Consider the following 144,179-nt stretch of genomic DNA (forward strand, 5'->3'; position numbering starts at 1 on the left):
TTTAGGTTTTCTCTTCAGCAGCCTTCCTCTTGCTCCCCTCTATCACCCCCAGATAGGTGAAGTTCAGAATTAGGACTGCCTCCTGCGGGGGGTATAGACCCTCCCCTGTTCTGAGACTAACCCTGCCATTTACTGCCTTCTCTATTTAGCCTTGGATAGGTTGCTTCACTGACACAGGCCTCAGTTTTCCTCATCTGTACTGGAAATAATAAAACCCACCTCACAGTGTTGTGTCAAAGATCATCAGGACATGGATGGGAAAGCGCTTTGGGAACTGTAAAGTGCCGAACACATGATCGATGATTTTTGTTATAATATTTGAATCATGGTGCATACAAACTCTCCTGCCTGCTCCTCCTGGGCCCCAGCCCCATCACAGCTCACTGCTCTGTTCATCCAGGCCCAACGTGTACTGGCTGATTCTTCTTGGCTGCTTTTAGCCTCCAGAAGTTTCTCTGAAGCCAACCAAACCTCTGGGTGTAAGGCATGTTGGCCCTGGTATTTCTAGATGAGGTTAAAGTAGGAATTCCTGGGACAGGAATGTGTATTGAGGTGGAGGGAAGGAGCTGAAAGAAGGAGGGGATCCTTGGAAAGGGCTCTGGGAGGGGTGTATTCAGTTTCATTCGGAGACGAATACCATCTACCCCGCTAGACTCTCAACAGTGGCTCCACCTTAAATGTCCACAGCATTTCACTTTCTAAAATGTACTTTTATTTGACTCTCATAACTATTTTGTGAAGTAGGAAAGATTGTCAGCCTCATTAGGTGAAAATAAGTTGGTTCAAGATCACACAGTTAGTATGCTGCAAAGTCAGGACTCAAACCCAGGTCTTGGAATCCTGGTTTTCGGAGTGTTGGAGGGCACCTCTAACAAAGGCTCTGGAGCACTCTAAACTCTCATTCTGGGCTCATTCCTCACTCCTGGAGGCTGATCTCTGGGGGAAGGAGGAAGTGCAGGAGGTAACTTTCTGTCAGATGACTGGTGGCAGACCCTACTTTAACCCAGCCAAAAAGCTCATGCTACAGAGCTGCTCATGGCATTTTCCCGGACACTCCTCCCTTGGTCCTGACTGGATTCTTCTACCCTGATCCACTTGGTAAGTCCAGGCTCCATCTCCTACTTACACAACACCCCTTCTCTTGCTCCTTTGCTCATGGTGTTTACACTGGCTTTCTCCAGTCTCTGGTTCTCAGTCCCCTTACAAAGATCCTGGATTAGATTTGCCTGCCTAGCTCTGCCTGATTGGGATTACACATTGTGTAATGCCAACATCACACGTTCGGCATCTACAGTGTGTGCACGGCACTGCACTAAGGGTTTTACACCCATTCTCCATTTAATCCTTTCAACAGCCTCGTGAAGTAGGCATTATTACTTCATTTACATATGAAGTAACTGAGGCTCACTGAGGCTCTGGGAGTCATCTTCCCAAAGTTACAAAACTAGTTAGTGATGAAGACCCAAGAATTGAACCCAGGTCTGTCAGACTGTAAGCCCTGTAGGCTTAACTACTCTGCCTTATGACCTTCTGAAACCTCATCCTGTGGTCTGATGCTTACAGGGGTTGGAAGATAGTTTACTACATGAAATCCTTTTAGTTTCCAGGGTTTTAGCTGCATGGCAGAGTTTGTCCTCAGAAAGATCTTGCCCAGCTCGGCCTGGCACACACTGGTCCATAAATTAAGTCCTCCTTGAGGTGGAATGCATTTCTGGCACATAAACATAGCTGCCTGGTGTCTCTTCTCAAACAAATGGGACTGTGCTCTATTCTCCACAAGTGTCAGAGATTCTTGTTTCTCTTCCTCTTGTTACTCTTTAGGAACCCCCAGCCTAGAATAGTCAGGCATGGACCATCCAGACACACATTGCTAAGATGCTTTCTGGCAGCCTCAGAAACCAGGACCATACGCCTGGCTAAGTGATGAGGGGGTCACACAGCCTTGGCTCTTTTCACTGTACCCAAAAAGAAAGGAAGCTTTAGTAATGAAAGGATTGCTGCCAAAATCCTGTTTGCCCCTTGCAACTCTTACAGAAAACAGCCACAGAATCCCAAGGCATCAGCACCAAGAGAGCCTGTAGAAACTATCTGGTCTAAGCTCCTGAAGCCCAGAGATAAGAATGACTTAACCCAAGCTGCACAGCCTCTTAAGAGTCCACTGTTAACCCCAGAAAAGAGATGCAGTTGAATCTGAAAGGAGACACGAATCCTAATCCTACTGCTCAGGGACTTGCTGACTTACTTCGCTGTCTATTAGCTTTTCTGTGACATGATTTTCTACGAAGCAAAGTCTTTTATTCAAGTCTCCCAGAGATTTCCTATTTAAGTGTTTGCTATTTGGCCACTTAAAAAAGACAGAAGAGAAGTAAACAGAAGCATATACCACCCAACTCAGTCCAGTCAGTAGTTGACTCTCAAGATGGCGGATGTCACTGAGATGGCTGAGAAGTAGGAACGGATGTGGAGAAAGGAGTGGCAGTGGAGTTAGCTGTTTTGTCTACCTGCTGGATACCTGGGAAGCCAGACTCTGTGTGGACAGTGATCCCTAGTCATAGGAACCTTTGCCTGTGCTGTCATCAGTGTCCACGGAGAACTGCTTCTCACCTTGAGAAATCCCTCTTCTTCGTTCCTTCAGGTACAAGAACAGAGGATGAAGACAAGGGTAGGCTTCTTTTCCAGATTATACATTCTGGATCAGAAAGTCTGTATCAGTGGGATTTTCTGAAAGGCCCAGTTTTTTTTTGTTTTTGTTTTTTTTTTGAATTTCTGTGCTTTGGAGCTAGAAGGATATATAAATGAGAAAACTGAGAACAAAAGAGGAGACAATATATTTTTGGTTGCAAGTAATAAGAACTTAACTCCAACAAGCACAGCAAAGGGGGTTTTTATTAGAAAGATACGCTGAGCTTTCTATCAGAATCAAAGGAAGAGGTGATCAGCCAAGCCTCCAAACCAGAATCAGGGTCTGGAAAACCAGAGGCCACACTCTTTCTCTGAAACCTTATGTCTCTGCTGCCCTCTGCCTAATGGCCTTGTTTTCACTTACTATAGACCAGAATTTACACAGGGGTGGAGAATAAGCCATCACAGCTTTAGACCTTATATCTTCAAATATTTGCCACTCAAATGGAAAAAGAATAGGTCCAGCTTTTTATAAAAATCTTAGGGAAGGATTCTGATGGGCCCTGCTTGATCACATGCTCCGTTTATTGACAGTCTTCACTAGAATCACCTGGTTTGGGTTAGGGAGTAGCAGTACTACTAAAGAAGACATTACTATTTCTGGAAGAAACAAGGAGAGAGGTGATAGCTGCTTATTACAGGAAATTATTTACCAGAGATCCTATAGCAAGTTAGGAGCGGACTCAGGGCTAGAAACAGAATCAATAAAATAGGTATTAATAATAATGGAAGTCTCTGAATTCTCTTCGTTTCTTTCCTTTTCTCTTTCTCTCTTTTTTTTTTTTTTTTTTTGAGAGGGGGACAGGGTCTTGCTCTGTCACCCAGGCTGGAGTGGCACAGTGTACAATCATGGCTATGGCTCACTGTATTCTTGACCTCCAGGGCTCAAGCAATCCTCCCACCTCAGCCTCCCAAGTAGCTGGGACTATAGGTGCAGGCTACCATGCCCAGTTAATTTTTTGTAGAGACAGGGTTTCACCATCTTGCCAAGGTTTGGATTGTTTTCGCGTGGAGTACTGAAGTAAACCTCAGTGTTACTGAGCCGTTGATTTATTTAGATTTTTAAGAGATTGCCATTGAGGCTGGATGCGGTGGCTCATACGTACAATCCTAGTGACTCAGGAGGCCAAGGCAAGAGGATCACTTGAGGCCAGAATTTGAAATCAGCTTGGGCAACATAGCAAGACCCTGTCTCTATTAAAAAAAAAAAAGAAAAAAATATATATATGATGTTACTCCTGTGAGAGAGAATGGACTGGAGTGGAGTAATTATGTGAGTAGGGAAATGTTAGGAACTCTGTGGTAGCTCTCTAGGACAGAAAACAATGGTGGCCTGGACCAAGGTCATGGCAATGAAAATGGAGGAAAATGATCAGATTTGAGATATATTTAGAAGTAAAACCCTAGGATCTGCTGCTAGATTAGACAAGGAGGCTAAGAAAAAGAGAAAAATCAAAGAATTAAGGATGAGTTTTCTGTGAAGACTGGGGTTCAAACAAGTTTGGGGGCAGAATCAAGAGTTTCAATTTGGACATGTTAAGTTTCAGACATGAAAATGTCCAGTAGGCTCTTAGGTACACATGTTATTATCAAAGACTTGACATCTAAAGCCTTGGGACTAGACGAATACATTAAGGAAGGAAGTACAGTTAGAACAGAAGACCCAGCTGTTCTTGGAGCCACCTTTTCTGTATATACTGAATCTTTCTGCTGGGCTTCTGGCCAGGAACTTCAGGTAGGAATTACAGCCATTATCTACAGTGAATCCTGTGAAATGAGAAGTCAGATTCGTCCCTCGGGGATAGCTAAGAAGTATCCAAACGGACTGTTTAACAAGCATCAAAACTTCTTCATCTAGAGGTGTCTTGATTCCTCCAAAGTAAATCCTTTAGATAACTACTAAACAAATGATAAGACTGCCCTGCCCTAAACGATTTTGCCACTTGTCTTTGGTGATATCATCAGAGCCATGTTTTAAGACCCCAGGACATCTACCAGACTTAGTTTCAGAGGACTGAGGATGCTTCCTGTGATAGACTGAAATATTGGTCACTATATTTTGTAGCTCTTCCCATAAAGAGATGTCATCTATTTCTCCTTTTTTTTTTTTTTTTTTTTTGAGACTGAGTCTGGCTCTATCACCCAGGCTGAAGTGCAGTGGTGCGATTTAGGCTCACTGCAACCTCCTCCTCCCGGGTTCAAGCAATTCTCGTGCTTTAGCCTCCCAAGTAACTGGGATTACAGATGCCTGCCACCACGCCTAGCTAATTTTTATATTTTTAGTAGAGATGGGTTTTCACCATGTTGGCCAGGCTGGTCTGGAACTCCTGACCTCAAGTGATCCACATGCCTCGGTCTCCCAAAGTGCTGGGATTACAGGCGTGAGCCACTGAGCCCAGCCCTATTTCTCCATTTCTTAAAACTGGGCTTGGCCATGGAACTTGTGGTTCATCAGTGAGACATTTGCAAATGTGATGGAAACAGAGCTTGAAAAGTGCTTCTGTGTTGGATCTTGCCCTCTCTTGCTTGGAGGAAACTCCTGCTACCACATGGACAAATCTGGGCAACCTTCTGGAGGATGACACCCCAGGGAGAAAGGCCTCAACAGCCCGTCATCTCAGCTGGGACCCCAGACATGTGGATGTAGCTATCCTAGACCATCCTGCCTCAGCCAGAAGAACCACCCAGCCAACCCACAGAATCATAAGAAATGATACGTATTTGTTGTTTTAAGCCTATAGGTTTTGGAGTGGTTGGTTATGTCCTTCAGAAAACAACAATGAACTCCTAGCCAGGCAGTCTAACAATGTTTCACAGGTACAGATGTTCTTTCTCCTATCCTCACTTTTCTTGGGGCATTTGTATTTGATCAGCCATCAAAGGTTAGTACCAAAAGATGAAGCTTAGTTGAGGAATGTAAAGCAATGGTCAGTGGGTAGCAGAGATATTTGGGAGCAGTAGACTCTTCCAAGAGCCCCTGAAACAGTTTCTCAAAGGTGATTCCGGTTTCCCAGTTGAGTGTTCTCACAGCATCATGTGCCTTTCCTTTAGAGTACTTTGTAATTATATTTGGGTGATGATTTGACAATGTCTAGACTAAATCATGAAGCTATACGTTTCATGAAAGCAAGAACTGTGTCCAATTTGCCACTACTTGTATCCTGGCACATAATATATATATTCATTTGTTGAGAAAATAAATGAATAAATAAATTTGAAATTTGTCTACTTCATATAGTGGATCAGGACCTTAAAAAACCATCATTTAGGCCGGGCGCGGTGGCTCATGCTTGTAATCCCAGCACTTTGGGAGGCCGAGGCGGGTGGATCACGAGATCAGGAGATCGAGACCATGGTGAAACCCTGTCTCTACTAAAAATACAAAAAAAAAAAAATTAGCCGGGCGTGGTGGCGGGCGCCTGTAGTCTCAGCTACTCGGAGAGGCTGAGGCAGGAGAATGGCGTGAACCCGGGAGGCGGAGCTTGCAGTGAGCCGAGATTGCGCCACTGCACTCCAGCCTGGGTGACAGAGCGAGACTCCGTCTCAAAAAAAAAAAAAAAAGCCATCATTTAACAGTATTTATATCTCATGGACTAGTGTTTTGCATCTACTTCCAGTCACAAGATGCTTCTTGATTCCCCAACTATGGCAGGTAATTGGGTGTAGGCTTGGGGTAGGGAATCTGAAATCAATGAGATCCCGGGACACTGATTATTGTGTAGTTCTTTCCCCTTCCCCAAAACTGTTGGCAAACAAAGTCAAACAAACATTCCTCAGGATACTCCAGAAAACTCGATAGCCAAGCAAGGAGCTTAGTGGCCGGCAGGAGCAGGTGATATGAGTTGGGGAGTCAGGTCTGGAGAATGGTCTTATTCTGTGGATGTTATAAGGCTTCGGTCACCAGGCAATTGTGGTTATTTAATTAACTGAGGTTATTTAACTCTAAGAATCCTTGGGAGCCTGGTACTACCAGAGGGTATATCCCATCTACCCTTCTTCTAAGACAATCTGAAGAAAAAAATTTGAAAGAGCATGAGTCAGACAAAGGAGGGTTCAAATGATGCTAGTGGGTGACTTGAGCGTGTTAACTTTTCCAGGGCTGTTTCCTTGACTGCCAAATTGGGATAATAATATTTTAGAAACAGCATCTCCATTAGATCATAGGACCTTGCAGGCAGGGATCATTTTTTTCATGTGTATTTATCTAGTGCTTAATAATGCTAGGCCCTAGTCGATACTCAAATAGCTAAGTGTCTTCTTAGAAGTGATCCAGGACCTAGTCCTGGCTCCATCACTGCGGTACTCTCAGAATAATTAGGAGATTTCCTTCCATTCCTTGGATGTCAACCTTCCCTTCTATAAAATAGGAGCCTGGAACAGATCTTCTCTAAGCTCCTTTCCAGATCTGATAATCAATGAGTCTGTGACCATTCAGTACACTCTACTCCACTGCTGCTCCTAGAAGTTAATAATGCTATAGACTGAGGAGACAAAAAGTCACGAATCACTTCTTATTTACAGATACACATGCATTTAAAATAGATGTAAACAAACACAATACTGTGTCGCACTTTTGGCCACTTTTGCCTCTTTAGAAGTCAAGAGGGTTTTTTTGTTGTTGTTGTTTGTTTGCTTGTTTTGTTTTGAGATGGAGTCTCGCTCTGTCATCCAGGCTGAAGTGTGGTGGCATGATCTCAGCTCACTGCAACCTCTGCCTCCCAGGTTCAAGCGATACTCTACCTCAGTCTCCTGAGTAGGGATTTCAGGTGCCCACCATCACGCCTGGCTAATTTTTGTATTTTTAGTAGAGATGGGGTTTCAACATCTTGCCCAGGCTGGTCTTGAACTCCTGACCTCAGGTGATCCACCCACCTTGGCCTCCGAAAGTTCTGGGATTACAGGCATGAGCTGCTGCGCCCAGCCAGAAGTCAAGAGTTTTTAAATATTTTATTTGGATTGTTTAGGAAGATTAAATCCAGGACAAGTTGCCACTAACGCATATTACACAGCTTGAACCTTGGTGGCTAATTGCGCTATTACTGTGATTGATGAACACTATGCTGCAATCAGCTGGAAGCTGCTGCCTTTCATTTGACAGAAATGAGGTCACAGAGCAGGGCTTGGGAGCTGCCATCTCACAAGCAGGTCTGGTTGTCTGTTGCCCAGTAGACGAGCTTGCCACTACAACATTTAACCCTTGATTCCATCTATTGTGAAGATGCTTGTTCCCTTGAACTGGCTCCTGAGTTTTACAGAATTTGACAGTTTTAAAGAAAACGATTTGATCTTTGCCTGGATATTCAGTAGGAGAGAAAAGATTATTGGATATAGATACTAAAATATCCAGGCGTCATGAGGACCTTGGTCTGAAATCCTAGTACTAGAGTAGGTGAGTGTTAATGACCAGAAAAAAATAGTAATTATCCATGACAGTGTATACAACGTTACAGTGTAAAAATCACACCCAGAACCACTACCCTCTGAAGCAACTGTATTATACCCATGGTCAGAAAAGTTAATCAAGTCACTCTTCACAAATACCCCATTGCTGGAGCATAGAGGCTGTTCAAAGTGGAGCATGGAGGCTCCTGCTGATTGGGAGCCTGATAAGTGTTGCCTGGCAGAGGCAGATCCAGGGAAAGCCAGCACTTGGGACTGGGAAGCACTGGGCATTTTCTACCCAGGCCCATGGGATCTGTTATCTCAGAGACTGACTCGCCTTTCCTCAGCATTAGACATCCATCACCTGGGATTAGTCTGAGTAGTTGAGCAATTTGTTAACAGATTAGAGATATATGTCTTTTCTCCAGTGGACTTGGAATCTGATGGCCCTGGAATTGAATCCTAATGTGGCTTTAACACTCTCTTGGTATGTGATCCAAGTCTCGTAATCTCTCTGGGTCATAGTTTGTCTATAAAAGATGCAGCCCAGAATGTGGTTAACAGCACAGACCTTGGAGCCTACTGCTTGGATGTGAACTCCAGCTCAACCACTTACTTATTATGTGACCTTAGAGGTCAAGCTAGAACCTCTTTGTACCTTTGTTTCCTCATCTTCAAATGAGGCTCACTATAGTGCCTCCCTCACAAGGTGTTGGGAAGATAAATGAGTTAATGCATGTAAAATGCTTGGAACAATGTCTAGTACAGAGTAAGCATGACATCAGAGTTGGCTAAAACAACTCTTGGATGCCAATCCTGATCTCTCAGGTTTGTTTGGTGGATCAACTAAAATGGCGAAGGTGAAAAAAAAGAGTCACCAAGTTATTAGTGCCAAAAGAGACCTTAAAGATCATCCAAATAAGCTCCCTCATTTTATAAGTAGGAAATCAAGACTCAAAAATGGAAAGTAACTGGCCCAGAGTCACAGTTGATTTAATGACAGAGTCCAGGTCTCCTGATTCCAAGTCCAAAGCTCTGTTCTCTGCATTGCATCAAAGAAAGCAACATCTTTGTAGAGCTGACTCCTTTAAAAAAAAAAAAAAAAAAGAGAGAGAGAGAAAGAGAGAGAGAGACAGGGTCTTACTCTGTCACCCAGACTAGAATGCAGTGGCATGATTACAGCTCACTGCAACCTCAAATTCCTGGGCTCAAGCAATCCTCCTGCCTCAGCCTCCCAGGTAGCTGGGACTACAGGAATGCACCATCACATCTGGCTAATGTTGTTGTTGTTTTTTTTTTTTTGTAGTGATAGAATTTGACCACATTGCCCAGGCTGGTCTCAAACTCCTGGCCTCAAGTGTTCCTCCTGCCTTGGCTTTCCAAAGTGCTGGGATTACAGGTGTGAGCCACAGCACGCTGGATGGTCCTTTTATTTAGTCATTGGACTGGTTGCTAGTTAATGTACCTTTCTAGGACAATGAGCCGCATTTGAAATGAAGAGAAAACTGGGGCGAGCCTCCCCCTGCCCGCTGACTTTTGAGGTGGCTGAGGATTCAGGCCATGACAGAGAAGAAAGGTTTTCTGGAATCACTGCCAGTTCCACGTCATTATTTCAGCCAAAACCAAATATGTCCCTGTGGCCAAGCAAGCTAGAATAATGAGCTAATTTATTCTGGTCTCTGAGTTTCTTTTCTTTTTTTCCTCAGGTGTTTAATTAAGGGGCTTCCACCAGAAGTGGTTTCCCATGCTCTCTGGTAGAAACTAAGGTTTCACTCCTAGGAGAAAGGGGTTGGGATCAGGATCTCTGAGTTCAATTTTCTCAATTTTTTCAGGGTCATGCCACCTTAAGATTTATTTTGCTTTGAATCATACTTCTCAGTTAGACTGCTCAAGAGCAGTTAAAAGATGGATTGGAGGAAAGGGGCAGGATAGGGAGAAGACCCTGTGAAGAACAGCAGATGGAATTATAGAGGTATTTGACCTAGAGAAAAGGCAAGTCCCAGGAGTCACGATTCCTGTTCTCAAATAGTCTGAAGGTGTCACAGGGCAGAGGAAGCACAGACTGTGAAGTCTCTGACAGCAGAGCTGGTACCAACAGGGAGGGAAGAAGAAGAAGAATTTCCAGGAGGCAGATTTGAGCTTGAAGCAAGGAAAACTTTCTATGAGAGTTGACAAAGATGGTGTGGAAAATGAGCTCCTGTCCCTGCCTAGAAGGTGTGCTTTACAAGAAAGAGATTTGATTGTTAGGCTTGACAGTCACTTGTCAGAAAAAGGAAGGTTAGACCTGACTAGTCAGACTAGGTAAATTTGGAAATCCCATCAAATCTAAAATCCTCAGGTTCTAGGAGTCTAAGAACCAATAACCAATTTCACCAAGTTCCCACAGTGAAGAACCAACTGGAAAGCAGCAAAATCAGAAACTCGTGATCTGTTTCTTGATCTTGCCTGTTTCTCTTTTTCTCTGTTTGTCTTTCTGGAGCACACCTACTTGCTCTTTCATATAGCAGGAACCTCTGGCGTTTTGTAGGGGATAATCCCTTTCTCTTAAGTGTGTTTCTGACTCAGCCTTTGCTCCTTCAGCATCATTACAGAGTCTGCGCTCTCTGAAGATTAGCTCTTCCTGTCGCCACAGCAACTGCCCAGGCCCTGTGGGCATCGGTGGTAACAGGCGCAGGGCTTTGAGAGCCCAAGCTTGACTTGTAGTGAGAGAAAGCTCCACAGGGAGCCCATGGGAAACAAGCACGTTGTGCTTTGAGAAGTTGTCTTTAACAGGATTAGCTATGCAGGCGAGCCGCATTTTACGCAATTGGCATGCCCCTGAAGAATGTGTGTGCGTCAACTTTTGCTAAATGGAGGAACTCTCATTTTAAAGGCAGAGAAGAGACTGTTTTCTAAGTCCCTGTAGTGAATCCCCTTGGTAAAACAGAGTCTTCTTTTGTAAAGTGATTCCCCACCCATGTAGTGACCTGTTCTGTTAGTCTAGTGCTGAGTATCTATTACTGGGACCATCTGCAGAGAACCCCAGGGGCAGGCAAAGAATAGCAGCAACTCATCTTGCTCTGAGTGTGGGCAGTGTGTAACAGGGAGAGTGGGCTGAGAGTGGACAGTGTGTAACAGGGAGAAGCAGACTGGGTGTGGGGCCACAATGAGGGGAGGTCAGGAAGGTGGGCCTTGCCTAGCATGAGCAGTTCTGCTGCAGCAGCGGTGGGGTGTCCGAGAGACGCGTGTTCTTGGAGGAGCCCAGCATCGACGGGTCTGTGTCCAGTGAATCAGACATCTTGTCGCAAATGGCATCCACCAGGCGCTCAAAGGCCTGCCTTACACTGATGTTCTCCTTTGCACTGGCTTCAAAGAAATCAAACCCTGGAAAGAGGAGAGATACAGATAAGGACTTTTCACATCCCTTCTGCTGGAACCCTTCTGTGCCCTCAGCCCAAGCACTCTGGATTAATATGTCCAGTGCTCAGCAGTGAAGCAAAGAGGCCCAATTCCACAGGCAGGGGATTCTGCTTCAAGGAGATGGTACAGGGCAGGAGTTTCCTGCACTGGTCTTTCAGTCAGACTGATCCTAGCTCCACCACTGCCCAGCTGTTTAATTCTGGGCCAAATCACTTATTCTCTTTACAAATCAATTTCCTGGTTTGCAAAAAGGGATAATTTTACCTACTTCATAGAGTTATTTCAAGGATCAGGCAAGACAATGTATGTGAAATGTATAGCCTTGTGCCTGACACAGAGGGGGTCATTAGTGTTTGCTGACAGAGCAAATGCATAAATCTGTGTCCACAGCACTTTACAGTTTCCAAAGCGCTTATCGGATAGATTATTTTATTTGATCTTCATGTTGCCCCTGAGGAAGGAGTCTCAGTCAGATCTTCTCCACTTCACTAATACAAGCACCAGCTTACAGAAGTAAGCTAGCTTGTCCAAGATAAGGAAAAGCACCAGTAGGAGAAGTGGAACTTTTTCGCAGGGATTTTCCTCCTCTTTCCCCTGCCTCTCATTCCCCCTAGGCTGGCCAGCTCTAGTCTGGGCCCTCAAGATTCACACTGAATAAGTCTTCTTTGCCCTTTCCACCCATAGCCACACTGGTTTATTTCCACTCAGTGGGGTTCCTCCTCCCTGAATTCCACTAAAACGATCCAATAGATCTCACCCTCCCTCCACAAACCCAACACAAGGCCCAGGGAAAACTACATCTGAGGTGTGCAACATTCTTGTCTATTTTGTATCTTGAGACCCTTAGCGTCACTTTCTGTGATGAAAAGAACTTGGTTGTCCCAAGAGACACAGCAAAGGCCCTCCTGATTCAAAAAGCCTGCTTTCCACCCGAGGAATCTTGGTCAGCTTGGTGGCAGCCCTTAGAAGCAAAAGTGGCCCTCTCCATCAGTCCCCGGCCCTCTCCCACTTCTCTTGTCTGTCTGCCTTCCTCTTTCCCTTCTTTTGGAGCCTTTCTCCTGTGTCCCTTGCACTTTCTCCTTGGGATTCCTAATATCTTTGGGGCAACTACTATATGCCAGACACTATGCTAGGAGCTTTACTGATATCATCTTCTTTAATCCTCACAATAACCAGTTGGGTAAATAACATCATCTCCAATTTATAAATGAGAATATGAGAGACTGCATAACTCACACAAAGTCATGTGGCTGTATTAGTGGAAACTGGGTTTAGACCTGGGTTTGGCTGTCTCCAAAGTCCACATACAGCTCTGCTTCTCATTTCTTCCCCCTTTTCTCTTTCACTTTGCATTTTTTTTTTCCTGATTATACCTTTTTCTTCCTTTACAAGTCTCTTTGGCCTCCTTTGCTTTAATTCGACTAACAGTATTTGAGTCTGGGCAAGTCACTTCAGCTCTCTGCTCACTTAACCTCTCCAATTCTCAGACTCCCTGTTGTCAAATAAGAAAAACAACAGTGTCTTCCTACCAAGAACAGGTGGGAGGAGTGAGTGAGATGATGAATACATTGCTGTAAAAAAGTGGCCTGTTATAAAGACAGTTTCTTTCTGTTCTTTCAACTTGTTCCTCCCACCTCCTCTCCATCTCTTTCTCCCTCTTTTATCATCTTCTCTAACAAAGGAGGGATCTTTTCCCCCCTCCCTCTTTCTCCCTATTATTCCACTGTCCATAGAGAGGGCTGAAGCCCCCCAGGTATAAACAAGGCCTCTATTTTCCCAGCCTTTTGGCTGGAAGGCACACGCCATTCCTGCCAGCCCACCTCCAGCTGACAGCCTCTCCTATGGCCCATTTCCTGACCTGAGAAAGACAAGCAGCAGAAGTGCCTGCTAATTGTGGACATGTGATGAAGGAGGCGGCAGCTGCTGGCTCATTATCCTCAGGCCATAGAAACCCAGTCAGCTTCAGAGACCCTCCAGCATATCGTTTTTCCTTAATGAACATCACAAAAATTGACTCCCTAGTCTTTGACTGCCTTATCACAAGTGGCAGTGTTTGGGGAGGTGCGGGGAGTGCATTGCTTATTTAGGAAAGAGGCAGACCGGTAAATAAGTAAATAGGTTTTCAGCTCAGATGAAGATGAGGACACAGTTCAAGGCCAGGGGCACAAATCCCTTGTGAGGAAGTGGCACTGAGGGGAGGACATGCCACATCGTACAGAGGGCAGCTACTAGCTGTGTGATCTTGGACAAGTTGCCTAATTGCTCCCAGTCTCTGTTTCATCTATAGAAAGAGGAGAATATTACCTACCCCATAGGATAGTAATGAAAATTAAATCCATGAAAGTATATGATGTGATTGGCATGTGAATACATGGCAATTCTCTTTCCTATATGTTCCTGGCCCACCTTACTCCCAGCTTCCTTGCACCTCTACTGTCTCCAGGGCCTTTGGGGAAATCTCTTTGTCTTCATCACTTATGGTCAATCAATAAGCCAGGTCTTTTTTTTTTTTTTTTTTTAATTTATTTATTTTTTGAGAAACAGAGTCTTGCTCTGTCGCCCAGGCTGGGGTGTAGTGACACAATCTCGGCTCACTGCAACCTCTGCCTCCCAGGTTCAAGCGATTTTCCTGCCTCAGCCTCCCGAGTAGCTGGGATTACAGGTGCCCACCACCACACCCGGCTAATTTTTGTATTTTTAGTAGAGACGGGGTTTCACCATGTTGGCCAGGCTAGTCTGGAACTCACAACCTCAGGTGATCTGCCCGCCTTGGTCTCCCAAAGTGCTGGGATTACAGGCATGAGCCACAGTGACTGGCCCACCAAGTCTTTATTGAGCATTGACCTTGTGCCATGTCTTGTGTTGAGTGTTAGAGATACAGATACAGGGAGATCAATTATAGTTGTAGAAAAGACATACTAATAAAGGCATCAGTCTCTCCCACCTGCAGTTCACATTAACAGTTCACAAATACGAAAACAACCATGTGAGTGGGGTGGGGCAAGGCAAAGGTTAGCACCTGTAATTTGCAGACAGGAAAACTGAGACTCAGAGATGGGCCAGGGGTCTATCCCTTATGCCTCCTTGTCTCACTCTCAGGTGGAACAGCAACAGAGCAAGCTGTAACATTCTAACCCAGGTAGAGGAAACCAGAGGCCATGCAGGGATGCAGGAGAGAGAGAAGCTGGCAGGGAAGGAGAGGAGGAGGAAGCTTCTTGAAGTTAGTGAGGATGTGAGCCTTTAAAGTCAGAACTCAGGCTGGGTGCAGTGGCTCATGCCTGTAATCCCTGCGGTTTGGGAGGCCAAGGTGGGTGGATCACCTGAGGTCAGGAGTTAGAGACCAGCCTGGCCAACATGGTGAAACCTCGTCTCTACTAAAAATACAAAAATTAACCGGGTGTGGTGGCACTGCCTGTAATCCCAGCTACTCGGGAGGCTGAGGCAGAAGAATCGCTTGAACCTGGGAGGCGGACGTTGCAGTGAGCTGAGATTGCACCACTGCACTCCTGCCTGGGCGACAGAGTGCAACTCTGTCTCAAAAAAAAAAAAAAAGTCAGAACTGAGCAAAACTGCCTAGGTGCCAGTGGCTCAAGCCTGGAATCCCAGTGCTTTGGGGGTGCCAAGGCAGGAAGGTTGCTTAAGGCCAGGTGTTCGAGACCATAAATAAATAAATGAATACACAAATAAATTACATTAAAAATAATTAAGCAAAACTCTTCACCTAACTTCTTCTCATTCTTTAGGACTCAGCTTACATATGGTATCTTCATTCTCCTCTGTGCTTCCTCCTGCCATAGCACTTTTTACCCTGCATGGCAGAAGTCCATACAGACAGGGAGCTCCCCAAACAGGAACTATGTCATTCTGAGCCCCAGCACCACCTGGAAGAGTAGGTGCTTAGTGAATGTTGGTGGAATGAATAGTTGAATTAAGGAGGTGGGAATGAGCAAGGAGGGTGTGGTTGAGGGGATGCAGATAGTGTGGGTCATGAAAGCTCAGCTCAACGAGCATGGTAGACCCTGTGCTGGGCACTGGGGACAGCGAGGTGAATCAGACACAGCCCTTACCTTTGAGGAGCCCCTAGTCTGTTGTGGAAGATAGACACATTGACAATATTACAGGACAATAAGTGTTGGAATGGAGGGAAGCCAGGGGATTGTCAGGGCACAGAGAAAGCATCTAACCAAGCCTGGAGACCAGGAAAGGTTTCTTGGAGAAGCTGATGCTTAAGCAGATATCAGCTAGACAAAGACATGTCACTGTGAGTGTATGTGTGAGCACAGGCATGTCTAGCATAGCACAACAGGCAGGGGAGACAGCATGAATAGAGCACATATAAGGGGGCAAAATCAGCCTTGGTCTATGCAAAAAGGGCCATAGCAGTTTGTTATCCTTAGAGCAGGAAACCCTAAGTGGTGCGAGTTGAGTCAGCAGGGGGCCAAACAGGGGGAGCTCTTGTGTCATGCAAGGAGATGTCTTTACTGTCATCTCAAAGGTACCCGGAATGTGAGAACTGTGACTCAAGTTACCAACTCATGGGTCTAGCCAGCTCAAGGGCCTCTTTTGCTTAGCAGAATAACCCCAAATACACCCCACCCAATTACTGTCAGATTCCTGAAATATTCTTCATTAGTAGGTCCATATGCTAACCTTTTCCTCAGTTCATTAATAAGGACTTTTAGGAGCTGAGAATCTAGTGAGGCCAGGAAGATGACAACCAATTAACCAGACTAGCCCCCAGTCCTTTTCTCCTCCTAACTGGCTGTAGAACAATGACATTTCTGCTGTCTTTAATGGGGCTCATTCTTAACTGAATCTGAGATGTTCCCCCACCCCCCCCACCAAAATGATCATGTTTATCTACTTTGTCCAAAGCCAGCTGTCACAGACCCATAGACTGCATCCACACTGCCTGCTTCTGAATATGACCTCAGAATTCTATTCAGAAACTTGCAACCAGCTAAACTCACCTCTCCTCATCCCAACACTGCTCCAGAACATGTGTCCTCCACGGTTCAGATCCCTTGTCCATCCTGCTCTGACACTACCTCATCTCTGTCATTTATCAGCCTTCAACTCACATCCTCTGGTCACTGATGATTTGGGCTCAGTGGGACTCACTGTCTTCCTTTCTATTCAAGGCTTGTTTTCATTCTCTGGAACTTTGAGTGTCATGTGGACAATCCATCCGGCACCTTGGATGGACCTTCTCTTCCATTTTGCTTCAGCTATTCACCTGTCCCTATAACTTGAGCTACTTTGACTTGGATTTGTGTCACTGGGATTGAAAGAGGTCTGATCAATTCAATATCCAACCTCACTGGCTGAACACCCAAGACCTGGCATGGCCTGGTCTCTACTCCCCCAGCTTCATCTTCCTGGCTCACACTATGCTCCAGAAACATCAGTGCTTCCTCGTTTTGTGCCATTGCTCATGTTATTAATCTCTAGCTACTACTCCTAATCATCTTCATTATTCATCTGTGGAATTACAGATCCCAGAGAAGCTTCACTTTTTCTTCCCCACAACACCTCTACCACTCAGAACATACAATATCTCTCTCCCCTGTACTCTCATGGAACTTTGTGTGATTGTTTCAGTCAGATTCCAACCAGAAAAATGGGAACTCTTCTTTACACCAGAAGGAATTGCTTATATAGGTGATGGAAGAACTAAGAAGCTAAACAGAATATTGAGGAAACCCAGAGATTATCAAAAGCAAAAAATACTAGTATTAGAGCTAAAAGAAGCTGGAACCATGAAAGCAGGAGTCACAGTAGAGGAGCAGCCCCTGCTGGGGGGCCAGCTGAGGCAGGGGGAAAATACCTGGATTTCTCCCTTTTCTGCATCTCCAATCACCTGCCAATGTCTCCCCTTGGCTAGTCCCAGCCAGAAGCTACTATCACAGGAGCCTGGGAAACATAGCCTGCAAAGGTCAACCCCTCAGAGGGGGTTGCAGGAAAAACAACAGGAGAGGGTGAAGAATAATCGCAAGTAGGATGAGGACTGGCATAGCCATCAACTCAAAGAAGGTTATAATTATCTGTTTACAATTTTGTTTCCCTAGTCAGTGTGCATCTTGAGGGAAGGGAACCCATTCACCTCTGTGTCCCCAGAGTCCATGATGTGTTCAGTGACTGTGAACTGCCCTGCCTGCAAGAGATTTTATACCTCCACATTACCACTAGCTTGCAGTGCCTCCTTGTGGGAAGAATACGTCTCCCCACTCCATCGACATCAAGTTTGATTATGTGACTTGCTTTGGCCAATGGATGTGGACAGAAGTGATGTGATCTAAGTCCCAAGGAAGCTTTAAGAGGCTTTGCGTGGTTTAGCCATCCCAAACGGACCCCAGAGTAAGAAAATGCATGGAACAGAATTGCAGCTGACTTGTAGCTGGTATGTAATGAGTGAGAAAGAAACCCTTATTCTCCTGACTCAGGTTGTGTGTTACCACAGCATAATCTAAAGAAATCTCACCAACATTGTGGCTGAGGGTGGAAATGTGAAGAGAAACTATGACAGGCTTTTGGGAAAACATCATTGGATGATATGAGAACATTAGGATTTTGAGTCAAAGTCTGAGTTTGAGTACGGGGCCTGCCATCTACTACTTACATGGCTTAGAAAAGTTACATAATCTTAGAGTGGGAAAATAAAGATACAGAAGTGTGGCACAGCTCATTGTGTGCAAGAAAATGCAAGTGGTCTGGACTCAGCTTCTTCATCAAGAAAATCACTGGTTTACTACTGTACTGGTGATAATATACTATGTACTATACAGCAATACAAATACTGTATTACTATAGCTGATGATAATGCAGCCTTCCATGCTAGGAATGACAGCAAAGGTCACAAGAGGATTTTCGTGAAAGCATATTGTGAATTTTAAGACACTGTTAGTTATTATCAGTGCCAACTAGGCCTTTCTTTCTCTGCAACCACTCAATGACGCAAGGTTCCTTGGTTCATCTCAATCTAGAAAACACACACACACACACACACACACACACACACACACACACACACATTTATTGAGCACCTAAAATAAGCAAGGCAGTGTATGAGAGTCTGTGGGGTCTGAGTGATGAATGGGGAATTGGGTAAATTGAAATCACAGAATCAAAGTGGGAAAGGGCCAAACAGATCTTCCTACTCAACTAATCCAAACTGCATGTTTTACAGATAGGTAAATGCAGAGACCCAGAGACAGCAAATGCAATGCTCAAAGTCACATAGTAAAGTAGTAGCAGAAGCAGGATAAAACTCTGAATCTCCTAATTCCTAGTCTGGGCGTGCGTTTCCCATTACACTATGCTGGTATGTGTGTGTTTCAAAACTACATTTTGGGCTGGGCATGGTGGCTCAAGCCTGTAATCCCAGCACTTTGGGAGACCAAAGCTGGCAGACCACTTGAGCCCAGGAGTTTGAGACCAGCCTGGGCAACATAGTGAAACCCCATCTTTACCAAAAAAGCAAGCAAGCAAACAACCAAAAAACATAAAAGTTAGCTGGGTATGGTGGTGCATGCCATGCTTGTAATCCCAGCTATTTGGGATCAGGAGACTGAGGCAGGAAGATTGCTTGAGTCCAGTAGGTGAAGGTTGCAGTGAGTCAAGATTGTGTCACTGCACTCCAGCCTGGATGACAGAGCAAGACCTTGTCTCAAAACAAAATAAAACAAAAAAATACATTGTGGATGGTCTCTCCTTCCTTTGTAGGCAGAAGCACATTTCCCTTTTACTAGCTTCCCTGGGTTCTGGCCAGATCTCCAGTCAGATCCAGGAAAGGGACAAGAAGCCCCTTTCCGAGGAGCACATGGAGGCAGAACCCTAAAAGGTCATGCTTCCTGAAATAAAAGTCCCTAAAACTCCTCTACTGCTCCAAACACCCACCTGCCTCAGCATCTATATGATCTCAACAAAGTCCCAGGAACTTTGAGGATATGGAAGGCCGACCACAACACACAGCTTTTTTTTTTTCTTTTTTTAGACGGAGTTTTGCTCTTGTTGCCCAGGCTGGAGTGCAATGGCGCGATCTCTGCTCACCGCAACCTCTGCCTCCCGGGTTCAAGCGATTCTCCTGCCTCAGCCTCTCGAGTAGCTGGGATTACAGGCATGCACCACCACGCCTGGCTAATTTTTGTATTTTTAGTAGAGATGAGGTTTCTCCATGTTGGTCAGGCTGGTCTCGAACTCCCGACCTCAGATGATCCACCTGCCTTGAACTCCCAAAGTGCTGGGATTACAGGTGTGAGCCACCAAGCCCGGCCTCACAGCTTTAATAAATGCGAATTGTTGGCCATATCAATAGTCTTGACTGAGTGTGCTGAGAAAAGCTACAAGAAAGGGAATCCTGAGGAGGGATCCCATAAAGCAGAGAATGGCATTACTGCACTGGCAAAGATACCACTGAAACTGACTTAATACCTGAGACAGCAGAGGGGTAGTCACTGGGTGAGGGTGAGGAAGGCTGAGCATCCCCCCTCACCGTTCCCAGATCTGATCATATCCTTGCAAGATTCTTAACGTGGTCTACAAGATCCTGTATCATCTGATCTCTGCCCATCTGTCCATCCTCATCTCATGCTACTCTCCCTTGATTATTTAGTCCCTGTGCCATGGCCTTCTTTCAATTTCATAAATATTTCACGCTTTAACCCACATTGGGACTATTCTGGATGTGGAACATGCCCCTCCCCACACTCTACTCTTTGCCTGGCTAGCCTTTTCTCATCTTTTTGTTCTCACCTTAAGTGTTACTTTCTCAGAAAACCTTAACTCTCCAGCCTAAAATTAGGTTTCTCTCTTGCACTTCTTCATAGCACTTGTGGTGGACTTATGTTAACTTCTATCTGCCCCCTTCATTCCCTCCTTTAGGAAACCACCATTTTAAACAGTTATATTGGGACTATGTTGCCATACTTGCCTCCCCCAGCCACTGGGATGGGCACATGACTCACAGGTGACCAATCATAGTATTCCCGGGGATTGATTCATAGTGGTTGGGAGAGAGAAGGTCTCTTTTCAGAGGAATTGGGAAGCCGTGAATCTGCCATCATCCCTCTAACTCCCCATGCAGAGAGTCTGGCTATAGAAGGAGGAGAGGGGATAAGTAAAGCTGAGAAATGGAGAGTGCAATTGAGCCCTGGGTCTCGTGGACTTCCCAGTTACAGGAGCTAATACATTCTCTCTCTCTCTTTTTTTTTTTTCTTTTTTGAGATGGAGTCTTGCTCTGTCACCCAGGCTGGAGTGTAGTGGGGCAATCTCAGCTCACTGTAACCTCTGCCTCCTGGGTTCAAAGGATTCTCCTGCTTCAGCCTCCTGAACTACATGCTCGGCTAATTTTTGTATTTTTAGTAGAGATGGGGTTTCACCATGTTGACCAGGCTGGTACCAAACCAGGCTGACCTCAAGTGATCCACCCACCTCAGCCTCCCAAAGTGCTGGGATTACAGGCATGAGCCACTGCGCCCAGCCAATTCTATTTTTTTTTATTAAAGCTAGTTTGATTTGCAATTTTATCACTTGCAATAACAAAAGTCCTAACTCAAGTAGAACTTATCACAATTTTAACAACTGTATTGAGCCATAATTCACATACCATACAATTCACCCATTTTTTTGCACAATTTTTAATTAATATTTGTGTAAGTATTTGTTTAATGTCTCTTTCCCCATTAGTTCCATGACAGTAAGGATTGCAGCTGTTTGTTCATCATTCATTATGTCTTAAGTGCCAGGGCAGAACTTGGCTCAGCGTGCTCAATAAATGTTTTTCGCTGAATAAGTAAAATGTATTAATGAATATCTACCCTATGCTGGGTCCTTAGGATAATGAAACAAATCAGACACAATCCATGCAGTAGAAGCCTAGGAGGAGAGATAAACATGTAAATAGGCAAGTTCTGGTGATCAGTAGCAGAAAGCTCAGGGAGTTGAGTTAGGCAGAGATGGGTTACCTTGACCTGCCCAAACCTAACCAATTCATTAAGGTCTTCTTCAAGTGCCTTCCTAAAAACACGGCACTAAGATTTAATCTCACGTTTTCCTAAATAAATTTGATAGGTTTATACTGAGTCCACCACTTGCTAATGGTATAAGCTTGAGCAAGTTATTTAACCTCTCTGAACCTCATTTTTGAGAGTATTGGACATGCTCTATAGTACCTAGCTTGAAGGTTTATAAAGAGACTTAAATGAGATAATTAATGCTAAACATTTCACATAGTACCTTGTTCAATATATATCAGCTATGATTACCACATTTGCTGTGTAGTAAAGTTAAGTGGTTAGGAGCACAGGCTCTGGGAGCCAGACTACTGCCTGAGTTGAAATACTGGTTCTACCCTTTTACTAGCTGTGTGACTTTGGCAAGTTACTCAACTTCTCTGTGCCTCGCTTTTCTCATCTGTTAAAAAAACACACACACACAAAATGTGGAGATAAGAAAAGAACATATCTTGGAGAGTTTTAGAGGGATTAAATTAGATGTGTAATACTTTAAAACACTTAGAATAAATAGTGCCTGACACATGGTAAGCACCTAATAAATGTTTAACCAATTCACCTTTAAAAAATCTTAGAATGGGTCGGGCGCGGTGGCTCACGCTTGTAATCCCAGCACTTTGGGAGGCCGAGGAGGGTGGATCACGAGGTCAGGAGATCGAGACCATGGTGAAACCCCGTCTCTACTAAAAATACAAAAAATTAGCCGGGCATGGTGGTGGGCGCCTGTAGTCCCAGCTACTCGGAGAGGCTGAGGCAGGAGAATGGCGTGAACCTGGGAGGCGGAGCTTGCAGTGAGCAGAGATTGCGCCACTGCACTCCAGCCTGGGCGACAGAGCGAGACTCTGTCTCAAAAAAAAAAAAAAAAAAAAAAATCTTAGAATGGCCATGCGAGGTGGCTCATGCCTATAATCCCAGCACTTTGGGAGGCTGAGGTGGGCAGATCACCCGAGGTCAGGAGTTCGAGACCAGCCAGGCCAACATGATGAAACCCTGTCTCTACTGAAAATACAAAAAATTAGCCGAGCATGGTGCTGGGTGCCTATAATCCCAGCTACTCGGGAGGCTAAGGCAGGAGAATCACTTGAACCCGGGAGGCAGAGGTTGCAGTGAGCCGAGATCATCCCACTGCATTCCAGCCTGGGTGACAAGAGTGAAACTCCATCTCAAAAAAAAAAAATCTTAGTGAGAAGGGCTTGGCATGCTGGTATATTTTTTTCTAATACATATCCAAATATGTATTAGAAAATAAATACACAAAATCATCCTGCACAATTCCAGTGGCGTGAGTCCCCTCTTTGGGCAACATTACTCCAGACTCACACTATCCGGTGATTTATGGTTCCCTGACCCACAAGGTTGCTCCTTGCCTCTGCCGGGATTATGCCCCTGCCCGGAATGCCCTTAACTCTCTTCTTCACTTGACTGGTCCTACTTATCTTCAAGACTCCACTTGGGCATTATGTTCTCTGATCCCAGGAGAATCAGGTTCCTCCTCTATGCTCCCCCAACATCCCTCTGTCACAGCCCTGACCAACTGGACTATGACTGTCACTGTAGGCTCTCTCACTGGATCGAGCTTCTTCAGACCAGGAAATGTAGGCTATTTCACAGCTCAGGGCCTAGAACAGAGTAGGCACTCAGGAAGTCTTCATTGGACAATAAAATGAAGTACCCAAATACTTAACATCACAAAGTTAATCAAAACATATTTTTGCATCCTCCGTGCCTGGCCGCATGCTAGGCACAGTAGACACAAAGACAAACAAGATTCATTTCCTGTCTGCAAGGAACTTTCGGGAGACAGACAAGTAAATGAGTGCATCCAAGTGTGATGGGTACTGTAACTCTTCTATGTATGGGGTGCATTGAGAGAACAAATAAAGAGCTCCGGCGGGGGGCTAGGAAAGGTTTCATAGAAGATGTGAAGTGTGAGCTGTTTTGAAAGCTGAGTGGGGGCTCACCAGCTGGATGAGGGTAGAAGATGGGGAGTAAAAGACAGCACTCCAAGCAGATGAAATATAGTCAGTCCAAGGAGAGTGCTGGGAGCCTCCAGGGAGACTACAGGTTGAAAGCCTAAAGGGACCATCTGAAGTTCTCCAGGTGTGGGCTTCATCACTTGCTTATTGTTCTATGGACCACATGGAGGCATTTTCTGGACTCTGAGAACCTCTGTGATAGCGTAGAAACAGCAAGGCCCAAGATGACCCAACCTCCCTGTTTATTAAGCACTTACAGTTTGCTACAGTTTACAGGCCACCTTGGGGAGAAAAAAGTATACAACACACACATACACACATACTCATAATGCAAATATATAACACACACAATTCACACTTGTATTTTATACAGATTACCCACCTATAAGCCCAAATATCTGTTCTTCAGAAACTGTCAGAGACTTTAAACTCTCCACTCCTCAATACTTACAACCCTTAGGATGTGAGATATACTTAGGGAGACTGGCTAAAAGCTAAGCAGTACATCTATTCTAGAGGAAGATTTCAAACTTTCACACCTACAGGCATGGAACTCTTTGTGTAAGGCAACCTTACCCTGGACCCCAATACATAAAATAAAAGCTCTTCTTTTAAGCAAAGGTAGGTAGAGTTCTGCTTTGGGGCCACTGAGACATGCCTGGGCACCTAGGCCTCAAAGGAGCACGAGGATCAAAATATGTTAAGCTTGGAAAAAGTCAGGACATCGATGAGCTACATACTCAAATCACATAGTTTTGTTCCTTCATACTATTACTTTTGTTGTGAATTGTGTTTTGGTGAGAAGCATGAATTTGCATTGAGATAAACTATAAGAACAGCATATAAATACTCAGTGCTGGAAGGATGGTTGATATTCAGAACATGGTCACATTCAGCATACAGCGTCTGCTCTACAGTTGATGATGAAGAGTAGTGCTTCTCTGGAATAATGGGTTTGTTTTTATACTAGGACACTCTAAACCATGTAACTGATTATGTTTCCCTCTTGGCAAAGGTTGCTAGGAAGCTCAAAGGCAACATTTTGGCCCAACTCTTGCAGGTGTCCAAGAACTTAATACTTATCCTAGCTTCCTCTTATTTTTCCCTCACCCTTGCTTTCCCTTTGCTCCAATTTTCTCACTTATTTATTTATTTTTATTGTTGTATTGTGGCAATTTTTATAAGACATCTCAAGTCCTTTGTGGAAGGAACTGGTAAAAATAAGAGGTTTTTTTTTGTTTTTTTTTGTTTTTTGAGACGGAGTCTCGCTCTGTCACCCAGGCTGGAGTGCAGTGGCGTGATCTTGGCTCACTGCAAGCTCCCCCTCCTGGGTTCACGCCATTCTCCTGCCTCAGCCTCCGGAGTAGCTGGGACTACAGGTGCCCGCCACTGCACCTGGCTAATTTTTTGTATTTTTAGTAGAGACGGGGTTTCACCGTGGCCTTGATCTCCTGACCTCGTGATCCACCCGCCTCGGCCTCCCAAAGTGCTGAGATTACAGGCGTGAGCCACCGCGCCCAGCCTAAAATAAGAGTTTATAAATTTAAAATTTATTTACATATTCAATATAACAAAATATATACATATCAAAAATGATGAATTATCTAAAACTCACAGCACAAAGCCCATATGAACATCATACAAATATAAAGCAATACACACAGATCACAGAGGTACATAATTCACAATCACAACACTAATGTCATAAATACAAACACACTCATGCCTTCTGTTTACTCCACCCTCATGAGCATGTGTACAACTGCACACGTGCACACACATGTGTCATGTACATACCAAGCTGCTCTGCGAGGAGCCGGCCCTTCTCAGTGGGAACAACCCTCTCTTCCTCCATGTCACACTTGTTCCCCACCAGAATAACTTGTGCATTGTCCCAGGAGTAGGTCTTGATCTGAGTAGCCCTAAAATGAGATAGAAAGAGATATGTTAATCATATTCCTATAGACTGAATGTCTGTGTCCCCATTTCCAAATTTACATGTTGAAGCCTAATCCCCAATGTAATGGTATTTGGAGGTGGAGTCTTTGGGATGTAATTATGTCAATGAGGCTAGAGTCCTAATAAATGTGTCCATATAAGAAGAGAAAGAAGCTAGAGTTCTCTTTCTCTCTTGGCCATGGGAGGATACAACAAGAAGCTGGCTGTCTCCAGATACTGGAGCTGCTGGCACCTTGATCTTAGACTTCCTAGCTCCAGAACTGTGAGAAAGAAACGTCCGTTATTTAAGCCACCAAGTCTATAGTATTCTTGTTATAGCAGCCCAAACCGACCAAGACACATACCCTCCTATGACAAAAAGAAAACTGCAAAGTGTGAAGAAATGGTTTCTCTTCCACAGGACTAGCAACACCCAAGTTATTGCCAATTAATTCAGCTGAGGACAGACAGATACCTGTCCCTGCTGGCTGTCACAGATGCTGACTCCTAAGCCCTAGCTGCAAACCTCATCCATCTTTTTGAAGTCCACCTCTACCATATCTGGCCATCCCTCTCCTCACTGGGAAGAGAGGTCTTTCTAAAACAGGTATTTGATCACAAGGTATCTTTTCTTAAAAGCCTTCTCTGGCCCCCAGCTAGCTATGTGATCAAGTCCAGATTCCTCAGTTCAAGATTACTCATGCTGTGTCTCTCCAGCCTCATTACCCATTCTCCTGCCTCCCAAACCTTTTTACTCATTCCCCAAAAACTCTTCCACAGCTTGTGCTTTTGCCTACACTGGGAATTCCTTCCCCACAACTAACTCATCCTCGAGGGCCCCGTGCTGATCCCACAACACCTTGAGGGGAGCCTCTTCAAGCTTCCCCTAGATCCACTTAGCCTCCACCTCCTCCTATGTGATTCATAAACCTTCCCTGACGCCTCGGATTATGATTATTTGCAGAAACCAAAATGTCAGCAGTGGTTACCTTCATATAAGATGATTATAAGACTTTTAAAAAATACTTTCGGCCGGGTGCGGTGGCCCACGCCTGTAATCCCAGCACTTTGTGAGGCCGAGGTGGGCAGATCATGAGGTCAAGAGATCGAGACCATCCTGGCTAACACAGTGAAACCCTGTCTCCACTAAAAATTAAAAAAAAAAAAAATATTAGCCGGGCGTGGTGGCGGGCGTCTGTAGTCCCAGCTACTCGGGAAGCTGAGGCAGGAGAATGGCGTGAACCCAGGAGGCAGAGCTTGCAGTGAGCCAAGATCGCATCACTACACTCCAGCCTGGGTGACAGAGTGAGACTCCATCTCAAAAAAAAAAAAACCTTTTCAAATTTCTGTACTTTTCACATTTTTGAAAGTGAGCATGTATTACTTCTATAATTAAAAACAAAATTTTAAGAGGAAATAAAAAAGGACTCTCTTATATTATGAAGACATCTTTTTGTGGAGATGGGCCTAACATTCCCCAAAGACCCCATCAGGTAGAAATGATTACTTCCTCTTTTGGTCTCCTGCACATTTACCATGACACCTATTACACTTGGCTGAATTTCTATTTCTCCCTGAGGGCAAGGACCGACCTATTCATCTTTGGGATGCCAATACCCAGCACAGAACACAGAGCAAAGAAGGTGTCAGTGAATGTTGATAAATGAACGAGCCAGTGAATGGTTAGTCCTGAAGCAGATCTTGAATCTGACTCTACCCTGACACTGACAACCTAACTCAACCCTAACTGCAACCTGAACCTATTACTGACCCTGCTCTTAAAGCTGATCTTACCAGCAACCTTCTCATTTATGGTGAGAAGCCATTCCCTCAAAGGATGGAATTCACTCAAACACCACTTCTTGTGGGCCCACAGGAAACCAGGCCAAATTCTGGGCACTGGGGCTTGGATGGCAGGTAGGGGTGAGGCTGAGACCAAGTTACTCACAGACAAAACTCAAAGGCCGGTGCTTGGGAGAGATAGACCCTCAGTCTTCAGACTCAAGGCAGGTAACTGGGGCCAGCTCTCCTTATCTCCCATTCTACTCTTTCCTTCATCTTCCTCCCTTCTCCCACCCCATTTCCTCTCAGCTCCCAGATTAGCAACAAACTCAGGTTATTCTTGGAGGAATCGTCACCAGGTGTTAAAGTCACCGTGTTCCTGAGGCAGAATGAACAGAGACTGAGGGAGGAAAGGAAGAGGGTCAAGGCCAACAGGGAAATGGGCAGTGTGGAGACACTTCAGGGGAGATGTGATGAGAGAGAAGAGGAGGAGCAGGGAGAGGGGAGGAAGGGAGGAAAATGATGAGTGGAGAAAGTAAAGGGAAGGGGAAGAGAACAGAGGAAGGAGAGGAGAAAGATCCAAGGTAGAGGGAAGAAAGAGTTATTAAAAAGGAAGGGGCAGAAAGGAGGAAGAAGAGGATAACCAAGAGGCAGAAAAGGAGAACATAGACCCCCAGGAATGACAGACATGCTGATGACACCCTGAACTGCTGGTCAGAACAGGGGAGTGCAGCAGGCAGCCCACAAGGTCTGTGAAGCCAACACAGCTTCACACAATTATGGCAACTGCTCCCTGGGAGAAGCGAAGTCCTCGAAGGTCACTATTAGGCAAAAGGGAGGAGACAAGCCCAGCACTGGCCAGCACTGCTGCTGTGTGCCTGGCCTGCTCGGCCTTTCCGATTCTGAAGGACAGCCACCACACAGATGTCCTACCTTCTCCCATCCTCATCTGAGCAGGGACACTGGGTCCTGGCCCTCCCTCTCACATGTCCTTCCCCTCAGGCTCCCTTCTCCTGGGAATCGTGCCCCAGGAGGAAAGCTATAAGTTGCTCGGAGGTTGCAACTCTGGGGTGCTGTACTGATTTCCATTGCATATTGAGCCTTGATGAACTTGGACTGTATGTGCTCCTGGACACCTGGCTCAGCCCAGGGATAAACTTTAAGAGCTATGTGCATTCACTCTCCACTGGAGCTACAGTAATCTTCCTGAAACGCAAATGTGAACCTGTTGGTTTCTAATTCGTACGTCATCACCTATGGGACAGAATCCAAACTCCTTATAGCAGTACACAAAACCCTTCATGACCTATGCCCTTCAACACTCGCACCTACCTTCTCACCTTTGCACATCTGTACTTGTTTTCTGGAACATCCTTATTCATTTGTCCCTCGGGCTAACTCCTGTTCATCTTACAAAATGCAGCATATGTGTCAGCAACTCCAGGGCACCTTCTCTGACTCCCTAAACTGGGTCAGAGAGCCCTCTGCTGGGTTCCCACAGCCCTGATGCCTCGCTTCATCACTGCACCTAGCACACATTTTCTTTTCTTTTCTTTCTTTTCTTTTTTTTTTTTTTTAAGATAGAGTCTCACTCTGTTGCCCAGGCTGGAGTGCAGTGGTGTGATCTCAGCTCACTGCAACCTCTGCCTCCCAGGTTCAAGCAATTCTCCTGCCTTAGCCTCCGGAGTAGCTGGAATTACAGGCACATGCCACCATGCCTGGCTAATTTTTGTATTTTTAGTAGAGACAGGGTTTCACCATGTTGGCCAGGCTGGTCTCGAACTCCTGACCTCAGGTGATCTGGCTGCCTAGGCCTCCCAAAGTGCTGGGATTACAGGCGTGAGCCACTGCCCCCGGCCTATCACATGATATTTTCATTCCTGCTTATGGATCTGTCTTCTCCTCTCATCTGTGAACTGAGGCCAGGAACCATGTCTGATTCATCTGGGCTTCCCTAGCACACAATACAGGACCTAGCACATGTTAGGTTTTAATGAACAGTTTGCTAAATGAATGAATGAATATGAGTCTCATACCAGTCTTGGACAGCATTGAAGGACTCTTCATTGGTGATGTCATACATCAGAATGAAGCCCATGGCCCCACGGTAATAGGCTGTTGTGATGGTCCGGTACCGCTCCTGCCCAGCTGTGTCCTGGGCAGGAAAAGAAAAGAAACAATCTCTTAGAAAGTCTGCTTTGGTTCCTAAAAAGTCCCCAAGACAATTAACTAATAACCCAAGGCATTTTTTTTTTTTTTGAGATGGAGTTTCGCTCTTGTTGCCCAGGCTGGAGTGCCATGGTGCGATCTCAGCTCACTGCAACCTCTGCCTCCTAGGTTCAAGTGATTCTCCTGCCTCAGCCTCCTGAGTGGCTGGGATTACAAGCATGCACCACCATGCCCAGCTAATTTTGTATTTTTAGTAGAGACAGGGTTTCTCCATGTTGGTCAGGCAGGTCTCGAACTCCTGACCTCAAATGATCCACCTGCCTCGGCCTCCCAAAGTGCTGAGATTACAGGGGTGAGGCACTGTGCCCAACCCAAGGCATATTTAAGGAGCATCTATTATGTGTCTTGTATTGTGCTTGCTGACTAGATTAAAACGATTTTTTAAATCTCATAGAATTTAATAAGAATAATTAAAATCCTAATGGAAAAGTGGACAAGAGGCATGAACAAGCACAGAAGAAATGTTGAGTGGGTAACTATTACATAAAAAGTTTTAACCTTATTTTTCTTTTCTTTTTTTTTTTTTTTTTTAAGACAAAGCCTTACTCTGTCTCCCAGGCTGAGTGCCCTGGCACAATCATAGCTCACTGCAATTTTGAATTTCTGGGCTGAAGCAATCCTCCCACCTCAGTCTCCGAGTAGCTGGGACTAAGGTTTTGTGCCACTGTGCCCAGCCCCTTATTTTTAATAATAATTCCCATGATTGATAAGCATGCAGTGAAATATACAACTTCACATCTTGCTTGTGGGAGTGGAACTTGGTTTAGCCTTTCTGGGAATCAATTTGGAAGTCTTAAGAGCATTAAAAATGTTCATACTCTTTGACCCAGAAATATTCCTTCTGGGAATTTTTCCCACAAAATTAGAAAAATTTTCCCTATAAAAATAGAAAATCAGACAAATATGTATGTACAAAAACACATTTGTTACAACTTTATCTAGACAGTAAAAACATATCAGCAACTTATATATTCAACAATAGGAGAATGGTTAAAATGTAAGAATTTTTGGGCCGGGCGCGGTGGCTCACGCTTGTAATCCCAGCACTTTGGGAGGCCGAGGCGGGCGGATCACGAGGTCAGGAGATCGAGACCATGGTGAAACCCTGTCTCTACTAAAAATACAAAAAATTAGCCGGGCGTGGTGGCGGGCGCCTGTAGTCCCAGCTACTTGGAGAGGCTGAGGCAGGAGAATGGCGTGAACCCGGGAGGCGGAGCTTGCAGTGAGCCGAGATCGCGCCACTGCACTCCAGCCTGGGCGACAGAGCGAGACTCCGTCTCAAAAAAAAAAAAAAAAAAAAAAAAAGAATTTTTATGTAAGTTCATGTATGTAAGAATATTTAATGATATGAAACAATACTTGTATGTGTGATCTATTAGTTTTATAACTATATGTGCACAGAAAAAAATAGAAGAAACACATCAAAAGGTTAATAGAGATTTTCTCTGAATAAGAGACAAGAATTACTGAGATTTTGATTTTCTTCATGTAATCTTTTTTTTTTTTTTTTGAGACATGGTCTCACTCTGTGGCCCAGGCTGGAGTGCAGTGGAGCAATCTTGGCTCACTGCAATCTCCGCCCCCTGGGCTCAAGTGATCCTCCCACCTCAGCCTCCTGAGTAGCACACCACCACACACGGCTATTTTTTGTATTTTTAGTACAGATGACGTTTCACCATGTTGCCCAGGCTGGTCTCAAACTCCAGAGCTCAAGCAATCCACCCACCTCAGCCTCCCAAAGTGCTAGGATTACAGGTGTGAACCACTGTGCCCAGACTTCTTCATGTATTTTTATTATCTCTACAATGAGCATGTATTACTCTTATGTAAGGAGAAATAAACATTTTTTCAAAAAATGACTTTAAGACAATTCTTAATCACAAGTAGCTCATAGTCTAGTTGGAAAGACAAACACGTAAGCAAGCAACAAAGACCAGACCAACAGCAAAGGGTTATCAGGGCACATTGGGATGCTTCCAAATTTTCCACACAGTCCTCGTGTGAGGGACCAGCCAATCTTCTCTGTACAATTAAAGTCTCAGAATGTGTGACGCTTAAGCATGTATAAAACATGTCCTCATATATTATCTCATTTAAATTCTATGAGATTCCAGTGAGGTAGGTGTCATTATTATTTACATTTTATAGTTGAGAATACAAAAATTGCAGAAAGGGCAAGTGACTTTCCCAAGGTCAAGGTCACAAAGCTGGTGACAAATCTAGGCCTTAAATCTGGGACTTTTTTTTTTTTTTTTTTAAAGAGACAGGGTCTCACTCTGTCACTCAAGCTAGAGAGCAGTGGTGCAATCATCATAGCTCACCGCAGCCTTGAACTCCTAAGCTCAAGTGATCCTCCCATCTCAGCCTGCCGAATAGCTAGGACTACAGGTGCTCGCTAGTGTATCCAGCTTTTTTTGTTTTGAGACAGGATGTTACTCTGTCATCCAGTCCTGAGTGCATGATCACAGCTCACTGCAGCCTCAAATTCCCAGGCTCAAGTGATCCTCCCACCTCAGCCTCTCAAGTAGCTGGGACCACAGGCACGTGCCACCACGCCTGGCTAATTTTTTTTACTTTTGTAGAGACAAGGTCTCACTATGTAGCCCTGGCTGGTCTGGAACACCTGAACTCAAGTGATTCTCCTGCCTCAACCTCCCTAAGTGCTGGGATTACAGGCATGAGCCACCGTGCCCAGCCAAATCCAGGACTTCTGATTCCATGTCTAATGCAGGTACCACCACACCTCCATCAATGAAAGATTGATTTATTCACAAGCATCTACTGAACACCATCTACAGTTATAATAAAAATAAATAATGAGAAAAATAATTTCAGTATGCCACTATTTTTATATAGGTTGCACCTGTTATCCACAAATACTAGAAAACCCTGGAGAATATATGTTACTCTCATCTTACAGGTGAGGAAACTAAGATTCATTCAGAACTAATCTGTCTCTCTCCTGCACCCATTACAACATATTGCCTTAGCCATGAACTATACTTAGTGTGATAATAACATAGAACAACCACCACCCCTGCCCTCAGGAAGCCTCAATAGAGTTGTGAAGGTGGCTAAGATACAACAGCAAATTGATAATTAGCAATATGAGGTAATATGTCATCAGCACCAGATAAGCGGTATAAAAAAAAAAAATGAGTTGGCCAGGCATGGTGGCTCACACCTGTAAACCCAGCACTCTGGGAGGCCAAGGTAGGTAGATCATTTGAAGTCAGGAGTTTGAGGCCAGCCTGGCCAATATGGTGAAATCCTGTCTCTATTAAAAATACAAAAGTTGGCCGGGCGTGGTGGCTCATGCCTGTAATCCCAGCACTTTGGGAGGCTTAGGTGGGTGGATCACCTGAGGTTGGGAGTTCGAGACCAGCCTGACCAACATGGAGAAACCCCGTCTCTACAAAAAATACAAAAATTAGTTGGGTGTGGTGGCGCATGCCTGTAATCCCAGCTACTCAGGAGGCTGAGGCAGAAGAATGGCTTGAACCCGGGAGGCGGAGGTTGCAGTGAGCCAAGACTGAGCCATTGCACTCCAGCCTGGGCAACAAGAGCAAAACTCCATCTCAAAAAAAATAAATAAATAAATACAAAAGTTAGCCAGGCGTGGTGGTGTGCACCTGTAATCCCAGTTACTTGGGAGGCTGAGGCACGAGAATCGCTTGAACCCAGGAGACAGAGGTTGCAGGGAGCTGAGATGGCATCACTGTATTCCTACCTGGGGGAAAGAGCAAGACTGTCTCAAAAGAAAAAAAAAAAGAGTCACACAAGTTGAGGTAAGGTAGAAACATAGTGATTTGGGGTAGTTATGGAAGATGTCAAAGTGGGGATAATATATCCTGTAGGATAGGCTGGGTTCTTCAGGAACAAGCAATCCCAAATCTCAGTAGCTTAAACAACAAGGTTTTATTTTTTATTATTATTAAATATCCATTAAGGATTGGCTGGGTGCTCGGCTTTTTGTCATCTTTATTCCAGGATAAAGACTGACAGAGCAACTACCAGAGGGGAAGAAAGTATGTGAGTCATGTATTGGCTCTTAAAACTTCCACTTTTCCCATTTCACTGGCCAAAGCAAGTCACAAACCCACACCCAACTTTCAAGGGGTAAGAAAGTGCAATACTATCATAGGCTCAGGAGGAAAACTGGGACTATATGGTAGAAGGCATAATGATTCCCATGGGTGGAATCTGCACCAAGCCCAGGAGCATCACATGAAAATGTGCTTATTTGGCAATACAAGGAGAACAACTTTTCTAAAGAAGAGTTTTCCAAGCAGAAAAGTAAAGGAGTGGTATTTTGGCAGAAGGGAGGCTTTTTGACAGTGAGTACTCCTGAAGAACTTAAGGAATGGTAGGAGATGGGACATAGGTAGGTGATGAAGCTAGAAAGAGCTCTGAATACTATGCTATGGGGTATGGACTTTATTTTTTAAGATCAGAGATTTTGAGCCAAGGGATTAACATAATTAGATCTGAGATTTAGAAAGATCACTCTAACAATGGCGTAGAGAACGGACTGGAAGGAGAAGAGAGAGGAGGCAGTAAGGCTGGTTAGAAGATCTTTGTAGTAGTACAGGTCAGACTAAATAAGAATTTGAGCTAGAGTGGTAACAACAGGCATAGAGTAAGAACAGATTCATTGAGGTATTTAAGAGGTAAAATTACAGGGAATGGTGATAGATTAGATGTGAAGAGAAGAAAAACAAAGATAGCAGTTGTTTCTGTCAGGGCTGGGCTTCTCCATGTCCTCAGCATTTCAGCTCTGGCCCAGACTTGCATAACCTTACTCCATAAAACAAAACCTGCATCTAACATACTCACCCTCCTTGGAGAGCATATGAATCACCATCTTCTCTTCATTGAGCAAGGTCTTTGAGCATCTTACTCTCCATCACAATCAGCTTATCAAAGTATTCCTTCTGACTGTATGTACAGCAGTTCTCCCTATGAGTTCTGGAAGATATTTTCTCCAGCTCATGAGTGAGTGGGAGGATAAATGAATAGATGAATGGATAAATGAGTGAATGAATAAATGAGGGAGTGAACATTTAACACTGGAAATCTTAGACATTATTGAGAGAAATCTGCCATATCCACATCAAAGCTCTGTGTGTTTATGACTAAGAAACATCGAAGGAGTATTTGATCCACTCCTCCTATGCCCTTGCCTCTGCTTCCTGAGCTGCTCGGAGCCAACTCCAAAGAATAGACCTCCCACCAATCTGTAGATTCAGTCCCTAAATCCTGTCCTGCAGGATTTGGAATTAAGCCATTCTTCCTGGTCTAGAGGCCCAGGCAGGATTTCTGAGTGCCTGCACTGCCATCAGGCCTCAGCTCTCCTCAGTCTCCCTACACTATGCCCTGTTATTCTGTGAGAGTGTCTAGTCTTCCATCTCTGCCTGGAGGCTAGCCCTGTGCCCAAGCTCTCCAACAGAAGAGTCTTGTCACCCAACTGAATCCCAACTAATTAGAAATTCTGGTATATACCCCATAAATGAGTTTGGACATGGAGTCAGTTTTATCTCAGTACTACCAGTACGTAGCACAGGGCTGTGCACACGGTAGCAATTCAACCACTGTTTGTTAAACAAAAAGGCCATATAGTCTTGAGGTTAAGACCATGATCTTTGGAGTTAGGCTTCTGGGTGTGAATCCCTATTCTACCACTTACTCACTATGTGACTATAGTACACAGCCTCTAAAATGGCTCCTAAAATGTCTCCGGATATTCATGCTTTTGTGTAATCCTCTCTTTAGGCAACTTACCTATTGGAGCCTTAGTTTCTTCATCTATGAAGTGGGAATAATAATAATACTTCATTTTATTGCACTTCAACTTATTACACTTTGCAGATATTGCATTTTTTACAAATTGAATGTTTGTGATGACCCTATCTCAAGCAGGTCTATCAGAGCTATTTTTCCAACAGTATGTGCTCACTTCATGTCTCTGTGTCACATTTTGGTATTTCTCACAATATTTCAAGTCTTTTCATTATTATTATATCTGTCATGTTTATCTGTGATCAGTGATCTTTGATGTTACTATTGTAATTGTAGGCAGTGAACTTAATGTTGTGTGTGTTCTGAATGCTCCACCAACCAGCCATTCTCCCGTCTCTCTCCCCCTCTTCAGGACTCCCTATGCCTTGAGACACAACAGTATTAAAATTAGGCCAATTAATAACCCTACAATGGGCTGGGCATGGTGGCTCATGCCTGTAATCGTAGCATTTTGGGAGGCCGAGGCAGGTGGACCATTTGAGGTCAGGAGGTTGAGACCAGCCTGGCCAACATGGTGAAATCCTGTCTCTACTAAAAATACAAAAATTAGCCAGGCGTGGTGGCAGATGCCTATAATCCCAGTTACTCAGGAGGCTGAGGCAGGAGAATCACTTGAACCCAGGAGATGGAGGCTGCAGTGAGTCAAGATCACACCACTGCACTCCAGCCTGGGTGACAGAGCAAGACTCCATCTCAAAATAATAATAATAATAATAATAATAATAATACCACCACAATGGCCTCTAAGTGTTCAAGTGAAAGGATGAGTTACACATCTCTTGCTTTAAATCAAAAGCTAGAAATAATTAAGCTTAGTGAGGAAGGCATGCCAAGAACTGAGATGGGCCGAAAGGTAGGCCTCTTGTACCAAACGTTAGCCAAATTGTAAATGCAAATATAAATTTATTGAAGGAAATTAAAAGTGCTACTCTTGCGAACACATAAGTGATAAGAAAGCAAAACAACCTTATTGGCAATATGTAGAAAGTTTTAATGGTTTATGGATAGAAGATTAAACCAGCCACAATCTTTCCTTAAGCCAAAGCCTAATTCAGAGCAAGGCCTTAACTCTCTTCAATTCTATGAAGGCTGAGAGAGGTGAAGGAACTGCAGAAGAAAAGTCCGAAGCTAGCGGAGGTTGGTTCCCGAGGTTTAAGGAAATAAGCTATTTTCATAACCTAAAAGTGCAAGGTGAAGCAGCAAATGCTGATGTAGAAGCTGCAGCAAGGTTATCCAGAAGACCTGCTAAGATCATTGATGAGGGTGGCTACACTAAATAAGCGATTTTCAATGTAGACAAAACAGCATTGGAAGAATATGCCATAGCTAGAGAGAAGTCAATGCCTGACTTCAAAGCTTAAAGAACAGGCTGACTTTCTTGTTAGGGGTTAATACAGCTGACGACTTTAATTTGAAGTCAATGCTAATTGACCATTCTGAAAATCCAAGGGCCCTTCAAAATTATGCTAAATCTACCCTGCCTGTGCTCTAGAAATTGAACAACTAAGCCTGGGTGACAGCACATCTGTTTACAATACGGTTTACTGAATAATTTAAGCCCATTGTTGAAACCTACTCTTAGGAAAAAATATTCCTTTCATAATATTCCTGCTTATTGACAATGTGCCTGGTCACCCAAGATATCTGATGGAGATATACAAGGAGATTAATGTTTTCATGCCTGCTAACACAACATCCATTCTGCAGCCCATGGATCAAGGAGTAATTTTGACTTTCAAGGCTTATTTGGACCTGGGCAAAGTAAACTGAAAACTTTCTGGAAGGAATTCACCATTCTACTATTAAGAATATTCATGATTCATGGGAGAAGATAAAAATATCAACATTAATAGCAGTTTGAAATAAATTGATTCCAAACTTTGGAATTATGGATGACTTTATGGGGTTCAAGACATCAGTGGATAAAGTAACTGCAGATCTAAGATCTTGTGGAAATAGCAGAACTAGGATTAGAAGTGGGACCTGAAGATGTGACTGAATTGTGGCAATCTCATGATAAAACTTGAATGGATGCAGTTGCTTCTTACAGATGAGCAAAGAAAATGGTTTCTTGTGATGGAGTCTACTCTGGTGAAGATGCTGTGAACATCCTTGAAATGACAACAAAGGATTCAGAATATGACATAAACATAGTTGGATAAAGCAGTAGCAAGGTTTGAGAGGACTGACTCAAATTTTTAAAGAAGTTCTACTATGGGTAAAATGCTATCAAACAGCATCACCATGCAACAGAGAAATCTTTCATGAAAAGAAGAATCAATCGATGCAGCAAACTTCACTGTTGTCTTATTTTCAGAAATTGCCACAGCCACCCCAGTCTTCAGCAACCACTAACCTGATCAGTCAGCACCCATGAACATCAAGGCAAGACCTCCACCAGCAAAAAGATTAACACTCACTGAAGGCTCAGATGATTGTTAGCATTTTTTAGCAATAAAGTATTTTGTTGGTTTGTTTGAAACAGGGTCTCACTCTGTTGCCCAGGCTGGAGTGCAGTGGCGAGATCATAGCTCACTTCAGCCTCAACCTCCTGGGCTCCAGCAATTCTCCCACCTCGGCCTCCCAAAGTGTTAGGATTACAGGCATAAGCCACCACATCTGGCCAAAGGATTTTTTAATTAATGTATGTAAATTGTTTTAGGTATAATGTTACTACACATTTAATAGACTACTACAGTATAAACATGGCTTTTATATGCACTGGGAAACCAAAAAATTCATGTTACTTGATTTATTGCAATATTTACTTTATTGTGGTGATCTGGAACTGAATCTGCAACATATCCAAGGTATGCCTGTACCTACCTCAGAGTTTTGTGAGGATTAATAATGTTATCATATGCGAAATGCTTAGTACAGTTCCTGGTGTGTAGTAAATACCATATAGGCATCAGTTATTGTTTTTGCACTTCCAAAGACAGTTCCAGGAGCAGGGCCAGCTTCCCAGGGTCTGCCCTGCTAGAGTGGATGGGTCTCATGCTATATGTGTCATTTCCCATTCCATTCAAACCTGCCCAGGGCTGCCTTCAGCCAGTGTGTCAATATAATGTGTCCCTTAAAGAGTAGCAACATGGCCTGTTAGAAAGAGAATGGGTGAACTTAAGAGTTGAGCAGGCCTTGGCCTAACTCCCAGCTCTGCCATTCACCAGCAATGTGATTTTGGACTGGTTGGTTATTTTATCTCTCTGAGGCTCAGTTTCCTCACATCTGGAATGGAAATAAAAATGCCTACTTGGTAGGGTTTTCATAATAAGATGTTTTTTAAGTGTCTGACTCATAATAGGTATCCAAATATAGAAGTATTTATTATTTAACTTTTAAATGAATTTTTTTAAGTAATTGAGCCTTAGTTTCCTCAACTATGAGGTGGTGATAATAATATTATACTTTGAAGTGATTGTGTGAGAATGACAGATAATGTAGGGGTAGAGCCTAGCAGAGCACTGGCCGCATGGTAGGTGCTCAATAAAGCTCATAGTAAGTGCTGCTATTACTGTTGATATTGTTGACATTTTTATTTCACTTAAAGAAAAGCAAGTTGGAAACACAACACGCCAGCTCTCACTATCCTGTGCTCTATGGAAAGCAGCCCAGAGAATCACTCCTAAATCTCTCCCTTTTATTTTTAAAAATCACATTGAGGAACACTGATTCTCCTCCTACTGATGAGAGTCAGAAATAGAACCACAGAGGAGATGGGAAGGAGGAGAAAGAAAGAGGAATGACTCACTGGCTACTTGAGGAAGGAGACCATGTCATCAAGAGAAATCAATTCACTTCTACGCAACAGACATTCATTGAGCTCTTCATATGGGCAGAGGATTATGCCAGAGAACAGACATGAGAGTGAGCACCACTGCTCCGGTCTCCCATAGCCCAGTCAGTGTGGCAGACAGACATGCGGGCAAGAGAAAAGGGGACTAATGTTAACTGAACACCCACTATGTTCTGAGCACTTTGGTAAGTGCTTTATATATGAGAACCATTATATTCTTTGTGGTAACAAAGTAACACTGTTAGTTGAGCATTACTACATGCCAGGCACATGTTAGTAGGCACCTTTCTTATTTTATTTGATTTTCAAAACACCCTTCTGAAATACTACCATCTCTATTTACAGATGAGGTAAAGTTTTAAATAACTTGCCTAAGATCTTGCAGTCAGTTCATTTCAGACAGATTCAAACCTGGTCTGTCTGATTCCAAAGCCTGTACTGTTTCCAGGATGCCGTTTACATCATTTCTCTTAATTGTTGTATCAGCTTGAAGGACGACAAGTTTGAGTCCCCATTCGATATATGAATTAACTGAGGCTCATGGAGGTTAAGTAAATTGCTAGGGTCACAAACAATAAGGAGGCAGACAGAATCCAAATTCTGGCCAGGCACGGTGGCATATGCTAGTAATCTCAGCACTTTGGGAGGCCGAGGCAGACAGATCATTTGAGCTCAGGAATTCAAGACCAGCCTGGGCAATATGGTGAAACTTTGTCTCTTCAAAAAATACAAAAATTAGCTGGGCATGGTGGCATGCTCCTGTAGTCCCAGCTGCTTGGGAGGCTAATGTGGGAGGATCACTTGAGCCCAGGAGGTGGAGGTTGCAGTGAGCTGAGATTGCACACTGCACATCAGCCTGGGCAACAGAGTGGGACCTTGCCTCAAAAAAAAAAAAAAAAAAAAAAGAATTCAAATTCTGTCTTTTGACCAAAGCCTGTGCATTTTCAACACAGCCTAAAGTCCAACCTGATTTGTATTCTTGATCCTCTTTAGCCCCCAAGATCCTCTGCAGCCTCCCAATACAGGAAGTCCTCTAACCACGTCTAAGGCTTCCAGGGACCAAGAGTCTCCCCTCCACCAGAGCATAAGATCGGAAATCACCTGGAAAGCTTAAATGAAATCACATGTGACCCAACACACACTCTTCATTTCTTGGTAAAGTTTTCCTCATGGTCGTCACACATGCCACATTCATTTCTGCTCTATATCTCTGTTCATGCCACTCTCTGCCACAATACACCCTCTCCCAGCTTCTCTGCTTGTCTTGACCATCAGATTTTTGGATTCTAGGGTTAAAAGGAAAACTTAGAAGTCATTCAATCCATCCTCTCACTTAAAATAGGAATTCCTTCCACAACATCCTTGTATTGAGTGCTTCCAACTTGGACACCCACCCCCTCACAAAGCAGCCATTCCACTGATGGACAGTTCTGATTATTAGAACATTTCTTCCTTTTGTTGAGCTGAAATCTACATATAGTAATTTCTATCCACTGATTTAATACTGTTCTCTGGAGACACAAAGAATAAATCTAATTCTTTACTCATGTGGCAGCCCTCCAAATATTCAAATCCTTACACTTCCTTAACTCATAGAGTTTACAATGTTTTTTTCTTATTATCTCAGTTTATTCCCTGGGAAACCCTGTGAGAGAAGGACCAATATCTCTATTCTATAAAAACGGCAACTTAGGCTTGAAGAGGTGAATGACAGGAAATCATGAAAAGGGGCTTAAATAAAACCGGGTCTTCTGTCTCCCAACAGACCATCCTCTTTCACAAGGCTACTTCACCGATTTAAATCTCTTGTCACAGGGGCCTTGACTATTAGCAGAACAGCCAGAGAAGAGTGAAGGGAACTTGAAACCAGGTGAAGGAAGATGTTTAACCATTGGGGGGATAGTACTGCTATCTTCAACTATTTAAAGCACCTAAAGGCACTTCTCTTTTCCTTTCTTTCAAATCTTCACTTGGTACTGATTCTGTGCCAAGCATTGGTTAGGTCCTGAAGACAAACAGATGAATACAAGCTGGTACTTGCTTAAAGTCTACAGCGTCTGTTACCATAGGAGGTAAACATGTATTGGGTGGGGGTTCTGAAGCCCATTCCCAGAGAGAGGCCCATTCCCAGAGAGCCTTCCTAGTGCCCTTCCCTGAGGTAATGCCCTCTCTTCAGAGCTCAGCTCAGCAGAGAAGCTGACCATCCTGGAAAAGTCACATGCTCCAATTATATGCTTTGCTGGCACCATGAGCTTCTCCTTTGTACCACTCACTCCCACTGTAATTTTGTATTTATTTGTGTAATTATTTGATTAAGGTCTGTCTCCCTTGCCAAACTACCAGTGCCACAAGAACAGGATGTCTGGTTTTGCTTACTATTGCATCTCCAGTGCATGCCACAGCACCTGGAACACAGGGCCAGAGTGTTCCAATAAATATTTGTTAAAAGGATAAATGTAAGGGGGTGTCTGTAACAATTTGGATAGAGCACACAGAATGTCAGATGGTCCTTTGGAAAAATCCATACATTCCCATCTCCGTCTGCTGGCCTCCCAAAGCCTACAAGATGGAATCCAAGCTTCTCAGTAGATACAGACCCTTCAGGATCTAGCTCAGGCTTGCCTGCTAGTTCCTTTCCTGTCATTCCTTGACTGAAACAGTGAGCTCCAGTTTTTGCCTTAACTACTTGTGGTTTCCCAAACACGCAGCTCATTCACACCCCTGGGCCTTTGCATATGCTGATATTTGCCTGGAATGCCCTTGCCTTCTATAATTCACAAACATATTCAAAGATCAAATCCCCTGAAGTTTCCCCTAACCTTCTTTCCCCACTAATTCCTCCCCTGCCCTTTAAATGTTTGCCATTACACTGGCACAGGATTTTTCTCAGTCCTTTTGCCAGACTTACCGAAGGAGACACCCCATCGACTCGGGCCCTCTGGGCTGCAACTGAGGGCAAGCCTCCAGCACAAATCCCATGGCCACTGCAACTGCACATTCAGCCCCTGGCGGGAGGGGATGTGTGAGTGAGCAAGTGCAGGGTCCAGCCAGCCATTCTGAGTGCTGACATGAAAGCAGGCTCTGCGAGGGGCTTGTGGCTTGACCAGGCATGTCACCCCAAGGAGAAGGTGGCAGTGCCAGGCAGGGATGCCTACAACCCCAAAGCCCCAGAGGGCTGTTACAGTGTGCTAATTAGCTCTTTCAGCCCCACCATCAGCAGCCCGACAGACAGTGGCATGCTAACAGCTCAGTCAGCTCCTTGCTCCACTCTAGCCCACAGCTCTGGGACTGGCTTGGCCCCACCACTGCTTCTGTCACACGGGATGGCTGCCTTTCACCGGTGGAGGGCAGAGGGCCACAGTGCCACAGCCTTTTGGGTACTCCCACTTGGTGGGTCCTAAGTTCTTGTCCCACATCCAAGAAGAATGAGGTAACATTGACAACTGTAGGGTGATGAGGGTGGAGAATTTTATTGAGCAATGAAATAGCTCTCAGTAGAGAGGGATCAGGAAGGTGGGGTCTCTCACCCAAAGTCAAGTCATCTCCCCCAGTGTGGCTGAGTCTGGGGTATTTTTAGGCACAGGACAGGGGAAGGGTGGGCCATGGGTAGTATTGGAAAAGGCAACATTTAATTGGTTAAAAAGTATTATTCAGAAAGAACCAACCAGGAAAGGGTGGGCAAACAGGAACAGAAGTTCTCACTCTGTGTCATGGGTTTCATCCAGAACCAGCAGCAGTCCAGGCTGTTTTGGGCTTGAAGGTGGGGTTTCACCAGGGACCTGTCCCTATCTGCCTAGGCATTTGTCTGCCTCCTGCTGCTATCAATATCACTGCACACATCACATTTGTTATAGTTACCGGTTTGTTTTTCTGTCTCTTCTTTCAGGCTATGAGCACCCTAAAATCAAGTCATATTTAGCTAAATATCAGGCCCTCAACTATAGCACCTGCCACATACTAGGAACTTATAAAAATGCTAGCAAATGAAACTCAAGGACTGACTGTGCTGAGAAGGGAAAACTCATTTAGAACTTCAGGACTGGTTGGAATAGGGTCTGTGAGCTCATACATACCACCTCCTTTTTCTAGGCACTTTCCCTGTCATAGACAAAGAGAGGGAGGCCCAGAGCAGTGACAACTTGAGAGGTCACACAAAGAGTGAGAGGTTATCTCTGGGATCTTCATCCCTGGGTCATGCCCTGTTGCCTGTGCATTCCTCCAGCCAGACTGCTTTCTCTTCCCGTCTTCGATCCAGGCAAGATTAGTTGGGGGGACGATGAGCACCAGGGAGGCAAGTAATGAGAACTTTCAAGCTAGCTTTCCCCCATGCCTTACCCTCCGACCCAAAGCTGCTCAGCTCCAAGCACTTTGCTTTTCCGCAGCAGCTGGGAGCTGAGACTAAATTATGTCCCATGGGAATGGAAGGAAACTGGAAGGGGAGAGCTCTTTAGGAAGGAGAGAGCAGTTCAGTGGAGCTTGGGAGACACAGAGAACTGAAAGTGGTAAAAATGGTCCTTTGGAGCTAACTTAATATTATACCTATCTGTCCTTAGCCATATAGACCACATTATAGAGCACCCTACGGTTTACAAGTACTTTTATTACATCACCTCACAGGAGCCCGACAATGATTCTGTGATGCAGACTTTTTTTTTTAAACAATTTCAACTTTTGTTTTAGGTTCAGGAGGTACATGTATAGGTTTGTTACATAGGTACACTGCATGATGCTGAGGTTTGGGGTATGACTGATCCCATTACCCAGGTAATGAGCATAGTACCCAATGGGCAGTTTTGCAGCCCTTGTCCCCAGTGCAGACATTTTAGTACCAGAAGAAATCAATCTTAGAGTTCATCCAGTCTGACTCCTTTCTTTTACAGACAGAAAAACTGAGACCTAGACACTCAGTGACTTTCCCAAGGCCACACAGCTCCTTATTTTTAGGCTCAACTAGGACTCAAATTCAAATATCCTGACTCTACATCCAGTGCTCTTTCTAGCCCACCATGTGTCATTGTCATTACTGATTAACAGGTAATAAAAATGGAGTCAGCTAGGTGCAGTCACTCATGCCTGCAGTCCCAGCTGAGGTGTGAGAATTGCTTGAGCCCTGGAGTTGGAGACCAGCCTGGGCGACAAAGTGAGACTGTGTTTCTACGAAAAATCAAAAAATTAGCTGGGCATGGTGGCCTACACCTGTGGTCCCTCAGCTACTCAGGAGCCTGAGATGGAAGAATCACTTGAGCCTAGGAGATGGAGGCTGCAGTGAGCCATGGACATGCCACTGCACTCCAGCCTGGGTGACAGAGCAAGACCATGTCTCAAAAAAATAAATAAGTAAATTGGAGTCCAAGAACACATAGGTAGCAACTGGTTAGGTCTTTGAGGGCAGAGGGTAGAAAAGAAGTCACTGGAATCCAGGACTAAGGATTCTAAAGAGCCTCCCTGCCCTCTGTAATCCTATCTAACCTTTGAGGTCCAGGTCAAAGTGTACCTTTTTTGGGAAGTCCTTCAGGACCGTGTCTAAATTCATCACTATTGCTTCTGGCCTTCCACAGAATGTACTTGGACCTTTATTTTAGTGACAGCAGAGCACAGACCATTAAAGATAGAAAGCCTTTATGACAGTAATTAATTCCACATATATTCACTGATCTTAGTCTGTGCCATGTGTGATCCCTACCCTCAGAACACTCACAGTCTATTGGGGAAGTTAGACACATGTGATGAATCCTATGAGAGGTGTACACACCCATTTTACAGATGGGAAACAGGAGAGAGATGAATGCCCTGTATTCTTATTTTTGGCATTGGTCTCTCACACAAAGCCCTCAAATACTCTAAACTCAAAAACTCTCATGGATATGGCTATTGATTTCCACGATTTCCACCAAGATAAAGGCACTACTTTTTACTTCAAGTGGAGTAGCTGAAGGTCATAGGGCTTCCTTGCATTGTTCCTCAATGTATGTGGCATATCTTAGGTATTCAATAAATATTTTTTAATGAATGGATCATAGCACCTATGTCAGGAATTTGCTTCCACTCTCACCTATATCTCTCATTTAGACTGTGGAGGAGGGCCTGTGCCTTGTTGTTTCTGTACCCTCAGTGTCTAGAGCAATACTTGGCACCTGGAAGGTACTCCAAAAATACCGAATGAACAAATGAATGAATAAATGAGTAAAGGAATGAACAAAGGAATGAATAAATGAAGAAAAAAGAAGATAAAAATGAAGAAAAAGGAAAATAAAAGAAGGATGGATAATATAATCTCTCTGTTGCCTTAAATAAAAAACATGACATCATCCCAAAACACACCCCTTTTCTGGAAACTCCCTCTTTCCTCAGCTTCTGTGAAGTCTCTCTTCCCTTGTTCTCTCCCTTCAGCTCTGCCGGTTCCTGCTGTGTCTCCTACACTGGCTCCTTATCCTCCCCTGGGCCCTCACTTTCAAGTTTCAGATGGAAATTTTCAACTGTCTGCTGGGCATCTCCACTTTCCAACATGTATATGGTTGACTATTAATTATGACCTATTTCATTTGTGTCTTCTCCAGCTATTAAGCCCTTATGAGTACCCCACACACATCTGGGCATATAGCAGTATTCTAAAGATGCCTGCAGAATGAACCATCATTCATAATATCCCAGTGCTTTGGCATGGATAAATTTAGCATCAGAGTTGCCAATCCATTTCCTCATCACTCTTTTTGCCTCCAAATTGACATCAGCACCATTCACAGCATTCTGAGAAGTCTCTCTGGGGAATTTACTTCATATGCCACCTGCTGTACCCTTTATGTGACTCACCCAACTCCCTTTCAAGACAGGAAAATGTGGGGAGAGAAGTGAGGTGGAAGAGAGCCAGGAGGAAAAAAAGCAGCATGAAACATGATTATACTTAATACAGCCCCAGATCACAGCAAGCAAAAGGAAATGAACAGAGTCAGGCCTTGTGCTGAGAAACTGCAGGTGATAAAAGTAGGACTCTTGTCAAAAGACAATTCACAAAAACTAATGGTAGGCCAGGCACGGTGGCTCACTCCTGTAAACCCAGCACTTTGGGAGGCCAAGGCGGGCAGATCATCTGAGTTCAGGAGTTCAAGACCAGCCTGACCAACATACTAACACGTCTCTACTAAAAATACAAAAATTAGCTGAGCGCAGTGGCGCACGCCTGTAGTCCCAGCTTCTTGGGAGGCTGAGGTAGGAGAATCGCTTGAAGCTGGGAGGCGGAGGTTGCAGTGAGCCAAGATCGTGCCACTGCACTCCAGCCTGGATGACACAGCAAGACTCCATCTTAAAAACAAAAAACAAAAAAATACCTAATGGTTAATGAATATATAGATGACTTATTCGATAAATAATCAAAGAAATGCAATTGAAATTATGAGATACTGTTTTTAACCTATTGAATTAGCTAAACTAAAATTAAGATAACATTCAGTGTTCACAAAGGTAAAGTAAAATAGGAATTTCACTACCGAGAATCTGTCTAAAGGAAATCATCTGAAACCTAGAAGTTTTACACACAGGGATAATCACTGCAACATTATTGACAACAGCTCCAAATTGGAAAATAGTTGAATGTCAAACAATGGGGGGAAACTAAGCTTTGAGAGGCCAGAGATTGGGCCTCACTCTTTTACCACTGTTGAGAGTGCCTGACACATGGTAAGTGCAACAAATATTGCTGGAATAAATGAATGAATGGATATGGTTCATCTTTTGTATAAAGTACAATGAACTCATCAAACACATATAAAGATTTTCTAACAATGTTAGCTATGCTTATGTTATAATGTTATGTTTAATAAAATTTAATATATAATCTGACCTCAACTATGTTAAAAATTCATAGAAAAGAAACTGGAAAGGAACCAACCACCAACCCAAATGTCAGTAACATTTTCTTCTTTATGCTTGGCTGTGATTTCAAAATATGTTTTAAATAAGCATATATTAACTTACATAATTAAGAAAAAAACTAAATCCTTAGTAAGCACTGGCAGTTGCTATTCTTATTATTATTAGTAGTCCAGGGAGAAGGAAGTATAGGAAAAGGATGTGAACCAACCATGAGTGGATCACTGTTGTAGCTGGGGGACAGAGTTCATGTACTACTTATTCTCCCTACTTGAGTGTGTGTTTGAAATTTTCCATAAAAAAGTAGCTTAAAAAATAGAGAAGCCTGAAACAGCACAGCATCTGGGGAGAAAGCAAGCAGTTCCATTTTCAATGGTTTGTAAAATACCGTATTTTATAGATTCTCAGATGTCCACTTTTTCACATTTTAGCATCTTTAAAAAAGGATGTATCTTAGAATGGATAGCATCTTAGATTCTTGGAAACATAGTACTTAAAATAGTAGACAGGAGAGGAAGTAGGAAGTGAGGCTGTAGCTAGATCATGGAGGTCTTGAATGCCAGGTCAAGGTGCTTGGATGTCATCCTGACGAGAACAGAAAGCCACTGAAGGGTTTAGTGTGTCCAACATAGGGCCTATCACCCGGAAGACATTCCATTAGTGTGTGCTAAATAGTAAGGCCACTGAGGATCAAGTCACCGCTGCTTCTGCCAAAGGCCAGGGGGCGTTGACCTTTATGAGCAAAGTTTGAGGCCTTGCCCTCCCTCTCCTTCTTGTCATCTCATGAGTTCCAGTTCTCTCCCGTTTTGCAGGGCAGAATCATTGGGTTGTATATTAAGGTGATTTTTCTCCGTCTAATCCCCCAATTACTTCTATTTTCCTGAAAGCAATAAATATTTCCCCAGAAGCTGAGCCAACACCATAGCTGATGTGAATGTCCACAGCCCTGGGTTCTACAGCACCCTCTGACATGACATTCCAAAGCCAAAACCTCGGCTTGGCACCTGGCCCGGGGACTTACTCTTACTTACTCTTTTTTTTTTTTTTTTTTTTTTTTTAAGACAGAGTCTCCCTCCGTCTCCCAGGCTGGAGTGCAGTGGCGTAATCTTGGCTCACCGCAATCTCTGCCTCCCGGGTTCAAGCGATTCTCCTGCCTGAGCCTCCTGAGTAGCTGGGATTACAGGTATGTGTCACCACACCCAGCTAATGTTTATGTTTTTAGTAGAGACAGGGTTTTACCATGTTGGCCAGGCTGGTCTCAAACTCCCGACCTCAAGGGATCCGCCAGCCTCAGCCTCCCAAAGTGCTAGAATCACAGGCGTGGACCGCTGTGCCTGGCCCCAGGGACCTATTTCTGAAATCATTTCCAAATGGAGACACAAGGAGTTAACATATACAGAGCATGCAAGAGGAGTTCTGAGACTTAACTAGAAAGAAATCAGGGGTCCAGGATCCCCATCCTACCCTGGGCTGTTTTCCCTCTGGTCTCATAGCTGCTTTCTTTCAGGAGTTGGCCCAAGTCACCATAGCAGGCAAGTCCCCTGAGGATCATTTGCATACAGGTGGCAGAGTGTTCTAAAAATAGGATCAACACTCATCTCCACAAAGCAAATGCCTTGAAATTTATTTACAAGGGACAGGGGACAAACATCTGAGGAGCGAGGAAGAGCCTGTCAGAGGCAGCCTGACAATGAATGGCAAGGGAGCCACACAGCTGTGAGGCTGGGAGGCAGGAGGCCTGGGTATGGTTTAATCCTACCACTAACTTGCTTTGTGGGCTTATGAATACTGTGCACCCTGGGCCTTGGATTCTCCTCTTTAAATAGGGATATTAGACTAGATTACTTTTTTAAGGCCCCTTCTAGCTCTAAGGAGTCAGGACAAATAGTAATAATTGTTATAATCAAATAATAATAATTGTTAACATGAATTGAGTACTTACTGTCAAGCACTGTGACAAGCACTTTTCATGCACTACTTCATCAATCTTCACAACCAGCTCTTTGGAGTAAGACAAAGAAACTGAGAGGCACAGGGAGGTTAAGTACTTGCCCAAGTTAGCAAATGTCAGAGCTGGGAGTTTAACCCCTATGTTATACTACCTGCTAGGATGCTAAACTTATCCCTGGTTTTCTAACCTAACAATTTCACTGCCTTCAGCTCTTGCCACCCCTCTCCATTCTTTTCTCCTCAGGTTCTGACCAACCTGGATAACTCCAAAGGCCCCAAACATTGTGTTCCTCTAAGTCTCGGTGCTTTGCTCATGCTGCACCCTCTGCCCGGATCAGCCTTTTCCCCTTCCCTGCCAAAGCAGTAGCTAATTACCATTCCAATTCAGCTCAAATGCTTCGTCCTGTATGACTTGCATTTCCTCCCATACCCACAGGCAGAAATAATGACTGGCTGCCATTTGTTTAGATGGGCTGTGCCAGGCACTGTGCTAATTCTTACAACTTTCTGAGCGAGGTCCCATTTTCATACTTATTTTACAGATGAAGTAATGAGATTCAGAGATTAAACACCTTGCCTGAAGCCATACAGCTGGTAAAAGACCTGAGCCAGAAAGTCAAACTTCACAGCCATCCTAACTTATCTTCTATCCTCTCTCCAATGAAACTGTGTATATGAATTGCCAAGGTGCTTGTCTTTCCACCAGACTATAAAATCTTCTAGTGGTTTTTATGTAAAGTCTATATAAACTCTTTTCATGGTTTTGTTTGTTTGTTTTTGAGTGATCAAATGAACTGCTGGGAGATAATCTGTAGCAGCACAACTGGTGGAAAACTTAGGCTAGAGTCAGGACTAGAAGGAAGAAAAAAATGGTGAAGGCCCTCACTCTGTCGATCTTTCCCTGCCACTTTAAATCCCTATGGGAACAAGACAAAAATATATTTTAAAAATATTCCCTGCACCTTGGCACCCACTTCTGTCCTCATCACATCCTCCAAGAAGCCTCTTAAAATTACCCTCATTCTCATCCGCCCCTCAATTTTAGTGTCCCTTCAGCACTTATGTGTCATTTAATTAAACACTGTAAGCACTTAATGAACAGAGAGTGTGAAGGGCAGCAGAAAGAGTATGGATTTTGGGGTCAGGCAAATTCTAGCTTTGCCACTTCTTGGCATGTGACCTTGGACCAGTCTTTGACTTTCTGAGCTGCAGATCTGTTAACTGCAAAACCGGTTTTATAATAATATCCTTTTCTTAGTATTGTTGGGAGGATAAAGTAAGATAAGTGTTGTGACAGTGCGTTGGTAAAGTTCTGTATAAACAGTAGTGTTCATTTAATTTACTGCTTGCCCTCAGTAATCTGCTGTTCTTCCCCCTGGTGTCAACACCCAGAATAGGCCTCAGATTCCTGGTGAGCTAGAGCTGTAGGAAAGTGAGAGGAGGGAGGAGCCCAAGAAAGCAGGGCTGGGAGCTGCCTGAGCAAACTTCCGCTGGAAGGAAATTAAAGGGCTAATTAAGCCTCTGTTGGTGGTAAATTTCCAAGCCATCCTTTGGGCTCAATCAGTTGACACAGCAACACACCGGTGGGGGAGGCCAGTATCCTGCGAGGACATTTTCTCTCCTCAAAAAATGGCACCTCGGCCGGGCGCGGTGGCTCACGCTTGTAATCCCAGCACTTTGGGAGGCCGAGGCGGGCGGATCACCAGGTCAGGAGATCGAGACCACGGTGAAACCCCGTCTTTACTAAAAATACAAAAAAATTAGCCGGGCGTGGTGGCGGGCGCCTGTAGTCCCAGCTACTCGGAGAGGCTGAGGCAGGAGAATGGCGTGAACCCAGGAGGCGGAGCTTGCAGTGAGCCGAGATCGCGCCACTGCACTCCAGCTGGGTGACAGAGCGAGACTCCGTCTCAAAAAAAAAAAAAAAAAAAATGGCACCTCGTGGCAGCCTGAACACAGGGTCCAACCTCAGAATTGCCACCAATTTTCTTTATCTTCCCTTTCTCTTCTCTCTTACCTTCCTTATCGCTTCCTCCCCATGTTCTAGCTGAAGAACCTGAAGGGTTCAGCCGGGCACAGAGGAGGCTGGATGTCCTGGGATGGCTCTAGTACAGCACTTGATTGTTGACTGAGGTTAGGTGTCACTTTTTATATGCAGAAGTGGGGTCCAGTAGGAAGAGCCCAGGCAAGGGAACGAGTCCTAAAAGCCTGCATTCAGGGCCCACTTAGCCCATTTATCAACTCTAATACAGTACAACACTTTACCCTCTGGGCCTCAGTTTCCTCAAGTGTATAATGAGGATGACAAGACCTCCTCTTGTGATCAAATGAGATCTCATATGTATCAGATGATTGGACTGGACTGGCATCCACAGTGGTGCTGACAGGAAAGCCGGTAAGAAAGTGGCATACTCGGCCAGGCACAGTGGCTCACGCCTGTAATCCTAGCACTTTGGGAGGCCGAGGTGGGCAGATCACCTGAGGTCAGGAGTTTGAGACCAGCCTGACCAACATGGAGAAACCCCGTCTCTATTAAAAATACAAAATTAGCCGGGCGTGGAGGCACATGCCTGTAATCCCAGTTACTTGGGAGGCTGAGGCAGGAGAATCGCTTGAACCCGGGAGGCAAAGGTTGTGGTGAGCCGAGATCGTGCCATTGCACTCCAGCCTGGGCGACAAGAGCAAAAACTCCGTCTCAAAAAAAAAAAAGAAAAGAAAAAGAAAGTGGCATTCATTCTAGACAGCCTCACCCAAGAGGAGCCTCAGACCTCCCAGCCACTGAGGGGCAGAACTGATAGGGGTGGGAGTGGCACAAAACTTGATCTGAGGCCAAGAGAGAGATCAGGCACTGCAAGTGCAGAGAGAAGAGATGGCCTCAACTTTGAGAGGTATACAGGCTTAGCTTGAGCACTCACTTTCATTTTGCCAATCTTTGTTAAACCCTTACTATTGGCAAGGCCCTGTGCCTGGTGCTGGAGCTGTAGACATGAGTCAGACCTGGCCCCTGCCCTCAGGGAGCATGCAGACTGGGAGGAAGACAGGTGAGTTCCAGACACATGCAATACAGCTGGTTAGTATGGAAAGTTAAGGAGGGTCCTTAACTGCCACTGAGTTGCGGGGAGGTGGGTCAGCAAAGGTTTCCCAGAAGATATGATACTTGAACTGAGTCTTTAAAGTCAAATGGGAGTTTGCTGATAGAAAATGGAGGAGGAGGCCAGGTGCAGTGGCTCATGCCTGTAATCTCAGCACTTTAGGAGGCCTGGGCAGGAGGATCACTTGAACCCAGGAGTTCAAGACAGCCTGTGCAAAAAAGTGAGACCCCGTCTTTATAAAAAAAATTAGTCAGGTGTGGAGGCACATACCTATGGTCCCAGCCACTCCGGAGGCTGTGGTGGGAGGATGGCTTGAGCCCAGGAGGTCGAGGCTGCAGTGAGCCATATTCACACTACCGCACTCCAACCTGGGTGACAAAGCAAGACTCTATTCCAAAAAAATGGAAGAGAAACAAAAAGGAAATGGGGGGAGAGGGGGACTCTCTAGAGAGGAGGAAACAACCTGGGCAAGGCAAGGAGAGAAAAAGTGCATCCCGACTCCCAGCCCAGAAGAGCCTAAGGAGACACGACAATTCAAGTCAGTTGTGTTCTAGATTCCCATCTTGAATCTAGAATCTGGAACAGAAAAGGAGAATTAGGTAAAATCTAAGGAAAGTGGAATAAACTAGGGACGTTAGCTAATAATAGTATATTGATATTGGTTAAATATAACAAATGTACCATACTAATGTATGATGGTAATAACAGGGAAAACCAGGTGTGAGGTAAATGGGAACTCTCCGTACTATCTTTGCAATTCTGTAAATCTGAAACTGTTCTAAAAAATAAAGGTTTTGTTTTTTTAAAACTGCATCGTGTGTTTGGGTTGGGGGTTTAGAGTACACGTGGGTGGTGCATGGACTGCCTGACGGGTGAAGATGGGGCTGGGGAGGCAGAAAGGGCCAAGAATGTGTTGAGGGGGATGCAGGGGAGCCCCCCTGGGTTTTAGGCACTGCAGTGACAGCGATTATGGAGGGCAAGCCTGAGGGCAGGGAGCGCCACCCCGGCAGCTGCAGTCCAAGGGGGAGAATAGCAATCTAAGGTAGGAAAGGACAAAGGGGAGAGCCAGGCTCACAGTCGGCTCTCAATAAATGTTTATGGAACAGAACTGACTAGGGGATGCATTCAAGAGAAATTTGGGAAATAGAATGGATATTTCTCATGAACAATCGGATGAATAGGACAAGAGCAGAGAGGAGTAAAGGATGACCCTCAGTTTTGAGCTGGGGGTAGTGGTGGGGCACTCAAGAGAGGGGGCACAGTATCCCCTGGGACCTGCCCTCCCAGCCTTCTGGGCCTGAGCGCAGAGCCCCTGCGTCATTAGCACAGAGCTGACAGACTTCACAGAGGAAGGTGAGAAGCACAGGAGCACAGACAGGATAAGAGTTTCCAACTGTCGCCTGGCAACCCAAGGTGTGGGGCAACGGCGTTGGGCAACGGTGTGGGGGAAGGAGGATTCTGTAGAAGGAAGGGATTATAAATCCTCAGTTGAATGGCCTCCCCCATCCCACCCCTGTCCTTAGCAACACATCAGGTAGGTTCCAAGCAAGCTAGGAGAATCTCCAGCCTTAGATGGCAACTGGACGTCTTCAGGGGCAGAGCACTGCTGCTCTCTCCATTCATTGAAAATGGGAGTAAAAGGGCCACAACTCACAACTAATTTCTCTGTTGATGACTCCGCCTTGTAAGTCCTGTGGCTCGCAATCTTAAAGTGGTGGTAACCGTAAGATTCGTCATGGTAGTACAGCATAATAGAAACCTCATGAGCTAATACTGGCTCTCCCCTTCACTGTATGACTTTGGGTAAGTTTATTTAGCACCTAGTATGTTACAGGCTCCATGCTAGATCCTTTCCCTATATTATCTCGTTCAATCTTTACTATAACACTAAGAAGTAGGCATTAATATTCTTCTATTTTACAGCTGAGGAAACAGAGGTTCAGAGACATTACTTATCACACTGCTGGTACCATGTGTTCATTCCACTTACACCACAGCTGAAGTAACTAAGCCCCCAACCACTCCTGTCACCCTATGCCAGAATGTGCAGCAGCTTCTTCAGAGACCACTACATTCAGTGCCAAGTCACTTAATTACATACCTATACACTGGTGTTGCTCAACCTTGGATGCCCACTAGACTCTCCTGTGAAGTTGTAGTGGGACAGAGAGAGAGGAGGGCTGGTAGGAAAGGAGGGGAGCTGGAAACTAAAAGGTGATAGTTTGCAACAGATAACACCTCCCTTTCTGAGAGTGTTTGCTTGGAGGTTCTGATTTTTAGCTGTGACGTTGACTCTCAACCACCTGTGAGGTCCCTGGGGTACCACAGGGCAGTGGAAAGAGTGGGGAAGGCAGTTTGATGTGAAAAGAACACTCTGGTGGCAAACATCCCTAATTTTGAGTCCCAGATGTGCTATTTTCCAGGCTTGGTAAGATTTGGTCAAGTCCCTTAACTTCTCTGAGTCTCAGTTTCCTCATCTGTTCTGGGCATCATTACTGTGATAATTATAAGGAAAAAACTGCAAGTAAAGCACCTGTAAAGTGTGTAACTGCTGCCCCAAAAATTATAATTATTAACAATTTCACCATTTACAGAGTGCTTTACCTATGTGAAGATATAACAAGGGATTCAAAACTCCATACATGGGTTTTGAAGACAGACAGACCTTTATTTTTATTTTTATTTTTTTTGAGACAGTCTCGCTCTGTCACCCAGGCTGGAGTGAAGTAGGGCGATCTCGGCTCACTGCAACCTCCACCTCCTGAACTTAAGTGATTCTCCTGCCTCAGCCTCCCAAGTAGCTGGGACTACACGTGCCAGCCACCGAGCCCCGCTAATTTTTTTTGTATTTTTAGTAGGGACAGGGTTTCACCATGTTGACCAGGCCAGTCTTGAACCCCTGACCTAAAATGATCCCCTGCCTTGGCCACCCAAACTGCTGGGATTACAGGCGTGAACCACCGCACCCAGCCTGAAGCCAGATAGACCCTGATTCAAATCTGGACTCTGCCACTTAACTATTTGTGTGAACTTGAGACAGCCATCTAACTCCTCTGGATCTCAGTTTACTTCTCTGTAAAATGGGGATAATAACAGCACCTAGTTCACAGGGTTAGTGTCAGGATGAAATCAGTTCATAAAAGCACTGAGCACAGTGCTGGCATGAAAGCCCGTGCCACTGTCAGCTCACATCAGCCTTGTGGGAGATAGTATTAGTCCCATTTACAGGTGAAGGTCTAAATGAAAGCTGCTGTTCATTGCCACAATTACTGATGTGTGAAGTCAAGAGGGATGCCAGGCATTCAGAATAAGAACGGCACTTTTGCCAGACTCTGGGCCTCTAAATGCAGGGATCAAAAGGAAGCAGGGATCCTCCCACACACGCCACACAACCACTGTCTGTCCTGGGACCACCTGTCTGCTTTATAATTTGTTTTGTATTCTCTTTATCCCTCTGTTCATGTCAATTATGGCAAGAAGCCCATGTCTCCAAAGCCATCCTTGATCACTGGACTCCAATTGCCGTATAGCTCGGTACATCATCATCTTTTCTAACACTGTCTCCTCCCCTCCCCACTGAAACCTTTCCCTGAGTCTTCTGAAATTCAGTCAGTCATCAGAAAAATCTATTTTTGCTCAGCCTCTCATCCGAACGTTTCTTTTACCTCCTTGCTATAATCAAAACCCAGCTCTCCCTGAGGACATGGCTTCTCCTAAAGCCTCTAAATTGTTGCTCACTTCCTCTCTCATCACCCTTGAATCACCGGGCCGGAGGTGGGATAGATGTTGTTGCTTCTCACCCCTGCTTTCATATCACTCTCTTTCCCTCCTTCAAAAAAACAAAACAAAACACCTCCAGCTTTCAATATCATGAGATTATACCACCCACTTATCCCTCTACTGGCCAGTGAACAGCTTCTGCTTCACTGTTACTCTCTCCATAATTCTTGGTGATTTCAATATCCACATAGATGAGGCTTCCATCACCTTGGACTCTCATTTCCTTGAATGCTTCTCCTCCAGTGATATTGATCTCTGACCCCACCTCAGTAACTCACTCTTACAGTCATATTCTGAACCTTATCATTACCAATAGTAATTTCAAGCCTCTCATACTCAGACCACTATGCTCTTTCCAGCTCACTCCTTGTAGATTCCCAGCATCAACAGTCTTCTTTCCCTACCACCTTTTCACTGTCCTTCATCCCTTGTGTTGTTACCTCCCTCTCGGCCCAACTTGAATTCTAAGGTCGATCATGACAACAGCTTCCCTTCACATGCCCCTGACTCCCCAGGTCCTCTTGCTTTGTTATACTCAACATAACTACACTTTACTTAAAGTCAACTCTTTGCCTATTCTATGCTTTTATCCTCAGAGCAAAACATGGCTGGAGAAAAACACACAACCATGCTTCAAATTCATGAGCTGATGAATTTAAATTTATGATCGCTAATTTCAAATGAAGTCTTCATGCTAATCAGCAATCAAATTACATTTCCGCAGTCTATTCACTCTCCCACCTTCTTAGATGACATTCTCCTCTCTCTTCGACTCTCCAAACTTCCTCCCTCATCTTCACTCTCCACTGATGACCTCGCTTTATCAGAAAATTGTGCTTAAGAGAACTTGAACCAGCACATGGAACCCCAAGCTGCACCTGTGCCCAAACCCTCTGCTTTCTCCCCTGGGAATGTAGGTGCACAGTCTGTGCTCCTAGCAAGGACGCACCCTCTGCATGTGATCCTATCCTATCCCCTCTCCCCAGTTCAAGGATATTGTCCCAGCAGTTCTCCTTTGTTTCCAAAGCATCAGCTTTGTATTTTTGTTTCTTTGTTGGCTTGGTTTGTTGATCTCTATTCAATTGTTTTACCAGCATACGAACATGCTGCTACTTCTCAAATCTTAAAAAACAAAAACCTCTTCTGATTCACTTCCCCATTCCCCTTCGGCTACCACTCCAATTGTCTCCTTTTCTTTAGAGCAAACATCCTTGAAAGTGCTATGTCATACTTGGTGTCTCCAATTTCTCTTCTGCCATTTTTACCAGGCTTTCACCCCTCCTACTCCACCAAAACAACTTGTATCAAGGTTATCAATGTACTCTGTGTTGCTAAATACAGCAGTCAATCCTCAGTTCCCATATTCATAACCTAGCAGCCATATTTGACACAGTTGATCTCTCCTTCCTCTGAAAAGCTATCTTCACTTGGCTGCCAGGACACCACACTTTCTCATTTCAGTTGCTCTTTTTCAGTCTCCTTTGCCAATTCTCCCTCATCTTCCCAACACCTTGGTGTTGGAATGTCTCCGGGCTCAGTCTGTGAACCTTTTCTTCTTCCTGCCTTCACTCTTTCCCTTGTTAATCTTATTTGGTCTCATCATTTAAAATACTACTTGCTAATATATACATGCAGACTCATTTATCCAACTGCTTATTCCATATCTCTACTTGGTTATCTAACGGGCTTCTCCAACTTAGCATAACCAAACTGAATCCCCAACTCTCTCCCTAAACCCTGTTCTTCCTGCAGTCTTCCCCATCTCAGTTAGAGGAATCTCCAAACTTCTAGTCACTCAGCCCAAACCCTCAGCAACATCCTTGACTTCTCTCCTTCTTTCTCTCTCCACATCCAATTCAATATTCAGTATTTTCAACATACATGCAAAATCTGACTACTCTCACTACCACCGCTACTACCTCCCTAGTTCAAGCCACCATCATTCCCAGCCTCAATTGTTACAAATCCTAACTGGTTCTCCCTGCTTCTGCACTTTGCTCTTCATAATTTATTCTTGAAACAGGCATAACTCTGCCTCAGAGAAATCCTGTTAAGTGTTAAGATGTAAGTCACCTGGCCAGGCGCAGTGGCTCACGCCTGTAATCCCAACACTTTGGGAGGCCAAGGCGGGTGGATTATTGAAGGCCAGGAGTTCAAGACCAGCCTGGCCAACATGGTCTCTACTAAAAATACAAAAATTAGCATGGTGGCGCACACTTGTAATTCCAGCCACTCAGGTGGCTGAGGAACGAGAATTACTTGAACCTGGGAGGCAGAGGTTGCAGTGAGCTGAGATTGCGCCACTGCACTTCCAACCTGGGTGACAGAGTGAAATTCTGTCTCAAAAACAACAACAACAACAAAAATGAAAGAAAGAAAGATGTAAGTCACTAAAATGTTGAAATGTTCTGGAATTAGTGATGATAGTTGCACAAGTCTGTAAACATACTAAAAATCACTGAACTATACTGTTTAAAAGGGTGAATTTTGGCTGGCCTGATGGCTTACCCCTGTAATCCGAGCACTTTGGGAGGCTGAGATGGGTGGATCATGAGGTCAGGAGTTCGAGACCAGCCTGGCCAACATGGCGAAACCCCGTCTCTACTAAAAGTACAAAAATTAGCCAGGTACGGTGGGGGGCATGTGTAATCCCAGCTACTCGGGAGGCTGAGGCAGGAGAATCGCTTGAACCCAGGAAGCGGAGGTTGCAGTGAGCTGAGATCATACCACTGCACTCCAGCCTGGGCAACAGAGCAAGGCTCCATCTCAAAAAAAAAAAAAAAAGGTGAATTTTATGGTATATAAGTTATATGTCAATTGAAAAAATATTATTAAATGCAATACGGTATCTTGGATTGGATCCTGCAATGGTAATAGAACATTTGTGGGAAAAAAACTAATGAAATTCAAATAAAGATGGTAGTTTAATCATATTGTACCAATGTCAATTTCTTAGTTTTGACAAATGTATCATGGTTATATAAAATGTTAACATTAGGGCAACTGGGCAAAGGACACATGGGAACTCTATACTATCACTGCAATTTTTCTATAAACCTAAAATTACCCAAAGATTTAAAAATTTATTAAAACAATGTAAGACAGAGCATGTCATTCCACTGCTCAATGTCTGCAATGCATTTCAAAGTGTGTGTGCCTGTTGTATATCCCCCTTCTCCCCTGCTTCACTGAGTGCCCCTAAGAGGTAGGGATGTTTTCTCACCAATCGCTGCAGAGCCTAGCACAGCTAGGCACACAAAGGGTCCTTGAAAGCAATTATGCTCTTGCAAATGTCATTTCTTCCACCTGTAAAGCTCTTACTCTACATTAACCTGAAAAAACTCAACTCATTTGTCAAGACCCTGCTCAAATGTCCCCTCCTTTATGAGGCCTGCAATGATTTTCCCAGGCAGAGGTAGCTGTTCTTACAACACTCTCTTCATCCCTTTATTACATCGCTTATATCACATTGTAGCTGTTTCTTTGCCCTCTCATGACAGTGCCTGGCATATAATATGTACATGACACATGTTTATTGAATGGATTAATGAATACACAAATGGCTTGTAGATTATTTCTTTTTCTCCCATGCCAGTTTGGATGGAAGGAAAGGGGGTTGTGGTCCTAAGGAAAGGGGGGTGTGTCTTGGAGACCCCTTGAATAGTCAGTCAGGATAGCTTGTTAATTCATTTGAAAATTACAGAGGCCGACTAAGCCTGATTTGACTTCCCATGGTCTTTGTTGTGATTTTAAAAATCAGATTAAACCTCCTCTAGCAGCTGGTTCCTACAGGCTTTGGAGAGATAAAAGTGTCAGCATGTTTCTGCAGCCACACCAGGAAACTTGCTGCCTAGAAAAATCAATTCTGATTATCATAAGAGCTGAGCACAGGATGGTGTACTCAGGAACTGTCTTCACATTCCTGGAGACACAGAGACTTGTCAGAGCCCCAGTTTCCCTGTTCAGCCTCCAGACTCTTCTGTGTTGCCTGCTGATCTCTCTACAGGTCTCCAGCTTACATTCAAGACTAGATTGCACCTTCTTGAAGGTGGCAGCAAGAGCACTGGAATGGGTCAAGGGACATCACCATGAGCCCTCAGTAAAGTCCCTATCTCACTCTGAGCCTCAGACTCCTCCTGTCTAAAATGAAAGACTGAGGCTAGGCACAGTGGCTCATGCCTGTAATCCCAGCACTTTGGGAGGCCGAGGCAGGAGGATCACCTGAGGTCAGGAGGTTGAAACCAGCCTGGCCAACGTGGTGAAACCCCGTCTCTACTAAAAATACAAAAATTAGCCAGGCGTGGTGGTGCATGCCTGTAATCCCAGCTATTCGGGAGGCTGAGGCAGGAGAATCGCTTGAACCCGGGAGGTGGAGGTTGCAGGGAGGAGCCAAGATTGCGCCATGGCACTCCAGCCTAGGCAACAAGAGCGAAACTCCACCTCAAAAAATACATAATTTAATTTAATTAAATGAGAGACTGAGATGTGATGTGCTCTAAATTCACAGGCTTGTTGACATCTAACAAGGTAACAGGGAATCTTAATCGGCAGTGTGAACTTAAAACATGGACATTACCTGCTTCAGAGTCTTAAAGGATGAGGGAATTTATATCAGGTATTTTTCTTTTTCTTTTCTTTTCTTTTATTTTTTTTTTTTTTGTGAGCTAGGATCTTGCTCTGTCACCCAGGCTGGAGTGCAGTAGTGTGGTTATAGCTCAAGGCAGCCTTGACCTCCCAGGCTCAAGTGATCCTCTGGCCTCAGCCTCATGAGTAGCTGGGACTACAGGCATATGCCACCACACACACAGCTAATTTTTAAATTTTTTGTAGAGACAAGGTCTCAGTATGTTGCTGGTCTCACTCCTGAGCTCAAGTGATCCTCCTGCCTTGGCCTCCCAAAGTGCTAGGATTACAGGCATGAGCCACCACACCCAGCCAGGTTTTTTATATGTTACTAACAGATGCTATAGTAGTCAGAATAATAGTCCCCCAAATATATAATCCCTAGAATCTGTGAATATGTTACCTTACATGGCAAAAGGGATTTTTGCAAATGTGATTAAATTAAGGATCTTGAAAATGGAGGATTGACCTGGAATGCCTAGGTGGGCCCATTATAATCACAAGGGTTTTTATAAGAGACAAGCGGGAGATTCAGAGAGGTTGGAAGATGTTCCACTGCGGCTTTGAAGATGGATGGAAGAAGGGGCCCCAAGCAAAGGGATGTAGGCAGCCTCTGGAAGCTGGAAAAGGCAAATTAAAGATGCCCCCCTAGATGAGGCCCTCCAGAGAGAATACAGACTGAAACCAGCCAACAACTTGATTTTAACCCAGTAAGACCCACCTTAGACTTCCGACCTCCAGAACTGTGAAATAATAAGTTTGTGTTGTCTTAAGCCACTAAGTTTGTAGTAATTTTAGTGCAGCAATAGGAAACTAATACAGAAGCCCATTAGACAGCTACCCAATCTCATATAATAATCCATTACTATACATTCTTAAATTCTAGGGAAAAGTCTCTTGATATCCTATTCTTCTTCCTCTAATCAGAACAAGAGAGCTATGGTATTCATTTTATTGGGCTGATAATTTCAGTCTCATTAATTCCTGGAGAGCAGGGAACGTCACATTTATATTAATATCTCTATCCCCAGTGTCTGGCACAGTAAATATTTGTTAAATGGCTGCTGAAGAGCCACAATCCTCCTTCCAAGTTTCTGGTATGATTACCTTTCCCACATTTCTACGCTCCCTTACATTTCACCTGTTTTTATATTACTGGCCCTAAGATACAGATCCTTGACAATCCCAGATTTAGTACTCACTAGCTTTAATATTTATGACTCCAAAGCCATTTTGTGACCTAACATTTCATGGAGGCTGCTGTGTGGACATAAGGCAGATGACGGATAATCGAACCTTGCTGACTGCCCAGCACCCCATCTCACCTTGACCTTGTTCTCAGTTCCTGTTTATATGAGGAGTTACTCACATCACTGTGGAATTCAGATTCCCAGGAAATCTCTTAAGACTCCTTCTATTTGTCCCAGTGTTTGTCATTCTGTCTAACCCCACTTTGGAACCCATGGTCACTCTTATCTATGTCTTTAATTATAGTAAGAGCTATTGGGCAGGAGCAGTGGCTCACACCTGTAATCCCAGCACTTTTGAGAGGCCTAGACGGGCAGATCACTTGAGCTCAGGAGTTTGAGACCAGCCTGAGGAACATGACAAAACTCTGTCTCTACAAAAAATACAAAACTTAGCCAGGCATGGTGGCACACGCCTATAGTCCCAGCTACTGGTGAGGCTAAGGTGCAAGGATTGCTTAAGCCCAGGAGGTCGAGGCTGCAGTAAGCCATGAGCATACCACTGCACTCCAGCCTGGGCGACCCTGTCTCAAAATTAAATACATGAATAAAATGATAATTTAAAAAAGAGCTGTTGGAGGAGGGACCCTCCTTTCTCTGTCCATGAGGAAGCTTGTCCATGGAGATATAGGCTCCTCCTACAGACCTGAGTGGAATGCTTTAGGCCTTAAATATTAGTAAATCTGGGCCACATGGACTTTGACTTTGAGTGAATGGTGTATGGGCTAATTATAGCCAGCGGCCCACATTGGCCTATGACTGGGTTTGTGTGTCTTTCTGACTCCAGAGTAAAGTATTAGCAAGCCGCACTTGCCGGAAGACTTTAGCCATGGCTTTATCCTCACTTTTATGAGTAATAAGGCTTTTTTTTTCCCATTACTCCCCATCTCTCTGACTCCTGCATCTATTTCTCAATGGGTTTAGGTGGGGAAGAAAAGGAATGCTATTTATCAATCTCCCTAGAACCTTAATAAAAACTACGATTTGTTGAGTGTTTACTCTGTGCCATGCACTATGTTAGTGCTTTATATATATTATGTATGTATGTCTTTAGCTACACTAAGAGCTTTTAAATCATCACCAGCACAGCAACAGATCCAACTAGAGGCCACTTACTGCTGGGTGCTGTTGCACTCAGTCTCTACAAGAAATACAAAATTTAGTCAGGCATGGCATAGCCAGGCACACCTGTAGTTCCAGCTACTAGGGAGGCTGACGTGGGAGGATCACCTGAAGCCAGGAGGCAGAGGTTCCAGTGAGCTGAGATCGCACCACTGTACTCCAGCCTGGGAAACAGAGTTAGACCCTATCTCAAAACAAACAAACAAAAACTAGAATCCAGGACCCAGAGTCCTAGGTGAGCTCAGTCCTCTGGATTTTTCTCTTGATCAGCACCAGACAGCTTCTGCAATGGGCCCCACATAGAGATGGTGGAAGCCCCCTCCGCTCTTCTATTCCCACAGGTCTCCAGGGGTTGCTTGGCAACCAGGACCCAGCAATAAGTAGCCTCTAGTTGGATCCGTTGCTGTGGAGTTACCAAGTCTCCTCTCACACCTGTGCATGCTCTCGCTCCCTAACAATGAGGCTTCTCTGCTATCCATACCTCCCCAGTAAGACTTTCTTGTCTGATCCACAATCATTAACTTCTCAGGAAACAAAGGGAGCTCTCAGGGACCTTTGCGGTGAAGGGCTCCAGGCAATAAGGCACTCCCAAGACCCTCATCCCCCAAAGATGACAGAAATTCCTATTGTGGGTGGCCCTGCTCAGCAATGCTCATAACCTCCTCTTCTTGTGTCTAGAATCCCCTAAGAGAGATCAAATGGGCTGGAGGAATTTAACTGAACACTTCATACTGTGCCAGTGAGTCACTAAATGCTGTTCCAACACTGGAACCACAGATGGAAAACCTCAGGCCGGGCGCGGTGGCTCACACCTGTAATCCCAGCACTTTGGGAGGCCGAGGCAGGCGGATCATGAGGTCAGGAGAATGAAACCACCCTGGCTAACACGGTGAAACCCCGTCTCTACTAAAAATACAACAACAACAAAAAAAAATTAGCCGGGCTTGGTGGCGGGCACCTGTAGTCCCAGCTACTCAGGAGACTGAGGCAGGAGAATGGTGTGAACCCAGGAGGTAGAGCTTCCAGTGAGCCAAGATTGCGCCACTGCACTCCAGGCTGGGTGACAAAGCGAGACTCCGTCTCAAAAAAAAAAAAAAAAGAAAGCAACCCAGTGACCCCTTCCATGTGGACCCAAAGGTAGAGAAAGGAAGGAACCCATTATTTATTGCATTCCCCAGACACAATATTATGTTATCATATTTAGGCCCCCTCACCACCAGCAAACCTGTGAGGCTTTTACAGTTGAAGACATTAACTATTCATAAAAATGAAATGATTTATCAAAGCTCACAAAACCAAAAAAAAAAAATCACAAAATTTTTGTGTACAGAAGTGATATGTATAAACACACATAAATGTTCCCCCTTTCCCTTTACAATGAAAGCAGTCTCCCCCTATCCTCGGGGGATAAGTTCCAAGACCCTCAGTGGATGCCTGAAACCTCAGATAGTACCTAATCCTATACAGTATACATTATGCTTTTTCTTTTTTCTTTTTTTTTTTTTTTTTGAGATGGAGTCTCGCTCTGTCACCTAGGCTGGAGTGCAATGGCGCAATCTTGGCTCACTGCAACTTCTGCCTCCCAGGTTCAAGCAATTCTCCTGCATCACCCTCCTGAGTATCTGGGATTACAGGTGCCTGCCACCACACCCAGCTAATTTTTTGTATTTTTAGTAAAGGCGGGGTTTCACTATGTTGGCCAGGCTGGTCTCGAACTCCTGACCTCATGATCTGCCCGCCTCAGCCTCCCAAAGTGCTAGGATTACAGGCGTGGGCCACTGCACCCAGACCACACTGTGCTTTTTCAATTTCATAACTACGATGGCTACTGAGTGGCTAATGGGCAGATAGCAGATACAGCATGGATATGCTGGACAAAGGGATCATTCACGCTCTGGGCAGGACAGAGCAAGACAGTGCAATATTTCATCATGCTACTCAAAACAGCGTGCAATTTAGGCCAGGCACGGTGGGTCACGCCTGTAATCCCAGAGGTTTGGGAGGCCGAGGTAGGCGGATCACTTGAGGACAGAAGTTCGAGACAAGCCTGGCAAACATGGTGAAACCCCATCTCTACTAAAAATACAAAAATTAGCCGGGTGTGGTGGTGTACGCCTGTAATCTCAGCTGCTCCGGAAGCAGGAGAATTGCTTGAACCCGGGAGGCAGAGGTTGCAGTGAGCTGAGCTCATGCCATTGCACTCCAGCCTGGGCGACAGAGTGAGACTATCTCCAAAAAAAAAAAAAAAAAAAAGAACAGTGTGCAATTTAAAATTTATTAGCTTATTTCTAGAATTTTCTGTTTAGTATGTTCAGATCTAGAAGACCCCAAGTAACTGAAATCTTGGAAAGTGAAACCAAGGATAAGAGGGGACAGTAATTGATCATCAAATTCTGTAAATTCTAGTTCCAAATCTTTCTCCTCATTTCCATCCCTTATGTCATTTTGTCATTGTTAGCATTATGGACTGAATGTCTATGGCCTCCCAAAATTTGTATGAAGCCCTAGATAGTACCCAATCCTATACAGTATACACTGTGCTTTTTCTTTTCTTTTTCTTTCTTTTTTTTTTTTTTTTGAGATGGAATCTCGCTCATCCCTCAGTGTGCTTGTATTTGGAGATGAGGCCTCAAAGGAAGTAATCGAAGTTAAATGATGTCATAAGATGAGTTCCTGATCCAACAGAATTCGTGTCATTATAAGAAGAGACACCAAAGAGTTTGCACTATCTCTTCCCCTTGCCCATGCACCAAGGAAAGCCCACAAGAACACAGAGTGGGAAGGCAGCCTGAGGGGAGAGCTCTCATCAGACATCAACCCTACTGGCACCTTGATCTTAGACTTCCAGTCTCCAGACTGTGAGAAAATTAATTTCAACTGTATTTTGTTATGGCAGCCAGAGCAGAATAATACACTTAGTTCAGCCCCATACAATTTACCCAAGCCCTTGCTTGCTTGCTTGCTTCCTTTCTTTTATAGCTGGTCACTACTATATTTGTTTATTAACTTTTAGATAGCTTTATGAGGTATAATTGATACACAAAAAAATACACTTACTTAATGTATACAATTTGATGAGTTTGGATCCAAAACCCTGGTTTCTTTGCCTCATTTCCATCTACCCTTCAAACTGAAGCCAGGAATTTTTCTAAAATGCAGATCTAACTTGTTTAAACCCTTCTATGGCTCCCCAGTGCCTATGGTGGTGGTCTCCAACTTGTATCCCTTTAAGTAAGAAAAATGTAGGTACAGCATGCACAGTATATGTGTATTCCTTAGATTATATATCTATATGTCTACTTCTATACACAAAAGATATTAAAATATATAAAATTAAAATAAACAATATTTAAATGTTTAAAATCTAATGTATTCATGAATAGTCCAGAAAACTTTATTTTTTGCTGCATAAAAGCACATACATACACATAAAAACCCTTTGCTAATTTCCCTTCAGCAAAAGCAATGAGATTGACCATGTCATCTATGGCTATACCACCCTGAACGTGCCCAATATCATCTGATCTCGGAAGCTAAGAGGGGTTGGGCCTGGTTAGTACTTGGATGGGAGATCGACTATGTCGGATCTAATTAGATTATCATTGATTTTACCTCGAAACGTGGCTGACAATGAACTTGTGTTGGGGGTTGGAAAAACATCAGTTCAGCCATTTTCTTTATGCTCACTTGGGTTCACTATAATCTTCTAGTATAGTCTTCAATCAGAGGTTTCTTTATAGGACTCTTTAAAAGCCACATATCCATTATGAGGTTTCATTTAGTTAAAACTAGACCATGTAATCAATAAATCCACTTAACCAGGCACAAGAAAACCACAAAAGCTCACAATTGGCTGAACATAAACAAAGAAGTGAGTCAGTCCACTGTCAACCCCTCAGAAGGGCAGAATGCCTCCTCTTATCTCAAGAATTTTTGAGTGTAGGCTATCTGACCATCTGATATGAGGGTCAAACAAAGACACTTCTGTCAATCCACATAGTAAATATCAATAAAAAATATCTTATGTTCAAAGATTAAAAGTAAGCTCTAATAATTTCTTCAGTTCCCTAAGGAATCAATCATGAATACTCTGACCGATGACAAGAACTTTCTGTTTGCTGTGGAAGATCTCTTTGACCCCCAATCTGTCACCTATAGCCGCTCCAGCAAATTTCTCTCAGCACCCATTCTCTGCTCTTTCACAACCTTGATCCAGTTTTACTGTATTGCTCACCACGCCCCAAATATTCTGTGCTCTCACATCCCCCTGTGCACGAACTGCAAGGATGAGATCAAATAACACAAGTGAAAGCACCTGGCACCTAATAGGTGCTTTTAGTAAATGCGTGTTGACTTTCACCTCAAGCTAGTTAAACTAAGTGGTTCTACAATGTTAGCCAGCCACAAAACCACCTGGAAAACTTGTTATAGCACAGATGGTTGTCACTCACCCACCAGAGTTTCTGACTCAATAGTTCTGAGGTGGGCCTGAGAATTTGCATTTCTAGCAAATTCCAAGGTGATGCTGATGCCATGGGTCTGGGAATCAGTGAACTAGACGACCCGTATAGCTTCTTCTATTTCTAATGATCTCTGAATCCTCAATGCCTTTAATAGAGAGCAAATGAACAAAGTGAACTTTTATCCCTATATAATATTTGACATTATCATGAAGGGAAATATGAACTCTATAATACCTCAGATGCACAGTGTAGAGAAAAGAGCACATACTTTTGAATCAGAAGATCTTGTTGAAATCCCACTTTATAGCAGTGTCGTTGACCTAAGGCAAGTTAACAAATCTCTGAGTTTCTTATTCTACAAAACAGGAGTGTATTAAAGTCGTACCTACTTCATAGTGTTAATTGTGAGATAGAATATGGGAAATATATAATTTGTAAAAAGAAAAGTACTATATACAGACTGCCCCAATAAGATATATGCATAATGTATTAATGTACATTTAACACGTAGAATAGAAAGATAATAAATAATATATGTTTTGGCTGGGCGTGGTGGCTCACAACTGTAATCCCAGCACTTTGGGAGACCAACACGGGTGGATCACCTGAGGTCAGGAGTTCAAGATCAGCCTGGTGAACATGGTGAAACCCCATCTTTACTGAAAATACAAAAATTAGCCAGGCGTGGTGGCACACGCCTATAATTGAAGCTACTTGGGGAGCTGAAGCAAGAGAATCGATTGAACCCAAGAGGTGGAAATTGCAGTGAGCCAAGATAGTGCCACTGCACTCCAGCTCAGGTGACAGAGTGAGACTCTGTCTCGAAAAAAAATAAAATAAAATAATAATAATACATGTTTTACATACTTTAAATCACAAATTTTCAAAATTTCCAATCCAGGTACTAATTCATTTTTGAAAACTATATGATCTACATGTTGCTATATCATCTAAAATATGTACATAATTTATTAGTACTATTGGCAGATACTAATAATAATAGTAGCTGTGGCAGCCAGCTTCCAAGATGGTCCCCAGTGATACTTTCCTCCCAATATCCACATTTTTGTGTAGGTTCCTCCCATGCTGAATCAGTGACCAACAGAACGCTGTAAGGCTAAGGCTAACTCATAAGAGACATTGCCACTTCCTCTGGCCTTTTACATCTCTCACTCTGGCAAAAGCCAGCTGCTACACAAATAAAGACACTTAAGCAGCTCTGTGAAGACACTCCAAGAGGCCAAATGGGAAAGAAGTAAGGCCTTCTGCCAACAGCTAGCACCAGATATGTGAGTGTGCAGTCTTAAGATCCTCCAGCCCCAGGCTAAGCACGGTGGCTCACACCTGTAATCCCAGCTCTTTGGGAGGCCGAGGTGGGCGGATCACGAGGTCAGGAGTTCAAGACCAGCCTGGCCAACAGCCTGGCCAACATGGTGAAACCCCATCTCTACTAAAAATACAAAAATTAACTGGGCATGGCGGCAGGCACCTGTAGAAGGCAGAAACACTTGAACCAGAGGCAGAGGTTGCAGTGACGAGATCATGTCACTGCACTCAACTGGCAAAGACAAACTCCTTAGATCCTCCAGCTCCAGTCTATGTTTCAGATGATTGCAACCCAAGCCAACATCTGGCTACACCTCATGAGGCCCAAACCACTCCCAAATGTTTGATCCACAGAAACTATGAGATAATTAATTATTATAGTTGTTTGACACTACCAATTTATTTATTTATTTATTTATTTATTTATTTATTTATTTGAGATGGAGTCTTGCTCCGTTGCCCAGGCTGGAGTGCCGTGGCATGATCATGGCTCACTGCAGCCTCGACCTCCTGGGCTCAAGCAATCCTTCCACCTCAGCCTCCCAAGTAACTGGGACTACAGGCGCCCACCACCATGTCCAGCTAATTTGTTTTATTTTTTTGTAGAGATGAGGTCTCACAATGTTGCCCAGTTTGGCACTATGAACTTATGAAGTGATTTGTTATACGACAGTAGATAACTGATACCATAGCTAACATTAGTGTGCATTTACTATGTTCCAGGAACTAAGCCAAGGACCTAAGGACCCAACAGCCTTATGATGTAGATGCTATTACAATCCCCAAAGAAGAAAGGGTGTCCAGAGAAGTTAAGCAATTCAGTCAACTTCCATGACTAGTAAGTGGTAGAAGCAGAATTTGAACCCAAGTCTCTAACTCCAAGCCCCAGTTTCTTGGTCACTCATTTAGACAAGCCAACATAAAACCTCCTGGAGAGTTAAACAGCAGAAGCAACTGAACCCCTGGAGGAGAGCAAACTTGTATAAAACTAGCAGAGGGTAGCCCAGGGGCCACACCTGAAACAGCATTAATGCCTGATGCTGTAAGGCCCAGAAGTTCCAAGCTGGCCCCACCTCTAAGCCCTTGTACTGGCAGGCCAGCCGCTTCTCAGGAAAATCCTGCCCAAGATTCCCGGGACTCACCCAGATCTGTAGTTTCACCCGCTTCTCGTGACGGTAGACTGTCTTCACCTTGAAGTCAATGCCCACAGTGCTAACGAAGGCTGGGGTGAACGTGTCATCAGCATAGCGGAAGAGGAAGGAGGTCTTGCCAACACTGCTGTTGCCAATGATAAGCAGTTTAAACATGTAGTCAAAATTCTGGTCAGAGGCATCTTTGACTCCAGTTTTACCATCCGTCACTGAAGCCATCTGCAAGAGAGACCTAGGGTCACTCAGGAACAGACCTTCAGTGTCACCCTGAGTCACCAACCTTCTAATGGTCACCCCATCATTCACACACTCACTCCTTACTCCAGCACCACTGAGGAAATGCACACTACTCAGAATCACCCTATCACTACATCTGCCCCAAATGTTGTCTCAGCACTGAGGTGGAACCCAGCTCCTCCCATTCATTCCTTCAGCAAATATTTACTGGGCACATTGATCTAGGGCAAGCCCTGTGCTGGGCATGGGGCTTACAAACATGAGTCAGACATGGTGCCTGACCTCTAGGTGGACAAAAACTAGAATAAAAGGTGGGTCAACACAGAGTAACAAAGCAGTAGATAAGTGATAATACAGAGGAGTCCTGGCTGAGGAAGTCCATGAGAAGCATCTCACCCAGCCTGGAGGCCCGGTGATCAAGGAGAGGCTCCTGGAGGAAGCAGCTCCTGAGCTATTTTGGGGAAAGAAAAAAAAAAAAAAGCCAAGAACAGCAAACACATGTACATCCAAGGAAAGACTCAGTAAAGGGCTATCATTCTCTTGCTTTAAAAACTTTTATGACTCAGGAGGCTGAGGTGGGAGGATCACTTGAGCCCAGGAGTTCGACGCTGCAGGGAGCCATGATCATGCCACTGAATGCCAGCCTGGGTAGCAGAGCAAGACCTCATCTCTAAAAAATAAAATAAATAAAAAATAGAAACTTTCATGGCTTTCCACAGCTCTAAAGATCAAGTCCAAACTGTTCAACTTGACAAATAACCAACTAACCAAAGAGCCAATTCTCTAAACTATTTTCCCATACCCCTTCTCTTTACCAACCTGTGCTTCCCTTAGATCTAATTACACACTTTACGCCAAATAAGCCACATTATTCCTTGCCTTTGTCCCTTTATACATGTATTCCTTCTGCCTAGAATTCTCTTTTCCTCCTAACAAACTCCTACCCATCCTTGGAGGTCCAGGTCAAGTGCCAGCTTCCCTGTGCTCCCAGAACACTGTAACAGCCCTTGTATCACTTCAGCACTGTTGGAATGAGCATCTGGGCCTTAACGGACTTCATTCCTACATGTCTGGCTTCCAGCCTGAATCCTAGCACATAATAAGCACTCAGAAAATGTGTGCTGAATTCATCACAGTCACTTCATCACTCTGGGGCTCAATCTCATCTGGAAAATGGGGAGAACAATCCACCCGGCTCTTCTCACAGGGCTATCACAGGACTCAAATGAGATAACAATGGATGAAACCATTATCAACTGGTAAATTCCACACAGGTGTGAACATATGTCCTTATTATTCCAAAGCCTTCAAAGCCTAGGTCCTTTATTTGTTCACTCATTCATTCAGTAAATATTTAATACATGCCAGGCCTTTCCTGAGACCCCAGCCTCCTCAGTTCTGTCACCATCTGCTTTCCTAGAACACCCGAATCTGAACTCCATAATTCAGCACTTGGTCACATGGTCTTATTTAAGTCTTTTTTTTTTTTTTTTTTTTCTTGAGACGGAGTCTCGCTCTGTCGCCCAGGCTGGAGTGCAGTGGCGCAATCTCGGCTCACTGCAAGCTCCGCCTCGGGTTCACGCCATTCTCCTGCCTCAGCCTCTCCGAGTTGCTGGGACTACAGGCGCCCGCCACCACGCCCGGCTAATTTTTTGTATTTTTAGTAGAGACGGGGTTTCACCGTGGTCTCGATCTCCTGACCTCGTGATCCGCCCGCCTCGGCCTCCCAAAGTGCTGGGATTAGAAGCGTGAGCCACCGCGCCCAGCCTATTTAAGTCTTTAATTGCTTCTCCTATGTCTTGGAAGCCTCAGGTACCCTTCTTCTCCACCTGAAATCTCCCCTTCTTCTCAGCACAAGGGTACCCAGGTGGCTGGATGAGTGGTCAGAGGAAGGTGGGAGGACAGCATTCAAGTGTGATGGTGTCTGGGTTTTCATTCTTTTTAGGAATTCCTGCTTTTTTCCCCAAGGGCAAAGAAAGGGCATGAGGCTGGTGGGTGTGGCTCTTTGGGCCTCTCAGGTGAGCTGTAAGGATAAGGAGCTGATTAACGCAGGTTTAAAGCTCTCTTGAAGAAAAGTTAGACGAATATGTAAGATTGTTAGCAGCCTTTTAATAAAAGTTCCTTGCATATGTCACCACTGGACCCCTGTGGTCTCTGTTATTCCTTCCCTTTGTTCCCAGCTCTCAATCCTTATCTGAGACTCTAAGTTACATCCCTGTATCAATCTGTCCCATGACAAGACTCACTAGGCAAGTGTGGAACATGCCCAGGACACTTGGAGACTGAGGCATAGCACTTACATGGAGGAAGAAAGTGAGGTTGGAAGGGAGGGTGCCATTGGCTGCTTAAACTGTCTCACAGCCTTAACTTTTCAGCTTTTCATGGTACTAGGTGCAAAGGCTGTTGCAAGAACTTGCCATGTAAAGGCATTATGGTTTTTTTGTTTTTTGTTTTTTGTTTTGAGATGGAGTCTTGCTCTTTCGCCCAGGCTGGAGTGCAGTGGCACAATCTCGGCTCACTGCAACCTCTGCCCCGAGTTCAAGCGATTCTCCTGTCTCAGCCTCCCAAGTAGCTGGGATTACAGGCATCTGCCACCATGCCTAGTTAATTTCTGTATTTTTAGTAGAGACGGGGTTTTGCCATGTTGGCCAGGCTGGTCTCAAACTCCTGACCTCAGGTGATCCACCTGCCTCAGCCTCCCAAAGCGCTAGGATTACAGGCGTGAGCCACCACACCTGGCCACATTATGCTTTTTCTACATTAAAACAAGGGAAGCAACCACAACAACCTCACACCATCCTCCACTCTGCTGCCTGTAAGTCATCTTTCTTTGTTTACAAGAGAAAATTTCCACTACGAATGTATTCATTATAAAAAATTTGAAAATTATATTATGCAAAAGTGTAAAAAAGAGAATTTAAAATTAACTGACGGCTGGGCGCAGTGGCTCACGCCTGTAATCCCAGCACTTTGGGAGGCCGAGGTGGATCACGAGGTCAGGAGATCGAGACCATCCTGGCTAACATGGTGAAGCCCCATCTCTACTAAAAATACAAAAAATTGGCCAGGGGTGGTGGCAGGTGTCTGTAGTCCCAGCTATAGGAGGCTGAGGCAGGAAAATGGTGTGAACCAGGGAGGCGGAGCTTGTAGTAAGCTGAGATCCAAGCCACTGCACTTCAGCCTGGGTGACAGAGCGAGACTCCGCCCCCCCAAAAAAAAATTAACTGACATCCCACCCACTCAGAAACTATGGCTGTTAACATTTTAGTGTATTTCCTCCAATATTTTTTCATACAAAAGAGTGCCACCTAAGGCCAGGTGCAGTGGCTCACACCTGTAATCCCAGCACTTTGGGAGGCCAAAGTGGGAGGATGGCTTCAGGCCAGGAGTTCAAGACCAGCCTGGGCAACATAGGGAGACCTCATTTCTACAAAAAGTAAAAAATCAGCCAGGCATGGTGGCACACATCTATAATCCCAGCTGCTTGGGAGGCTGAGGCAGGAGTATTATTTGAGCCCAGAAATTTGAAGGTGCAGTAAGCCATGATTGTGCCACTGCACTCCAGCTTGGGCAACAGAGAAAGACTGTCTCTACCAAAAAAAAAAAAAAAAAAAAAAAAAAACCTCCTCTCTCCAGTCCGTGCCTCCAAGATGACAAAGAAAAGAAGGAACAACGGTCGTGCCAAAAAGGCCCGCAGCCACGTGCAGCCTATTCACTGCATGAACTGTGCCCAATGTGTGCCCAAGGACAAGGCCATTAAGAAATTCGTCATTCGAAACATAGTGGAGGCCACAGCAGTCAGGGACATTTCTGAAACGAGCGTCTTCGATGCCTATGTGCTTCCCAAGCAGTATGTGAAGCTACATTACTGTGTGAATTGTGCAATTCACAGCAAAGTAGTCAGGAATCGATCTCGTGAAGCCCACAAGGACCAAACACCCGACCCTGATTTAGACCTGGGGGTGCTGCCCCACGACCCCCACCAAAGCCCATGTAAGGAGCTGAGTCCTTAAAGACTGAAGATGGACTATTCTCTGGAGAAAAATAAAATGGAAATTGTACTTAAAAAAAAAGCAATCTATTTTAATATTATATTTTATTTGTTAATTTAAAAGGTAATACACACTTATGGAAAATAATTCAAGTATATCCTACTTGCAAGTATTACCTTTTTTACCAGCTGTAGTTCAATTATTATTATTATTATTTTATTTTATTTTATTTTGAGACAGGGTCTCACTCTGTTGCCCAGGCTGGAGTGCAGTGGCGCTACCTTGGCTCACTACAGTCTTGATCTCCTGGGCTCAAGCAATCCTCTTACCTCAGCCTCCCGAGTAGCTGGGACTACAGGCATGTGCCACCATGCCCAGCTAATTTTTGTACTTTTTGTAGAGATGGGGTTTCACCATGTTGTCCAGGCTGGTCTCAAACCGGGATCAAGTGATCTGCCCTCTGTGGTCTCCCAAAGTGCTAGAATTACAGGCGAGAGCCACCACACCCAGCTGCATTATTTTCTTAATTCCTGGCATAAAATACGAGTAATATGAAACCTACAGGTTTACACTGAAAAGTAAGTCTTGCTTCCATCTCTGATTCTTGATCCAGTTCCCCTCCCCAGAGGCATACATGTTATCAATTTATATATCCTTCAGAGATAGCCCTTGCATATATAAGCAAAGAGACCTATTTATACTTTTTATTTCTATATAAATAACATACCGTGCATTCTAGTCTATACCTTCTATGCATATTGTAATAGCTGACATCATATGCACAAGGTATAGGCTAGAATATATGGTATGTTATCATTTAGCAAATCACTTAAATTTTAAAAGTACAATCATGAACCGCATAACAACATTTCAGTCAATGACAGACCACATGTACAATGGTGGTCCCATAAGATTATAACGGAGCTGAAAAATTCCTATTGCCTAGTGACATAGTAGCCATGGTAACGTTGTAGCACAACACGTTACTCACATATTTGTGTTGATGCTGGCGTAAACAAACCTACTGCATTGCCAGTTGTATAAAAGTATAGCACATACAATTATGTGCTATACATAATACTTGATATTGATAATAAATGACTACGTTACTGGTTTCTGTATTTACTTACTACACTTTTTATTGTTATTTTAGAGTGTACTTTTTCTATTTATATTTAATATTTTTTTAAAAGTTAACAGTAAAACAGCCTCAGGCAGGTCCTTCAGGAGGTATTCCAGAAGAAGACATTGCCATTAAGAGATGAGAGCTCCATGCCTATTATTGCCCCTGAAGACCTTCCAGTGGGACAAGATGTGGAAATGGAAGGCAGTGATATTGATGCTCCTGGACCCTGTGTAGGCCTAAGCTCATGTGTGTATTTGTGTCTTCCTTTTTAACAAAATAATTTTAAACATAAATTTAAAAACTAAGGAAGAAAATAAAGAAAAGGCCAGGTTCAGTGGCTCATGCCTATAATCCCAACACTTTGGGAGGCCAAGGTGGGAGGATCGCTCAAGCCAAGGAGTTTGAGGCTGCAGTGACCCATGATTGTACCACTGCATTCCAATCCAGGTGACACACTGAGCCTTCATCTCAAAAAAGGCCATACAGTGTATTTGTGCTTTAAGCTAAGTGTTATTATAAAAGAGTCTATGGCTGGGCATGGTGGCTCAGACCTGTAATCCCAGACTTTGGGAGGCTGAGGCAGGCGGATCACTTAAGGTCAGGAGTTCGAGACCAGCCTAGCCAACATGGTGAAACCCCATCTCTACTAAAAATACAAAAATTAGCCGGGCGTGGTGGTGTGCGCCTGTAATCCCAGCTACTCAGGAGACTCAATCTCAAAAAACAAAAAAAAAATTAATAAAAAAATAAAAGAGTCTAAGAGGTTTTAAAATTTTTTTAAGTTTATAAAGTTTAAAAAGTTATAGTAAGCCAAAGTTAATTTATTATTGGAGAAACATATTTTTAAATAAATTTAGTGTAGCCTAAGTGTAGAGTGTTTATAAAGTCTCCTATAGTGTATGGTAATGTCCTAGGCCTTCACATTCACTCACCACTCACTCACTGACTCCCCCAGAGCAACTGCCGGCCCTGCAAGCTCCATTCATGGTAAGTGTCATACATAGGTGTACCATTTTTTATCTCTTATACCATATTATCGCTGGGTGCAGTGGCTCACACCTGTAATCCCAGCACTTTGGGAGGCCAAGGTGGGTGGATCACTTGAGGTCAGGAGATAGAGACCAGCCTGGCCAACATGATGAAACTCTGTCTCTATTAAAATACAAAAAATTAGCCAGGCATGGTGGCAGATACCTGTAATCCCAGCTACTCGGGAGGCTGAGGTTGCAGTGAGCTGAGATTGCACCACTGCACTCCAGCTTGGGTGACAGAGCCAGACTCGGTCTCAAAAAAAAAAACAAAAAAAAAACCATTATATTTTTACTGTACCTTTTCTATGTTTAGATGTGTTTAGATACACAAATACTTACCACTGTGTTACAATTGCCTGCTATATTCAATACAGTAACATGCTGTACAGGTTTGTAGCCTAGGAGCAATAGGCTATCTATTCCATATAGACTATGTGTATAGTAAGCTATACCATATACCATATAGGTTTGTGTAAGTATACTCTATGATGCTCATACAACTATGAAATCGGCTGACACATTTCTCAGAACATATCCTTGTCATTAGCAATGCAAGACTGTACTTCAATAATTCCAAAAGTACTACAAAAGTATGAGATTTTGAGGCCAGGCGCAGTGGCTCAGGCCCATAATCCCAGGACTTTGTGAGGCCGAGGCAGGCAGATCATTTGAGCTCAGGAGTTTGAGATCAGCCTGGCCAACATGGTGAAATCCAGTCTCTACTAAAAATACAAAAATTCGCCGGGCGTGGTGGTGCACACCTGTAATTCCAGCTAGTCAGGAGGCTGAAGCACAAGAATTGCTTGAACCCAGGAGGCAGAGGCTGCAGTGAGTCAAGATCGCACAACTACACTCCAGTCTGGGTGACAGAGCAAGACACTGTCTCAAAAAGAAAAAAAAAAGAAAAGTATGGGCTGGGCTCGGTGGCTCATGCCTGTAACCCCAGCACTTTGGAAGGCTGAGGCGGGTGAATCATGAGGTCAGGAGTTCGAGACCAGCCTGGCCAACATGGTGAAATCCCATCTCTACTAAAAATACAAAAAATTAGCTGGGCGTGGTGGCGGCCGCCTGTAATCCCAGCTACTCTGGAGGCTAAGGCAGGAGAATCACTTGAACCTGGGAGGCGGAGGTTACAGTGAGCGGAGATTGTGCCACTGCACTCCAGCCCAGGCAACAGTGGAGACTCTCTAATTAAAAAATATATATATATATGAATGAGACTTTGAAAACTCTAAAAAAAAAAATCATTTCAGTTGACTACATTATATTCCATCCTATAGATGTGTCATAAGACCAATTCTTTTTTTTTTTTTTTTTTTGAGATGGAGTCTTGCTCTGTCACCCTGGCTGGAGGGCAATGGCACAATCTTGGCTCACTGCAACCTCCACCTCCTGGGTTCAAGCGATTCTCCTGTCTCAGCCTCCCAAGTAGCTGGGACTACAGGTGCTCACCATCACACTGGCTAATTTTTGTATTTTTAATAGAGACGGGGTTTCACCATGTTGACCCAGCCAGATCAATTATTTAATGTTGTCACTCTCTTTAGGAAGTTGTTTTTAAGTTGTTTTTCTACTCTTAATTATTATATGTGAAACTGCAGTGAACATTTCTTTACATAAATTTTTGTAAATTTTCCTAATTACTTCCTTGAGAGAGATTCCTTGAAGTGGAATTGCTGGTCAAAGAGTCACTTTACTAAAACATAAATGTGATCTTTACCACAATTTCATATCCTTTATCTTCTTTTATCTCTAAATAAACCTGGGAAATAAAGCTGGAAAGACAGGGATTATTATTTCCATTTGATCAAGAAGGAAACTGAAAATGAGAAATTAAAAGGATTTGCCCAAATTTCACAGCTAACAGCCGAGACTAGACTTAGTACCCTGCAGTGTTATGAAAAAGTTTAAAATCAATGCTCTACCCCTCAGATGAATTCTTAGGTAAGTCATATTGCCTCTCTAAGCCACAGCACTTTTACCTTAAAATAGAGAAAATACCACCTACTTCACAGAGCTTGGTACAAACAGAATGAGTAGTACTATATGTAAACAGTCTGACACGGTTTGTCGGCCCATGGAGGTACTGAATACATATTATTTCACTGGCCCCTTTAATTCACTTCTGTAGGCAAATCTTGTTCAACTGTCCTCTCCCTGATTGTGGCTCCATTATTTGGGCCTGTTTTACAATTAACGGTTTGCTCTCTCTTCTGGATTCAAGGGGGCTTTATCCATCCTTACATCTGGTCAACGCTAGACCTATAGTAAATCCTTAGAGGGTGTTATGTCTTTCAAGAAACGCATATAGAGCATTTTTCAAGCGCCAGACTATCACTGTAAATGTCAGATTACCGGTCCTCATTTTTCTGATGTAGCCCAGCTTCACACTCTTAAACTGCTAGAATTAGAAGGGACTTTGGAGTAGTAGCTTTTTATTGTAACAAAAAGCCTAGCTACTGGGCCCAGCTTTCCCAGTAACTCAATGTGTAAACTTGGCCGAGTTACTTAAATTCTATGCCTCAGTGTCCTCATCTGACAATAATACCTACTTCACAAGGTGCTGTGAATTTTAAATAAGAGAACGTATATAAGTATGTTTCATACACTGTGCTGAGAAAAATACATGTAGCCTCGTGTAGAATCAGTGAGAAATTTGCCTGCTTTTATTAGCTATGACTGCCACAGATGTGAGACTAGGAAGTGATGGCAAGAGTAAAAAATTGTTTCAGTTCCCGATCTACCTCCGTTTATCTTACAGGTAAAAAAAAAAAAAAAAAAATTGAGGCTCTGCAAAGACAAGTGATTTGTCCAAGCTCACAGAGCAAGTCAGTTGGAGGGTCATGAATGGAACTTCTGTTACCTAATGGCTTCCAGGTTTGATGGGATTAAGGAAAACGAAAACCACAACAATTTTAGGGTGAATAAAGAAGCATCCTGGCTGGGCACGGTGGCTCATGCCTGTAATCCCAACACTTTGGGAGGCCAAAGTGGGAAAATCACTTGAGGCCAGGAGCTCAAAACCAGCCTGGGAAACATAGTGAGATTCCATTTCTATGAAAAAAAAAAATTTTTTTTTTTTTTTTGAGACAGAGTCTCATTCTGTTGCCCAGGCTGGAGTGCAGTGGCATGATCTCAGCTCACTACAAGCTCCGCCTCCCAGGTTCACGCCATTCTCCTGCCTCAGCCTCCAGAGTAGCTGGGACTACAGGTGCCCGCCACCACGCCCAGCTAATTTTTTGTATTTTTACTAGAGATGGGGTTTCACTGTGTTAGCCAGGATGGTCTCGATCTCCTGACCTTGTGATGTGCCTGCCTTGGCCTCCCAAAGTGCTGGGATTACAGGCGTGAGCCACTGCGCCCAGCCAAAAAAAATTTAAGTTAGCTGGATGTGGTGGTGTGCACCTGTAGTCCTTGCTACTTGGGAGGCTGAGGCAGGAAAATCACTTGAGTCCAGAGGTTCGAGGTTACAGTGAGCTATGATTGCACCACTGTATCCTAACCTGGGTGACAGAGTGAGACTCTATCTCTAAAAATAAAAATTAAAAAAAAGAAGCATCCCCAACATCCTGAGTGTCTTGCTGCCGTACTGTATTTGCCATACCACACTGTCAACATCTGCTTATGCACACACAGCATGGCTTTCCCAGTAGGTGGTGTGAGAACGGGGAGAGGCAGAGAGCTGAGTTCAGTTGGAAGGTTCATTCAGACGGAAGCCCCCAAGGGGATCTTCTTAGGAGGGGGCAGCCAGGGGCTACTCAGACATTTGGAAGACAGGCAAAAAGCATCCCAGCAGGCAGCTGCCTGAGGCAGATCTAAGCAGACAGGTCACTGCACAGTGGTGCGTGCAGAACTGCATTTGTAAGATAAGCATCAATCAAATCTTTCCTTTATTTTGTGACAGTCACATAAAATGATAGAGCTATCTCAGTGACAAGCAATACAGATGAAGGCCCAGGGACCATCTGGGAAGTCATCCCTGTCCCAGGCTGGGGGAAAGAAATGACTCCTCAAAGGGTGGCTGTGAAAAACAACCCTTTCAGTCTGATAGGCGGCAGAAATAAGCACCTAAGGAAGAAGCCAACTTCAGCCAGGAAACAGCGGGGAAGAGGAGGAGAGAGCCCTAAAATCCAGCGAGAAGAGATCAGCTCAATAAATGGAGTGAAGAAGTGAACAAAGGAACTTACCTTTTGTTGGGAAGAACATGAGACTTGAGTCCAAGAGACCTGGCATTTGAAAGATAAGCCCTGGCTCTTTCAGTGGTCCTGTAAACTTAGGCAAATCATTCTCCTGGCCTCAGTTTCCTTATCTATAAAAGGAGCTCATAAAATGGCTTCCTGGCAAAACTGTTGCAAGAATTAAAAGCTGTAGGCCGGGCGCGGTGGCTCACGCCTGTAATCCCAGCACTTTGGGAGGCCGAGGCGGGTGGATCACGAGGTCAGGAGATCGAGACCACGGATTTCCAAATCAAACAAACTAGATTCAGTTTCCAGGTCTATCATTTATTACCTATGAGACCTTGGCAAGAAATTTTACATGATTAAGACAGTTTCCTCGTTCATAAAACAAGTGTTGTTGGGAAAATTATAGGTAATGTGGGTAATACATCTAGAATAGTACAGTAATTTCTTGGTATAGGCAAGGGATTGGATACAGGACCCCCATATATACTGAAATCCATGCCTACTCAAGAACCACAGTTGGCCTAGTGGAACCCACCTAGACTAAAAGTTGGTCCTCTGAATATACAGACTTCACCTCCCTTCACTACTGTATTTTCTTCTCTTTTTCTTCTTTTTTAAGAGATGGGTGTCACTCTGTTTCCCAGGATGGAGTACAGTGGCCTGATCATAACTCACTGTAGCTTCAAGTTCCTGGGCTCAAGCAATCCTCCTACCTCAGCCTCCCAAATAGCTGGGATTACAGGTTCGAGCCACTGCGCTTGACCCACCATGGTATTTTTTTTTTTTTTTTTTTAATCAGTGTTTGGTTGAAAAAAAAAATTCGGGTGTAAGTGGACCTACACAGTTCAAACCCATGCTGTTCAAAGATAAACTGTATATGCAATATAGCAGGGGCTCAATAAATGTAATTCCCTGTCTTCCCACTTGGAGCATTTCAGTGAGAATAAGAAGGGAGTTGGGCAAATGTGGACCTCATCCTCCTCCTTTAAGCCATACCCTACTTTTCTAATTCAATCTGTTTTTAGACCATTCCCCACTGCTGACCCATCACCACCTTCTCATTGTTTTCCCAGGTCTCCTAGAGCCACAGAAACAATATCACAATAGCTACCATTTATTGAGCACCTACTAAATGTCTAGCATTCTACAAGATGCTTTCAATGCATTCCATCTTGCACCAACAGATGCTTGATATTCATTTCCTTCCTCCTCCAGATTGGAAAGAGATAGCCATGGGTGTGTCCACTGACAAAACAGAGGAACACCTGCAGAATAACATCAGTGGCCTCTCTCTTCGTACATTGTTTTACAGTTTACAAAGTTCTTTTCGCCCACATTATCCTATTTGATTCTCACAACAATTCTTGAGAATGAAGAAATTGAGGCAGGAGCACAATTATTCATTCAATCAACATTCACCAAGCACCTACTATGTACCAGGCCCTGTGCTATACTTTAGGGAGATGGAGAGAAACCCTAGGAGCTTCAAGCTTAGAGGGGGAACCTATTTAAATATTTTGTATAGCTTACTGATGCCTCCATTCATGTCATAATCTTTAAGAAACTGAAGATCTGTTTCTTGGACTGGAGATGCTTTTAGATTTTTCCCTTTTCCCATACGGTTTCCTCTGATAGGAACACACTTTCCTCCACTGCTAGCTAAATCCTTCATGACCAGGAAGCCTTCCCCAACCCACCCACCTCCCTGTGCCTCTTCTCTGGCTCCCACAGGGCACCAGGGCTTTCCACTTCTATAGATAGGGCCTTTCACGGCTTTCATTGTCTTCCTCTGTTTACAGGCACAGAACAGGTGGACACCCACCTGTACACACACACACACACACACACACACACACACACACGTGTCCTCTCCTTTTACTGTCTCCCACCCCTTTCCATCTGGATTCCAGGAAGCTGGGGGAAGAGGGCCCATCTTGTTGTGTGTGTGTGTGTGTGTGTGTGTGTGTGTGTGTGTGTGTGTGTGTGTGTGTTTTGAGGGCCCATCTTTCTCCCACCTCCTCCACATCTCTCTTAGCTTCCAAAGGCTGCTGCCCTGCTCTCCCCAAAGTTGCTTCCACGCTTGGACTACAGAACAGAGTTGGATGACTTTTTTCTGTCCACGATTCTCTTGTTTTCTGTGATCCCCGGTGCCCGTGTAACAAGGTCCAGTGCCTGGGTCCCCTCCTTGGACTCCTGAGTGGCCAAGACACCGCTAGTGCGTGGACACCACTCCAGCCCCCATTATCTTTCCACCCTTACACCACAACCCACACCTGGCCTCCTCCCCAGCCTGACCCAGCACCCCACCACCCTATTTATACACTCAAAGTTCTGTCACGATTCCTCCACTTGCAGCCGCCAGACCCTACTCTATTCCAGAGCCTCCTCCCCACTCCTGACCAGAATATAGGCCCCTGTGTCCATTTCCAAGGCCACTTCCCTGTGTCTCCACCGGCTCCCTGCCCCCTTCCTCTGCAGCAGGGTAGACCCAACCTGGCCTCTCACCCTTCCATTCTCCCAAGCTTCCCGCCCCCAAGCCCCACCCCTCACCTTCCATCTACAGTTACCCCCACGCCGGTCCCCAGCCGGGCTCAACCTCCGACCCCAGCTATCCATACCCACATCCCCCATAAATGACCCTCTTTCTACCAGACATTGCCCTGCTGCCCTTCTCCATCCCAGCTATCCATACCCACATCCCCACCCCCTGACCCTCTCCTGACCAGACACTCCCCAACTGCCCAGTGCCCCTTCCCCTCGGCACCTCAGTCCCCTCCAGCTCCAAACGACCCCCGCCCAGCCAGTCCCCTCCCCTCAGCTCCTCACCTCCACGCCTCCCCCCGCACCCCCGCTCTAGCTCCCCAGTCCGCTCCCTTCAGCGCCCCCTTCGCTGCCCCTCGGCTGCCCGGTACCCCCTTTCCGCACAGCCCCTCTCCGCCCTCTTCGCAGCTCCTCCGCTCCCCACGCCCCCGTTTCCCCCCGCGATCCCTCACTGCCCTCGTTGCCCCCCATCTCTCCTCCCAGCCCCAGCGCCGTCTTTCTTGCTCCCCTCACGCCCTTGGAGCTCCCCCGGCTGCCCCCAAGGTCCGGGAGACCCCCTCGGCGCCCCCTCCCTAGGTGAGCCCCACCTCTGCCGCCGCGGAGCCCCCTCCCTCGCTCCTCCCCCGGCTTCCCTCCGCTGCCCCGCGCTCCTTCTCGGCGCCCGCTCTCGGTGCCCAGCGCCCCGCGCCGGGGATCGGTCCCTGATCCTCCGCGGGCGGGCTGCCGGGGCCGCGCCCCTTACCGCGGACTCCGAGTGCGGGACGACGGGTTCGCTCCCAAACGGTCGGCGGGACGGCAGGACCTGGCGGCGGGAGGGCGCGGAGGGGGCCGGGGCGGGGCGCTGCGGGATGGTCGGGTCCGGTCAGGTCCGGTCAGGTCCTCACAGTGGCGCCTGAGGGCTGGGGCTCCGGCTCCAGCGCGGCTCGGCTCCGGCCGCATCCAGGCCCCGCCCAAGGGCGGAGTCTGTGTTCGCCCCGCCCCGGCCCTCAACTCCTAGCAGGTGTAAGGAATCCGAGGTGACTCAGGACCTCCAGGTGCCCCATATCTGGGTGACTCTCGTGATTTATCTTAATTGTCATGCCTCGTTCCATTGACTGAACTTACTAGGGTAATTAGAGAGCTTTGATGATAATGTAGCTGATGATGGGTAGCAGTTTTGCCATTTCCAAACTGCTTTCTGGTCTGTTCTATGGCTCCTTCTTCACAAAAGCCCAGAGAGGGAGGCTGACTACAAGCAGAAACGAAGCCAGAAACCTGGACGCTGTCCTCTACCCTATCTGTGTTTCCTTCACACCCCACATCCCACCGCCTTAACATATCCCTGCCCTTCCTCTGTGTCTCCATTGCCCTTGTTCTGACCCCAGCATCATCACTTCTTGCTTGGACTAATGCAACAGCTTCTTAATTCCTGCCTTCACTCTCCAATTCATCCTGTAAAACCAAGAGGTGGTGTCAGCATGGCCATTTCCACTTTTGTACAAAAATTCTTTCTCCTGTGCTCTCCAGTCATACCACCCTCCACCCCTCCTCATCACTGACACCCAATTGCTCCTTATGCATTAAAGATTGCAGCCCCTGGCCCATGGTCATCCTCACTAGCCCCTGTTCTGCCATACTCCCGGTGACTTCGGTAGCCATGAGACTTCCTGGTCCCATTCATTCTGAGTCAGATACCAAAATCATTTTGACATAAGCCCGAGCAACCCTTTAAAAAATGTCACCATGTTACCATCAACCTTGTTTAAGAAAACTCTCGGCCAGGCACAGTGGCTGACGCCTGTAATCCCAGCACTTTGGAAGGCCAAAGTGGGCGGATCACTTGAGGTCAGGAGTTCGAGACCAACCTGGCCAACATGGTGAAACCCTGTCTCTACTAAAAATACAAAAATTAGCTAGGCATGGTGGCGCATGCCTGTAGTCCCAGCTACTTGGGAGGCTGAGGCAGAATTGCTTGAACCCAGGAGGCAGAGGTTGCAGTGAGCCAAGATCACTGCACTCCAGCAGTGCACTCCAGCCTGGACAACAGAGCCAGGCTCCGTCAAAAAACAAAACAAACAAACAAACAAACAAAAACCTCTCAATGGTTTCCCATTACCAGGAGGCTGTCAACAGGAGTAGGAAAATGTTCTTGCCTGGCCTGGCCCTAGGAAGTCCCACTTCCACCAGAGGAGGCAGATACAGGAGGCAATAAATACCCTACCCTCAAATCTTGACATGGACTTCCAGTCTTCCTGAGGTCACAGGAGCCAGCTGACAGCTTGGTCTAGAATCATTGTCTTTCCCCACACTTCTCCCCCATCTCAGATCTTAGAGGTCTGAGTCAAATACCAAAACCATTTTCCCCCCACGTTCCATTATTACCCTGTCTACAGTGTACATCTCCAGCCTAGGAACCACCCAAGCTGACAGCTCCTCTGCTTGTCTGGCCTCTGCCTCAGACACTTACTCTTCTGAGCTTCTTGCCCAGCCCTTTCACTCACACTGCCTGCCACATTGCCAGCCCTTTCCTCTGTGCCTTCTAGAATACTGTTCTTTTGTCAACAAACTCTCCTATACCCTCTGCTTCTTCAGAGTACTCAGGTGACTTCTTTGCCTGAGCCTCCTCCAGGTACTGCCTCCTTTGCCACCCTCTGCTAGAAGGCATCTCATTTTTCCACTCCCTATATACTATAAAACCAGGATGTGGGGTTGGCATGGCCATTTCCACCCTTGTACAAAAATTCTTTCTCCTGTGCTCTCCAGCCATACCCCCCTCGACCCCTCCTCATCACTGACCCCCCAATTGCTCCTTATGCATTAAAGATTGCAGCCCCTGGCTCATGGTCATCTTCACTAGCCCCTGTCCTGCCATCCTCCTGGTGACTTCAGTAGCTATGGGATTTCCTGGTCCCTCAGTCCTTGGCCTCCACATCACCTTGGCCACCAGCTCCCGTGGTCACTCTTAAGCTCTTAATCACCCACTACTGGTACCTCTGTAATAGCAAAATCAAACATGCTATGCTGAACTGCTCCCTCACTCCCTTTCTCTCACAAGGCCCTACTTTCCTCATTTCAAAATAGATGAGATGATAATGATTATTCTTTCTTCCCAGGAATAATGAGACAGCATATAGAGCCATCCTTTTAAAGTTGTGAGACAATATGAGAACAGATGGTGTTGCTTTTATGTAGCCTCAGTTCTTCTGGTTGCTTTCTCCTTCTCCCTCCCCTGAAAGGCAGTATAGTAAATTAGAAAGGGCACACACAGGCTTGGGGCCAGGCAGACCTGGTCTTCAGTCCTTGCTTGCTGTGTGATCTTATGCCAATTACCTCATTTCTCTCGCACGCACACCCCTTCCTCATTTGTAAAAAGAGCAATAATAAGAGCTGCTTCTCAGAGTTGTTGGGAAGATCAAATGAGAACAGAAGCTACTGGAGAGGACTTGATAGAGTGCTAGGCACACAGTAAGCATTCAATAAATAGGAAACACTGTGCTTCGTATAACAGAAAAAAAAAAGTGCTATTTTTAAACCACAACTGCCTTCCAGGAATGACAGATTCCAATGCACGGAAAGTCCTTTTGTCCTGCTTGGGGCCTCAATTGATGAGAGTGAATATGTAACTTTGGGAGAATAAATTGCTTTCTATGTTTAAAAAGGGGGTAGGGGTAGGTGGGGCATGATGGCCCACACCTGCAATCCCAGCACTTTGGGACCACCTGAGGTCAGGCATTCGAGACCAGCCTGGCCAACATGGTAAAACTCTGTCTCCACTAAAAATACAAAAATTAGCCAGGCGTGGTGGTGGGTGCCTGTACTCCCACCTACTTGGGAGGCTGAGGCAGGAGAATCACTTGAACCTGGGAGGTGGAAGTTGCAGTGAGCCGAGATTGCGCCATTGCACTCCAGCCTGGGCAACGAGAGTGAAACTCCATCTCAAAAAAAAAAAGGTGGGGGTGGGAGGGTTGGGGGAGGGAGAATTTGGAATTCACTTGACAAAATGGGAGGGCAAGTTAATAAAGAGAGATTGAAGGGGAAAAGGAAAAAAGATGAGTAAGAAAATCAGTATAAGGATAGGTGCTACACAGGTAAAGAGTCAGAAGAAACTCTCCATGGTATGCTGACAAGAGTGTTTCAGCAGTGGGATGCCTAAAATGGGCTAAGTTGTTTGTTACACTAGGATGTGACCATCCTATGTGACCCTCAAGACTTCAGGAAGGGCTATTACACCCAGGAATGCTTTTTGAGAGAGGGGAATTGTGAGAGTGCATGAGTAGGGAGTTGAGCATGAGCTTTGTTAGGTCTCAATTGAAAAAGGGGACTGGAAGCAGAGGTAACTGTGAGACCACAAGCCCTTGTAGAACTTGCAAAGAATTGTGTAGGACTTTGCACCTACATGAGTTGGGAAATGTGAATATTGAGGTTCAAGCCCATTGCATTTGGATCTTGAAGAGGCAGAGAGGCAGCCAGACAGAGTGGCTCACACCTGTAATCCCGGCACTTTGGGAGGCCAAGGTTGGCAGATCACCTGAGGTGAGGAGTTCGAGACCAGCCTGGCCAAAATTGTGAAACCCCGTCTCTACTAAAACTACAAAAAAATTAGCCGGCGTGGTGGCAGGTGCCTGTAATCCCAGTTACTTGGGAGACTGAGGCAGGAGAATTGCTTGAACCGGGGAGGCGGAGGTTGCAGTGAACCAAGATCGCACCACTGCACTCTAGCCTGGGTGACAGAGTCAGACTTGGTCTCAAATAAAAAAAAAAAAAAGCCACTCATGGTGGCTCATGCCTGTAATCCCAGCACTTTGGGAGGCCGAGGCAGGTGGATCACGAGGTCAGGAGATCAAGACCATCCTGGCTAACGTGGTGAAACCCCATCTCTACTAAAAACACAAAAAATTAGCTGGGCGTCGTGGTGGGCGCCTTTAGTCCCAGGTACTCAGGAGGCTGAGGCAGGAGAATGGCATGAACCCTGGAGGCGGAGCTTGCAGTGAGTCGAGAGCGCGCCACTGCACTCCAGCCTGGGCGACAGAGCGAGACTCAATCTCAAAAAAAAAAAAAAAAAAAAAGGAGGCAGAGAGGCCACATGTGACATTTGGGTTGTATCATTTATGTCCCCATAAGCTACCTACTTATTGACTAAGGTAACCACCTGAGGGAAGAACAACACAAATCAAATTATACTGGACTGTCTTCACTTCCAGATCCAAATGCCCAAGTCAGAATGAGAAGGAAAACAAAATTCTTTTTTTTTTTTTTTTTGAGATGGAGTTTTGCTCTTGTTGCCCAGGCTGGAGTGCAATGGCGCGATCTTGGCTCACTGCAACCTACGGCTCCCGGGTTCAAACGATTCTGCTGCCTCAGCCTCCTGAGTTGCTGGGATTACAAGCATGTACCACCATGCCCAGCTAATTTTGTATTTTTAGTAGAGACAGGGTTTCTCCATGTTGGTCAGGCTGGTCTCAAACTCCTGACCTTAGGTGATCTGCCCCGCCTCAGCCTCCCAAAGTGCTGGGATTACAGGCATGAGCCACTGCACCCGGCCCCTGAATGAAGACAAAATTCTACCTTTTGTCTTGGCTGAGATTAGTTAACAATTATATTCATTGACTCCTTAAATTACACTAAGATTATTCACATCTTTTATCTCATTTAATCCTCAATATAATTATGCAAGTTATAGATTATCATCCCCTTTTTATAGACAAAGAAAGAGAATTGAGAAAGTTTAAGTGACTTGCCCAAGGTCATACAACTGGTAAGTGGCAGAGCCAGATAGCAGGTCTGTCTGACTCCAAGGCCAGGGCGTTTTCTATTAGACTCTAAAGTTATATTTTGATTGCCCAGCGAACATCATTGTGATTAAGAGTCTTGCAAGGGCAAGGTGGCACCTGCCTGTAGTCCCAGCTACTCAGGAGGCTGAGGCGGGTGGATGATTTCAGCTCAGGAGTTCTGGGCTATAGTGTGTTATGCAGATCAGGTGTTCTCACTAAGTTCAGCATCAATATGGTGAATTCCCAGGAGTGTGGGGCTACCAGGTTGCCTGAGGAGGGGTGAACAAGCCAAGGTCAGAAACAGCAGGTCAGAACTTCCATGCTGATCAGTAGTGGGATCATGCCTGTGAATAACCACTGTACTCCAGCTGGTGCAACATGGAGAGACCCTGTCTCTATAGTTGAAAAATAAATAAATAGGCCAGGCACGGTAGCTTATGCCTGAAATCCCAGCACTTTGGGAGGCTCAGGTGGGCGGATCACCTGAGGTCAGGAGTTCGAGACCAGCCTAACCAACAGAGTGAAACCCCCATCTCTACTAAAAATATAAAAAATTAGCTGGGCATGGTGGTACACGCCTGTAGTCCCAGCTACTCAGGAGTCTGAAGCAGGAGAATAATTTGAACGTGGGAGGCAGAGGTTGCAGTGAGCCGAGAGCACACCACTGCATAACAGCCTGGGTGACAGAGAGAGACCCTGTCTCAAAAAATAAATAAATAAATAATAGAGTCCTACAACAAAATTTCCTTTTGTAGTTGCCAGAGTAATCAGCCTTCTCCAACTCCTACTTTTATAAGAAGTATAAAATTGATGCTCTTTTGTTGTTGTTATTAGGGATGACGGGGGTCTTCCTATATTGCCCAGTCTGGTCTTGAACTCCTAGTCTCAAGCAATCCTCCCACCTCAGCCTTCCAAGAAGCTAAGATCACAGGTGTAAGCTTTTTATTGAATGAGAATCAGTGGCTTAGAAAATGGCACAAGTGGATGTCATTTGGAATGTTCAAATTTTCACAAGGTGAATCTTGACGCTAGTCTGAGTCCCTCATGTCCAGCTTAGGAACTCAGATGTGTTGACAGGTCAGACATTTCCATCCAACCCATTCAATAGATTGCTCCATGCAATAGGGTAGCTGAAGCAGGTACCTGTGAAACAGCTCAGAAATACAGGATTCAATGAGAGAAGTGATGGAAGATTGGGGAGGAAAGAGAAGCAGAAGCCAGATGGTCCAAGGCCTTGTACATCATATTAGGGATTTGGGACCTTACCTTGGAAACAAAAAGGTTTTAAGCAATGGAGTAACATGGTTACATATTCTTGTAAGAAAGATAGCTCTGCCTATGGGGAGGGAATACAACAGATTGGATGGGAAGGATAGGGAGCAGAGAGATAGGAGATAGAGAAAACAATAGAGATTGCTGTAATAATCTAGATAAGAGATGACTAGTACCTGAGCTAATGTCATAGCAATGGGAAAGGTAGAAAGCAGAGGGATTTGATATATATTTAGGAGGTAAAGTTCCCTGGACTTGGTGACAGATTAAATGTGAGATATAAAGAAAAGGGCACCAGCCTAAACAACCAGGTAGATAGTAAAACCACTTACTGAAACAGAGAGCAAAAAAGTTGTTTCTGTTATCTATTGCTGCATTTAAAAAACACTCCCAAAAGTTTAGTGGCTTAAAACAGCAATAATTCACTATTTCTCATAATTCTGTGAGTGGCTAACTGCCTCCTTTGCTGGTTTCACCTGCGATCATTCAGGAGCTGCATTCAGTTGGAAGTGCTGCTGGCCTGGAAGGTCTAAGATGTCCTTATTCATAGGTCTGGCAATCAGTGCCAACTGAGGACTGGCACCCCAGTTTTTCTGCATGTGACCTCTCATCCACTGGTAGGCTAGACCAGCCTACATGGTGGTCTCAAGGCAGCATTCCAAGAGTATAAAGGCAGAAGACACAATCTCTAAAGACCAAGCCTTAGAAATCGCACAACCTCACATATGCTGCATTATATTAACCAAATCAAGTCACAAGCCCAGTCCAGATTTAAGGGGTGGAAGAAATAAATTCCACTTTTGATTGGGAAGAAGAGCAAAGTCACATCACAAAAAGGCACAATATAAGGAACAAGGAGTCTATTGCCTTTAACCAAACTACTACAAGAGTAGAAACAAATGCGGGTAATGAGAGAAAATGATGAGTACCTCAAATACCACCTCCTGCGCAAATCATTCCTTCCTTCTCTGTGCTTCAGTTTCTTCATTTGTAAAATGAATGAATGTGCAAGTCCATTCCTCTCACCAGCTGCTGTTTATGAGGTGAAAGTGGTTAAAATGTACAACAAGGACACTGCTCCATCGCCAGGGCGCACACTGTCAGCAGGGGTGGAATCTGAGACACACACATGGGAAACATTCAACATGTGAATGGTCAGAACCCTGGTACCACCCACCACCCTTCCCTCCCCACCCCAACCCTGCCAATCCTTCACCAAGCCCAGCCCATTCTACTTCCCAGGAACTCTTCATTCCATAGCCACAGTATCCTCACTATCCTGCTCCTGCAATAGCCTGCAATCTGCCCTTAGTCCGCACTCCACACTGCAGCATAGGATTCTTCCTAAAGCCAGCTTGAAACCTCCCATTGCTCTACTCAAAAGCTTATCTGTTTAATAAGCCTAATGGCCCCTGGTGATCTGGCCTCATCTACCCTCCAGCCTCACTGCTGGTCACACCCCCTTCACACCCTGAGCTCCCACGACATTAAACTACTTGCAATTCTTTGAATGTGGCCTGCTCCATAACATCTTTGTGAATTTGCATCTGTTTTTTTCTCTCTACCTAGAATGCCATTCAGTCATTTATTCAATACATTGCTGGTTCACTCACCCAACTAGCAAATATCTCCTGAACACCTGCTGTGCAGAGATGAATAATATATGGTCCCTGACCCAAGGAACTCAGTGTCTGGTGTAGGACAGTAGACTACAAGATCCACTAATCTGTACTCCACAAGAGGAAAGGCCATACTAGTACCCAACACGGGGCCTCCTAAACCATTCTTAAAAGAGCTCAGGGATAAGTATATAAATATTAAATACTTATACTAACGCTGAATAAATAAGTATATAAGTATTAACAAAGGATTTCTTCTCATATCTACCATCTCATTTAACTTTCACAATGAACCTGTGGAGTTGGGACTGATTCATGCCATCTTAGATGTGAGCAAGTAGTAACTGGCCCATGGTTTCTCAGCTACTGCAAGCAAGGAAAGCCAGGACTCAAATTAGCCACAATAAGAGATTTGGTGAGACATGACTATTTTCTCACAGTGGGACAGATCAGCAGGGAGGAACCTGAGATGTTAGACCTGGCCCCATGCTAGGTCCTGGGATGTAGACTTAAGAATTAATTAAACTGAGCCACCAAGGAAAAGTAGGAGTTAAATGCATGGAGAAGCCACCTAGGCAGATAGGCCAGCATGAACAAAGGCCCAAAGGGTGTGAAATGATGTGAAGTCTTCAGAGAACTTGGAGTCTCTAGAAGCATAGGCGTAATGGGCAGAGCAGCAAGTGATGAGTGAGGCAGGAGAGCTAAGTTGGAGCCAGAGGTCAGGCAAGGCCTGGGTGGCCATGCTAAGGACAATGGATTCCATGATCAGGGCAGTGCAGAGCTGTTACAGGCCTTTATCCGGGGGGAAGACTTGGCAAAAGTTGTGTTTTAGAAAGATCTTATAGCCTGCACAATAGGGATTGGATTGGAAGTTCCAAGATACTGGGAGCAGGGACACCAGAGAAAACGCTGGTGGAGTGACTTCAAAATAGCTCAGCTGGCTGGGCGCAGTGGCTCACGCCTGCAATCCCAGCACTTCGGGAGGCCGAGGCGGGTGGATCACGAGGTCAGGAGATCGAGACCATCCTGGCTAACACGGTGAAACCCCGTCTCTACTAAAAATACAAAAAAATTAGCCGGGCGAGGTGGCGGGCGCCTGTAGTCCCAGCTACTCGGGAGGCTGAGGCAGGAGAATGGCGTGAACTCAGGAGGTGGAGCTTGCAGTGAGCCGAGATCACGCCACTGCACTCCAGCCTGGGTGACAAGGCGAGACTCCGTCTCAAAAAAAAAAAAAAAAAAAAATAGCTCAGCTGGCTGGATGCAGTGGCTCATGTCTGTGATCCCAGCACTTTGGGAGGCCGAGGTGGGCAGATTGCCTGAGCTCAGGAGTTCAAGACCAGCCTGGGCAACATGGTGAGAACCCGTCTCTACTAAAAATACAAAAAATTAGCCGGGTGTGGTAGCACAAGCCTGTAGTCCCAGCTGCTTGGGAGGCTGAGGCAAGAGAATCACTTGAATCCAGGAGGCAGAGGTTGCAGTGAGCCAGGATCCTGCTCTCCAGCCTGGGCGACAGAGCAAGACTCTGCCTCCAAAAAACAAAACAAAACAAAATAGCTAGGAGCAGTGGCATGTGCCTATAGTCGCAGCTATTTAGGAGGCTGAGGCCAGAGGACCGCTTGAGTTTGAGACCACGAGTTTGAGACCAGCCTGGGCAACAAAGCAAGACTCCATCTCGACAACAACAAAAGAGAGAGAGATTATAAGACCTGACCTGGGAAATGCACTGGGATATGAAAGAAGCAAGATTTGGTGACTGATTGGATGTAGATGAGGCAAAAGAAAATTGAGGCAACCAGGAGAGCTTTCTAACTTGGGTAGTATCATTTGCTGTGCGAAAGAGAACAAAAGAGACAGTCATGGGGACAGAGGGGCCAGAAGAAGGGGAATAGTGGTAAAAGCAGCAACTGCTCTGGAAGTAATTATTATACTTTATTTATTGTATTTAAATTTAATAGAGCCCATTACTGTCTCAGTCAGGCCTCTCCCACAGAGCCCAGAAGCAGAATCTAGCACTATCCGTCCCCTGTCTCTGCTTCCTTGGCCCTCTGGGCCTCTTTTATTCCAGTTATTAAACAGAGAGAATACCCATTCCATAATTTAACACAATGACTGGATAGCATCCTGTTATCGGAGTATTAGTTTAAAACTTAATCAAGGTTTTAATGAAGAGCCAGAGGAACCTCAAATCAGCCCCCCACCAAACCAACATGGGGTCCCCTCTATAGCCCTAATCTGCTCACTTCCAAGGATGGGGAGACCACTTTCTCTAGGGCAGACCACTTTGCCTTGGGATAACCCTTACTGTTAGTAAAGTCCTCTGCTAAAATCTGCCTGTTTGTAGCTTCCACCCTCTGGTCCTAGTTCTTTGTCCATTATATTATTCGTTCATTCATTGCACAAAGATGTGTTGATCACTTAGTATTTGCCAAGCATTGTTCTAAGCACAGAGTACACAAACGTGAACTAAACAGGCAGAACCCCCGCTCACACAGAAGTTAGGAATCCGCAGAGAAGAGACAAACAATAAGTACACAAATTATCTATGATAATTTCAGATGATGATAACCATATTTAAGGAAATATTCCAAAGAGATGATTATCTTAGGATGATTAAACAGGGACAGCCTCTCTGAGGAAGTGACATTTGAGTTGAGACCTGATGGATGAAAAAGAATCAATCCATTTTAGAGATGATTTAGGAAATTAAGATGCAGAGAGAAGAAATGGTTTTCCCAGGGCAAGACAACAGGTAAACAACTAACTAGAAACTTCCCCCCTTGACTGGGCACAGTGGCTCATGCCTGTAATCCCAGCATTTTGGGAGGCCAAGGCGGGAGGATCACTTGAGCTCATGAGTTCGAGACCAGCCAGAACAACATGGTGAAACCTCATCTCTACTAAAAATACAAAAATTAGCCGGGCATAGTGGCGTGCGTCTGTAGTCCCAGCTACCTGGGAGGCTGAGGCACGAGAATCACTTGAACCCAAGTGACAGAGGTTGCAGTGAGCCTAGATTGTGCCACTGCACTCCAGCCTGGGTGACAGAGCGAGACTCCATCTAAAAAAAAAAAATTTGTGCTCACCCTAGGCACAAAGTTCTTCCTTGGTCTCATATCAACCACCACTGACCAGACAGACCCCTTTCTGGATGACGTCTGTTAAATGAGGGAATTGAATTAAAATAAGTATAATCGTCGGGGTGCAGTGGCTTCCACCTGTAATCCCAGCACTTTGGGAGGTCAAGATGGGCAGATTGCTTGAGTCCAGGAGTTCAAGACCAGTCTGGGCAACATGACGAAACCCCATGTCTACTAAAAATTAAAAAAAATTAGCCAGGCTTGGTGGCACGTACCTGTAGTCTCAACTACTCGGGAGGCTGAGGTGGGAGGTTAACTTGAGCCCAGGAGGTCGAACCTGCAGTGAGCCCTGATTGTGCCACTTCACTGCAGCCTGGGCAACAGAGTGAGACCCTATCTCAAATACATAAATACATTAAATAAATCAATTAATATAATATAATAAATTTAAGTTTTGGAAACAGGCATTTCTGGGTTCAAATCCAACTTTTACCATTCACTAATTATGTGATTGAATTTCTCTAGACCATAGGTTGCTTATCTCTAAAATGAGGATGAGGATTATTTCATTGGCTCTTTGAGAGAGTTAAATTAAAGATGCTAATGTATGTAAAATAGGTGGTGCATACTATTGAATAACATCAGCTACTTTCAGCATGATAACTAAGTACATTATGCTTGCCAATGAGTCCACCTTCAAATATGCGTCCAGGGAATCAAGAACAGTTACCAATGGCTTAGTATCTATAAAACAAGTCAGAGTAGGCCGGGCGTGGTGGCCCATGCCTGTAATCCCTGCGCTTTGGGAGGCCGAGGCAGGGGGATTGCTTGAGCCCAGGAGTTTGAGACCATCCTGGGCAACACAGCAAAACTCCATCTCTACAAAATACAAAAGTTAGCTGGGTGTGGTGATGTGCACCTGTTGTCCCAGCTGTTTAGAAGGCTGAGGTGGGAGGATCACCTGAGCCCAGGGAGGTTGAGGAGTGATTGCACCATTGCACTCCAGCCTGGGTGACAGAGTGAGACCCTCTGTTTCTCAAAAAACACTCTGTTTCTCAGAGAAACAAAAATAAGACAGATGCCTTTCTAATTTTGGAAGAATGTCTCCTATTTGTCTTTCCTAGAGGGCTTGCTAAGTGAGGGAGGCTGTTAGGCCAGCCTGTGACCCTTGGCAAAGGTAAGTCTCATACTCCCTCTTGTGTCCAAAATTGGAACTGTACTCTCTGTGGACTGACCAGTAGCCATGGTGCTGAAATCAACCTGGGTATAGGGGCTGAATGGCAGGGAACTAATGTTTGTTAAGCACCTGCTATATTCCGGGAACCTTCTGAGGTAACTTCCATATATTATCTCATGTTTCATCAACCATTCAACAGAAAGGAAAACTGAAACTCAGCAAGGTTAAATGACTTCTCCAGGTATTTGTGGATAATAAAATATGAAACAGACCTAAAGGGAAAAACTGGAAAAAAATCAGTGATATCGATTGTACTACAGGATAAAATCCAACCTCCTTAGCAAATATGATTAAATTCTTTTATCTTCAACTTTATTTTCAACCAACTAACCCCCTTGGTCCTTGTGCTCTGGCCACACAGAATGACTTAGAGTTCTCAGAAATTGCTTTAAATCTCAGCATTTTTGCCCAAGCCTTTGTCTCTTTCTTAGGTGACTTCCTCAATACCCCTCCCTGATCTAGAAAATTCCTTCCTACACATCCTGCCATCCCATCCAACTTACTTGGAGATAATTTAATCACCCCTTCCTTTGTACTACTTTTGGACCTCAGACATTATATATATACATATATATTCAATAAATACTTGTGGGATGGCTATATAGATATACCACATGTATATAATACACACACACACACACCAGGTCCTATATACTAGGTTTTGTTTTTTCTTTCTTTCTTTTACAATATCCTTTTTTTTTTTTAAGACAGAGTTTTGCTCTGTCACCCAGGCTGGAGTGCAGTGGCAAGACCTTGGCTCACTGCAACCCCTCTGCCTCCAGCGTTCAAGTGGTTCTCCTGCCTCAGCCTCCCAAGTAGCTGGGGTTATAGGTGCACACCACCATGCCCAGCTAATTTTTGTATTTTTAGTAGAGACGGGGTTTCACTATGTTGGCCAGGCTGGCATCGAACTCCTGACCTCAGGTGATCCACCCGCCTCAGCCTCCCAAAGTGCTGGGATTAAAGGTGTGAACCACCGAGCCTGGCCTCTTTCACAATATCTTCATGACATTCGGTATACTAGGTTTTGAAGGCATATCAGTGAACAAGAAGACAGATAAAAGCCCCATCCTGATGGTGGATCTTACACTAAAAGTGTCTAGGCAACAAATGCTGATGGTTTAGACCATGGTAGTAATGATGGGGGTGAAGAGGAGTGAATTCATTTGCTAGGGCTGCCATAACTAAGTACCACAGACTACGTAGCTTAAACAACAAAAATTTATTTTCTAAGTCTGGAGGCTAGAAGTCTGAGAATATTATTGGTTTCTTCTGAGGACTCTCTCCTTGGCTTGTAGATGGCCTACTTCTCCCTGTGTCTTCCAATGGTCTTCCCTCCGTGTTCAACTATGTCCCAATCTCCTCTTCTAATAAGGATGCTGGTGCTATTGCATTAGGGCCCACCTATATGACTTCATTTTAACGTCATTACTTCTTTAAAGACCTCATCTCCAAATGCAGTCACATTCTGAAGTACTTGGGTTAGGACTTTAAAATATGAATGCGGTGGCTGGGCGTGGTGGCTATGCCTATAATCCTAGCATTTTGGGAGGCTGAGGTGGGTGGATCATCTGAGGTCAGAAGTTCAAGACCAGCCTGGCCAACATGATGAAACCCTGTCTCTACTTAAAATACAAAAAATTAGCTGTGCATGGTGGTATGCACCTGTAATCCCAGGTACTCGGGAGGCTGAGGCAGGAGAATCACTTGAACCTGGGAGGTGGAGGTTGCAGTGAGCCAAGATCGCACAATTGCACTCCAGACTGGGGGACAAGAGCGAGACTTGATCTCAAAACAAAAAAAAAAAAAAAAGAAAGAAAAAATAAAACTCATTCCAATGAGACGCCTCAGAACATAAAGGAAGTAATGTGGTTGGAAAACCATGAATTTGGAATCAGACAGTGCTGGTTAGAATCCAGTATTTACTTAGTTTAGAACCTGAAGTCTGCTGAGCTCAGTGGCTCACACCTATAATCCCAGCATTTTGGGAGGCTGATGGAGGTGGATCACCTGAAGGTCAGGAGTTCAACACCAGCCTGGCCAACATGGCGAAACCCTGTCCCTACTAAAAGTACAAAAATTAGCTGGGCGTGGTTGGGGGGCTCCTGTAATCCCCGCTACTCAGGAGGCTGAAGCAGGAGAATAGCTTGAACCCGGGAGGCAGAGGTTACAGTGAGCCGAGATCGCACCACTGGACTCCAGCCTGGGCGACGAGAGTGAGACTCCGTCCCAAAAATAAAAAAACAAAAACAAATTAGATGAGCGTGGTGATGGGCACCTGTAATCCCTGCTACTTGGGAGGCAGAGGCAGGAGAATCGCTTGAACCTGGGAGGCGTTCAAGGTTGCGGTGAGCCAAGACCTCGCCATTGCCCTCCAGCCTGGGCAACAAGAGCGAAAATCTGTCTCAAACAACAACAACAACAACAACAACAACAAAAGAACCTGGCTAGTCTTTGCCTTTTCTAAAGTTCCCCCTAAAATGAGGTTACTAATACCTATCCCACAGGACCACTGATGGTGTTTAGAGAATGGATGAAAGGAACCTAACACAGACCTTGGCAAGTCACCTGAAAGTTTTAGATACACAGGACAGAGGACTAGCTTCTGCCCTCGAGAATGGCCACCTGATGACAGCCCCAGGTGTCCAGGGCTATGATAGATGTATTGGGAAAAGGATATTTTATCCTCATGAGAAAGATCAGGGAAGACTCTCTGGAAGAAGTGGTTCAAAACGGGTATGAAGGAAGAACAGAAAGAACATACTTTAGGCTGAGGAAACAAGATGAACGAAGATAGAAAAGCATAAAACAGCATGTTGTCAGGAGAACTCAAAGCAATCTGGTATCACAACAACACATAATGCAAAGACATAAATGGGAATAAATGAGGTTGAAAAAGTAGGTAGCTTCTTAAAGGCCATGGTAAAGATCTTGACTTTATCCTGTGTCTTGGCTTCCTCATGTTTCAAATTCTTCCTCTGTACTCTGGGAGTACAGTAGTACCTTTATCACAGGGCTGTTAGGAGTACTAAAGTGAAACTAAATGGGATAACATATATAAAGCACTTAGAAAAGCACTTGGCACAGACCGAGGTTCAAATATTTCCTAAAGATTTTTTTTTTTTTTTTTTTTTTTTTTTTTTTTTTTTTTTTTTGAGATGGGATTTTGCTCTGTCCCCCAGGCTGGATCATGACTCACTCACCTCCTGAGTAGCTGGGATTACAGGCATGTGCCACCACATCCGGCTAATTTTGTTTTGTTTTTTTTTTGAGACGGAGTCTCGCTCTGTCACCCAGGCTGGAGTGCAGTGGCGCAATCTCGGCTCACTGCAAGCTCCGCCTCCCGGGTTCACGCCATTCTCCTGCCTCAGCCTCTCCGAGTAGCTGGGACTACTGGCGCCCACCACCGAGCCCGGCTAATTTTTTGTATTTTTAGTAGAGACGGGGTTTCACCATGGTCTCGATCTCTTGACCTTGTGATCCGCCCGCCTCGGCCTCCCAAAGTGCTGGGATTACAGGCTATAGCCTGTATAGGCCTAATTTTGTATTTTTAGTAGAGCCAGGGTTTCGCCATGTTGGCCAGGCTGGTCTCAAACTCCCTACCTCAGATGATTTGCCCACCTTGGCCTCCCAAAGTGCCGGGAGTGAGCCACTGTGCCCAGCCAGGAAAGGTTTTAAACAGGGGAGTGATATGGATAGACTGCAGGAGGAGGGAATATTAGAGCCAATAGGCAAGTTAAGGGGCTATAGCAATAAATAGTCGAGGAGAGAAAAAGCCTGCCCCATGCTAAAACAGTGATAGTGTGGAGAGAGTTAATTCAGGTATTTAAAAAGTAAAAGAGATGAGCCATTGTGCTCATTTGAATGTGGGAGGCGAAGGAGCAGGAGTCCTAGCTTAGGACTCCTAGATTAGGTCTTTTAGGTTAGTTTTCTTCCTGAAGTGATCTCCATCCCTCCCTCCTTTTCCAATAACAAAAAGGCCATCACAGCACATTTCCTTTTAAAGTTTTATTAAAGTTTAATGGAACAATATTTTATCTCTTTTTTTGTTAATGCCAGTACAAAAATACAGTTGATGACTTGACAAAATGGCTACGCCTAGGGCTTGAAGGTTTGAGTTTCTCCAACAGTAACAAGGGAAAGCATGCTTCCACCTGGAGCCGAGTCCAAGCACACAGCCAGTCCTGCACACGCATGCGTGCAAACAGGGAAGCTCAAGCATGAGAAGAGGAAAGGGGTTGAAAGTCTGCCACTCTCTGCTGGATCCACAAACATGCAGACCAGCTTCTGTTAGCAGAACTCTTCCACAGTGAGAGCGCTCCTTCCAGTGTAGGTAGGAATGAGGTTTCCTGGTCAGCTTAATTGTTCTGGATGATTCCTCAATATTCCCTTCCCTGCTGCTTTCCTTCCAGAACACTAACTGATGAAAGAAGGGGCATATTCACGTTACAATTCATCTTGAAGATGTTTCTTTCTGAAGGCATCACCCGTTAGCCTTTCCTGAGCTTCCTTCATCCCCTGAACAACTGTGAAATAAAGATTGGAGGAAAAAAGTATGAAGTAAGTAATGTTTGACATTTGACAACCAATGTACACTTAAATGTTTCAGAAGAAATATGAGAGAAGTACAAGATCTGGACTCAAGATCTAGCTCTGGATTTTGGCCCTGGCAAGTCATTTATCTCTTTGAATTTGTTTCCTCATTTATAAAATGAAATAATATAATTCACTTCACACAGTATTATAAAAGTTAAACGGGAGAATGGATAATAAAAGTGCTTTATCAACTATGAAGTCATACCAAAATCTTAGCAGTTATTTTGGCTTACCCTCTAGGATTAGAGCTGATCCCCTGTCCTAGACTGTAGATGTTCACTTCACCCCTAGGGAAGAGGAAACACTTTCCTACCGTCCCCATTGTATCTTTTGGATGAACGTTGCACTTATTTTACTTCCTGTGGAGGTTACAGATTACACTGAGGGGTGTGTGTGCTGGGGCGGGGGTGTCTCTACTGAAGGGGGTCATCATTTCCAGTATCAACTATACATGGATGAAGCCAAGTTCTCAGGCCAAAAAAAAGAAAAGAGAGAGAGAGAAAGAGAGAAATCTGGAAGGAGGGCCTTAAGTAGATTCGAGATGAAACTTCTTGTCTGTCGTGGGGCATCCTGCTTATGGATTTAGACTCAAGGAGGACAGCTATTTCAGTATAGGCTCCTGAATGGTGGTTCTACAAAGCACCCCTATATAATGGCAGGCCAGAAGCTGGGTTGAGCCAGAGTCTATGAATCTTGCAAAGCCAAACCATAAGCTCATAAGAGGCAGATAATATAGTTTGTTATTTCTGTTTTGTTTTGCCTATGCCTTTAGTAAAGCTGGGTTTGAATGTTCCAGTTTCATGTCAGCTGAGAGATGGAGGATTCAGGGAAGGGTCTCATGTTCACATCTGGACTATGTCAGTGTGGAGACAGCAGTGGTAACTTGGATGAAATTCTAAAGGGAAGGTGAATCTCAAGATACAAGAATTGGAGACCTAAAGCCCAGCTGCCCTTCTCCACGTGGAAAATTTCCCTTTGATACCAATCTCCAGTGATCTGCATTTGGTTAAGGAACATGACATTCTCCTTACTCAGGGGAAGAAGGTAATAGCTTCTACAGATCTCTTCCCCGTCGCTAGTCTGAGAATAAGAGTATCAAGGACTCAAATCATAAAGTGATCAACAACCTGGCAGCATGGCAAATAGGGACACATGGCAACTTAGCACACAACTCCCTTTCATAGATGAGGGGAAAAGGAAGGAAAACAGCAACAATACATGGCATGAATTCCAACCCCTGCCTCCAGAATGACTGTGTTCAAAGATTAGAGAACAAAAAAGCATGACTGGCTGACGATTGCAAACTTCCTTCACTTGTTTGTGCTGGTGCTCTTCTCTCTCCTGGAACATGCTTTTCCCATTCTGCTACTGACAAGGTCTCATTCTCTAAGGCTTAATCCAGTCGTCATTTCTTCTAGCAAGCCTTACAAACTCTATGTTGGGTTACATTCCCCCCCCACCACCACTTCACTTCCATAGCTTGAAATGTCCTCCTCATATCTGTCCAGAGATGAAATTTTTATCCTTCTAGGTCCATTTAAGTTTCGGGGTTTTTTGTTTTTTTTTTGTTTTTGTTTTTGTTTTTTTTTTTTTTTGAGACAGAGTCTCACTCTGTCACCCAGGCTAGAGTGCAATGGTGCACGATCTTGGCTCACTGCAACCTCTGCCTCTCGGGTTCACGCCATTCTCCTGCCTCAGCCTCCCGAGTAGCTGGGACTACAGGCACCTGCCACCACGCCGGCTAATTTTTTGTATTTTTAGTAGAGACGGGGTTTCACCATGTTGGCCAGGATGGTCTCGATCTCCTGACCTTGTGATCCTCCCACCTCGGCCTCCCAAAGTGCTGGGATTACAGGCATGAGCCACCGTGCCCGGCCCTCTCAGCTATTTTTTGTATTTTTAGTAGAGATGGGGCTTCGCCATGTTGGCCAGGCTGGTCTTGAACTCCTGACCTCAAGTGATCTGCCTGCCTCGGCCTCCCAAAGTGCTGAGATTACAGGTATGAGCCACTGCGCTCGGCCTATTTAAGTTTAATATCTATAACATCTCTTAGACTTGTTCACCTAATGCTATTCCTCTTCCACTGAATTTTCATAGGAAAAACAGTATTAGCTCAATAGGAAAAAAACTAAGTTCTGGACTCAAATTCTGGCTCTGCTACTTATTAACTTATTCCTCCTATATCCTACACAGGATCTAGCCAAAAGCTACAGACATGCAGGAGATGCTCAGCTAACATGCTGAATTTACTTTCCTATCACAGACCTTGCATGCGGTTCATCCTAGTTTAATCTAGCAATAATCCTCCCTCCCTTCAGCATAACTATACCTTGCTCGGCACTGACGTAAAAATACTTGTAGCTGGGGTTTCCATTCTCATTGATGATTTCAGGATGCACCTTGCCACTGGGATCTGTTATAGACAAAATGACACAGGGTTTTGCAGTAATTACAATAGACAGGTACTTCAAACACTACATGGTACATCAGGCTCTCTGGGAAATAAGATCTGCCCATATTTGCAGCCCATTACCTCACCATAATACCTCCTACATTTCTACTTCCTTTTCTGCTTGATGATTTTGACTTCTATCCCCCATAAAGCCTAGCAGAATTTATGCTGAACAAAGATTAGATGGTCATTAAATATCTCTTATAAAATTGTTTGTGGAAAGACATTTGTCTGGTTATATTATTCCATTGCCTTAGCTGCACTATAGGTTCAAGGGTGAGAATTCTTATATCTGTCTTATATAAGATATGAGAAGGCTTATATCTGTCTCTGTAGTGTCTAATACAGTGCTTGACATATGGCTGATGCGCAAATGGCTATTGAGTGAATAAACGATCAAACTCTTTTTTTTTTTTTGAGACAGGGTCATTCAGTTTCCTTCTGTCATTCAGGCTCAAGGGCAGTGGCGTGATTATGGCTCACTGCTGCCTTGACCTCCCAGGCTCAATTGATCCTCCCGCCTCAGCCTCCTAAATAGCTGGGACTAAAGGCGCATGCCACCACACCCGGCTAATTTTTGTACTTTTTGTACAGACAGGCTTTCGCCATGTTGCCTGTGCTGGTCTCAAATTGGACTCAAGCAATTCACCCACCTCGGCCTCCCAAAGTGCTGAGACTACAGGCATGAGCCACTGTGCCCGGCCAAACTTTTGTCATTGCTCACAAAAGCAGTTAGTTAATGGGAAAAGTTTTCCTTCAGACTTGTAGTTCTAGCATTCAGAACTCCCCCACTCTCTCTTGAAACTGGTTTTTATTTGTTTGTGGTCATCCCGGTATAGTTTCACTAGGTGAAGTCAGTGCCTTGATTCATTTCTCTCTCCATCCACATCATGGATTCCCAGGTTAAGATCATGTGCCTTACCCAGAAAAAGGATTCGTGGAATATAATCCCCATCAGGGCTGAAATCTTCATCTTTGGGTTCCTCTTCATCCTATTAAGATTAAATGTAAACCTTAAGTCAGATAACGTCCTCTCTCTCCTCAAAACCATTCAGTGGCTTCCCCACTTGTCAGGGCAAAACCCCAAGTCCTTGCAGTGGCCTATAAGGCCCTACATGATCTGTCACCTAGGCACTTCTCTAACTTAATGTCCTACCCCTTGTTAAGTCCTCTTCAGCTACACTGACCTCTTGCTGTTGCTGTCATTAAACAAGCCAGGGATAATCCTAACACAGGCTTTTGGACTTGCTCTTAGTCTCTGCTGGACACACTTCCCCCATTATTATCCACATAGTTGACTCCCTTTTCTGTTTCAGACCTTTGCTCAAATATCCCTTTATTTTCAAACCATCTATTTAAAACTACAGTCATCCCTTCCACCTTTCTTTTTTAGCCCTAGCATTTACCACCATCTGACATATTCTAAAATACTTATTTTCTGTCTTCCCACACTAGAATGTTATTTCAACAAGGAAATTTTGTCTGTTTTGTTCACTGCTATATTCCTAGTACCTACATCATTGACTTGCACATAGTATTTCTTTAGTGCATGAATTAATAAGACTGGCATTTTAGTCAAAGTTGTGGACTCATAGTCCTCCCAGGAGATTAAAAACCTACACAATCAGTTTTCTTTTTTTTTTTTTTTGAGATGGAATCTCGCTCTGTCACCCAGGCTGGAGTGCAGTGGTGCAATCTCGGCTCACTGCAAGCTCCGCCTCCCGGGTTCAGGCCATTCTTCTGCCTCAGCTGCCTGAGTAGATGGGACTACAGGCGCCCGCCACCATGCCCGGCTAATTTTTTTGTATTTTTAGTAGAGACAGGGTTTCACCATGTTAGCCAGGATGGTCTCAATCTCCTGACCTTGTGATCCACTTGCCTCAGCCTCCCAAAGTGCTGGGATCACAGGCATGAGCCACCACGCCCGGCCTAATCAGTTTTCTTTTTAAGAAATTTCCAAAGTTGGAGAATCCTCTATGAAGACGTTTTTACTGTTTCCTTTGAGTAGGAATCCTAATTCACCACAGAAAGTGGTGAGGAATTCATGTGCAAAGGCAATCAATACTTTTACAATTTATGATGTGGTTCCCATTTCAGGGGTTAAATACTTCGCTACGGTGAGGTGTATCAGCATTCAGGCTATCCACTAGCTATATAAGCAATCCCTTAGCTGCCTCACTGTTAACTGTTAATGTGTTCACAAGAGTCCCAGACCTATGTTTAAGTAAACATTATCTTTTTTTTTTCCTTTTTTTTTTGAGATGGAGTTTCACTCTCCCACCCAGGCTGGAGTGCAGTGGCGCGATCTCAGCTCACTGCAACCTCCGCCTCCTGGGTCAAGCAATTTTCCTGCCTCAGCCTCCCTAGTAGCTGGGACTACAGGCACGCACCACCACACCTAGCTAATTTTTTATATTTTTAGTAGAGAAAGGGTTTCATCATATTGGCCAGGCTGGTCTTGAACTCCTGACCTCGTGATCTACCCACCTCAGCCTCCCAAAGTGCTGAGATTACAGGCGTGAGCCACCACGCCTGGCCCAAGTAAACATTATTTTTACAGAAACGTATGGCTAGCAGTATCATCATAGAGCATCTGAGTACCTCATATGTGAAAAGTATGGCCTAAAAGAGAGCTCAGCTAGGTGACAGTACCTATTCTTATCACTTATTAGGCTCTATGATCTTGACCATATCACATACCTGCTTCAGGCCTAAGATGGTTCTTTCTGTAAAATGAGGATAGTACCAATAGCCTAAAAATCCCTTCCAACTCTAAGATCTGACATTCTATGACTCAGGATTCCAAGACCTGCAGCCTATATGAGGTATGTAGAAGCTATTTTCATAAGGAAACAAGCAGGTTGCACATATAAGCCCAGCACAGATTAGGTGCTCAGTTGAATCACATTTTGCAGAAAGTTGTGGTCTGCACGTATGATTATACCTTTAGTCTAGCTTTACAAAGATATAAAACATGTCATAATCATAAACTAAGGATAAAAGGACCTTAAAATTTAGTCATCTTAAGGCTGGGCATGCTGGCTCACGCCTGTAATCCCAGCACTTTGGGAAGCCAAGGCAGGCAGATCACTTAAGGTCAGGAGTTTGAGACCAGCCTGGTCAACATTGTGAGACCCCCATATCTACTAAAAATACAAAAATTGGCCGAACACGGTGGCTCACATCTGTAATCCTAGCACTTTGGGAGGCTAAGGCGGGTAGATCACCAAAGGTCAGGAGTTTGAGACCAGCCTGGCCAACATGGCAAAACCCCATCTCTATTAAAAATATAAAAATTAGCCTGGTGTGGTGGTACACGCCTGTAGTCCCAACCACTTGGGAGGCCGAGGCAGGAGAATTGATTTAACCAGGGAGGAGGAGGTTGCAGCGAGCCAGGATCGCACCACTGCACTCCAGCCTGGGCAACAGAGCCAGACTCCATCTCAAAAAAAAAAAAAAATTTAGTCATCTTATTCAATCTCTCCTCTCCTAGTTCCTCCCAGAAATAGATGTTAGATGGCTTTCTAACATATCTGATGCAAGCCTTAGTATCAGAGGTCAAGAGAAAAACACATACATAAATTTGACTTTATACCACTAATGAAACTGTAATGAATATGCATGAATGATACTAACTTTAAAAGTCTTAAAATCATAGCAGAAAGGAGAAACTCTCAAAGTCTTACCTCAAGATTTACCATAACAAAATTATGGGAGAGTTCTGAAATTTCCGTAGATTCTGCAAATTTGGGCTTTAGAGCTGGGGGGAAAAAGATTTTGGAATAGAAGAAAAAACATCATTGTCACAACCAAACCTTAACAAACATAGCATCACTATTTCTCTTTGGTAGTTTAGGCATTTGTTTAGTTGATTCATATAACAAACTTTTTTTTACACTCTAAAAAACAAGAATTAGGCTACCTGGATTCTGAACCTGCACAGCTATGTGACCTTGAGTGACTTACTTCATTTCTCTGAAGCTGTTACCTCATTTATAAAATAAGGATAATGGCATACGAATAGGGGGGAAAAGCATTATTTGCTTTTTATAGTTACATTTCAAAAACCATTGATGTGAAAGACAATAGAGTGACAGTGTGCCACACGTGTATATGTGTGTGTATACATATATGTATGTGTGTATATATGTTATATACACACATACATTCCAATTATTATTATTATTATTTTTGAGACAGAGTCTCACTCTGTCACCCAGGCTGGAGTACAATGGTACGATCTCAGCTCACTGCAACCTCCGCCTCTCGGGCTCAAGCGATTCTCAGCCTCCTGAGTAGCTGGGATTACAGGCGCATGCCACCAAACCCAGCTACTTTTTTTGCATTTTTAGTAGAGGTGGGGTTTCATTATGTTGGGCAAGCTGGTCAACTCCTGGCCTCAAGTGATCTGCCCAGCCCAGCCTCCCAAACCTGGGATTGACAGGCACAAGCCACTGCGCCTGGCCTTTTCCACTATTTTCTACACTCCTTTTCCGTCTAGGATTTTAAGTGCAGCATACCAAATAAAAGAAAAAACCTGGCTGGGGAAGTGGCAAGGTGGTATAGCAGAAAGAACACATGCCACAGAGTCAGATAACTTGGGTTCTAATTTGGTTCCTACTTCCTTCTCATGTCTCTGTCTGTACATTTCAGCTTCCTCTAATATGTATTGTTCATGTGACATTTTAGCACTTAATCCCATATGTGACATAACTGTATCTTAATCACCTTAACTTCCCTAAAATCCTCTCCAAATATAACTGCAAATTTCATGAAGGCAGGAAATCTATGTCATATATTTCTTTAGTATTCCTTAACAGTCAGTAGTGCTGGGCCAGAGTCAGTGCCAATATTTGTTAAATGTTAATATTTAACAACACATCTGCGTTTTGAATTTAGATTGAGCATTTGCACTTACCTTTGCAAGCTCCACACCAGGATTTATGAATAATCACCATCAGGGGCAGTCCACTTAAAAGCAAAACAAAGAAATTATAATCTAGTAATTCTACTTTTGAAATTTAATGATAAAGATTAATATATGAAGACATTTCTGTAGTATTATTTCAATTGGGAAAATCTTTAGACAACTTAAATGTTCAATAATAATAGATAATTGCTGTAACAAAATTATTGTTAAATTCTAATACTTCTGTAAATTCTGCAAATTTGGGCTTTAAAGTTAGGGAGGGCTGGGCATGGTGGCTTGTGTCTGTAATCCCAGCACTTTGGGAGGCTGAAGTGGGCAGATCACTTGAGGCCACGGATTCAAGACCAGTCTGGCCAACATAACAAAACCCTGTCTCCACTAAAAATACAAAAATTAGCTGGGCGTGGTGGCACGTGCCTGTAGTCCCAGCTACTGGGGTGGCTGAAGTATGAGAATTGCTTAAGCCTGGGAGGCAGAGGTTGCAGTGAGCCGAGATCGCACCACTACACTCCAGCCTGGCCAACAGAACAGACTGTGTCTCAAAACAAACAAAATGTTACAGTATTTCTAAATGATTATTGTTATATAATCATTGAAAATAATTTTTCATTGGTAGCTTATATAAAAAACCAGGATACAAATGTATCTATAGTCTGGCTTTAATTATAAAATATGTACAGAGAAAAGAGCCTAAAAGAAAATGTACCAAAACATAGTAATAGCAGCTTTCTGTGGATGATGGGACTGTGGATGTTTTCCTACACTACATCTGTATTTCATGATTTTTCTACAACATAATTTTCATAACCAGGGAGGAAACTGTTCACAATGAGCAATGCAATCCACCTGAACCAGACTGGCTAGAGGACGCTCTTAAGCCTTGGCTCAAATGCCAGTAGGAAGACCCCATGTAAGTAGGTAGCCATTAGCTTTCTCCATCACACAACCCCATGTCACCATAACAACATACACTGTATAATAGCTACCATGCACTTAACATATTGATCTGTACCTATTATTTACACATCTCCCTCCACTGGACTTGGAGATTCCTAAGACAAGGAACTCTTAGCTGCCTCTATATCCCTTACGTCTGACACATATATTATTGATAGCAAACACTTATATACCATTTGCCATGTGCCAGGCACTACTGTAAATATACATAAGTTAACTCATTTAATAAGTGTCAAATGAATCATTCAGTCACCTCACCTTAGGCCTACCTCACATCTGGATGGACTTCTGCCTCTAATATTTGTAAAAGCTTGTAAACCAAATGAGCAGGGCAAGTTTAGGTGGGTAGTAGGATATAGGTAACCATAATAGCCAAAATGTGCTGAACGTTTATTATATGACATTGTGCTGTATATGCATTATCTCATTTAAATCCTCTAAATAACCCTAGGGTAGATACTATTAATGGTCTCACAATAGAAATGAGAAAGCTGAGATGCTCAATAGAGTAAATATTTGGCCCCATAAAATCTAGGTTCTAGGCCGGGCACAGTGGCTCACACCTGTAATCTCAGCACTTTGGGAGGCTGAGGCTGGAGGATCACTTGAGCTCACAAGTCCAAGACCAGCCAGGGCAACATGGTGAAAACCTGTCTCTACAAAAAAATACAAAACTTAGCTGGTCATGGGGTGTGTGCCTATAGTCCCAGCTACTCACAGCACTGCACTCCAGCCTGAGAGACAGCCAGACCTTGTCTCAAAAATAAATAAATAAATAAAAATAAAAACCCAAAACAAAAACCTAGGTTCCGCCACTTACTAGCTAACTCAGAAGTCCAACTCCAAAACCAATGTTCCTTCTGACAGTTACAGTCTACTTCAATTTAGAATGGTAATCCAGAATCCATGGTTAAACCCAATTCAATCAATAACCAACTGAATGAAGGTTGGAAAAAGCCATTTGAGTTTGCCTCATCCAAACTTCCATTTCACACATGAATCTTGTTTATCAGAAACAAAAGGTGATATAGATTACCTGATGAGCAAGGAATGTACCATCAACCAAGGCAGCCCATCTACCCCATCTTTTAACAGCTCCATAGTTTCAGAGCACGCATGTTTTAGAATGTCTTGCTTTCTCTTTTCTCCCTGGCAAACATCTATTTATCCTTCTAGAGCAGGGTTGGCAGACTAGGGTCTGCAGGCCAAATCCAACCCACTGTCTGCTTCCATAGGGCCCATGATATGCAAATATTTTGTTGTATATTTTTACATTTTTCAATGTTTGCAAAGCAAATCTAAAGACTCCTTTGTGATGTTAAAATTAATTGTAATTCACATTTCAGTGTAGTTTTATGAAAATACATTAATGCTTATTTGTTTACTTACCATCTATAAGTAGCAACAGCATTTGATGGTCCACAAAGCCTAAAAACATTTACCATTTGGCCCTTTACTGACTTTATTCTACAGTGATGGTTCAAATGTTAACTCCTCTATAAAACCTTTCCAAAACCACCTCACAACAGCTAGTTAGTCCTGTTCACCAGGTTTCCAAAGCATTTTGTCTTTTGTCATCATCCTCTGACCACTAGCCCATTTCAACCTATCTTTTTTTTTTTTTTTTTTTTTTTGAGATGGAGTCTCCTTCTGTCACCTAGGCTGGAGTGCAGTGGCACGATCTCGGCTCACTGCAACCTCTGCCTCCTGGGTTCAAGTAATTCTCCTGCCTCAGCCTCCTGAGTAGCTGGGATTACAGGCACGTGCTGCCATGCCCGGCTAATTTTTGTATTTTTAGTAGAGATGGGGTTTCACCATGTTGGTCAGGCTGGTCTTGAACACCTGACCTTGTGATCCACCTGCCTTGGCCTCCCGAAGTGCTGGGGTTACAGGCATGAGCCACCGCGCCCGGCCTAATTCTTTTACTTGTATTTCTCACCACATTATCTTTTTGTTTCTTTTTCGAGACCCAGTTTCACTGTTGCCCAGGCTGGAGCGCAGTGGTGTGATCACAGCTCACTGCAACCTCCACCTCCCAGGTTCAAGCGATTCTCGTGCCTCAGCCTCCAGAGTAGCTGGGATTACAGGCACACCATCGCGCCCAACTAATTTTTGTATTGTTAATAGAGACGGGGTTTTTACGTTGGCCAGGCTGGTCTCGAACTCCTGACTCGATTTTGGACTCCCAAAGTGCTAGGATTACAAGTATGAACCACCACACCCGGCTTCTCACCACATATCTCAAGAGCAAAAATAGTGTATCTATTTGGTCTTTGAAATTCACAGCCACTGTTAAAGTAGGTACCTACCATTTGTTCAATGAAATCCATGAAGAATGAAAGACAAGCTTACAATGATATTTGCCTTGAAATGCAGAATGAAGCAAAACAGTTACGGAAATTATCATAATATAATTACTGTAGAGTAGATCAAAACATCTACTCTCTCAGAACTATCAAAATACTACTTCACTTAAAGGCAGAACAATGACAAGTATACCTAAAATGTTACATGAAGTTACACAGGGAAGATTAAGTGAAAGAGATTCCAGTAGACTATTTTAAAAGATTTTATTAGAGGAAATAATCTAGTAGATAACTTTCTTACTTCCACAAAAACAAAGTTTCCCAAGGATACAAACCAATGGATTTATCTGTGAACTCAGTCCCAGAACAGAGACTAGCAAAAAGTCAGTACAGTACTCAAAAAATACTTTTGTGGTATGAAAAAAGGGCAGGTGCATATATAGAACTGTGCCATCTTCAGTTTCTGTTCACAATTGTTTTAAAACAATTCTCATCTGTCCAGTCTGCTCTCCCACGCCTCAGATGAGGGAAGCCAATGGTCAATGCTCTGTGATAGCCCAAGTAGGATCCAATCTAGGTAATCCCTGTCCACCTCAGCTCTGTCCACTGGAGGGATTTGCCAGGTTGCACCACAATAGTTCTCCATTCTCTTTAGTCTGAACTTATGCTGTAAACCCAAGGCCTGGCACAGGAGTATGCAGGAAAGTTTCAATCAGTCACAACAGCTCTAGTACAGTACTGCATCGATATGCTCTGGAGACCTGCAGCCTATTCTTCCCAGAGAAATAAAGTGGAGTGGAGATCAGAAGCCATGGCTTCCCCCTCTACCTCCTCTGGTTAGTGCAGGCTCTGGCTCAAATACTGAAGAAACATGTTGGCCAGTTGCGGCAAGTTCTCATTGTTGGGATGCATTTTAGTGTACGAAATAAACTGGCGACGAAGGCGACTCAGTTCTGCCATGGTCAAGGGCCGGGTAAACCGCAAGTGCTCTGTGGTACCAGGAAGCGTGAGCAAGTCCCCGGGGACAGCGCTCTTCTGCGCTTCCATCAGTCCGGCCAATACTTGACTCGTGACCTGGTCCAACTGGTGCAGAAAACTGCCGGAGGCGAGGGGCTGGGACTGCGTAGACTGATGGGGTGGTGGGGCCCGGTTCTCGAACAGAGCAGAGCGGATCCCCGCCAGGGGCAACGGCTCTTCTGGGCCCACCAAAGTGAATAAAGGCCGGTCCCAGCGATTCCGAGAATCGGGAGCCTCAAAGCGCAGCGTTAGGGCCTCCAGGAGTTCGGGAGAGTAAAAGGCACCGGACTCATGCTTTGCAGATTTCTCTGATTCCGGAGTCACAAGAGCTGGAGACTCCGCAGCCCCGGATTCTTCTCGCTCCAGTTCCTTGGGTACGTCGGCCTGGAAACTTCCATTTACTACAGAGTCCGCAGTATGCAACTCCCTGAGGACGCTGCTGCCCGCCGCCTGGGCTCTCCCGCCCTCCTCAGGGCGTGGCCGCCAACTCACACTGACGTTCCGGCCGGAGTTCTCGTTCGCGCCCGCCAACTGAGGTCCCGCGCTCGGGCCGCCGGGCCGTACGCAGTAGACCAGGCAGAGCGGGGTGCGCGCCGCCCGTGCCAGGCAGTAGAGCTCGTAACGGAAACCTTTGATGTAGTTAAGCGAGTCCAGGATGACTACGTCGTGGCGACTCAGGCGCCGTTCCACGGAGGCTCGCAAAGCGCCACGTAATGCCTTCTCACGGGCGGAATCGCCGTACACGCTTGGGTCCTCTGCGCCCAGGACAGCTGCGTCGTCCACCACGTACACCGCGCGGCCCTCGGCAGCCAGCGCCACGCGCAACTCTTCAGCACGCTGGCTCTTGCCGCTGTACGGCAGCCCGCAAAACACCACGAGCGGCATCCTCTCAGGGAGCGACCGTAGGCAACCGCGCTGCGTCAACTTCCGCGTTGTACGCGTCTCCGACGTAAGCCGGAAGTGCAAACTGCTCTTCCTGTCTCCCTTGACTTTTACAGACCCTCCTGTTTCTATGGAAACAGGAGTTCTACGCCAACTAGGCCCAGGTTCAGCTTTCTCAGAAAGGAGATACAGAGACTATAATGGCATCAGTTATTTATGCCAAATGTTTAGGCCTCAGGAGAATGTGATCTTCCTGCGGCCAAAGACTGCCCGTCCATTTTACTAGTAAGGCCTAAGGGGCATTAAATAGTGTACGCAATCAGCACTATATTTAGCATATAGAAAGCAATTGATAAATGCTGGTTCTCCTTCATTCCTCCTGTTAAACCTACTGGCTCTCAGTAAATGTTTATTCAATTACCATTTCAATCATTCAACATCTCCAAGGTTGAGAATTCAGAGATGAACATAAAACGCTTTCCCCACAAAAGATAAAAGGTCTGAATGGGAAGGATCAGGCGAATACAATCAGAGTAATAAATACTATAATGGATAGATGCAGGTGAGGTTATAAAAGAACAGAAGGGAAAAACAAACTACCCAGAGAAATCACTGAAGACTTTATGTAGAAATAGTCATTTGACTTAGAACTTGAAAGACAAATAGGAATTTTTCTCCTTAGTAGGGTTGCCAGATAAAATACAGGATGCCCAGTTACATTTGAACTTCGGATAAACACCAAAAACATTTTTAAGCTTAAGTGTGTCCCAAATATTGCATAGATATATTTAAAATTATTTGGTGCTTATCTAAACTTCAAATTTAACTGGGCATCTTTAATTTTTTATTATTATTTATTTTTTCTTTTTTAGAGATGAGGTGTATGTTGCTAAGGCTGGTCTCAAACTCCTGGGCTCAAGTAATTGTGCCACCTCTGCCTCCCAAAGTACTGGGAATACAGGTGTGTGAGCCAAGGTGCCTGGCCTGCATCTTTTATTTTACTTTATTATTATTATTTTTTGAGACGGAGTCTCGCTCTGTCACCTAGCCTGGACTACAGTGGTACAATCTCAGCTCCCTGCAACCTCCACCTCCTGGGTTCAAGCGATTCTCCTGTCTCAGCCTCCCAAATAGCTGGGACTACGCGTGTGCGCGACCGTATCTGGCTAATTTTTGTATTTTTAGTAGAGACAGGGTTTCAGTATGTTGGCCAGGCTGGTCTCAAACTCCTGACCCCAGGTGATCCACACGCCTCGGCTTCCCAAAGTGCTAGGGTTAAAGGCATGAGCCACCATGCCTGGCCATCTTTTATTTTTATTTGCTCAATCTGGCAACTCTATTATTGCAGAAGGTTTGAGACCCAGAGCCATGAAACTGTTGGATCTCTTGTATAAACAGCAAGCACTATAGGATGGTAGGTGCAGAAATGTGAGTGTGCCTGTGCATGTGTGTATATTGTAGATGCACATATACTGGGGTCTTTGTATCTCTCTTGTACAGTATAGTAAAAAACATTCAAGTCTTGGCTCCTCCACTTACTAGTGTTGTAACTACTGGCAAATTATATAACTTTGCTGTACTTCAATTTCCCCTTCTATAAAATAACAACAGTTATTTCACAGGTTTACCAATCTAGTACGTTGTTGTGAGGGTTAAATAAATGTAAACACAGGCCTGGCATGGTGGCTCACGCCTGTAATCCCAGCACTTTGGGAGGCAGAGGAGGGCAGATCACCTGAGGTCAGGAGCTTGAGACCAGCCTGGCCAACATGGTGAAACCCTGTCTCTACTAAAAATACTTTTTAAAAAATTAGCCGGGTGGGGTGGCATGTGCCTGTAATCCCACTACTGAGGAGGCTGAGGCAGGAGAATTGCTTGAACCCGGGATGTGGAGGTTGCAGTGAGCCTAGATCGCACCATTGCACTCCGGCCTGGGCAATAAGAGCGAAACTCTGTCTCAAAAAAATAAAAGTAAACACAGACCAGTGCTTAGCTTTCCCTCCCCTGCCCTGCCTTTTCCTCCTCCTTATGCACTGAATTGTCTGTGCATAAACTAAACCTACTTGAGACTTTATAGACTATTCAACTTGACTCTAGTAGGCAGTATGGTATACAGGTTTAAAGAACAGGCTCTGAAGCCAGAGTGCTTGGGTCTGCCACTTGCTAGCTGTGTGCTCTTGGGCAAGTTATTTTAGTAAACTTAGAAAAAACTGTGCCTTACTTTTTTCATCTCTAAAATTAAGATAACAATAACACCAATCTCAAAAAGTTGTTGTGAGAGTTAAATGAGTTGATTTGCATAATTTAATGCCTAATGCACAGCAGCACTTAGTACAGCTGACCCTTGAACAACCCCAGGATGAGGGGCACTGACCCCTGACACAAATCAGCATATAACTTTTGACTCCCTAAAACTTAACTACTAATAGCCTACTGTTGACTGGAAGCCTTACTAATAATATATTCAGTTAACACATATTTTGAATGTAATATTATATATTGTATTCTTACAATAAAGTAAACTAGAGAAAAGAAAATGTTATTAAGAAAATCTTTCCAGGAAGCAGGGGGGAAAAAAAGAAGAAAAAAATCATAAAGAAGCAAAAATATATTTAGTATTCATTAAGTGGAAATGGATACTCATAAAGGTCTTCATCCTTGTCTTCACACTGAGTAGGCTGAGGAGGAGGAGGAGGAAGAGGAGGGGTTGGTTTTGCTGTCTCAGGATGGCAGAGGCAGAAGAGGGTAGAAGGGGAGGCAGAACAGGCAGGCACACTTGGTGTAACTTTATGGAAATATATTATAATTTCTGTCTGACTTTGTTGCTTTTTCATTTCTCTAAAAATGTTTCTATACAATACCAATCCTTTTTCTTTGCTTTAGTTTCAGGGCACATATCTTAGAAGGGTCCGTGTTGTAAAATAAGTCAAAAGCAGCTCTAAATAATTAGAACCTTCTGCCAGATCTGTTTTCTGGCACTGCCTCTTCTACATGTTTTTCCTCATCATCTGGCACTCATCTCCATCAAGTTATCTTCTGTTCATTCCTCTGGTTTGGTGTCTATTAGCTCTTGAATTTATCCAAGATCATATCTTAAAACCCTTTACCCCTCACCTTTTTTTGCCATATCCACAATCTTTCATGATTTTGATTATCTGTCATAAACCCTGTGAAGTCTTGTATACATCTGGACACAGTTTTATCCAGCAGGAATTTATTGTTTTAGGCTTGATGGTCTTCACAGCTATTTCTATAACAACAATAGCATCTTCAATGGTATAATCCTCCTAAACTTTCATGATGTTCTCTCTATTCCAGTTATCTTCCATAGCTTTGACAATCTGTTTTCTATAGAGTACTGTGTGTAATGAGCCTTAAAGGTCCTTATCACCCCCTGATGTAGTAGCTGATTTAAATATTGCGTTTAGAGGCAAATAGACCACTTTTTTTTTTTTTTTTTTTTGAGACAGCGTTTCACTCTTGTTGCCCAGGCTGGAATGCAATGGCGTGATCTCGGCTCACTGCAACCTCCACCTCCCAGGTTGAAGCAATTCTCCTGCCTCAGCCTCCTGAGTAGCTGGGATTACAGGCATGCGCCACCATGCTCGGCGAATTTTGTATTTTTAGTAGAGACAGGGTTTCTCCATGTTGGTCAGGCTGGTCTGGAACTCCTGACCTCAGGTGATCCCCCCACCTCGGCCTCCCAAAGTGCTGGGATTACAGGTATGAGCCACTGGGCCTGGCCACAAATAGACTTTTTTATTTGCCTTTGGTGTTGAACTCATGGGGCTCTGGGTGGCCAGAGTACTGTCCAATATCAAAAGAACTTTAAAAGGCAGTCTCTTACTGGCAAGGTACTTCCTGACTTCAGGGACAAAGCATTGATGGAACCAATCCAGAAAAAGAGTTCTTGTTGTCTAAGCCTTCTTATTGCACAACCTAACACCTGGCAGCTGGTGTTTATCTTTGCTCTTCGAGGCTGGAGATTAACAGCTTTATAGACAAGGGCAGTTCTGATGACAAACCTGACTCAAACTCCTGGGCTCTGGTAATCGTCCCACCTCTACCTCCCAAAGTGCTGGGTTTTTTTGCACAAAACAGTAGAGTTAGCCTGTCTCTTTTTGCCTTCAATGTTGGTACTTGCTTCTCTTCCTATTTTTTTTTTCCTTTTTAAAAACTGAAATAGGGTCTTATTCTGTTGCCCAGGCTACAGTTCAGTGGTGCAGTCATGGCTAACTGCAGCCTCAATCTTCCAGGCTCAAGCAATCCTCCCACCTCAGACTCCTGAGTAGCAGGAACAACAGGTGTGTGCCACCACACCCAGCTAATTTTTGTATTTTTTGTAGAGACAGAGTTTCCCATGTTGCCCAGGTTGGTCTTCCTTATTATTAATGTCCTTTGTGGCTTTTTTTTCCCAGAGTAGGGTACCTTAATCTGCATTAAACACCTGTTCAGGCAGATATCCTTTCTCTTTAATGATTTTCTTAATGGTGTCTGAGAATTCATCTGCTGCCTCTTGGTCAGCATAAGCTGCTTCTCCTGTATCTTGTTTTTTTTTTTTTTTTTTTTTTTTTTTTTGAGACAGGGTCTCACTCTGTCACCCAGGCTGGAGTGCAGTGGCGGGATCTCGGCTCATGCAACCTCCGCCTCCCAGGCTCAAGCGATTCTCCTGCCTCAGCCTCCCAAGTAGCTGGGATTATAGGCATGGGCCACTACCACCTGGCTAGTTTTTGTATTTTTTGTAGAGACGGGGTTTCACCATGTTGGCCAGGCTGGTCATAAACTCTTGACCTCAAATGATCCACCCGCCTTGGACTGCCAAAGTGCTGGGATTACGGGCATCACTGCGCCCAGCCTATCTTGACATTTTTTAAGCCAAACCTCTTTCTAGAATCAGCAAACCATCATTTGTTGGCATTAAATACTCCAGCTTTAGATCCTTCACCTTCTTTTTGCTTTAAGTTGCCATATAATGACTTTGCTTTTTCTCAAATCATATTAGAGTCAATAGGTATGCCTTTTTATAGTACCCACATAAAAGCTACATATTATGCACATAAAAAGGCATTTGGCAAAAAGTGCAAGGTTTTTGCGCCTGTTGGCATAGCTACAGTGACAACTTCATGAATTTTCTTTTTTTTCTTTTTTACACAATTGGTCCTTACGCTGGATTTACCTTTTAAAAAAATTTTTTTTGTAGAAACAGGGTCTTACTTTGTTGCCCAGGCTGGTCTCAATCTACTGGGCTCAAGCAATCCTCCTGCCTCAGACTCTCAAAATGCATTCATCTGGCCAGGCCAGAGCAAGACACCATCTCAAAAAAAAAAAAAAGAAAAAAAAGAAAAAGGGTTCATTTATCTCGAAACGACAAGCAACTACCTCTGTAGACCTCAGTCTACAGTACATATCAAGCAATTCAATTTTTTCTTGTAATGTCATGAGCATTCTCTGCTTCTTGGGAACACTTCCAGCATCACCAATGGCACCTTGTATGGGTTTCATGGTATTTTCTAGGTTTATGATATTATACTAAATACCAGGAAAAATATGCAAGAGTTGTAAGAGATTACTTTTTTTTTTTTTGAGACCAAGTCTCGCTCTGTCTCCCAGGCTGGAGTGCAGTGGCATGATCTTGGCTTACTGCAACTCCATCTCCCAGGTTCAAGCGATTCTCCTGCCTCAGCCTCCCGAGTAGCTGGGATTACAGGCATGTGCCCACCACGCCCAGCTAAGTTTTTTGTATTTTTAGTAGAGACAGGGTTTCACCATGTTGGCCAGGCTGGTGTCGAACTCCTAACCTCAAGTGATCCACCCACCTCGGCCTCCTAAAGTGCTGGAATTACAGGTGTGAGCCACTGCGCCCATCTGAGAAACTATGTTATACTGTGATATGCGATACACTGGAGAGACGTACTGCTCACTGAAGATTAATGTTGCACGGCATTTTAAGTGGATACTCACAATACTTGAGTTCACCTCCATAGCAACAGGAGGTGGCCACAAAATTATTTCAGTCATGTTATATACTACAGTTAATTTTTATGCAGTTATGATTTAATATGGCATCTTTACATTTGTTTACATTTCTCCCTTCTGCAAATGGCACCATGTGTGGTCTATAGGTGTTTGTGTGCAGTAGTTTTTTATTTATTTTTATTTTTATTTTTTATTTTTGTTTTTTAAGACAGAGTCTCGCTCTGTCTCCCAGACTGGAGTGCAGTGGTGCAATCTAGCTCACTGCAACCTCCACCTCCCGAGTTCAAGTGATTCTCCTGCCTCAGCCTCCCCTGGTAGCTGAGACTACAGGCGCGCACCACCATGCCCAGGTAATTTTTGTATTTTTAGTAGAGACGGGGTTTTACCATGTTGGCCACAGTGGTCTTGAACACCCGCCTCAGCCTCCCAAAGTGCTGAGATTACAGGCGTGAGCCATCATGCCTGGCCAGAAGCTTTTTAGACAGGGTCTTAACTCTGTTTCCAGGCTGCAGTGCAGTGGCATGGTCTTACCTCACTGCAGCCTCAAACTCCCAGGCTCAATTGATCCTCCAACCTCAGCCCCCTCAAGTAACTGGTATTTTTTGTTGAGAAGGGGTTTCACCATGTTGCCCAGATTGGTCTCAAACTCCTGGGCTCAAGTGATCTGCCCGCCTCAACCTACCAAAGTGCTAAGATTACAGGCATGAGCCACCGCACCCAGCCAGTGTGCAGAAGTTTTGATAAATTTTAACTTGTAGATTTCTATATGTTTTATGGTAGTAAATGATAATATAGACTAATACCTACATATATTTTATACACTTGTAACATACCATTTTCTTAAGTTTTTTGATGTTTCTAGGCTATGCCGTTCATCTGCAAGTTTTTTCAAACTGCTTGAAATCTCCAAAACATTTTCCAATACATTTATTACTGAAAAAAATCCACATATAAGTGGACCTGTGCAGTTCAAACCCATGTTGTTTGGCTGGGCGTGGTGGCTCACATCTGTAATCCCAGCACTTTGGGAGGCCGAGGCAGGCAGATCACCTGAGGTTGGGAGCTCAAGACCAGCCTGGCCAACATGGTGAAACCCCGTCTCTACTAAAAACAACAAAAATTAGCCGGGCATGGTGACACATGCCTGTAATCTCAGCTACGTGGGAGGCTGAGGCTTGACAAGAATCACTTGAACCTGGGAGGTGGAGGTTGCAATGAACGAAGATCGCACCACTGCACTCCAGCCTGGGTAACAGAGCAAGACTCTGTCTCAAAAAAGAAAAAAAAGGCTGGGCACGGTGGCTCACACCTGTAATCCCAGCACTTTGGGAGGCCGAGGCGGGCGGATCACGAGGTCAGGAGATCGAGACCATCCTGGCTAACATGGTGAAACCCCGTCTCTGCTAAAAATACAAAAAAATTAGCCGGGCGTGGTGGCGGGCGCCTGTAGTCCCAGCTACTCAGGAGGCTGAGGCAGGAGAATGGCGTGAACCCGGGAGGTGGAGCTTGCAGTGAGCTGAGATCGCACCACTGCACTCCAGCCTGGGCGACAGAGCGAGACTCCATCTCAAAAAAAAAAAAAAAGAAAAAAACCCATGTTGTTCAAGGCTCAACTACAAATGTTAGCCAATATTATTGCTGTTGTTGTAATTAGGCAACTATTCAGTTCTTGCTCTGCCTTGGTATAGCCCTTCACCCGAAATTAACGTTAAGTTGATAGCTGAAAAGTGTTTTACCACCATAAATGACCTAAAACCATGTCTTGTACCTGGCAGCTGCTTCTTTCTTCCCATCTTCCAGTGTCCTCCAATGAATATGATCTCCAAAACCTGGAAGGAAAGAACTTTATAAGCATTCACACAATGAACAAAGGGCACACTCCCAAGAAGGAAGTGTGCATGTTCACAAGATACCCACTAAGAAGGTTTTCTTCTGTCAAGAGCTTGGTGTTCAAGTCCCAGCTCCACCACCTTCTAGGTGTATGGGACCATACCTCAAGCCTCAGTTTTCATACCTGCAAAATGGAGACACCACCACCTAATTCACAGTTTCAAAGGAGGCTAAATTAAAAAATGACGTTAAATGCTTTGTAAACTATCACGGAATATGCTAATAATACTATAAGAATGAATGAGAATTTCCCACAGAGTAAACATAAAGCAGGTCATAACAAATCATAACCAATTGAAGGTGATTCAGCAACACAGCTTTAGATTCAGAAAGACCTAGGTCCATGACTCCACTTCCTATTACATGTGTGAATTTTTGTGAGTGAAATAAGCTCTCCAAGTCCCAATTTCTTTCTTATTTTCCTCCTTCATCTGTAAAAGCAAGACAATAAGACCTACCTCCAAGTGTTAGTATAAGGATTAAATGAAGTAAGTATTTAAAGCTATTGTTATTATTATTCCCACAATTCACCCAGAGTAATCTTTCTATTTTATTTTTTGAAACTCTTGAACATGTTTTGTAGGATAGCACAGAATGGTCTTTCTAAATCATGTTACTCCAGGAAAAAAACAAAAACAAAAACAAAAAAACTTTCAAAGGCTTTCCAATGCCCTAAAGATAAAGGTCCAACTCTTGCAGTAGGGTTTACAAAGCCTTTCAGAATATGGCACCTGCCCACCTCTCCAGCCTCACTTTCCACATTTTTCCTAAAATCTTATATACACACCCTATACTTTCACTTTTTTTTTTGTTTTGTTTTTGAGATAGAGTCTCTCTGTCACCCAAGCTAGAATGCAGTGGTATGATCTTGGCTCACTGCAACCTCCACCTCCCAGGTTCAAGCGATTCTTGTGCCTCAGCCTCCTGAGTAGCTGGAATTACAGGCGCCTGCCACCACGCCTGGCTAATTTTTTTCTTTTCTTTTGGAGACGGAGTTTTGCTCCTGTTGCCCAGGCTGGAGTGCAATGGCGCGATCTCGGCTCACTGCAACCTCCACCTCCTGGGTTCAAGCGATTCTCCTGCCTCAGTCTCCCAAGTAGCTGGGATTACAGGCATGCACCACCAAGCCTGGCTAATTCTGTACTTTTTGTAAAGACAGGGTTTCTCCATATTGGTCAGGCTGGTCTTGAACTCCCGACCTCAGGTGATTTGCCCACCTCAGCCTCCCAAACTGCTGGGATTACAGGCGTGAGCCACTGTGCCCGGACTGTAATTTTTGTATTTTTAGTAGAGACAGGGTTTCGCCATGTTGGCCAGGCTGGTCTCGAACTCCTGAGCTCAGGTGATCTGCCAGCCTCCTCAGCCTTCCAAAGTGCCGGGATTACAGGCATGAGCCACCGCACCCAACCCTTTCACTTCTTTAAATGAGAGTAGCACGCACTCTCTCCCCTCCAGGCTTTCACAATTACTACTACCTGTGCAATTCCTTCTGTCCCTCACCTCCAACTCATTCTTCAGGTATAAGCCTAGAGGGCATTTCTTCTGGTATATCTTCCTGGACTCCCAAAGCACCCTATTCTTACCCCATCACAGCACTCCCCAGGCTGACTTGTAAATGTTTATGTGTCCATCTCTGGACCATATCTTTCTTATTCCTCTCTGTTTCCTTAGCATTTAGCAGTACACATGGCCACAGTAAGTGCTCCATAAAATATTTGTTGAGCAAATGAATCTTATTTAGATCACATCACATAAAAGAATTTTATATCCAAAAATTATTAGTGATCATAATGCTAGCTGCTATTTACTGACCACCTTATATGTGCCTGACACACCACATGTGTTATCTCATTTAAATTTGGCCTTATTAATAACCCAGTTTTACTTAATCTCTGTATGCTTCAGTTTTCTCATCTTTAAAAGAGGCATAATAATTACATCTCATAAGGTTACTGAATATTAAATAAGAAATATATGCAAAAACTTAGCATAGTGCTTAGCATATTGTAAATGATCAGTAAGTAGTAGCTTTTGTTATTCTATATGATTGAGACTTCTGAGGCTCAGAGAAGTTACATCATCTGTACTGGTCACATAACTGCTAAATGGCCAAGCTGAGATTTAAATTGCAATCGTGTGCCATTTTGGTTTACCACACTCATCTTTCAGATTTTTCTTCTCAGAAATAAATTCAAATCTAATTTTCATCAGTGCTACCACAGGGAAACAAAAGGTCATCCAGATTAGCACATGCAGGCAGTATCGAAACTAACCATCCTCACTTTTCATTCCCAACAGCATGAGATGCTGTCACTTGCCTAAGGCTCAAGATTTGATTCTGAGGAGTGAGTGATTGAGAATGAAATTGAGAGGATGCCCAGGAGAACTGTAAGGTGTCTAACATGATCACCATCATTCTATTGATCAATATCTAAACTCAGGCAACTGAATCCTGCTTTGGCAAGATGTCCAACTAGACAGTCTGAAGGGATATACACCTACAAAACAATGAAATCCTAGATAAAATGGACTTTCAGAATGTGCTCACTAGACTCAGTAATGACAGAACCCCTCCATAAACACAAAGCAAGCTAAAACCTATGAGCAACAAGTAAGTGAGGCTGCCCTGAACGCAAGCATCCATTATGATGTGGCAAAATGGAGATGAATCTGAAACTCCCACATTAACACAACCCTCAAAAGAGACTGAAGTGATTCCACGTGGGTGGTACCCCCTGGTTTTCAGATGAATCAAATGCCAAAACTTTCTGGAGGAAAAGATTCTCCACTTTAGGCCTCCAGGATAGCCAATGAAGAAGAACCATCATTATGAGCTCACAATCATGGATCACCAAAAATGTAAGAAAAGAAGTCACCACAATAACAGAAGCAACAAACAGATTTTGATCCCTGAGGAATTCAGATATTATCAGCCACAAAATACAGAAATAACTATGCATGAAATGTTTAAAGAAATAACACATGGAATCACAAAAACAGGCATGCAGCATGCAAAATAAACAGTCAAATCTGGCCAGGTGTGGTGGCTCATGTCTGTAATCCTAGCACTTTGGGAGGCCGAGGTGGATGGATTGCCTGAGCTCAGGAGTTCGAGACCATCCTGGGCAACATGGTGAAACCCTGTCTCTACTACAATACAAAAAATTAGCCAGGTGCCGTGGTGCAAGCCTGTAGTCCCAGCTACTTGGGAGGCTGAAGTAGGAGAATTGCTTGAACCTGGCAGGCAGAGTTTACAGTGAGTTGAGATCACGCCACCACACTCCAGCCTGGGCAACAGAGGAAACTGTCTTTTTTTTTTTTTTTTTTTTAAGGCATACTTGAAGAGATAATGGCCGAGCATTTTCAAGAACAAGATAAAATATTACTATGGCCAGGCACAGTGGCTCATACCTATAATCTTAGCATTTTGGGAAGCCAAGGCAGAATGATCACTTGAGTCCAGGAGTTGGAAACCAGCCTGGGCAACACAGAGAGATCTTGTCTCTACAAAACATTAAAAGCCAGGCACACTGGCATGTGCCTGTAGTCCCAACTACTTGGGAGGCTGAGGTGGAAGGATTGTTTGAGCCCAGAAGTTTGAGGCTGCAGTGAGCAATGATTGTGCCACTGCACTCCTGGGTGGCAGAGAGATCCTATCTCAAAAATAAACAAAATACAACCATGAATCCACAGATTCCTTCATAATATGTATTAACTGGGATAAATTATAAAAACAAACATTTAAATGTTGAAACTGCAGAGCAACAAAAACACTGGGAAGATCTTAAAAGCACTCAAAGAGAAGTGACTTTTTTTTTTTTTTGAGACGAACTCTGGCTCTGTCATCCAAGCTGGAGTGCAGTGGCGTGATCTCGGCTCACCACAACCTCTACCTTCTGGGTTCAAGCAATTTTCCTGCCTCAGCCTCCCGAGTAGTTGGGATTACAGGCGCCTGCCACCATGCCTGGCTAATTTTTGTATTTGAGTAGAGACAGGGTTTCATCATGTTGGCCATGCTGGTCTCAAACCCCTGACTTCAGGTGATCCTCCTGCCTCAACCTCCTACAGAGTGCTGGTATTACAGGCGTGAGCCACCAGACCCGCTGAGAAATGACATATTTCCTACAAAAGATCACTGATTAGACTGACAGGAACAACAGAAATCAGAAGACAGCAGAATATCATCTTTGAAATACTGAAAGAAAATAACTCTAAACCTAGAATTTTGTACCCAGCAAAACTATCTTTCAAAAATAAGAGCAAAATACACATTTTTAGATAAGCTGAGAGATTTTTCCATCCTTCCCTCACAGCCCTCAGAAAAAACAATCCTGCTGACACCTTGATTTTGGACTCCTAGGCTCCAGAACTGTGAGACAATAAACTTCTGTTGTTTAAGACACCGTTTGGACTGGGGATGGTGGCTCATGCCTGTAATCCCAGCACTCTGGGAGGCTAAGGTGAGAGGAGCACTTGAGCCCAGGAGTTTGAGACTAGCCTGGGCAACATAGTGAGACCCCGTCTCTATAAAAAACAGAAAAATTAGCCAGGTGTGGTGGTGCATGCCTGTAGTCCTAGCTACTTGGGAGGCACAGGCAGGAGAATCGATTGAGCCTAGGGGTTCAAGGCTGTAGTGAGCTGTGATTGCCCCACTGCACTCCAGCCTGGGTGACAGAGCAAGACTCTGTCTCAAAAAAAAAAAAAAAAAAAAAAGACACAGTTTGTGGTACTTTGTTACTGTAGCCTTAGCAAACTAATACAGGGGAGCAAGGCAGAAGCAAGGAGACTAATAAAGAAGCTACTGCAATAATTCAGGCAAGAGATGATAGTGGACTGGACCAGCTGGGGTGGTAAAGGGGTAAGATACCAATACGTTCTGGACTTATTTCAAAGGCAAAGTTAGCAGGATTTTGCTATGGATATGGGATATAAGAGCAAAAAGAGAAGTCAAGGATCACTCTAAGGTTTTTGGCCTGGACAAGTAGAAGGATGGAGCTGCCATTTACAGTGAGGATGAAAGCATGATTAGAGCATGACCAAGACAGTCCAAGGAGAAAAATTAGATCAAATACATAAAACTCTTTCAAAAAATTTTGGGGCCGGGCGTAGTGGCTCACGCCTGTAATCCCAGCACTTTGGGAGGCCAAGGCGGGCGGATCACGAGGTCAGGAGATCGAGACCATCCTGGCTAACACAGTGAAACCCCGTCTCTACTAAAAATACAAAAAAAAATTAGCCGGGCATGGTGGCAGGCGCCTGTAGTCCCAGCTACTCAGGAGGCTGAGGCAGGAGAATGGCGTGAACCCGGGAGGCGGAGCTTGCAGTGAGCCAAGATCGCGCCACTGCACTCCAGCCTGGGCGACAGAGCGAGACTCTGTCTCCAAAAAAAAAAAAAAAAAAAAGTTTTGACTGGGTGTAGTGTGCGGTGGCTCACGCCTATAATCCCAGCACTTCTGGAGGCCAAGGCAGGCAGATCACTTGAGGTCAGGAGTTCGAGACCAGCCTGGTCTAACCTAACATGGTGAAACCCCATCTCTAGGGCTGGGCGCGGTGGCTCAAGCCTGTAATCCCAGCACTTGGGGAGGCCGAGGGGGGTGGATCACAAGGTCAGAAAATTGAGACCATCCTGGCTAACACGGTAAAACCCCGTTTCTACTAAATACACAAAAAATTAGCCGGGTGTGGTGGCGGGTGCCTGTAGTCCCAGCTGCTCGGGAGGCTGAGGCAGGAGAATGGTGTGAACCTGGGAGGCGGAGCTTGCAGTGAGCTGAGATCGTGCCACTGCACTCCAGCCTGGGAGACAGAGCAAGACTCCGTCTCAAAAAAAAAAAAAAAAAAAAAAAGAAGAAACCCCATCTCTACTAGAAATACAAAAATTTAGGCTGGGCATGGTGGCTCAGGCCTGTAATCCCAGCACTTTGGGAGGCCAAGGCGGGCGGATCACGAGGTCAAGAGATCCAGACCATCCTGGCCAAATGGTGAAACCCCATCTCTACTAAAAAAAAAAAAAAAAAAATTAGCCAGGTATGGTGGCACGCACCTGTAATTCCAGCTACTCAGGAAGCTGAGGCATGAGAATCGCTTGAACTTGGGAGGTGAAGGTTGTAGTAAGTCAAGATCATGCCACTGCACTCCAGCCTGGGTAACAGAGTGAGACTCTGTCTCAAAAAAAAAAAGAATTTTGCTGTACCAGGGACAATTGAAAGCTGATAGAAATGATACAGTAAAGATAGGAAAAAGGGGTAATACAACAGGAGAAGGGAGACTCACTGGTAAAATGTTGGTGAGTCGGTGAGAGGAGACGGGATTTAGCACTCAAGTCGAGGAATTAGCCTTTGCTAGGAATAATGATGGTTTATCAGGTAACAACAGGAAAGGGAGCATATATGAACACTAGTGGGTAAATGCCGTAGTGAAAATTTTTGAAAGGCCTCTTCCGACTCCTTCTGTCTTCTGGTAAAGAAGGACCATAATTACTAACTGAGAGCAAGGACTATGGAAGAAGTATTGGAGATTTGAAAAGACAGGAAGAAGTATGAAATAGTCCCCTAGGAGAGAATCAGAGAAAATAAAAAGCATAGCTAAAGGACGTATTTCAGGTAGGAAATGATCCCAGAGGAAGGCCTAGACACAAAGAATAGTGAGCAAATAAACCAGCAAACATGTAGATAAATATGTAAATATTGTCTGTATAGCAATTTATAATGCCCAATTTGTAGAGTTAAAAAAGAAAGAGAGAACTAAGCCAGGCACAATGTGCACCTGTAGTCCCAGCTACTCTGGAGGTTGAGGCAGGAGGATCGCTTGAGCCCAGGAGTTTGAGGCCAGCCTGGGAAACAGGATGAGACTCTATTTCTAAAAATTAAATAACTAAGTTTAGGAAAAAAAAATTAAAATTAGAACTAAATGTGAGACAACTCCTTATAAGTAAAGAGGGGGTGATTGAAGTTAAATGTTCTAAAGTCCCTCTTACCACTGGGGGTATAATAGTGTTAGATTTTGTTAAGTATACAAGTAAAATTTCAAGAGTTACTACTAAAAGAAAAGAACTAGAAAGCCAACTTCCAAACTAATAAAGGAGATAAAATAAGAACAAGCAAATATTCAACACCCAAAGAAAGGGCAAAAAAGAAAAAAAAGCACAGAAAAAAACAGTAGAGTAGAAACTGGATAACAGAAACAAAAGCAGTTCTGTCAATAATCACAACAAACGTAAGTGGACTAAACTTGCCAATTACAGTGAAAAGACAAAAATTGTCAGACTTGGTTTAAGAAAAAAATACCTCTATGATGCTTACAAAAGCATCTCTAGCCAGTTGTGGTGGCTCACACCTATAATCCCAGCACTTTGGGAGGCCAAGGCAGGAGGATCACTTGAGGCTAGGAGTTCAAGGCCATTCTGGGCAACACAGTGAAACCTCACCTCTACAAAAAAATTTAAAAATTAGCTGGATGCAGTGGCATATGCCTATAGTCCCAGCTACTCAGGAGGCTGATGTCAGAGGATTGCTTGAGGCCAGGAGTTCGAGGATGCAGTGAGCTATGATGGCACCACTGCACTCTAGCTTGGGCAACAGAGGGTGACCCTGTTTCTTTTCTTAAAAAAAAAAAAAAGCATGCCTAAAACAGAAGGACTTACAGAAGTCCAATGCCAAACAAAATAGAGTCAATGAAGCTAGATTAATATAAGGTTAAATAAAATTTCTCAGCCAGGCACAGTGGCTCACGCCTGTAATCCCAGTACTTTGGGAAGCTGAGGCAGACAGATCACTTGAGCTCAGGAGTTCAAGACCAGCCTGGCCAACCCCATCTCTACCCAAAATTTAAAAATTAGCTGGGTGTGGTGGTGCACACCTATAATCCCAGCTATCTGGGAGGCTGAGGTGAGAGAATCGCTTAAACCCGGGAGGCAGGGGTTGCAGTGAGCCAAGATCGGGCCACTGCACTCCAGCCTGAGTGACAGAGTGAGACTCTGTCTCAAAAAAAAAAAAAAAAAAATTAATTATTTAATTAAAATAAATTCTCCCTGTACCCAGGCCACTCAGAAGCTAGGTGTCAAACCTTACAATCATGTAAGGTTATTACTAATAGAGACCTAGAACAGCACTGTAAAGTAGAACTTACTGCAATGAGCTGTTCAATATGGTAGTCACTAGCCACATGTGGCCACAGAACAATTGAAATGTGGACAATCCAGCTGAGCTCAATTTTTACTTTTATTTAACTTGAATAAATTTAAAGAGTCACAACACTAGAGATTTAGTCTAACTCTCTTATTTTACTGAGGCCTAGAAAAGAAGTTATCCAACACTACAAGGTAGACCACAACCAAAATTTAAGTCTCCTGACTCCTAATTAGCATTCTTTTCTAACACCCCAATACTTCCCAAGCTGTTCTGCTGCAATATCCCTAGAGTAAGTCTAGAGGTGTAACATGAAAATAGTCCACTGTGGCTGGGCGCGGTGGTTCAAGCCTTTGGGAGGCCGAGGCGGGTGGATCACAAGGTCAGGAGTTTGAGACCAGCCTGGTCAACACAGTGAAACTCCGTCTCTACTCTACAAAAATTAGCCAGGTGTGGTGGCGGGTGCCTGTAATCCCAACTACTTGGGAAGCTGAGGCAAGAGAATCGCTTGAACCCAGGAGGGGAAGGTTGCAGTGAGCCAAGATTGCGTCACTGCACTCCATCCTAGGCAACAGAGCCAGACTGTCTCAACAACAACAACAACAACAACAACAAAATAGTCTACTGCATGTACAAAATGTCCTTGAGAATTCATATTAAAATTTACATTGGAACTTTTTATAATAGTAATAATCACCACCATCACTTATTAAGCAATTGCATTTTTTTTTGGGGGGGGTAGAGATAGGATCTTGCTATGTTGCCCATGCTGGTTTTGAACTCCTGGCCTCAAGCAATCCACCCGCCTTGGCCTCCCAAAGTGCTAGGATTATAGGCATAAGCCACTGCACCCAGCCTAAGTGCTTATTTTATGTAATAATTATATTATAATAACAATATTAATGACTAACACATGAAATTTATTATGTGCCAGGTACTTAAATGCTTTTATATGTATTAACTTATTTAATCCTCACAATAACTTTATGAGGTAGAAACTCTAATTATCCCTTTATAAATAAGGAAGCTGAACTGAAACAGCTTGCCCAAGGTTATGTTGCCAGTAAGTGGCAGAGGGGGACTAGAATCTAGGTGGTTGGGTTCCAGGGTCTGTAGTTAACAACCATTCACCACACTTTACTGCCTCTCTAGCAAAGATTAAATGAACAAATGAATGAAGCTTCACCAAAGCAGAATGGGAACACCAACTTCAGATCTGGAAAACTTGGGCTTTTCGTTTCCCCCTCAAAAAGATGTTTAAAAGGTACAGTGTTTACCTTGTTACTAAAAACATCTATTCCCCAGCACCACTAACACTCCCACCCGTGCCAACATGGAACATCTGAAGGCAGTCCAATTTCCTAAAGTGTCACCTGTATAGCCACTTAATTTATGCCAGTTATCTGCAAAGTAAAGTCTCCCACATCAGCAGCTCTTACCCTATAACATTAATTTTTAAAAAAAGAAAGAAAAGCAACCATTTCTAAACACAGCATTCCATCAGAATTTTCAATCTCTTCATCCAAAAATTGTTTTAATGAATGTAAGCTAGATATCTGAAAAGTATTATCCACCCCTCCTAGCTGATGAAACCTAAATAACAAAAGGTCAAGCATCAGAGCTGGCAGCCAAGCCTCTCAAACAGGGAACACTGTACCTGAGACATAAAACATAGTGGCTAAATATTGATTGTCTCAGTCAAACAGACCTGCATTAGAATTCTTGTTCAGCCACTTACCATTTTCATAAATGCAAAATATGGCTAACAAAAACATGTATCCCATAGGCTGTTGTGAATGTGAGTAGAACACTGTGTGGGAGGTAAACACACTTCATATGTGTTAGTGCCAAATTTTTATTCCAGAGACTTGACAAAGTTATCCATTTTTGTTTCAGGCAGAAGAGCACAAGAACCACTCCCAATGACAGCTTTCTAGTTTCTCCTTTAAACTTTAGAGGAGTTTCTGCACTGAGAGACTGAAATGGTATGCTGGTTAAGGGAACTGGCTCTGGGATTTGTATTCCAGCTAGTCCACTGGACTCCTGTGCCTCATTTGGGGTTTTTTCATTTGTGAAGTGGGGATAATGATAAAAACATTATCCATCTCATAGGGTTATTATGAGGCTTAGTCAATACATGAAAAATGCACACAACAGCACCTGGAGGATAGTAAATGTACAGTAAATATTGGTCACTACTTCTCCCCATGGGTGATGTATTCCAAATTTTTAGTCCATGGAGAACAAGTAATTATTTTGGAACTCTATAGAATGTTAGAGCTGGAAGAGATCTTAGGAAGTACTTCTAGTCCAACTCTCTCATTGATTAATTGGTTGTCACGTAGGACCAGAACTAAATGGCCTGACCAGGATTAAAATCCAGGCCTCCTAATTTCTTTTTTTTTTTTTTTTGAGACAGAGTATCACTCTGTTGCCCAGGCTGGAGTGCAGTGGCACTATCTCGGCTCACTACAACCTCCGCCTCCCAGGTTCAAGCAATTCTCCTGCCTCAGCCTCCCAAGTAGCTAGGATTACAGGCGTGTGCCACCACACCTGGCTAATTTTTGTATTTTTTTTAGTAGAGATGGGGTTTCACCACGTTGGCCAGGCTAGTCTCGAACTCCTGACCTCAGGTGATCGACCTGCCTCAGCCTCTGAAAGTGCTGGGATAACAGGCGTGAGCCACCGTGCCCAGCCTGGGCCTCCTAATTTCTATTTAGTGCTAAGTCCACATCACTGTGCTGCTTCTTCTTAATGAAAACAGTAGAGATCATTCAGTCTTTCCTCTCTGCAAACCACCAGGCCATCGTCCGGAAAGAGCTAGAGCTAAACATCTAGGAAGAAATCCATCTCATTAAGACTTTCAGCAACGATTGCCTCAGGTAGCACTTTTTTGGGAGGTAGGGTAAGTGGGGTATAATCTACTTCCCAAGAATCCATACCCAAGAGATACATAAAACAAAAGTTTGAAATAGTATTAATTCCTTTTAGGGATTATTATTATTATTTCCATGGGAGGAAATAATACTGGTTAATATTTATTAAATATTTTCTAAGTGACACAATATTAAGTGCCTTTTGTTTTTTGATTGAATCCTCCCAACCCAGCCCCACTGCCCTAAGCTCCCCTTCTATGTGCTCCTGCAGCTACCTGGTATTTCCCTGCTCAAAGCACACATCATGCTGCCATGTAACTGTCTGCTTACTTGTCTTGGTACCTTACCAGACTGCAAGCTAAAAAAGGACAGGAATCACAATTATCATGTTTATCATTTATTTCCTCTTTCAACAAATATTCCTGAGCATGAACAAGACAGAAATAGTCCTAGTTCACTGTGGCAGATATGCCCTTCTTACAATGTGACCTCAACATACCTCCCACTGGGGGTGAGGGTGGGGGTCCTAATATTCCATTACCTTGAATCTGCCCCTACAGGGTACTGTGGAAGTGATGCTACGTGCCTTGTAAGGCTAGGTGACAAAAATGCCATGCATTTCTACCTTGTTCTCTTATGGCACTCACTCTTGGAATCCAACCTCCCATAAAGCTACTGTGAGGAAACCCATAGTAGCCCATGCAGAAAGATCACATGGAGAGGTAACCAGCTTAGCCAAGGCCCCAGTCATCATAGAACAGGGACAAGCCTTTCCCGGTGTGCCGTGTTTGAATTCCTTACTCACACAATTGTGAGCATAATAAAATGATTTCTTCATGCCCACTAAATTTTGGAGTGATTTATTACACAACAATGGTAACTGGAACAACCACACAAAGCTTAACATCTAACAAGGAATAAAGATACAAAATACCTGATTCCAAGGTATTACCTACACCTAACACAGTAACTTGAACAGAGTAAATTATTTGTTGAGTGTCTGAGGTAGTTATGATGCCCATTTTGCAGATGAGGAACTGAGGCTTTGAGAGTTAAGAAACTTGCCCAAGGCTACTCAGCTAGTGAGTGGCAGAAGAAATTAAAACTCCGATCTAGGCCTGGCACAGTGGCTCATGCCTATAATCCCAACACTTTGGGAGGCCAAGGAGGGAGGATCACCTGAGATCAGGAGTTTGAGATCAGCCTGGCCAACATGGTGAAACTCCATCTCTGCTAAAAATACAAAAAAATAAAAATAAAAATAAATTAGCTGGGCATAGTGGCACATGCCTGTAGTCCCAGCTACTCGGGAGGCTGAAGCAGGAGAATCATTTGAACCCGGAAGGCAGAGGTTGCAGTGAGCCGAGATCGCACCACTCCACTCCAGCCTGGAAGAGTGAGACTCCATCTCAAAAACAAAAGCAAACAAACAGAAAAAACAACAAAGAAAAAACTCAGATCTAAACCCACGTACCTAACACTCTACTCTACTGTTACTCTCAGTACTTACAATTTTACTTTAAATATACAGTAGCTGGCTGGGCGCAGTGGCTCACGCTTGTAATCCCAGCACTTTGGGAGGCCAAGGCGGGCAGATCATGAGGTCAGGAATTTGAGACCAGCCTGGCCAACATAGTGAAACCCCGTCTCTACTAAAAATACAAAAAATTAGCCAGGCGTGGTGGCGGGCACCTGTAATCCCAGCTACTTGGGAGGCTAAGGCAGGAGAATCGCTTGAACCCAGGAGGCGGAGGTTGCAGTGGGCCGAGATCATGCCACTGGACTCCAGCCCGGGCAACAGTGCGAGACTCCGTCTAAAAAACAAAACAACAAAAAAAACAGTAGTCTGTTTTAAAATGGGATTGTTAGTATTTAAAATTTCTGGCCTAACAGGATTTGTCATGCAGTTTCATCACTGAGATGGAAACCCACATATCACCTTCTCCAAAAAGCTTCTCCTGACCTTCATAATTCAAGTGATGCCAGCTCCTGCAACCTCCCCAGCCCTTCTACTTCCTATTCCATCACAGTCTTGTTTTCCCGGCACTTGTTCCTAGTTGAAACTGTCTTATTAATTTGTTCATGAGTCTACTCTGTGTCTCTGACATGAATATTAGTTCCACGAGAGTAGGAACCTTGTCTGTCCTGTTTACAGCTATATCCCTAGTGCCTAGGACAGTGCCTGAAATATAGGAGGTGATCAAAAATTCTTTACGGAATGAAGGAATGATTGCATTCAGGCAAAATGAATGCCCACCCAATCTTATTACTCACCAATAGATGTGAAAATAGAGAGGATAAGAGAAAACAAAAACAGAAGGATTGCAGCAGAATCATTCCATACAGTGAGGTCAGTGAAAAAAAAAATGGAAGACGGGTTGGGATCCATGCTACAATTCATCTACTTAGAAAAGCATAAACTCTGAGTTCACAGACTGTCAATCCAACTTTCAACTAAGTAAGGGCTGATGAGGAGAGAGGTTAAAACTTAGAATAGAGATGTAGGTAATGGATGGAGTAGGGGGCCACACCTTCTAACCTCCATTCATAAGCGCTGATCGCTCACTTACAAAAAAACTTCGCTGAACCACAGCAAGGACAATTGTTGGGGACCCTTAAACAGCAGACCTTCTACCCTTCACTTGGCCCTTCTTATGCACTAGATACAGCTACCTGGGATGCAGGTGCTGTCTCCCAAAGGCAAACAAGTGGCAGTAACCTAGCTCTTCGCCGAAGAGGTAAGGAGAGAAATCTTCAGACCCAGAACAGGGTTCTCTGCATACGCAGGTCCCCAACGGCTCTATTTCTCCCAAGTGGGAAGGTGACCGTTCCTCAGGACCTCCCAAGTGCTAGGCACTAATGCCGGGCTCTTAAACATGCTTTCGTTAATTTACGGGCCATTCCTTCCCCACAATCCAATAATTTAGAGAGGCCTCAAGTACAGCTTCTCCATTCCCCAGACCCGCTACTCTCTACCCCAAGAAATCTTCAAACTCCAGGAGCGGTTGGGGAAGATAAAAAGAAATCTGGAGTGGCCTAAGAGATAGTACGGGAGGGGAACGGTGCTAGGGCAAGAAGAGGTTATACTGGCCTGGGGCCCAGGATCAGTAAAGAGAAGATAAGAACGCGGTCTGACCCTTTCCAAGCCCATTATGTCCATCAGAAGAGATGACGAGGAGCAGGAAACTGAAGCCCAGCAAACAGGTGGCCCCGAGACGAGGCCGCGTCTCCATGGCAGTAGGTGCGCGGGGCCACGGGGCTGAGCGGACGCAGGGCCGGAGTCCCAGCAGATGGTCCACACCGTTCGCCGAGCGCGGCTCAGCACAACCCCTCTCCTTCCCAGATTTTTTTTTTTTTTCAAACTCTGAAGGAAGTGATGTTAGACGGATGTGGGTGGTGCCTCCGGGGTCCGGTTTGGGATGGAGTGAGTTTAAAGGTGCAGATCACGTAGAAGGGTACGAGAGCTGTTCTCGAGAGCGAGTTGCTTTCCGTGGATTCTGGGTGTCTGGGTCCCGGGACGGAGCGGGAAAATGTAGGCCAAGATAGTAGGGGCGGGGGAGAGGTTCGGGAGAACCGTTGCTGCTCGCGTCCGCCACCCAGTCCAGCCCCTCCCCCCAAGAACCGCTGCACTTCCTAGTCAAAAGCAAATTATTGATTCGTGAGGTCAGTCGCTCCCAACAGTGGGCGGATTGCCTACTGGCCTCGGATTCTCCTTACCCCTCCACAAATAAAGACTGGACAACTGGATTTCATTGTTAGGTTCCTGCGAGGGTCTCTGAGGAGACCTGGCAAGCCTGTTCTGCGGTGCGTGGGCTCGTGCCGTGCAGACATGCAGTTTCCCGCTGGAGAAGCTCTGTACCTTATTTTTCCTTGCAACCGCAAATCTTCTACTCAGGGATGATGCAACGAACTGATGCAAGCTCCGAGAAAACCAAACTTGGGACCTCTTATTGCAAAACTGACTTAGGTGGACTTAGGACACCAGGATAGAAGTCACTGCAGGCTAAAATGTAAAGCTTCTTCTGGTTATTTTTCTTGTAGCTTGAGGATTTCTTCCCAATTTTTCCCCTTCGCTGTATAACAAACAGGTGAAAATGTCCGGTCTTTTTCTTCTTGGTACTAGTTGAGTCCTAAAGTCCGTATTTCATGCATAGCGAAAAAGCGACCTAATAAAAGTACACACCCAAACAAAAACATACCGACCACCTTTTTATTCGTTTCCCTAAAATTGTAGGCAGGGACACAATAGAACGCTCGGGAGACTGCAAGCCCCAGGATGCCGCGCGGCCACCTGCACCTGCCGCCACTAGCACTAGAGGGATGCGCAAAGCAGGCGGGGCGTTGGAGTTCAGATGTGCGCTCCCGGGATAGGCTGCCCCGGAGAGGGAGAGGCGGGGTCGGCTGTATCACGTGGACTTGCTCCCGCCGCCGCCGCCGCCGCCGCAGCCGTCGTCTTTCTCTGTCTCGGCTGAGGCAGCCATCTTGCTCTTGCCGCGTGCTGGTGTTGGAGGACCCCCCCTGCTTCAGGTGAGACCCCCGGCGGTCCCGCCACTTCACGGCCATAGGCCGCTGCGCACGGTCTCCCCCCGCCCTCTCCTGCCGACACCCGCCAACCGCTCAGGCTGCCACTTCCGCCGTGGTGCCGCGAGCGGGGGCGGAGGCGGCTGGCTTGGCCTGTCGATTACCGGCGGCGCAGCTGGGGGTCCGCACCTGTGGGAAGGTCCCCAGCACCACTGCCCCTTGTGAGAGCGAGCGGGCCCGCGCTGTTGCCGCCCAGACCCTGTCCCAGGAGGCGGGTGGACGCCCCTCCTCTGTCCCATTACTCCTCGTTCACAACTGTAGTGTTGTGTGCTTTGAGCTTTATACAGGCTCTCTGTTGTCATCTCATTTGATGCTCCCAGTCTACAGATAGGGAAGCTGAAGTTACCACTTCCCGCCCTTGAGTCCAGGGAACCGAACTCAGTTGCAGCGCTCTTCACCTTGTAATGGCAATGTTTGTTTACAAGTCGGCGTCCCTTGCCCATATTTATAACCCCCCTCCCACTGCCTGCTGACCAACAGGCTCAGTGTTGCACAGCTAGTGAATGGCGGTTTCAACTTCCGTTCCCACATTCTTGCAGTTTACCATAGTTGTCCCCTCGGGAATGGTAACAATAGTTACCAGTAACTGTGTATCTTCTGTGAACCATTCCCTGTGATTGATAATGTTTTAACCTTCAAAACAACCCTGTGAAATACGTGGTGTTACACCTTTCCAAATGCAGGAGGAATACAAGTTCAGAGAAGAAAAATACCTTTTCCAAGTGGTAGAACCTTGGTCTTTCTGATTCCAAAGCCTGCGCTTGTCTTAGAGAAACCCTGCATAAGAAAAAGTCAGGACTCAAGGTTGCAATTATTTTTATCTCTGTGTAAACATGATGTATGTGAAAGTGCCTACCACAATGCTTCTAACTTAGGCACTTAATAAATATAGATAAACCTGTTTACACCCTTTCTTGAGTCTTTGAGAACAGTGCTAAAAGATCCTGAGATCTCCAAGGAAGAACTCATTAAGCATGTGGCTTTAGGAAGTTACTTCTCCCTTTTGGGCCTAGGAAGGGACTTCTCCCTTCTGGGCCCTTATTTCCTCATCTATTAAGATGGGAGGGAGGGAACTGTTTTGTTTGTAATTTATACTTTGCTGCTGCTAGCAGGTGTTGAGATGACATCACAGATATGAATGATGGGTGCAATAAAGTAGAGGTTGATTGAGAATAGAGAATTAAACCAGGTGATCTTGGAGGTCTACTCCAGATTCTGAGCTTGACATCTCATAGACTGAGTCCAGTCCTCTTTCCTACTTGAATTCCACACACCACAACTTGCCAAGAAACAAAAGACTACTCTTGTTCCTCTCCTACTGCCTTGAGCTCTCAGTCTCCCTAAAATCATTTTTCTCTGAGATACTCCTTAGGAACAAAATTTCTCAATTCTGTTGTCCTGACCACCTGGAATGGAATCTGTTCTTTCATCTATACCTTGATTCGAAGAGTTAATTTTGTTCTTGCTTTTATTTCAAACAAGTCAAGACTTTGTCTTGGCATCCCAACCTCTGTCTCTTGTCTTGGGAATTGTTACTTCAAAATGCAGAAGAATCCCAAAGGGTTTACCCAGTATCTAGGTCTAATGTTTTTCCTTAGCCCCTTTTTTTTTTTTGCAATAAATTCCTTAGGCTCTTTGTTAGTTCAGTGCACTCTCATGGCCACATTCCTTTGAGAAAAGTAAATGTTGGTCCTTTTCTGTGGATATTTGAGCATAGGAATTGGGATTTAAGTCATCAAATTTAAGTCTATGGCAGAGCTAAGATTGGCACACACTGAAGACTTCTTGTTTTGGACTCTAAACACACTTCCTCTTATAAAAGTGTTTTTAGCTGCTTCAGCATTGTGATGCAGTGCTGAGCAGAGTGAAGATTCATAAATTCTAAATATTATTTGGGATCTGAACATTAGCCTTAAAGAAGAGGTATATATATAGGTTATTGCCTAAGGACAGTGTCAAAGTACAAAATGGTTAGTAATTATATAGTCTTTGATGCTCCTTTTTTTAATCTCTCAAATGAAGCAAACTATTTTTTTCATGTGAATGATGACTATACGGGGTTTAGAGAATTGGCCAAAGAAGATTTGATAACAACCTAGTCCCTTATTCCCTCCCTCACATCTCAGTAATGATTTGTTGATCCACAGAACAAGTAAAACAAGACTTTTAATTTGGCTTTTTTTTTTTTTTTTGACAGAGTTTCGCTCTTGTTGCTCAGGCTGGAGTGCAATGGCACGATCTCGGCTCACCGCAATCTCCGCCGCCCGGGTTCAAGCGATTCTCCTGCCTCAGCCTCCTGAGTAGCTGGGATTACAGGCATGTGCCACCACACCCGGCTAATTTTGTAGTTTTAGTAAAGACAGGGTTTCTCCATGTTGGTCAGGCTGGCCTCGAACTCCCGACCTCAGGTGATCCACCCGCCTCGGCCTCCCAGAGTGCTGGGATTACAGGCGTGAGCCACCCAGCCGGGCCTGAATTTGGCTTTTCTTTGTTTATGTAATGCAGAACGTGATGACCCATTATAAACTTAAGAATGTTTTTTTCTTAGTGGGAATATCACTGACCAGACTAGATTCATGACTATAATTTTAGAATCTTCAAAATCAAGATTAGCTTTAAAAAGCTTGTTTTAGGAGTCTCCTCTCCCCCCCAGCATTTATTACTGTAGCAAAGATAAGTTTTTGTTAAATTGTGCAATGAAGCATTTTACCCTGTATGCAACAATGTCTTGACAAGTATAACATACTATATCAGTGCAGGGTATTGAATGAACTCTGGAGAGTGCTGCAGAAGCACCAAATGTCTGAAAACCTGGTTCTCTTTCTCCATTATTAACATACCATCTGACCTTGAATAGAGGACGTGACTACTTGGTATCTTGACAGCTAGACAGCCTTTTGTTGAATTTCTTCTTTGTTCGGCTTTTTTTTCCTTTTGTCATCTTTATGGTTTATAAGAAATACAGAATGTGATTTGGGAGGAAAAAAATCTACTTGAAGATTTTGCTAATAACATTTGGTAACAGCTCTCTGCTGTAAAAATCTTTGGGGGAAAAAAACTGGCTTGCCTACAGAGATTTCATAATTGGTTAGGCTTAACTGAATGCCAAAGGATTGAATCATGTTTTAAGGAGGGATCTTTGAATAGGTGACTTTGAATCCCATTCTATTTTCTGTTTGTATATTTGATTCCCTCATGGTAATTTAATTTTGATTTTTAAAAATACCTGGTTTATGAAGCTAGAACAAGTTATTAATGTTTATTAAGAATATAGACAGTATTAATATGGTCATGGTGTTGATGCATACTACAAGCTCAGTGAACCAGAAGGTACTGTTGCATAAACAGTTTGTTAATTTCGGCAAAAGAGTGACTTTAACAAATCTATTTTTCCCCCCCTAGATTTACCAACAGCATGAATCAAGAAAAGTTAGCCAAACTTCAGGCTCAGGTCCGGATAGGGGGCAAGGTGAGTGTGGCATAAGAAAAATTGATAGGAGAATGTATGATTACCAGATAGTGTTATTATTTCAGATTTGTGGTCATTGAAAATCTAAAATCTTTTCGATAATCAAGATCAAACCACATTCCAATTTGAAAATAACTTGTCTAGATCTAAAATAGGTAACTAGAACACTTTTCTCTCTGATGATGCAATGGAAATAGCCACATTTGTTTGAATCCTAACTCTTACCATCTGCTAGTTATATGATGTGAACAAGTTATCCAACCTTGTTAAGCTTCCAGTTTCTTATCTGCAAAATAGAAGTAATCCTACATAAGGTGTTTAAAGATTAGGGTAATATTTACAAGACACCTAACATGGTGTCTAGCAGAGAGTAGATGCTTAATAAATGATACCTATTATTATGGTTAGACTCACTTGCAGGGCGTACCAGATGTTAGGGTTACTTCATCTTGACTGGATGTTACCTACTTGTACAGAGGTTTAGCTGGAGATGCTTAAGTTGATTATATATTTTGTTCGTTGCCAGATTTTCCTCACAAATTCTTACCTGTTCTTCCATGTTGGTAAATATGAATATGAGCTTTCTTATTCCCTGTACTTTTTAAAGCCTAAGGAAGAGCTAGTTGTGAGCAACCGAAGGCTTTGATTCTCTTCAGCTGTGGCACCAGGCTCAAGGAGAATATTCTACCCATATCTCTGCCCAATACAATCTTTGCAAAAGCAAAAGAAAGAATAGTACTTACCTCAGACCTGAAGTGGTAGGTAGGACACTACTTTTTGTAGTGGTTCCCACTATGTCATTTACACTGATGAAAACCACAGTTCCTGGGGATGAGCACAAGGGAAGGGAAGGGAAGAAGAGCCAGTACTTTCTCCTTCTTCCACAGTGATACAGTTATATGAGTCTGGAGTTAGATTAACACACTCATGTAACCACAGTAGTCACATTGTAGCATCAAGTGTGATGTGATGTGCCAATGCAGAAACTAGGGATATTCAAGAACCATAGAATATACCTAGAAGAGCTTGATGTACCACATCGCTATTGTGTATTTTAAAACTGTGGTTGGTACATTCAATTTAGCTATTTTATATTGAGCACCTACTGTGTGCCAGGCACATAGAAGATAAACAAGATCACAGCTCTGCTTGGGAGAGATGCTCACAATTATAATGCAGAATAGTGAGTGTTATAATGAAGTACAAGGTGCTGTTGCCTAGTGGAGACAAGGAAGTTGTCACTGAGCTCTTGTTTAAAGGATAAACAAGAATTTATCACTAGGCAGAAAGGTAATGGGTAGTGGCTCACGCCTGTAATCCCAGCACTTTGGGAGGCTGAGGTGGGTGGATCACTTGAGGTCAGGAGTTCAAGACCAGCCTAGCCAACATGGTGAAACCCTGTCTCCACTAAAAGTACAAAAATTAGCCTGGTGTGGTGGCGCATACCTGTAGTCCCAGCTACTTAGGAGGCTGAGGCAGGAGAGTCACTTGAACCCGGGAGGTGGAAGTTGCAGTGCACCAAGATCGCACTACTGCACTCCAGTCCAGCCTGGGCAACAGAGCAAGACTCTGTCTCAAAAAAAAAAAAAAATAGGTAAAAGGGTTCATGGAGATAGAGTAAAAAGGGTTGTCATTTCCATACTTGCAAAGGCAGATATGGTGCTAAGATAACACAGTACTTAATGGAATAGCTTGCTTTAATTTGGTACAGCTATTTTTTTTTTTTTTTTTTTTTTGAGATGGAGTCTCGCTCTCTTGCCCAGGCTGGAGTGCAGTGGCACGATCTCAGCTCACTGCAAGCTCCGCCTCCCAGGTTCATGTCATTCTCCTGCCTCAGCCTCCCGAGTATCTGGGACTATAGGCACCCACCAGCATGCCTGGCTAATTTTTTGTATTTTTTTTAGTAGACACAGAGTTTCTAACATGGCTAACACCATGTTAGCCAGGATGATCTTGATCTCCTGACCTCGTAATCGCCCGCCTCGGCCTTTTTTTTTTTTTTGAGACGGAGTCTCACTCTGTCACCCAGGCTGGAGTGCAGCGGCATGATCTCGGCTCACTGCAACCTCCACCTCCTGGGTTCAAGCGATTATTCTGCCTCAGCCTCCTGAGTAGCTGGGATTACAGGCACGTGCCACTACGCCTGGCTAATTTTTGTATTTTTAGTAGAGACTTGGTTTCACCATGTTTGTCAGGCTGGTCTCAAACTCCTGACCTCGTGATCTGCCCGCATCGGCCTCCCAAAGTGCTAGGATTCCAGGCGTGAGCCACTGCGCTCGGCCAGTACAGCTATTCTTTAGAGTACGTAATGGATAGAGAATGGCAGGAAATGAAATGACCAGGTAGTTTGGGATTCCGTTATACTTTTATATGCCATACTGAGGAGCTTGGAGTTTTATCCTATAGGCAGTGGGCAACTATTAAAGGATTTTAAGAAAGAAATGACTGCCATTTTAGAAAGGTAACTGCTGGCGTTGTGGAAAATGGAACAAAATGTCTTCCGTTTGGCATGTAGGAGAACAATTGAGAGGCTATTGCTGCAGTATAAGGCAGCAGTCCGCAATCTTTTTGACACCAGGGACTGGTTTCATGGAAGACAGTTTTTCCACGGATGGGAGGATGATGGTTTTGGGATAAAACCGTTCCACCTTAGAGCATCAGGCATTAGCTAGATTCTCATAAGGAGTGTGCAACCTAGTTTCCTCGCGTATGCAGTTCACAACAGGGTTCGTGCTCCTACGAGAATCTAATGCTGCTGCTGATCTGACTCGCGGTGGAGCTCAAGCAGTAATGCTCGCTCATGCCCCCTGCCCCACCTTCTGCTGTGCTGCTGTGTTCCTAACAGGTCACAGACTGGTACTGGTCAGTGGCCTGGGGGTTGGGGACCTCTGTTATATGGGATACAAATGTAGGAGTTGGAATTGACACGATTTAGTGACTGATGGGATATGGGGGCTAGAGGGCATGCAGAAGAATCTAGGATAACCCTCAGATTCATGATTTTAGAGACTTGAGTATATGGTGGTACCACCAGCTACAAAAGTTAGGAAATACAGAAAGAATAGATTGGTGGACTGATAAGCTTTAAGACATATTGAATTTGAGGCGCCTGAGGATCATTCGAGTTGAGGTATTCACCAAGCAATTGAGCTATCCCTGAGTCAGAAATGCTACACAAGTGAGTGCCTATGTAAATAGTCCTTCAGCAACTAGATTTCAAGGCATCCTCTGCTGTCAGATCTCTCCTCCACTCCCACCAGAATTGCTGAGACTGAAGCCCCTACCTTCCCTCTATAAGGCTGATTCCCTGAGTACTACTATAGGAGCTACCCAGAGATTGAAACCACTATTCCTTTCTCCTTACTCCTACCAGTTTTAGAAAGATTTAACCCTCAAGACTTAATAAACTGATCCAGGAATTTAATCCATTATTTTAAATTGTATTTCAATGGAAAAATGTATTTAGAGTTTCATAGTATCAATTTAGAAATGAACTTTTTCTTTCTCAGTAACTAATATAATTTTCAACCTGTTTGCTCAGGCCAAGTTTCTAAGCGTCATCCAAATGTCCTCTTTTTCTCATATCCCACGTGTAATCCATCAGCAAAGTCATGTGGGCTCTTGTGGGAATCTGACCCCTCACCATCTTCACTGCCATATCCCTCATCTCTGGCCAGGATGGCTACAGGAGCCTCCTGACTGGTCTCTCTATAATCCATTTTCCACATAGCACCTTCAGTCATAAGTAATCAGATCAAGTCACTCCCGTGTTTAAAACCTTTCAGTGGCTTCCCACTGCAGTCAGAATAAAATCTCGCTCCTACCCATGGCATTCTAGGCTACATAATCTGGTCCTTGCCTATCTTTCTGATTTCATATTCCTCCTCCGTTCCCATTGTTCACTCTGCTCTAGCCATACTGGCCCATTTTCTCTCTTCTAGAAAGGACAAGTTCAACTTTGTTTCATTCTGCTTGGATCATTCTTGCCCTAGTTATGGGTCTCAACTCATATGTTACTTCTTCAGAGGGGGCTTTCCTGAACCTTCTAATAAAGTAGTGCTTTACTCCTACTTAGTCATTCTTGCTGTGCTCTAGTTTTGTTTTTTCTTAATAGTACTTAATCCCATTTGAAATTATCTAATTTGTTTATATATTTATTGATTCTTTTCCTCTTACTGTAATGTAGACATTAATTTTCAGTTATGTCCTAATTCCCCAAATTTCAGAATATCTTTAGACTACTGGCAGGGGGTGGTAGTTACTATAAGAAAAGATAATGTTTTAAAATTGTTATAAAGTATTTAAATTGTCTTGAAGTTATAAATTATGTTTTATTAGCAAACAGTATCTTGTGTTGAAATGATAAAGGCTGGATATTAGATAAGAATAATTCAACCTGAGAAAGCTGATAAGGAAAAAAAAGGAACTGGCTAGAACCAACCTTTAAA

The 144,179-nt window shown here is 44.3% G+C and overlaps 4 protein-coding genes and 1 pseudogene across 8 annotated transcripts in view; 2 read left to right on the top strand and 3 right to left on the bottom strand.

The window, feature by feature from the left end:
• Nucleotides 1-9,401: 9,401 nt before the first annotated feature.
• RAB3B (RAB3B, member RAS oncogene family) lies at nucleotides 9,402-83,626 on the bottom strand. Its single transcript, XM_032160836.2, has 5 exons — nucleotides 83,464-83,626; nucleotides 69,602-69,829; nucleotides 29,206-29,324; nucleotides 25,247-25,371; nucleotides 9,402-11,427 (listed from the first exon to the last, which is right to left on the bottom strand). The coding sequence occupies exons 2-5, from the start codon at nucleotides 69,827-69,829 to the stop codon at nucleotides 11,240-11,242; spliced, it is 660 nt and encodes a 219-aa protein (XP_032016727.1). The 5' UTR covers nucleotides 83,464-83,626; the 3' UTR covers nucleotides 9,402-11,239.
• Nucleotides 73,498-73,844, top strand: LOC116473153 (small ribosomal subunit protein eS26-like; annotated as a pseudogene).
• A 16,054-nt stretch (nucleotides 83,627-99,680) lies between the features above and the next one.
• On the bottom strand, nucleotides 99,681-135,996 carry TXNDC12 (thioredoxin domain containing 12). Of its 2 annotated transcripts, none has more exons than XM_058441864.1 (7): nucleotides 133,956-134,387; nucleotides 120,561-120,621; nucleotides 107,643-107,695; nucleotides 106,411-106,484; nucleotides 103,647-103,716; nucleotides 102,602-102,685; nucleotides 99,681-100,202 (listed from the first exon to the last, which is right to left on the bottom strand). In XM_058441864.1, the coding sequence occupies exons 1-7, from the start codon at nucleotides 134,080-134,082 to the stop codon at nucleotides 100,123-100,125; spliced, it is 549 nt and encodes a 182-aa protein (XP_058297847.1). In that variant the 5' UTR covers nucleotides 134,083-134,387; the 3' UTR covers nucleotides 99,681-100,122. The 2 variants fall into 2 exon arrangements, with proteins under 2 accessions (XP_058297847.1, XP_032016732.1); XM_032160841.2 differs by lacking the exon at nucleotides 133,956-134,387 and adding an exon at nucleotides 134,818-135,996 and having other exon boundaries at nucleotides 99,682-100,202.
• On the bottom strand, nucleotides 110,287-113,273 carry KTI12 (KTI12 chromatin associated homolog). Its single transcript, XM_032160837.2, has one exon. It carries the CDS (start codon nucleotides 112,817-112,819, stop codon nucleotides 111,755-111,757), a length of 1,065 nt encoding a protein of 354 aa, XP_032016728.1. The 5' UTR covers nucleotides 112,820-113,273; the 3' UTR covers nucleotides 110,287-111,754.
• The window catches only part of BTF3L4 (basic transcription factor 3 like 4), a 32,553-nt gene continuing 24,313 nt past the window's right edge, over nucleotides 135,940-144,179 (top strand). The window contains exons 1-2 of one of the 4 annotated variants that reach the window (XM_032160839.2): nucleotides 135,940-136,208; nucleotides 139,665-139,731. In XM_032160839.2, coding sequence (XP_032016730.1) covers nucleotides 135,958-136,208; nucleotides 139,665-139,731 — 318 coding nt within the window. In that variant the 5' untranslated portion in view covers nucleotides 135,940-135,957. Of the gene's footprint in view, nucleotides 136,209-136,368; nucleotides 136,424-136,956; nucleotides 137,067-139,664; nucleotides 139,732-144,179 lie in introns of those variants that run through there. The other 3 variants (XM_032160838.2, XM_058441863.1, XM_058441862.1) reach the window with 3 other exon arrangements.

Source organism: Hylobates moloch, unplaced genomic scaffold, assembly GCF_009828535.3.
Source record: "Hylobates moloch isolate HMO894 unplaced genomic scaffold, HMol_V3 SCAFFOLD_8, whole genome shotgun sequence".
In the NCBI taxonomy this organism is placed as follows: Eukaryota; Metazoa; Chordata; class Mammalia; order Primates; family Hylobatidae; genus Hylobates; species Hylobates moloch.

Coding starts and splice junctions, on each gene's coding strand:
- RAB3B (XM_032160836.2), bottom strand. CDS start 69,829: ATGGCTTCAGTGACGGATGGTAAAACTGGAGTCAAAGATGCCTCTGAC. Junction 29,325..69,601: donor GGGTGAAACTACAGATCTGG/GTGAGTCCCGGG, acceptor TTTCCTGCCCAG/GACACAGCTGGGCAGGAGCG. Junction 11,428..25,246: donor GCTCCTCGCAGAGCAGCTTG/GTATGTACATGA, acceptor TCCTCTTTCCAG/GGTTTGATTTCTTTGAAGCC.
- KTI12 (XM_032160837.2), bottom strand. CDS start 112,819: ATGCCGCTCGTGGTGTTTTGCGGGCTGCCGTACAGCGGCAAGAGCCAG.
- TXNDC12 (XM_058441864.1), bottom strand. CDS start 134,082: ATGAATTGTAGCATGGATCCCAACCCGTCTTCCATTTTTTTTTTCACT. Junction 120,622..133,955: donor CTCTATTTTCACATCTATTG/GTGAGTAATAAG, acceptor CTTTCCTTCCAG/GTTTTGGAGATCATATTCAT. Junction 102,686..103,646: donor TCCACGAATCCTTTTTCTGG/GTAAGGCACATG, acceptor TGTCTATAACAG/ATCCCAGTGGCAAGGTGCAT.